General features: G+C 42.1%; 4 protein-coding genes across 7 annotated transcripts; 2 read left to right on the forward strand and 2 right to left on the reverse strand.

The window, feature by feature from the left end:
• Window positions 1-28,021: 28,021 nt before the first annotated feature.
• On the reverse strand, window positions 28,022-43,726 carry cep76 (centrosomal protein 76). Of its 2 annotated transcripts, XM_012872546.3 has the most exons (13): window positions 43,500-43,726; window positions 41,784-41,939; window positions 41,530-41,614; window positions 41,207-41,431; window positions 40,931-41,116; window positions 40,549-40,646; window positions 38,842-38,970; window positions 38,073-38,261; window positions 31,871-32,037; window positions 31,372-31,531; window positions 30,955-31,128; window positions 30,240-30,457; window positions 28,022-28,378 (listed from the first exon to the last, which is right to left on the reverse strand). In XM_012872546.3, exons 1-13 carry the CDS (start codon window positions 43,560-43,562, stop codon window positions 28,240-28,242), a joined length of 1,989 nt encoding a protein of 662 aa, XP_012728000.2. In that variant the 5' UTR covers window positions 43,563-43,726; the 3' UTR covers window positions 28,022-28,239. The 2 variants fall into 2 exon arrangements, with proteins under 2 accessions (XP_012728000.2, XP_012728001.2); XM_012872547.3 differs by lacking the exons at window positions 41,530-41,614; window positions 41,784-41,939; window positions 43,500-43,726 and having other exon boundaries at window positions 41,207-41,291; window positions 41,384-41,425.
• A 2,343-nt stretch (window positions 43,727-46,069) lies between these two features.
• Window positions 46,070-57,696, reverse strand: ptpn2a (protein tyrosine phosphatase non-receptor type 2a). Its single transcript, XM_012872537.3, has 9 exons — window positions 57,384-57,696; window positions 55,705-55,795; window positions 55,497-55,597; window positions 55,298-55,396; window positions 53,200-53,337; window positions 51,492-51,701; window positions 49,259-49,423; window positions 47,892-48,097; window positions 46,070-47,151 (listed from the first exon to the last, which is right to left on the reverse strand). The coding sequence occupies exons 1-9, from the start codon at window positions 57,438-57,440 to the stop codon at window positions 46,965-46,967; spliced, it is 1,254 nt and encodes a 417-aa protein (XP_012727991.1). The 5' UTR covers window positions 57,441-57,696; the 3' UTR covers window positions 46,070-46,964.
• Window positions 57,697-59,723: 2,027 nt separating this feature from the next.
• seh1l (SEH1-like (S. cerevisiae)) lies at window positions 59,724-72,017 on the forward strand. Of its 3 annotated transcripts, XR_004928358.1 has the most exons (10): window positions 59,725-59,938; window positions 60,127-60,177; window positions 61,484-61,630; window positions 61,717-61,928; window positions 63,021-63,119; window positions 63,194-63,334; window positions 63,520-63,674; window positions 68,912-69,065; window positions 71,296-71,448; window positions 71,717-71,835. XR_004928358.1 is itself a non-coding variant. In XM_012872545.3 (9 exons), the coding sequence occupies exons 1-9, from the start codon at window positions 59,828-59,830 to the stop codon at window positions 71,901-71,903; spliced, it is 1,257 nt and encodes a 418-aa protein (XP_012727999.1). In that variant the 5' UTR covers window positions 59,724-59,827; the 3' UTR covers window positions 71,904-72,017. The 3 variants fall into 3 exon arrangements, 2 of the variants coding, with proteins under 2 accessions (XP_012727999.1, XP_021177159.1); XM_012872545.3 differs by lacking the exon at window positions 71,296-71,448 and having other exon boundaries at window positions 59,724-59,938; window positions 71,717-72,017; XM_021321484.2 differs by lacking the exon at window positions 71,717-71,835 and having other exon boundaries at window positions 71,296-71,569.
• A 3,265-nt stretch (window positions 72,018-75,282) lies between these two features.
• Window positions 75,283-115,518, forward strand: cep192 (centrosomal protein 192). Its single transcript, XM_036129066.1, is given in 53 exon segments — window positions 75,283-75,513; window positions 75,910-76,087; window positions 76,178-76,285; window positions 77,729-77,886; window positions 78,455-78,510; window positions 78,758-78,893; window positions 80,225-80,340; window positions 80,482-80,565; window positions 80,735-80,887; window positions 81,119-81,272; window positions 81,874-82,091; window positions 83,882-84,019; window positions 84,977-85,114; window positions 87,394-87,509; window positions 87,511-87,653; window positions 87,752-87,901; window positions 87,992-88,056; window positions 88,175-88,399; window positions 89,816-89,957; window positions 90,090-90,172; window positions 90,279-90,548; window positions 91,833-92,628; window positions 92,717-92,822; window positions 92,934-93,090; window positions 93,277-93,949; window positions 94,546-94,689; window positions 94,876-95,024; window positions 95,788-96,018; window positions 96,137-96,262; window positions 96,448-96,588; window positions 96,767-96,830; window positions 96,945-97,084; window positions 97,375-97,467; window positions 97,651-97,769; window positions 98,163-98,360; window positions 98,776-98,866; window positions 99,157-99,336; window positions 102,059-102,319; window positions 102,446-102,567; window positions 102,835-102,944; window positions 103,129-103,291; window positions 103,466-103,556; window positions 105,334-105,412; window positions 105,496-105,619; window positions 106,277-106,382; window positions 106,656-106,875; window positions 107,270-107,346; window positions 108,003-108,098; window positions 108,529-108,648; window positions 111,884-111,984; window positions 112,121-112,247; window positions 112,572-112,630; window positions 114,193-115,518. Coding segments are annotated over 52 exon segments (8,223 nt in total). The 5' UTR covers window positions 75,283-75,513; window positions 75,910-75,914; the 3' UTR covers window positions 114,326-115,518.
• The last annotated feature ends 15,864 nt before the right edge of the window (window positions 115,519-131,382 follow it).

Below are 131,382 nucleotides of genomic sequence, written 5' to 3' on the forward strand. Positions count from 1 at the left end.
ATAAAGAAAAACTTGACGTCAGAATGTGCGGTCCCCCATGCGAACTCTGACCCATGCGTACACTTGTTTTGGAGGGAGCGTAATCTGGCCATGCAGATGGTGAAATAATGAACTGCTGCCAGACTGCAAGATGACATTCAGTTTCACTCCATATCAGACTTTAATCATAGATCGACTTTATCACAAGCATTCACAACTGCAGTGTTATACATGCTTGCAACGGTGAGCCATAACTATGCATAAAGACATTTCAAATTAATAAAAAATATCCATAAACCATGTTAATCTACAGCAGGATTATCAAACTCTAGTCCTTGCGGTCCAGTGTCCTGGAACTTGTACATGTGTCCCTGGTCCTACAAACCTGACTCAAATGGCGGAATTACGTCCTCATGAAGTCAAATGCTCCGTAGTCCTTCTCATGACCTGATTATTTGGCACAGGTGTGTTGAAGAAGAGATAAATATAAAAGTTGCAGGACGCTGGACCTCGAGGACTGGAGTTGATGACCCCTGCTTTAGATAAACCAATTCCAGAGGCAATCCAGGTTCAGAGAGTAAAAAGCCTGAACAGAGATCAGTACCAACAATTTGCATTTCCAACTCCAAAGCTGTCTATGATGTGGGCTTGGAGCTTGCTTTCAATATTGTTTGGACTAACCTTCTAATTCAATGTTTTGTCTTTATTTTTATTACTACCTCTTGTAACTCCTCCAAGGCAGTTGGAAAACCAAGTGACTAACGTCATGAGAAAATGCTAAGAATGACCAAAGCAGCAATCAAAACCAAGGTGTGTGTGTGTGTGTGTGTGTGTGTGTGTGTGTGTGTGTGTGTGTGTGTGTGTGTGTGTGTGTGTGTGTGTGTGTGTGTGTGTGTGTGTGCGCGCGCACGCATGTGGTGGGTGGGCGGGTGTGGAAAAAGCAAAAATATACAAGATGTCTTCACTATGTATCTGCAATGTAAAAGGTGATAGAAATATGGTTAAGCCATTGACAAAGGTGAGACCCAACTGTTGAATAGTTGTGTAAATACAAGGAGTGTTAACATGCAAAATTCCTTCAGTGCCTGTACTGGGTTTGCATAAGATTAGCTTGAGATGTTCTCTGAATCAGATATCTATTGGAGTTACAGCTAGTCACATCTCATTTTCTCATCAATTCATTGCACAGAAAACCGGAGAAAACTAAACAAAGCTGGCAGACAACTGATTGCCAAAGCTTTGTGACGATGAAGTTAATATGGTGATTGATGGATGACCTAATCAACCAACATTTAAAAATACAATTTTTTTGAATAATTTAACAAGTGAATAATTGATATATAAATTATAACATTTAAAATGTATTTTATAAAGCTCAAGGCAAATCTGATCTCAATGTACTATACAAGACAAACAGGTCTAATTCATCTCAAAGTACAAAAAAAAATACAAATTTAGACGTTCATATGCAAATTAATCATATAGTCAGATTATGATCTAATTACATAGAGTCCTAGTCAATCCTAATTCTGATGAAACTGCCCAATTTAGCTAACCACACAATAGCTGATAAATAGTTATCTATCCATGGAGGCCGGCTGACTGGATTGAGTCAATGTCGATGTCACAATCTCTCAACCTGAGCAAGCATATGGTGACAGATGAAAGGAACAACGTACTGTTGACAGAAACAGACTTCCAATACAACCCGGGTCAAGATGCATCTGTCATAGTTTGGGTTTTGTTTGGTTTTGCTTTTGGACTATTTGAGACTGTTTCTTATGTAGCCTGTCACTCCTCTGCCACTAGCCATTAACCAATCAGTTCAGTTCACCTCCAGCCACCACCTTTCTCTAGATCAGCTCCACCTGTTGCCGTTAATTAGTTTTCAACTATGGTCACCTGTTCATCCACTCACTTATACCAGCCTCAGCCTACTCAGCTTTGCCAGATCATTATGAATCTCCGGTGAGTCATATTCAGCATTTTCTGCCTGCCTGCCTGCCTGCCTGTGAGCTGATCCGTTTCTGTCTGCTTTTTTTCTGAGCTTGCCTTGCCCCTGTCGGACCTGATTGCCTGCCGGTTACCGGACCTGTTTCTGCGCCCTGACTCTACTCCTGGATTCTGCTCTGGACAATGCCTGAATTTAGGATCACCTGGCTTGACTCTGGACTGGCTTTCAGACTACAGACTCTGGTTATCCCCTTCATCATCCTGTCTGCCTCTGTCATTCCAGTTCCGACCCATTGCCTGCCCTTTAATGAACTGTCTTTAAACGACACTCACTTTGTCTGGCTGAATTCTGGGTCCTCCGTTTCTGTTCATTACAGCATCAGTGTTTAAATGTCTTATAGTTAAAGCATATCTAGGTTTCCATCTTACTTTCCCACACAATTTCAGATTTTAATCTTTAGATCAAAAATAATTTATCAGAAACACCGCATGATATTTAGAACCGCGTTTTAGAACTGCTGTGTGGGAGGAAAGCAGAGAGAACCCATGCATGCACAGGGAGATCACACAAACTCCATGCAGAAAGACCACAGGTTAGGATTCAAACCTAGAAACAGTTACTTTTGTCATGTTCATTGTCATACTAACGGGTGAACACATGCACAGAAATAAGTGTGGCATTAATGGACAGTAAAACAGAAATGAAGAACAAACGTTTGATATTTAAACTGATCAAACTTTGATCAGTTGAATTCTGTTGTTTTTGTAACATTTATCAAAAGTTCCCTGTATAAAATGTTTTATTGTAATAAAAGTCCATACACAACAGCTCTGAGTTGCTGTCACAGCTATTGTTTTTATACCTGTGTATTAAAATAAAATACACAACATTGTTTATAAATGTTTGCGTTGTATGACCAAAGGCAGTTCATTTGCAGAAAGTCAAACTCTCTGCAAGCCCACACAATGGGTTCCCTTTGTGACTTTAATGATGTAAGTTCAAAGGAGAAAGTTTTCTGCAGACAGCAGAGGCAGAAATTCCCCAGGCTTTGTTAGGCTGTGTGGGGTAAACTTGTTGGAGTGGAGGTAGTTTGAGCTGAACATCTGAAGCCTTTCCAAACTGAATAACAATGATGTGATTTAGAAAAAGTATCGGCCCACTCCAAATGGTGTGTAGGAGAGACATCTGTTCATGCAGGTTGACTGAGGCAAATAGAGGATAGAGATCCAGCTCCCAGATGCTACAATACGCATGTCAACATTATTTTCCAGAGGTCTTGTACTCTCAACGTAAGAAATATTAGATTTAATAATATCTTAGTTCATATTCAAAACAAAGAGAGAAGGAAGTTTTAAAAAATAACAGGTTCTGTGCAGTTATGAGATGGTATAAAGTTTAAATCCAGATGTACGGGCCAAACACATTTACAAAAGCGAGAAAGGTTTCGAATTCAATTCTGTTTATTTATAAAGCGCTATTTCCCAATAAATGTCATCTCGCAACACTTAACTAGGCAAACAGATATATTTTATATACCAAATTAGACACCAAATGACTCATACTCCTGGCTAATTTAGTTTTAAAGTAATCTTTTATTCTTACCAACATGTTTATTTTGACTGGAAGTACAATTGCCATTTTGGCGTGGCCCACCCAGGTTATCTGTTAAAGAGTTTGTGCAGGGATCCAAAGATTAGAGTCCATGTTTTAGCAAGGGGAGCGATTCTATTTTCCTCTAGAGCAAGGTTGGTTTTGGATAGCTTTTTTAAAATCAGGCTAATGATAAAATGTGTGTTACAAGGAAGCAAAAAAGAAGAAATCTGAACCGAAGCAAACACTCTTTCAAAGCAATATATGTCAACCGTCATACGGTTAGGTGGATCTAGAAGAGCGTGTCTGTCTTCTCTTGTCCATGCATGTTTTTCCTGCCCACTTTACATCTGGCATCAATATTTTTCTGGAGAAGTCACTTACTTCCTGATCTTCTTCCCACTACTTAGTAATGTCCGTGTTGCTATTAATGCAAAGCATGCATTGCGTTCACATTCATTCTGGCAACACCGTTCTGTACTGCAATCCTAAGAACATCCAGAAGCCTTCTTCATAATCAACTCCTGGAGCTTCGTCGTGATGTGGTTCTTCATGCTTTTGTAGCAGCAACTTCCTGACAGGTGAGACTCTTTTTGCTTGCAAAGCAATGATGATTGCCTGTTTTTTTGGCAACAAGGAGACTGTAAATTTAACTATATCTGCTCCTCTTTCATAACACTCCTTCTGCTGACTAGACAAAGTGATTTCAGATGGATTATTTCACAGTTTAACTGGAAATATGTCTGTGCATATTGTAATTTTATAGTCTTTTCTATAAAGTCCCTCTGTGGTGCAACGGGTTAAATTTGTCAGCAATCAATGCTTGAGAAGCAGGTTACATCTTTGAGAGGCTGGATGTCTGATATAAAGTAAAACCCTTAATCTTTAAACACCAAACATAATTTTCCATGCATACGTTTTGAAGACGTCAGCCTATTTAACAAAGTTGGTACTTTCCTATCATCTCTTAAAACATTTTTTTTTTCTCCATGGCTTACAACTCAGCTTGAGATGTTGGCTTTTATTGTGTTTATTGTTTTAAACTGTTTTGTTGCTTTCATTGTTTCTTTGATTTTATTCTTTTGGAATCTTTTTTTGTTTTATCGCCTGTATTTTATTTTAGGTGTACTGCACTTCAGCTAACAATGTTGTTTTAAAAGTGCTTTAAAAATAATTCTATCTAATCCTAGGATTTTTTCAACCCTCTGGGGGAAGATCTTAATTCAAGATGGCTAAACACACTTTCAAAGAAGCAGAGCTTTCACTGGAGACCAAAGGCATTATTTTTGAAACAGTTACAGGACATTAAATCAGAGGGGAAAAAACTAATGTAATGTTTTTTTAGAGAATTTAAAATATTAAATGTCCAATAAAAAAACGGGCAAAATGTGTTTTTTGGAGTATTTATTTCCGCCATGTGTTTTTGAAGCATGAAATCCATATCCAAAATGATTCCATATGTAGCAGGTATGATACAAATAAATGTAAGAATCTAAATTAAGTTCAATAACATCCAAAAAAAGTTCCTTTTTAGTTTTCCCTATCAGGGTTTAAAGGATTTAACAATAAAAGGATAACAATAAATCAACAATAAGAACATATGCTTGCTGCTTCCATCTTTGACCAGGCTGTTTTTAATCCCTCCCATAAACATAAAATCACTTTTGCAGCATGCAATGTAACTCTAATGTGCAGAGTACAATACCAGCTTCCATGTAAACATTCTTCGTCTCCCCCCCAGTCGTAATCATCTTGAAAAAAAACTCATGCACTGATTCACGGCGACTTCTCATTGACTGTGACATCTCTGTGATTTAAATGGAAGACCTGTGTACCGCTCAAGTTTACCGGCATCAAATATAAAACAAAACAAAACCTCCTCGTTACACCAAGGCCGCCTCGCTCCTAAATATTTCAAAAAGCTTTCCCCCCTTTTTTCCTCTTGCCGGCAATCAGGAAACAATCTTTTCATGTCTCTCCCTGGCATCTTCGGGGACTCTGGGTACGGCGTGTGAGAGCAGACATCTGCATGCGAGATGACTGCTCCAAATCCGATGACGATGGGTGTAGCCAGTGGAGAGCGCTTTAATTGGAGCTGTGGCTGGCTTCTCCTGTGGAGGGGGAATAGGAATATGGGGGGACTCCCAGTGGCTCGGCGCATCACATAACCAGTGACCTAGAAAAGGAACACTGATCACTCCCTGGAGCTGACGGCACAAGAGCTGCACGCTTAAGGAATGCGCTCAGCCAAAGTTTGCTGCTGATTATAGACAGAACGAGGGTTTATGTGGGACAGAAAATGCCAGAGTACATGACCCCCCAAAGTACCCGAGTATTCACTATACTATATTGTCAAGTTTTCTAACAATAATGGAGAAACTCACCTGCAGTCTAGTTTCCACCTGTGAAATCCTTTCCAAGTGAAGCTCTGGTGGCAGAAACTGACACATCCATTTCAGCATTTGTCCAGTTTTGCTCTAAAACACTCCAGCTTTCACTAGCTCCATAGTGGATGACAAAGAACTTGGTGTTTTACCACCATGTAATCAGTAGCATCTGTCTACCTGGTGACTGGATAACAGGCTGCGGTATATACAACTAATGCACTTATTTATTTGCTATATTTGACCACCTTTTTCCTATAACCATGATACTTTTTAGGAATTATGCTCCAAACCAAACTTCTACCTGTAAACAAGCTGTTGATATTACTTCTTTACTTGAACGCCAAGAGCTGGCATTCAGGGGCTATGATGAGGGCAGTGAATCAGCCAATAAAGAGGAGTACAGAGAATTTACAGAAACAAAATACGACTAATTTAATCAACAAAATATGACTCTGTCTTAGCCTCACAATTCTAACCATAAGCTGTGTTTTCTGGTATGTCTCATTCCATCCAAAATTATCTGATTTCTACTATTGCTGCCGCTGATTCTGATGAGATCAAAAGTGAAATTAAAAGTGCCCCATTTTTTGGATGGCAAGTGGATGAACCTACAGATTTATCATGCCATGCACAGATGTCTGTCATTACTCGTTATGCGGATAGTGCAGCCAGAATACAGGAACGCTTCATTGGATTTTTTTGATGTGTCAGAAGGACAAGATGCTCAGCCTGTGTTTGAACTTTTAAGCCATAACATGCAGAGCTACAATTTCAGAGAAAACTAGTCCAAGCCTGTGATGGGGCTGTGGTCATGGCTTCGTCACTCAATGGCCTGCAAGCCAAGGTTAAAACATAGGGTTACACTTTATTTGAAGGGGTGTACATAAGACTGACATTACACAGTCATAAACATGACATAACACCTGTTATGAACATAAATGACTCTTTATGAATGTTTAGGACTGTTGTCATTAATTGTCATTCGGTAAATTATGACACTATTAAAGCAAAGTTGACATTGTTTAAAATGTCTTTGTTATGACAACTTGACATTAACAGAGACAAGGTTAGGTTTAGGGCTTGATTTGGGATTAGGTTAAAATTAGGGTTTGATTTGGGATTAGGTTAAATTTAGGGTTTGATTTGGGATTAGGTTAAATTAAGGGCTTGGTTTGGGATTAGGTTACATTAAGGGTTTGATTTGGGATTTGATTAGGCTTGATTTGGGGTTTTGTTAAGTTAAGGGCTTGTCATAACAAAGACATGTTAAACAATGTCAACTTTGCTTTAATACTGTCATAATTTACCGAATGACAATTAATGACAACAGTTCTAAACATTCATAAAGAGTCATTTATGTTCATAACAGGTGTTATGTCATGTTTATGACAGTGTAATGTCAGTCTTATGTACACCCCTTCAAATAAAGTGTTACCAAACATAGCCCCCAGTGCCACATGTGTGCAGCATTGTTATGCACACGGGGTGAACCTAGTGTTGTCTCAGGGTGCTAAATGCTTGCCTCAGTCAAGAGTATTTTTTGCAACTCTTATTGGATTTGCCACATTTTTTTCAAAGTGTACAAAGAAAATGTCATTTCTTGAGTCTGTAGGGTGTTCAAAACTGCCCAAAAATGTTCCTACTAGATGGAATTTTACATCTCGTATTGTGAGCACTGTGGCAAATAATTATGATTTCTTGCTACAGGTTTTTGAAAAGCTTGTTTCTGAAAAAAATAAAAACATGGATGATGAGACAACAGATTGTGCCAAAGGGTACATAATGATGATGGAGGATTTTGAGTTTGTTTTCCTTTTGTACGCGTACAACCAAATCTTCAGTGAAACTGTTGTGGGGGTTTCACAAAACTAAAATTGAATCTCTCCTGGCCTTTGTCAAGGAGAATAAAGTTGTTTATTCAAAAGCAGCACATCTCACAACAGAGCCTCAGGATCACCACAGAAAGCTTTACATGGCTATCACTGACAGTCTGACAGAACAGATTTTAAGCCGTTTTTCAAACTTAGAAAGTCTGCAGTTTCTGGAACTGGTCAATCCAGGGAAGTTTGATGAAATGAAACAAGTGTTTCCAGAGCAGGCATTCGAAAGTGACCTGAAAATATATGGTCATTTATTTGATTCAGAGAGACCAAAATCTGAACTTCAAGTTCTACATTCAAATTGTGACTTGCAAAGGAAGAGAGGAAACCTGTGTGACTTTTTGGTATTTTTTTAAAGTCATGGAATTAGATGGTGCAATGTCACAGCTGTACAAGCTGTTGTGTTTGGTTTCCTCAATAGGAGCTCCATCAGCTGGTGTAGAACGCAGCTTCCCTTGCTTAAAAAGAGTCATACATACATATGCAACACAATGGGCCCAGACAGTTTAAGCTAACTTGTGCCACTGGCCATTGAGGGGACACTGGTCAAATCAATGGAAAAGACAGTTGGTATGGCAGGGTCATAGACCATTTCGTGGAAAAGGAGAGAAGGGTTGATTTTGTTTATAAGTAATGTGTTTTATGTGTTTCAACATTTGTTAATGGAATACGGTACGTTTGGATTTAATTAACACCATTGAGCCTCCCTGTTCCAGAGACCAGCAGCTGCCATTGGACAGTCGACAACATTAATCCCTAAAGTGTCATAGCAGTTTTTGATGTTTGATTTCCTGCATCTTGAAAGAGACAGACATCAGACCAGGAGACTCAATCAGCCTACTGGGATTTCGTTCTGAAACCCAAGCTAATTTGAACAGCGTTTACAGGAAAATATCAGACGTGAGGTTTCAATCAGAAAAATCTTTACTATACTAGATTCTGGTTTAGCATTTTGTATATTCAGCCTGTTTATTTACATCCAAATATAGACACCATTGTTATGCTTCTCATGTTTTTTTTCCTGCTGGAAACGATCAATGTTAAGTTGAATGCTGGGGCGATCTAACATCTGTTGGATCAGCTTGACATTCTGGGAGGGAAACTCAGTAAGGTTTATATTTCAACCTCTGCCTAAGTAGATAAACATATTTTCCCAATATAGCTAGTAAAATAATTAACTCTAGCAGGAAACTTGTCACTAAAAACAACAAGACTGTTAATGACATTTTCTGGTCTCTTTCTTGCGATTTGTTGTCAATGCTGTCTTTGTGTGTGACCGTAGACAGTTGTCGTGTTGGGTGATGATTTAACTAAGCACAGATGGTTATTTTAACAGGAAATGGAGGCTGGAGGTGGTGTCACCAATTATCTTCCAGTGTGAAACATGCTGAGAATGGAACCTGTACAGCATTTCAGTGTTTTTCAATCAAATGTCACTTAAACTCCTATAAAATGTTTGTGTTTTACATCTCTTTACTGTATACTTACATTTACTCTGCACACAGTACATGTTCTGTAAGACCTTCCAGGCAGCGGTGGTGCAGTACCTCCAGCCTCCATTTCCTGTAATCATAACCATCCAATGCAAAAAGTGATGAGAGTTTAGAGGAACATTAATTGCACTAACCTAAATGCTTATGATGTTTTTTTTGTTTTTTTTACTATTATCAGATTTCTTTTGGACAGTCGAGGATTGCTTGGTTCTTGGCCACTCTCATAGTAGATCAGAAAACCCCAACCTCACTACCAACATCCTGAACTAGCTCTTTAAACACAAGAAGATGTGGAAATGTTGACATAATTATTTTTATTTGTATTAGGGATATTTTATTCTGTTGTCAATGAATTTCAGAACTGGTTTGTCAGTTTTTTTTAAAGCAGCACAATAGATACGTTTATTAAATTTGGTGAATAATTGACAGATTAATGGTTTACATTCTATACAAAATATACAGCGGTGAAAGTCAATTTTTTTTAAAAACCTATTCAGTCAGAATATTGCATTTCAATATGATATATGCTGATAATAGGTGAGGACCAGATTGAGTTTGTGTTGTTTCAACTGGTTTTGAAGACTTAAACGTGGCCACTCCGTGTTCCCCTTTTCCTGGCGAAGAAAACCTCTCCCCATCCTTTCATTTGTCTCCCGTTGATGTGCATCACAGCATTCACATTAATCACCAGTCTGTCGCTCCTTTCTCTCCTCCTCCTGGTCTCAATTTATTCACATTCCTCTCTTTCCCCTTCCTTTACCGTGAATCACGCCTAATTAGGCGCTCTCTAGATCTGATTTTCATAAAAGGCTGGGGGGAAGGTGGAGGAGGGCGGGGGGTTTGGTTATGACAATTATTTTTCATGGAACTGTACAGAACAGGGACAAAGGATAAATGGTTATTAGTATTCTGCACCTTAAAGAAAATTGTCCAAAAGATTCTGCTTTGATTCTGAAATCACAAAGAGATGCTGCTGTTTTTGAATTTGCAGGACAGAGGCGGACCGCTGCAGATAACTGCATCGTCGATTCTGCCACCTTGGAACCAGAACAAAAGATATGATAAGAAAATAAATATGTAAGGCAGTTTGTGTTACCATTATCTGTAAGACTTTTAAAAATGCACACACACACACACACACACAAAGTGGACAAATGTACAGGCTGCTTTTCCATCCAGATAATAGCTATTTATCGTATTGCTCTGGTGCTGCAGTAGACGTTTGCTGTTCCAATTAGTGGCTTCCAAGGTTGCAACTGCAGCAATCTTTCGTGGATCCTTATTAAAAACAGGAAAAAACAAATTCCTAAAGGCTGTAGGGGTAAACAAAATGGGGATGGGTTGCATGCGTGTTATCAAAACACCGTGTCAGACTTTAAAATCAGCCTAGAAAGATTAATATTATATTATAACATTATAGAGTCATTTCAAAGCAAAAGCAAATCTGTATGGTGTTTTAAAAAAAAAAATTATACTATGAAAATGATAAAGTCAATAGTCTAACAATAGTCTAAAAATCTCATGGCATTATAAAAATGGCTAATAGTTATTTTGTGGAAAATGTAACAATATTTTTTTAAAGAACTGTCATCTTTTTGTGCATATCTGGCCCATGGTTGGAAAAAGGCTCCAAGTGAAGTTTTTATTTGGGAGCCCACCTCCTGTCAAGACCGCCAATCATCACAGTGCTAAAGACCTCCTTTCATTAATGCTCATGCAATTTAAAATTATTAAAAAAAGAAAGAAAATTAAGCTTTTCATTTTTGAATGTTTAATTTTGCATGGTCATTTTCCAAAGTTCTTCTAAAGTCAGAAGATAACAAGTAATGATAATAAGGATGGAGCTCCTCTCTGTTCTACAGGTGCATCTAAAAAAATTGAATATTGTGAAAAGTGCAATATTTATAGAGAAAATGGAATTTTCTTTACTTGCAATTTTTTTTATAACATGTACTGCATGGACCTATACCAGCAGCAAAGAACCACGCTTTACATTTTCACCATCATTAGTTCAAATAATATGGATTTTAAGTAAAAATCAGGCAAATCGGAACTTTCGAGTTTCTTCAACAGCAAAGTCAATGAATTGTAAAAAGCTAGCAATCAATACTGTTCCCCACAGCAACGGGGAGCTGACAACCCGATCATGCCGCGGCGATACGTTCACAGCATTGCATTAGAAATTTGTTGTCTGAGGTGGTTTTGGATGCAATGTGGTGTTATTAGGTTTGTCTAAGTGACTATAGGCTCGCTGTGCTGTGCCAAAAGACTCAGGATTGTTCGCTGATGCGCCTGCCCCCTGAATACAAGTTCTTCTAAACTGAGAAAATAACATGTAGTAATAATAAGGTTTGACCTCCCCTCTGTTCTATAGGTGCATCACAATAAAAAAAAAAGTGAATATTGCATAAAAGTGCAATATTTTTCAGCAGTCATTTCAAAATATATAACAGTTATTTTATAGAGATTCATTACACAAAGAATAAAATATTTCTAACTTTTATTTCTTGTAACTTGGATGATTAAGGTTCATAGGGTAAAGAAACCCCAAAATTCAATGTCTCAGAAACCAACCAGAAAAGGATGTTTTAAGCTTAAATGTCAGGCTTCTGAAAAGTTTGTCCATTTCTATGCACTCAATACTTGGTTGGACCGTCTCTTGTATGAATTACTGCATTAATGCACCGTGACATGCCTTGTTGGGTCTGGCGTCTCTCATCTTTCTCTGGAACACAGAGATTTTTTACCGTGTTCGGGTCAGGGAAGTTTGCTGGACAATCAAGAACAGGATGGTCATTGGATGAGCTTTTGGTGCCTTTGGCAGTGTGGGCTGGTACCAAGTCCTGCTGGAAAATAAAATCAGCATCTCCATACAGCCTGTCTGCAGAGGGAAGCATGAAGTGCTCTAGAATTTCCTGCTAGATGCTGTATTGACTGTGGACTTCACAACACCAGTGGACCAGAACCAGCAGATGACATGGTACCCCAAAACATCACTGACTCTGGAGGAAACGTCACATTGGAATTCATGCAACGTGTGCCTCTCTACTCTTCATTCAGACTCTGGGACCTTGATTTCCAAATGAAATGCAGAATTTACTTTAATCTGAAAAGGGGACTTTGGACATTGAGCAATAATCCAGTTGTTTTCTCCTTATCCCAGGTAAAATGCTTCTGACATTGTCTCTGGTTCAGGAGTGGCTTGACCCAAGGAATGCAACATTTCTAGCCCATGTGTAGGATTCCTCAGTGCTAGTAACTCTCGAGGCACAGACTCCAGCCTCAGTCCACTCCTTGTGAAATTCCCCCAAATTCTTGAATGGAGTTTGGTCCAGAATCGTCTCAAGGCTGCGGTTCTCCCTGTTGCCTTTCCTAACACACTTCTTCTTTTCACTCGATGTTCTGTTAATGGGCTTGGATACGAATCTTTGTGAACAACCAGCTTCTTCAGCAGTTACCCTTTGTGTCTTCCCCTCCATATGAAGGGTGCCGATGACTGTCTGACATCTGTCCAGTCAGCAATCCTCCCCATGATTGTGTCACCTACTGACCCAGACTGAGAGACCTATTTAAAGGGTTTTCAATAATTAACTTTTTCAGTTTTAAAATTTTCTGAGACACTGAATTTGGGGTTTTTATTTTCTGTAAGCCATAGTCATCGCAATTATGAGAAACAAAGGCTTGGAATATGTCACTTTGTGTAATGATTCTACGTAATGATCAGTTTCACTTACATCCAAAACATGAATGTAACTTGCAATCAATAGAATATTCCACTAACACAGAGAAAAATAACATTGTACATATCCAATATTCACGTTTCCACTGTTGAATAGATGCATTTCTGCATTATTCAGAATGTATGGAGGGCCTGCGGCCCCATCAGTGGCAGCAGTACCTAACAGCCCCGGGGTGGATGCAGGGGGTAAGAAAACATTGGTTTAGGAGACGGTCCCCTGTTAAATTGACAACACACACAGCCACATGTATGCACGTGTGCTGATTGCATCTTCCACCATATTGACTGCCCTCTATTGTTTATGGCCCCCTGGACAGGGTCGCCAGATGGCAGGGTGCCTATTACTGCGGCCCCTACTGTGAGGGCCCCCAGAGAGAGAGAGAGAGAGAGAGAGAGAGAGAGAGAGAGCGAGTGTGTGTGTGTACTTGTACTTGCAGCTGAAAGAGAACATATTTTTCATATTTTACCACCAATGTGATAACTTTGATGTAAAGCGAGGACCTTTTCTTTTTTTGGTCCTTACTTTTTTTCTGGGCTACAGGTTAGATTTACGACTAAGTTATCAATTAAAAAATGAATGGAAGGTGGAATGGTGTGTGTGTGTGTGTGTGTGTGTGTGTGTGTGTGTGTGTGTGTGTGTGTGTGTGTGTGTGTGTGTGTGTGTGTGTGTGTGTGTGTGTGTGTGTGTGTGTGTGTGTGTGTAAGGGTAGAGAGAGACTGACATGTTCCTCTCTGTATTTTCCGGGCAGTATTTCTGCAGGAGCTTGTGTGCACGTCTGCGGATGGGGTTATTCGGAGCCAGAGGCAGCACAAAGGGAGACACCACTGTGACATTCCTTTAAAGCCCTCATCAGAGCCTTTCCCCTACAAAGCAGAGGTCCTTGCACATCCCTCTGGGGGTTTAGCTCGGCCTCGGTCATTAGGCTTCTGCGAAATAACCCTGAGGAGATGCTGGCTGGATCTGTAGCATGAAACACCTACAACAAGCTCACAGCCGTATGGCAGGCCTAGCTCATGAATATCATATAATGCAGCATAAGTAAGAAGGGATAACGTCTGGCATGGCATGTTATTCCTTTGAGCCTGGATGTATGGATGGCTTTGTGGGTGACTGTGTGGATTTTTATCACAATTTATAGTTTGCCGTTGAATATTTGCATGGAATCTGAGATATCATTAGGAATCAAATGCATGTCACATGCATGTTCACAGATCAAAATGAAAGAAGGATGTTGCCTGTAAAATATTTAAATACTAATTCCTCTCACTACCGTAGAACATAAAGGAGAAGAAAAAAAAGCAAGAAGAGAAAAGAGACAAATTATAGACAACATCGAAGGCATTAATCTTGTTTTTCATACATATCTACAAGCTGTGTCCTCCTCTGACCCGTTGCCCACAGATCAACATTACAACACATTGATCCGGAGAAGAAGAACTGGAGATCAATGCGACGATCAATTCTCACAGATCCCCGATGTTTAACCCAAACGGCTTTTACACGGAATCCTCACTGCAAACTGGATTCACAAAGATTGCTACAGTGGTGATTTATTACTGCGCACGCCTTGCAAGCGTGTAACAATATGACAACACAACTGCCGTGTGCAAATTCATCACCTTATCAATAACATTGTTGTTTCGTTAAAATAAGTATATGCTACTAGCAATACTGCGTATTGAAACACATTGCAGCCAATTGTGTTAATCCGTTTTTAGCTGGATCAACAATATTATCCTAATTATGTCCTTTATAATATAGAATAGAATATATCTTTATATTCAATATAACAAGCACAACTAATGAGGTTCCATCCTAGCATTAAGTATTGTTACCATTACTACAACTATTATCATTATTAATATCATAAATATCATTGCAAGCAGTTTTGTACCAATATTACTGATAGTTTTCATACTGACTTATCAATGCAACCAGAGCATCTAGTCTATTACACTACATTAGGTTTAACACCGTCATGGATCAGAATTAATCATTTTAAATGGTAGTATTTTATGTTTAGACTGCAGTACATATGCTAAATGTTGGGAAGTCTGAGTCTCAGTTTATTTGCTTTGTTCGTACAGAAAATGAAGATGCTTTACACGCATAAAGACTCAAATGAACAGTTTTTGTGTCCCATCTTTCTGCAGGAAATGTGAAACTCAGGTAACCAGGTAAACAGACAAGCCAAAGCATTCTGAGGGCCGCAGAGCGTCCAGCTAAAAGCTTCCTAACTGTTAGCCAGCAGGCAGCTGGAGGCGGAGGGCTGCTCGTGTCACTTCCTTCTGCATGTGCTGAGGAAAAACAAATCTTCCAGACCCTTTCTTTGAGCAGCTGTGACGTCTGAACCACATTTAGGCTCTTTAATGCTTCTAATATTCCTGCTTTACCTTCACGCCTGCTGCTTCTTTGTAGCAAAATAACAGAAAATATCCAAACTTCCAGTTTTCTGTAGTTCTGCTCAGAACTGGCAGGGAATAAAAATGTATGTAAACACATATCTGGGACATTTTAATTTTTGCATTTGAACACATTTCGTAACATTTCTTTTATCAACCTAATCCGTTGTTGATCATGAACCACTGGACCTTTAGTGCCCGGGTGTTCCAGCATGGACGTCTTCTTAGTTCCCTGAAATAAATGTTGAAAAAGGAAATCCAGATATTGTTCATTAATCATCTTTTGGTTATAAAAGTAAAGTCTGCTGCTTGTGAACACACACGCACGCACAGCACAGCATAATATATATGGGAGCTGTAAACAGATCAGAGTATATTTCCTGTCACTGGAGTGAGATATCTTTACGGTTGAAACAATTCATTACCTGCAGGATATCTGACAGGGCGTGCTGCGATGCCTCTCCTTGTACGGCACAGAGACATGCTGACATTTCAACATAATGGTGCCAATAATGCATTCATCTGTTCCCTGTTTATGGACCAGCAGTCAGGGGTGATATGATGAAAGGTACAAGCTGCTGCTGCTCCATCTTTGATGGGGAACATTTGACTTTTAGCTTGTGGATAAACAGAGGACTGCAGAGCGTAAAGTGGGATGCAGGTCCAATGCGTTTTTTCAACAGAATCATGTCCACAGCACATCCAAGTTGACTGGAATGGATAACCTTAAAATGGCACCGTTAGTGTCATATACGAACAGACAACCCCTACTGTTTTTTGCAATTCTTTTTTTTTTTATTGCGTCCCACTTTTTTCTTTTTCCTATTCTCTCCCTCATGTCCCTTTTTTCAGTCTATTATGAATTATTTAAGACAGGAGGACAGATCTAGGAGCTCTGAATGCACTGCAGTTGCTGAGCCGCATCGCCCACGGGTGGAGAAAAGGGGGTGAGGTGTGACGGGTGGCCGGGCATTTTATGAAACAGCGAGCAAGCGAGGCAAAAATGCAGCGTTCTCCAAAGGTCACAGCCACCCACCGGGTCTCCTGTGATATTTTCATTACTGAAGTGGAAAGAAGAGAAGAGAGAAAAAAAAAAAAAAACACTCAGTAGGCCCATCCCACTCATCTCTGTCTGTGTGCGTGCACCACCTTCAGGTCTGCCGCTGTAATCCCCAGTGGCGGTGTTCATGTGGCACAAGGCAGAACGAGTGGCGATAGAAGAGGAGAAAAGGTGAGAAGGGCTGAAAAGAGAAGGGGACCAAATGAGCGGAGACGCAGAACAGGAGCGAGGCCGGCTCTTTTAGGAGGAATAAAAACTATCCAACACCGGAGCCAGAACGAGAGAGGGGAGAGGCTGAGGATGGAGGAAGGCATGTAAGAAGGTGGGGAAAAAGAGGAGAAACAAGAGACTTCATTATGGCAATCTGTCTCCTGCTAAAGCTGGGAATCAGATAGGCTCTGATTGTTTTTTCTTAGAGACACTGTAATCTTGCAGATCTCCAAACAGTGCTGTAATTGGATTCCCCTGGAGAGATTGGAAAAAATGTCCTACAAACTGATGTCCTTTTTGCTTCCAGAGATGGGAACAGCAAAGTGAAACAAAAAGGTAGACAGAAGTTTGGATCTATTTTGAGACACTAGTACTATTAGGATATATATATATATATATATATATATATATATATATATATATATATATATATATATATATATAATATATATATGCTAGCTGAGTAGATTATATCATGAATAGCCTGAGCTTTGAACATTTTCATGCGACCCAGAAGCAATTACTGCTACAAAAGGTGTGTAAAATTGGCGAAAAAAGTGCCTCAACTGACTCTTAATTAATTCTTCCTTTGAAATAGCATTAACACTCCCTTGAAAACAGAGATCCTTAATTGGCGAAGTAAACTCTTCCAGGGACAGTTTGGAGAATATAAATCAGGCCATGCTAAACAACTTAGCATGGACAGGTTCACTGAAGGGCTTTCGTCTGGCAACGTCTTTTTCTCTGCTCTCTTTCTACCAGCGAATCAGAGAAGCATGGTGGAAAAGAGGGAGAATGCTGCAAAGACTAAAATTGTAAAACTCATAAAATTCTCGTTTTTCTTTCTCCTAACCACTTTTTCCCAACCATCTCCTTTCTCCCCTTCCCTTTCAGTTTCTGTATTGGGCTGCAAGTCCTTTTATCGCTTCCATCAGAGAAAATCAACTGTTCCTCTGAAGTTGGCTCCCTTTGGAACGTCTTTTCAGGCCATCCATTGATCCTCCCTTCCACCCTCTCTCTTGTGTTCGCAGTCTCTCTGGGTGCCCCTTCCACATCAGTGGACAGGATAACAGAAAGTTTCTGCATCCCAGCGGGTTCAACGCCCTCAAAAAGGCTGGCACCTTGAAGCTTCAAGGCAGCAACATCACCTGCAGGGTCAACGGCCCACCGCCAAACACTGCTAGTTAAGGTCCGCCCTTTAACTTAGTGAAATGAGTCTGGATTCATTTCCAGGACTGGTCATCTGGAGCTGTCACACATGCCCTTTTTTTCCATTTATTAGCTCTTGCTGGCTGAACTTTAGGAGACCTTATCCACACAATTGAACTTAAAAGTATAGCTGGACAGCTGTAGTGAACTGGACCTCTGCTTTACTGAATATTCAGCATTATTGGAAATCGCTAACCAATGGAAATCTTGGAGTGAGTTTTCCAATATGACTGTTCCAATATGAGCAGAGTGAGGAACTAACCCCATGTGCAAATCAAATGCTATATATATATATATATATATATATATATATATATATATATATATATATATATATATATATAGAGAGAGAGAGAGAGAGAGAGAGAGAGAGAGAGAGAGATAGATCGCCTCAATCAAAGACAAAGATTTATCTTTGTTTTTTTACCAAAATAATTATCCAAGTAAAAATCAAACAAATGTAATTATTTCAGTCAAGCTGCAGCAGCTAACTTCATTTAAAAAATGTGTTTACATTATTTTACTATGAATGAAAAAAGTCATTTTTGCTTTAGACATCTTGCCTTCATCGAAGCTTTTTCCTCCACCCATTGTTCCACCTTTACCTTTTCCACTTTGCCTTTTTCTCTATCTTTGCACATTTGTTCCTTCTCTCTCTGCCACTTTTGGCCCTCTCTGCTGCTTCATAGCTTTCTGCCCTCTGCCATCTCTTTTGATTGACCACTATTTCAATAGCAGAGGCCGAGGTTATTTGGCAGCCTCTGCAGAGTCCATTTGTTTGACCCTCTCTGCAACTGCACAAGACACTCTGCAATTCTAAAAGACTCCAGAAGACAGGGTCCTTTGAATTGGTTTATAAAGAAAGCCAGCAGCGTCCCCTTTTCTCTCTTTCCTCTCCTTCTCTGCCTTTGTAGATGCTGACAAAGGAGTCTCTCTGTGTTTGTCATCGGACCAGATGTACCCAGGCTGTGGACAGGATCCTAACCCTAAGGAAGCTTTAATATTCTTTCTTTTACAACTCTTCTTCTTGTTTGCTAAATACCGGAGCACAGAAAAACATAAATGAATAGTGAAAAAATCTGGATTATTTGTTAAACGAGTGGCCATCTTCAGCCATATTTAGCTCATACAGCCTCTAGTTGTATGCCAGCCAGCCGAGGTGTTCACCACGGACCTTTGGGTATTTACATCCTGCATCCATCAAATCGCCAAACAAATAATTCATCAGAGCAGCTTGGATTGGAGATATTCCTGCAGGTAGGCCCTTCACATGGCTAGTTTAATTTACACTTGTGCAGTACGGCGAGGCAGTGGTTAGCACTATCCTGGTTTCCAATCTTGGCCAGGACCTTTCTAGGTGAATGTTTCGTGTTCTCCCTCATGCACATGTGGCACTTCTCTTTGTTCTCCGCGTTCCTCTCACAGCCTACCAGCATGCATGCCAGGGTATTTGGAAATTCTCATTTGCTATCAGATGTTTGAGTGTTTGCTTGTTTTTGTGTTGACCTTGTAATGGACAAGGGATTTGGACTGGGTGTAATGCCATCTGTCACCCACTGATCTTTGGAAATTAGGCACCAGCAAACAAAGGACCCAGACCAGGAATAAGCAGATACAGATAAATAAATGTTGTAGGCTTTTATGTTGCTTTGAGCTAAACTGGAACACCAGCGTTGCTCCGTTATACCAAGTCATTAAAGGGTTTGACCAACTGTCACTATGGACATTCAGCAGCTGTCTAACAGTATGCATCATGCTGGTTGTGCTGGCCAGCTTCTCTGTGACTGTGACGGACATCTCTGAACAAAGGTAGGAACTAAGATTCTGCCGTCAGGAGCCTTTTCAGAACGATTTACCAGAGAAATCCTAAACCTCGTGGTTCTCAGGCTACCTGCACTTAAAATGCTCTATTATACATGATCATGTGACCAAAACAACATACACTGCTTTGTGTCCCTTAGAGAAGTAAAAAGTAGAGCTGTGTCAGATGAACTCATCAATTACTCAGCCCTTGTCCATGAAAATAGAATGGAATACAGCAAATAAAATACAGCAAACTATTAAACTGTCCCAAGCACATAATAATAATAATAATAATAATAATAATAATAATTATTATTATTATTATTATTATTATTATTATTATTATTATTATTATTATTATTATTATTATATACATACATACAAGTGTCATTTTTTTCACATGACTGTTAAATTGTTCATCATTTCAAATAGGAATTACCAATTTACATTTATTTTTTATAAAAAGAATTCTGGTAATCTGAGACTATAGCTATCCTATTACATGATTTCCTTTTTAAAGGTTTTACATTGTTTTAAAGGCATCTGCGTAAACTATTCATGGCACAGAATTAGCAGTAAGAGCTTAATGAGTGTTGCAGAGATGAAAGATTTGTGGAATAATCCCACTTTTTAAGGCGTCACCATTTGTCTCATTGGGTTCTCGTGGCCTTTTGCTGCTGCACTATAATCCAGCTCAGATTTAGGGGCTTGACTTCCTGCTCTAACTCTCGGTGCAGCTCTGCGAGCCTGCTGCTTGACAGACACGATGCAGAAAAGGGGCTGAGTTTCAAACTGGAGTCGTTCCAGGGGAGCTCACAGGATCACAATAAAGAAAAACATCAAGCTGAGAAAACGTTCTCCGTGATGCTTTAACTTAGACACAGTTAAAGAACTGTTAGATTTGCACATCACGTTTATTTAGCCCTCATCAGGAGTCTGGGGGGCGGGGTGGGGGTTCATCTCACGCCGATGACGACGTCTCCTGTTGCTCCTTTCTGGATGTTTTCTCCTCTCCTGCAACCGACAACAGACTCATTAAACTGCGAGCGAACTGACATTTCACCTGAACTTCTCCCCGCTCTCTCTTGTTCACATCATTAAGTGGTGGCGTCGGCCCCAAAGGTAGCCGGGCAAACTCTTTGAGAGAAATGGCACGCCTGGCAAGCGGGCTTTTTGATGAGCTTGTCACTCCCTCACCCCAAACATGCCTCATTAGTAGTTCAGTTGATACACCTAGCCATACCCCCCTCTGCCTCCTGCTCCTCACACACACACACACACACACACACACACACACACACACACACACACACACACACACACGCATATTCGTTTTTGCTTTCTGTTTCTGCCTCCATCTTCCATCTCCCTCCCTGGCCCCCCTTCTGTTTTTCAGCACTAATTAGCTGACTTCTCCCTCTTCTGTGCTTCCCCAGTCGCATCTCAAAGGGAGACGGATATGATTTTTCTTTAACCCAAAGGCCAACTTAATCAGCTGAATTAATGACTTTATTACTCGTTAGGCTCCAGGCCATGCGACGCTTTTCTCTCCAGTGCCCGGCGCTCCCCTCTCCGTCACTCCCGCTTCGCCTAACACCCTACAGAAATTCTCTACTTTTTTTTTTTTCAAAACGGAGAAATAGAATAGGAAGAAAAGAGAGAGAAAAGAGCAAAGGAAACCAGGTGAAATGTGTCAGCGAGACGTCTTTAGAACAACTGAAGCTTTGAAATAGATGCATGTGTTATTGAACAGCAGCTTTAAGTCATTTATGTGCTTGGAGTCTTAAATGTACTGTCATGCACAAAAAAAAACAACAATAGTTTTATGTTTTTTTCAGTTTTATTCATCTAGCTCTTAATATTTTTTTCAGGCCGTGTGTCGGGCAGAGATGAGAAATGGCAACGTGCTCAGGCACCATGAAACCCCTGCCAAGCCTGGCGTCTAAGCGCTTCTTCTTAAACGACTAAAAGACGGTAATTAGTTGATACATCAGTGTCTGTCAGCAGATATATTACCGCTACTGAAAAACACCACCGATAAGGAAATACGCCATTAGTCTTCTCATTTAGGAGGCAAACTTAAACAGAGCCCAAGGCCCATGGGCTGCACGGAATTAGCTTCATGTAATGACAGCGACATAATGAGGCGCTTCTGCAACTTGCTCCTTGTTGGAGTGACCAGAGGAATCAGCGGGGCTCACATATTTCTCTGCCCGCTGAATAAAACCTCATTTTGTGTGCAGCCGATCTGCAGGTATGATTACTGTTACGTATGAGCCGGCAGGAGGATATCGTGCTTTCTGATGTGTTGTTGAAATGCAATTTATCCGCATCAAATCGTTTGAGATTTAGATTAGGACGCCCGTGTAAGAATTTGCAGGAATACAGTCTGCAGGCATGCTCGGCTTTATAAACTCTAAGTAATTTACCAGGCAGTTTGAATTTTGGTATGTTGCAGTAACTCTAATATAATATAGGTGAACTCTACCCGACGCATTTAATCATGTCCACTGGTATTATTTTACACGTGAATTTAATGGCTGATTTCTGCTTAGAGTAAAACAAAGCAAAAAATGTGAAAAATAGTTGCCTGTTTCTTTGGAAAACAAATATAGATCAATATTTGTTTTCCTTAAAAAAAAAAAAAAATCTCGTGTGTTAAGAATGACTTTGAAGGTGGGAAACACTTCTGGGGCTTTGGGAAGCCAGAAAACCAGAGTAAGAGGTATTATCCAGAAATGGAGAAAACATAGACCAGCGCTGAACCTTCCCTGGAGGAGACTTATTTAATGAAAGTAGGCTGAAAGAGAGGAGGAAGACATGTGGCCAAGGTCCACAGTTGGACCCAGGACAGCTGCATCGAGGTCTAAGGGTCCGTATAAAGGGTGGCACAGTACCCCCGCACCACTGGCTCACCCCTGTGTTCTGTCTTTTTTAATTCTCCTGCCTTAAAGTAGATTTTCCATGCTTATTGAGGCCTGTAGAGCACGAGACCGAGCTCCTAAGCTTTTTACAATTTGTGCGACCATTGCATGGACCGATGATGGAGGGAGTGTGCTGGGGGGCATACCCACCTGGGAGGATTAGCAGCTGTCTAAAACGCTGCCACCTTGTGGATATTTTTGCTTTCTGTGTAGAATGAGAAAAATCAGATAGCTTGACATGACCGTGTAAGTGTTCACAGATTGCTGGCCAGAAACAATTGCTTCACTAAGGAGATAAAACTCCTGCTTTTGTAGAGCCAGTCAGACCTGTTGGTGATGAATTATCTACTGAGTTTAGACGGACAGCTGCTGTCAGCTACTTTCCCGCCTAAAAACTACAGAAACACAAAAGGGGGTACTAAGTTTTTCACACACAGGTTTCCACTTTGCTGTACCGTTGTTCAGTAGATACCCCTATTTTGTGTTTTTGTTTCTCTGTAATTTAATTAGTATTAAATGAATTGAAACACTTCTGTTTCAATTGAAGAGTCGATGTTGTGAATCTTGAACTAAATAATACCCTTAATGGTTCCTTTAATGCGCCTTTACATTATGGAACAAGATCGCTCCCGGTGAAGAAAATAATTTCCTCCAGACAGATTTTTTTCAGATCTCCTCTGCATGTTGCTACTGGGATCCCCTGCTGGCTCAGATGGAAAAAGGGAAAATGATGAGAAATGTCTGTGCTGCAGAACACGGCAGACAATGACAGCAGCACCAGTGGGGAAAGCAGCGCCATGTCCAGCTGTGGCTGATACACAAGTGAGTATCCAGTGTGTCTCACAAGCCATGGTAAAAAAAAAAAAACAAGAAATCAAAGCAAAACGCAGTAACAGTGATTTTGACTAAAACTAAGAAATTATTTTTAACTTGTAATATCAACTTCTGGCAACTACTAAGATAATTATGAATGAATGTTTCTGCAGTTAGCCACTGAAAGGTTTTTTTGTTATTGACCCTATAATTGCAGTCTGTTGATGTATCAGGGTTTGCTCAGACGTGCCTCATCTTGGTCGTCTGTGTGAATTCTACCCCCGTTACAGTACAACGTGTGTCTTATTGACCCCAAAGGTCAGATAAAAATGTGCATACCTGTTTCATGAGGGCTGAAAGCAGAGCTGAGTTCCCTGCATTGAAAACTTTCTTTGGGTCATCCTGCGAAACAGGGACAGCGGCGTTTACACACGTCTGTGTGACATTCTGAAAAAGAGGAGAATAATTCATTAGCTGTGTTTTTCTCTTTCTGCCTCCCTCCTGAACCGTATGTTCAACAACTCTGGGGCAAATGCAAAATTGCAAATGAGCTCGTAGGAAAATCGAATTAATTGGCGGTCCTCTCAGCGTTCTTGTCAGGGTTTAAGGCAGATGTTTCTCTGCGAGTCAGTTCCAGAAGAGGGAGGGGAGTCCACAAATACAGCACTTCACTGGAAGAAAGCGTTCCACATTTAATAGCATTTGATACTATTTTGTGTCTGTTGAGTTGTTTGTCGTTTGGTTGTCCTCAATATGCTTTATTTCCACCTCTTCATTTTACTAAATATTTAATGCTCGGTTGAAGAGAATTCATGTATTCTCTTCTTTGCAAAACCTTGATGTTTGTTTATTAGTTCTAAGGTTTAGAAATGGAAGTTACATTTTGGATAACCTTAAAACTAAATGTACATAGAAGACAGTTATGAACCTGTTCACTAGGAGTGAAAGCAAAATTTTCTCTTTTTATATTGGAAAGGCTGCTCACCCCAGTACCAGAGAATTATTTATTAAATAGTGTGATATGAGTAGAATTTTTTTTATTTTATTCAACATCCTCTTTTCTCGTTTTTTTTTTTTTTTTTTTTTTTTTGCACCCAGTAAAACAGGTTGAATGAAAGCCTGCAACTTCATCCAAAATGCTATCATCAGTGTTACTCTGCCATCTAGAGGCTTACTTGTGCATTACAAGTTCATTTGTAATGATCTTTTTCACGCTTTGCAAAAGGCTTGTGTCTTAGAGTCAGGCACACGAGTTCTTATTTTAGAATATATACATTTGAAATAGAAACAAGATGTTTACATAACGTGTATAGGGAGATAAATAACCTTTTTGACATCAAATGCTACGTTCCAGTTGCAGTCGGAACTCGGAAATCCTGACTTTCGATCGGAAAAATCAACTAGAACGGCCTCTAAAGTCAGAGAAAAACTTCAAGGCAGATTGTCAGATCCAACAGGCAGCTCCTCACATCAACAGCAGTAAGCTGTGAAAAAACATGTTTATTATAGAAGACACAGTTGCAAGAGTGTGTCTAAAATCAACGTTCCATGTAGCGGCTGCAACTCTGAACCTAACAAATTAAAAGCATTGTTTGCATGTATAAAGTACAGCCTTAAATGTTCGTAAGAGGTATAACGAACAATACAAAGGCCTTCCTCCCACAGTCCAGTAGGATGCAGCCACCAGCCAGGCTCTGCTGATGAGCTCAGGGTGGAGTCAGGCGAGTAGCAGGACACCAGGCCTCGAGGACTGCAGTATGAGACCACTGCTTTAAGCATCAGTCTTTGTGTCCATAATGTCCATATGACTACATGACTCCAAAAGATTAATTGAGCTCAGCAGACAGAAAACAACAAAGATGGAGTGCAAACAAGTCTCATTTTAAGAAAAACTCTAGGTGTGTCTTTCTGGTGCATTTTTGGTTAAAACAAGTCTGTTCTTTTTCTCAGTCAAGTTTCTTGCAGTAGAGTATCCAGAAAGTTTTAACAATGTTAAGTGATACTTTTTAAGAATATTACTCAAGTAAAAGTGCAGTAAAACTACACCTAAGAGTACATTTTATTCAAAAAGTTACTGAAGTAAACGTAACGGAGTAAATGTAACTAGTTTCTAACCTCCTCTGCTGCCCAGACTGGTAAGCTGTGTGTTCAATACGCAGGGCATGAGTCAGTCTGGCTGGCCAGGATAGGGATGTGTTGCCACTGGAGAGACTGGGATCAAGAGGAAGGCTGACTTTACGACAACAAAGGGAAGGCTTGTGAGAGTTCATCATAAATCCCTTGGAAATCTGAGCTGAAAATGTGTACGTAAATGAGGTTTGCCTATAAACCAGACCCAGTTATTCAGCACTAATGGGACAAAATCTCAGCAAACTGTTGTGAGAAGCAGGTGGAAGGAAACCCAAATGGTTTCACTCAAGTCATACAATGTAACGGCAATTCTACCCAGAATGAACAAATTGTTTGGAAACTTCTGAATTTGTAAAACACTTTTCTAAATCTCTAATGAAAGCTCTCTCTCTTATTATTCTGACCTTTAACAAATAGAAATAAGGTAATCATAACTGAGATAAATCTGGAAAGGTTTAGTCTGATTTAATGTCAGACAATGAGAAAAATAGTTGTAATTTTATAGTTAATAATAATAATAATAATAATAATATCTGGTCTCAACTGTACGTATTTGTTTCTGGGTAAAAACAAACTGTTTTAATGTGTCACCACCAACCCAGGGATGGATTAGTTTTCTGTCACAGTTTGAAGGCTCTATCAGGAATCCCACCAACACTTCCATACAGCAGGTCGCCCAGATGGGAGGGCAATAGGACAAATAATGGAACAAAATATGCACAGATTCCCCAATGAGCCCACCTTAAATGCTTGTAAAAGTTTAATGCAGGACAAATATTTGTTAAAGTGGGATCCTAGATGGGTTCTTGATACCCATTTGAAACACTAAAAAGGCATACATGTAATACCCGATGGGTTTTGCTGTTATGGGTTAGAATTAGTCAACGTGTGTCCCATTGTGGACCAAGGCTGCATTAGTGCCTGCTCAGTCTTAGCAACATTTTAATATCCTTTAAAAAGTTCAACATTTTGCCACTCATTTCAGAAAGGGAAACTCATATATTATATAGATTCACAGTGATATATTTTTTATATTGATGATTACGACTTACAGATAATGAGAACCCAAAATTCAATGTTTTAGAAAATTTGAAAATCGTGAAGAAGTTAAATATTAAAAACTCATTAATTGTTAACCCATAACCCCTGCAAAGGTTTGCTGAGCCTCTATGGTCTCAGTGTGGGTCAGTAGGCAACACAATCATGGGGAAGACTGCTGACTGGAATGATGTCCAGAAGGTCATTGACACCCTTCACAAGAAGGGGAAGAGAGTTGGTGAAGATTCTCAGTCATCCAGGTCATGATCAATCCAAAAAAAAAAAAAGGTTCAAAAATAAAACAACTGGACTTCTATTCTAAAGCTGAGGACATTTCGCTCCCCATCCAGGAAGCTTTCTCAATTCAAAATGTCTGGACCTGGAACTCCATATTTTAAATTGAGAAAGCTTCCTGGAAGGGAAGCGAAACGTCTTCAGCTTCAGAATAGAAGTCCATTTGTTTTATTTTTTAACCTTTTTTTGGAAGGAAGGGAAGACACAAAAGGTCACTGCTAAAGAAGCTGGTTGTTCAGGATGCTGTATCCAAACAGCGGTAGGAAAAGATGCACCAGCAACAGGCATAACTGCAGCCTTGATAGGATGTTCAAGGAAAACCCGTTCAGACTGAGGCGGAAGTCAGATGAATCCTGTGAACAGCTCAGCAGAACCACAGGCTCACTGCCTCTATGCCCCTCTGCATTGATGTAGGAGTTCATGCAAAAACAGGCCCAACCCGGGAATTAGTGCGTAGAAATGAATATACATTTCAGAGGCCTGACATTTATGTTTAAAATATCCTCTTTAATGGATCTAATATTTTAGTTTTCTCAGACACCGAATTCTAGGTTTTCACTCTCTGTAAGCCATAATCATCAAAATGACAAGAGATAAAGGCTTAAAATATTTCCCTCCATGTGTAATGAGTCCATATGATAGGTAAGATTTACTTTCTAAAATGACTAAAAAAAGAATACAAAACATTTTTTCACAATATCCAAATTTTTCAAGTTGAACCTGCTCCACATCAACTTGTTGGTTGTAAAGGGCTTCAGGCGTAAAACCTTGCGTAAGTCATTCACTAAAGAACACCCTGGATGTGCAGAGCTGTCGATACATTAGCGAGAGAACACGGGCTATATTGAATATTTCTAACTTTCTTACCCCAGAAGACATGACGCCTCTAAACAAAGGCCTGTGCAGTCACAGCAGCAGATGCTTTTCTTCTTCTAACATGCACAACGCTGGTGTCATTTCAGCCCGTCTCCAGAGGGGCAGACATCTGCAAAAACTCTGGAACTTAACCTTTATAAAAAATCTAGTTTTATACTATTATTATCTCTATTACTAGACATAGGAAAAACTGAAATGTTCTATGCTAATATTTATAAAAGGTACACAATGAGTTGTATAAATTCAGTTTATTTGCAAAAGAGAAAAAACATATAGAAACAGTCTTTACACACAAAGATTATAGTGAATGTAAAAAATAATATTTCCTTTAGTTTATCCGATATCACTTCAGTGTTCTTGTGGCCCCATGAGTCCTGCTGGCCATCAAGTCATTGTGGTGTTTAAAACAACAGCCCAGTGGTCCGTGTGCATCGTGGGGCTAGCGTCTGCCCGTTGGTCAGAGCACAGAGCGGTATTTACAGGCAAACATCATCCACACTGCACACGCATTCTCAGGATACACAAACACCCGGGCCCGAACGGCAAGCCTCACGTGGTCGCCACGACAACATACTATCTCCTCACAGAACGGGGACCTGTAAGAAATGGAACCGAGCTTTAAAAGAGAGGCTCATCAAACAAAATACAGTCAGATTACAGAGGTTCACATAAACCCATGCACTCACAGCAAATCCTAATAAAACTTTAATCATTTCTGAAAACAGAACCTGTGTGCACAGGTTGGAAATCATCACAGCTTTGAACTTATCCACAGTCAGATACGTACAGAAACACACCTGCTAATGTTTGGTTCAACTTTCTTTAGAGGTTACACCTGGACTTGATGTATTTCTTAGCCATAAAATATCCTGGCTGAATATTCCTAGCAGAACTGGTAGAGTGACTTCAACCCTGTTTATTCACTGGCACAGACTTGGCCATTCAGAAGCCTAATGTCAGCCTTAAGAATATGGAGGTAATTAATTTTCCTTATTTCATCCACTTTGAGCAATGTACCAGTACCACTGGCAGCAAAATAGCTGCCCATCAGGAGGATAGGTGTCCACTCAGGAGCACCAGCTTGTTTTGGATCTGGCACAGACCCAGTCCATGGCCATTTAAAGATCACCTGACGGTGGACCGTCTCAGTGCTGTTACAGAAGTGTACAGTTCATGGCAGGCCGGCGTGTGCTTTAAGGGTTTCTGGGATGTTCCTGAACATCCTAACAAAGGTCCTTTCATGCCAGGGGGGCCGCTGGACTCCAGTACCATATGTTGACCTGAGACAGTGTGGTAGAGCATGTTATTCAGAACCAGCTCAAAAAACACTTTCCCTATAACTCCCCTTATTAGATCTCCAGAGTTCCTTGGACACCCCCTTCATTCTGAGCGCTGCTCCATCTATTGACAGCAGTCGGCCAACTCCTTCTTTACGCTGACAAAGGAAAACTACCAGATGGAGCCCATCATGACTACTAATCAGAAGTGACTTGGTCTTGGTTTTGTCCATTTTGGTTTTGCTAGGACCATCAGCACTTCTTATTAAAAGATTAGGATAAAAGTACTTTTTTAAACAAACAAAAAAACTCTATAGCTTTGGCTGTATGGATTTGAGAAAACCCGAAACAACGTCCAATCTGTTCACCTGGTTATTGTTCTTAAACTCATCGGGTTGTTTGTTGTATAATCAGTCCACTCTGGCAAAGTTCTGACAAAAATTACAGAAGTTATTTCATTTTTAAATTAGGACTTAGGTCCATGTTAACCTGCCAGCTTGGTGCAGAGGATTTATTTCAGCTGGTTAAGTCGATCTTGTTGTTCAGGCACCAACTGACCTATAAAACATTGATTCCTTTCAACACTGTCCCGTTTCCGCTCTCCGCCCAAGTTGATTGGTTTTTAGTTTACTTTTGTCAGAATTTTTATTTGAAGTAGTAGACTATTGTTTATTTATACCATGGAACAAAATAATACACTAATGTATAGTGATAATGATTTGTCATTACTATGACAAATGATTTTGCAATTATTATGCAGTGTGTAGCAGATCGTTTGCATTACTGAACGTAACTGCTGGGTGAAAGAACCCTGTCTGAAAATGGGTACGTTAAAGTTTTTGGACTGATGGATTAACTGCCCTAAACATTACAACACATTTTTAAATAATATTGATTGCCAAGTTTATTGCTAGCGAAGAAAACACTGGGTAAAAAATTATAATTTCATGTTCCACTTTAGAGCTTGCTGAGAACCAAGAGTTTCAGAGTTTCAGGTTTTGGAGTGAAATTTTTAAATTGAAGTAAAACCAAGACAGATTAAATGAGGGAATGTCTCCTCATGGTGTACTGTCGAGTGCCATTTTATTTTTCAATGTAAAACTTATGCAACAGAATCTACATCGATAATAATAGTGGATGAAATGTTCTGACGACCAGGTTTTCTGGAGCGATATCTGACCTGAGGCAGGTGGCGAAGGCTCGGCGAGCGTTGCGATGCAGGAAGTGAATGGGGAACCCTTTGAAGGTGTGTCCGTCCGGCACGGCCCTCCTCACTGCGTCCTGGAACTCTTCGTTTCCACAGGAGACGCCGGTACAACGCTCCATTTCATAGGCCGACAGGGCCGAGGACAGCAGGTAGGAGAGGTGGTCGTCCCACACTGTAGCCAGGTCAAGGTCCTGGAGAAGATGAACCGGCCAATCAGAAACTCAGCGTTCAATTCTACCTATACATACTAGGTATGACTATTTTACCCTATTTTGTTATGTTGTTGACATTTAAGTAAAATCCTTTAAACACAAGATGCATTCCCTTTTCCAACTGGCTGCTTGGATTTTCTTTCAGTATTTCCATAGAAAAACAGAAAAGTAGTCAGATGGATGTGCGTAGTTTCACTAATAAAACTGTTTTCTGCAACTTTCATTTTTGTTTAAGATTCTTTTGGCACCAGTGAGTCTTATTCAGTATCAGCTGGGCAGGAAGTAGGGTAGAGAGAGAAGGCCAAGACGTGTAGTAAACGGCGCCGTGCCGGGAATCCAACCCCGAGCAGCTGCCTTGAGGACTGCAGTCTCAGCAGGCTCCACCACTAAACCACACGACACCCCTGCTACTTCCATTTTCAAGACCACAAAGACGTGGTAAAACCTCTGACCCTGGAGCAACCATCAGGTTTTACCTTCCTGTGTTCTGAGACCAGGAAGCGCATCTCCAGCTCCAAATGGTTGCTGGCCTCAGCAGGATCCAGAGACGGAGCGCAGAGAGGAGGCAGGGGAGGCAGAGAGGTGGTGGAGCCTGGGGCACAGACAGACTTCACAGCTTCTTCACTCATCGCCTTCCAGCGTGACGGATTCTGACGGGAAAACAGGTGGAAAATACGCTCACACAGACCCAACATGCTGCATCCACAGGTCTTTGATGTCTTTTCTTATAGTAACGCGGCAGACGTTGCTGCTGAATGAACTGTTACACATGCTGGTGCATGTACACGGGCTCCGATTCCAGCAAATACCCTGGGTAACATTATCCTGCACAAGAGGTCTAAGCAGCCCAGAGTTTCCCTTAAGACACTGTGAGGTTCTCAAAATGATCCTACCTGGAAGTCAAAGACACAAAGGTCCACAGCGTCAGAGGGCTGGCAGTTGGCCAGGAAGGTCTGGTGGTTAAAGACGCAGCCCACAGTGCGGTAAGGGGACGAGGGTTTTGGTTGAGGAGCCAGGGGGGGAGCATCTGGATCAATGGGCCGGTGCAGATATCTGATCACATGTACAGAGGTCAAATCAGTCCTTCAAAAAAACATTTTTATTCACATACACAATAAAAATGACCATTTGTCACAAATGTTCCTTCACTAATTGGAGCCAAACTACACAGCGAAGACTTTTTGAAGTTAGGAGTTATAAGAAGACTCAAAATAGCAATTTAAAAAAAAAAATATTTAGTTCATAAATCACTTTTCCCGATTCATCTTCATCTTCAGATGGGCTGACTTTGAAAACATTCCTGAAGCTGTTTGAGTCAGGTCCAAAAGGTGTGCTGCTGTTCAGTGACCCGGCATGCGTCTGTGTTTGTAAAGAGATGAAATGAAACTGAACCTGTGTGCGGTCAGACTCTCCCAGAAGGTGATGCTCCCATCAGTACCGCGTGTCAGGACCCAGGCGTGTGGACCAGTCTTGGCCTTGGTACCCACACACACATATGCATCCAGGCCGAAGCCCAGCAGGAGGCTGCAGAGCAGAGTAGCGTGGTCCTCACAGTCTCCCTGAGGACGGACAGAGCTGTGTTAGGATCTATGAGGATTCGGAAATACTGAAGGGATAGCACCTTATTACTGCTTGTAAATTGGTAAAAGTATAAAATATGCCTTCCTGAATAAAAACATCTAAAGTTTGGATTTAAAAAGTCCGGGGAGAGGCCTTGTTTAAAGCAGCACCTGAAAGCTTTGACCCAAACATTTGCTTAATTTAAGATATATCAAATGATTTTTCAGGTCAATATACGGCGCTGGGCACGTATCGATGCTCGGCGTGGGCTACCCTTCTCAAAAACTCACTTATGTAACTTGAGAGGGTTGGATCCATGGGTCATGTGACCTAGAGTGGCGCTCTAGGTCACATGACTTGTTCTATGTCTGCTGTAAGAACAAAACAGATGACACTTGCCTGATCAGAACTATTTTTGGTTCTCTGATGCAGGATTTACTGTAGAAGGGTGAATGTGGCCTTTTGTCTTTACAAGTAACTCCATGGCTTCTCAACCTGCTGGTCTAAACTGGTCTGCTATCAGATTCCAAAACAGGGAGGGCGACTGTTTAAGACAAAATATCTCTAAATAACTTGAACTTGGTATCGAGATAAAAAAAAGCACCGAAGTTATTTAGGGAGATGATAATTTCTTGAATTTGCAACATATTTGTTAATCCAGTTTGAGACTGATGAAGAAATATTTTGTGTCCTTCCCCAGCTCATGGAAGAACTCAGAGAAACATGTATTAAAAGCTCTGGCAACTGCATGGAGGTCTTCAAGTAACTCTCCTTGATTAAATCGAGGTTTCCTGAGAGATTTATGTTCCTCCTACTAAGATTATTCATATTATCCCAAATCAATTTATTGATGCATTTTGCCGCCTACATTATATTAATGTTGAAACCAGATTAAGCTAGCATCATGAAGAGCATCTGGACGAAGACAACTTCTGCTTTTCCTGAAGAACGGGACATCTGAGAGTTCATTAAATATTACAGCTTGATGCCGTTTTTAATACGTGGCTCCTGAAAACTAGGACGGATTTTCTGAAATGTTGTTTTTCGTTGAATAATTTAAGTCATATCCAATTAGCTAAATATAGTAGATCACCCTAACACTCTGATAACTAAAGCATAACAGAAAGTGAGGAAGTGAGGAAACAACAGATTAACTGTGACCTCTGTACTGTACTAAGAAAAAAGAAACACTTCAATGTGACTGCTTATTATAGTCGATTTTAACGGAAAGGATGTTGTTTTAACAGAATTGCCTAATTCATCATATTACCACCACTGTCTGGTTGGAGAAAACAATATCCTGTTCTCGCTGCACTGTTAGTCTTTCTCAGAAGTGATCAACGCACCAAAGACCGGTCTGCTGGAGAGGAAATAAGCTCTGGAGTCATCCGCTTGGCTCTAACAGTAAGCAACTCTAATTTCACTTGTGCAACTTTTCCAGTAAAAAGGTCTAGGTTGAGTAGGGGGGCTGCTGCTTCTGCGTGCCGGCTCGGGCTACGGGAGAGTCAGAATGATAGATGTTCCCCAGAAGTGCTAATATGGACGGTAGCATCAGAACAGGCCGGGGTCTGATGAGGCTAAATTAATTTTCCCTGGAATGAAACTCATAAATCACAGCTGACAGGGGCCACTTTGTGAGAATTGCGCTGTGTCTATCTCGCCAGCCTCTTGCTGAGGAGAGGCACTGAGCATTTATCCTGTGGTGGTCTGGGAAATTCCCCACTATCAAACGCAGCAGCCTGCGCACATCTTTCTTCCGGAGAAACGGCCCGCCCTACTCAGAAACGGGCCACGTGTGAAGGCAGCTGAGCAGAGTTTATGTTACGCTTCCTGACCTGTGGAACATCATTTTAGCTTTTAGGGCAGAGCATCTTATAAAGCAACAGTTAAATCTAGGTGCTCGCTCCAGAAGTAATCCACCAAAGCTATATGGCGATAAAGTCTGTCAGCAGTTTTCCAACTAAAAAGAATATAAACTGCATTTTCTCACAATACTGTGTGTGTATTTTATCTGGAATTTAGAGTTGTTTTAATTGTAAACTTACTTGGATAAAAGGATTTGTGACATCAAGCTGTTTAAAGTCATGCTTTAAATACTTAATAAAATGTATATCAATGATGTTACAGAGGAAATCCACCAAAGTTCTTCATTTTGATCTTTTTAGGTGTTGCCTACATTTTCTACTTTGCATCTTCTTTTTGGAGTGCTTGATGCAATGCAGATGAGTGTGGACCTCACATGAGAAAATAAACTGGCACTCCTACTCTGAGTCCCATCTAATGTTTCATAGTATTCATTGCGAAATCAGGAGACTCATCCAAAACCGGCCAAGAAATAGTCACCAGGCTGAAAGAAATCCTGAAAAAACACCCAAAACTTTGTTCCAGGTCCTCCCAATCTAACAATTGTCATCAAACACTTCAATTCTTGTTTTAGCTGAACTAAAGACATGTCCAAAAAATGAAGGTTCTTGTCCTAGAAGGCATTTGAATACTGCAATCTGGCTTTTAATGCTGCTTTTGAATTGAATGCTTCTTCTTTGCTGAGTGGCCTTTCAACCCATGTCCACATATGACTTGTTTTCTCGTGCATTCTGGGATGGATACACACATTTCACACCAAAACACATCCATCTCTGGACAACGTACCCGTGTCCTTACTAAACTGTGTGATGGCTGCACATCTCCATGCACATCAGTGTTTGAACGGCTGAGCATGGCACCTTTCAGACATCTGGATGCCGTACCCAAGGATGAACCACAATTCTGGAGATCCTCAGTTCTCTTTATGGTCTTTGGTGAAATTTCTTAAGATTTTTCCTATGATGTCAGAAACGTTAGCAGTGTTTTGGGTGTGCTTTAAAATGCAGTCAAATGCCAAAGTGTTCTTACCCTGGGCAGATTTAAGAATAAAGTAATATTTTCATTAGTTTTTTATTCAGACTGGAAGTAACGGGAATGTTTCCACCCAGAGTCCTGACTTGAATGTAATAGAAAATCTGTAGAGGGAATCAAAAAACTAGGGTGATGGCGAGGCGACCTTCGTTGCAGTGGGACGTCAAACAGAGGATGGAAACTTCAGATTTTGGAGAAATTCTCTCCAATCACTGAGTGTTAGCAAGCAGAGAACAACCTAAAACAAGAAACATTTAGTCTGATTTAACATCAAATCCTGAGGGGAAAAAAATGGATGTCCTTTGTGTTGTCTTTGTACTGAAATGTGCTATACAAATAAATTTGCCTTGCCTTGGCCTTTCCTTTAGAGTTGCTGTCTTTTTTTCCAATGAAAGTACATTTTTGGTTTCAACTGTATGTTTGCTAGGATGTTTCCAGCAGATCTTCAGCAGTATTTTCTTTTTACATTCCAATTACCTATTTGGGGAGCCAAATTTACTCACTATGAAGATGTCAAAATGAATGAAGAATGCTCTCCCAAATAAAGGATGGAGAATGTCTTTGCCCCATAGTTAATCTTTCTACTTACAAAATGTTATGCTGTCTGATCTGAAAACCAGCTCCAGTTTTTCTTAAGTGAGGGAAGGTTTTACACTTTTTTTCTTTTTCCAGTGGTGAGAGGGTTTTTGTTAAAAGGTGCTAAAATTATGTGGTACAATAGGACAGCAAGATTTTAGTAGGATTTGCATTTTCAATGCCATTGATAACAATATCAATAGGAACCCAAATCTTTCTCTTATTTCTTTCTTTGCGATCAAGACAATGTCCCCACCATTGTCCCTGAGGGTTAGTGTCTCGATGACTAAAACACGTAAATCCTCTGTGGCCATAAAAGGCAGTGAATGCTTATCAAGTGGCCAAAAATATTAGTTGCAGGCAGAGTTTCAATGCTACGCACTTGAAATATTCAGGCCTGGTAAACATTGCATTCAAGTTTTCATTTGCAACAGGAACTTTTGGAACCATGGGTACTGACTTTAGACGTATCGTACAGCTCAAGTTCATAGCGGTGGGAAAAAGAATGAGACTTTAAGATAGACCAGTGGCAATGACAGTCCAAATCATTTGCCATTGTTTAACCTGGACCAAGAATTCCCATTTAATATTAGAACATCAGATTTAAATCTAATCTCATAGAGCACACAGATTCCCCAATTGTATTGCCTATTAATCAAAAAGAATGCCAAAATGGGAGAGTTGTGCGTAAAGTCTCTGATCCAACAGTTTGTAGAACCTGTTTTAGCAGCAATACAACATCGCTGATTTCTCTATAACTCTAGACTTTGACTAGGCCATTGCAGACATTTAATTTTTATTTTTATTTTCAGCCATTTGGTTGTAGATTTGCTGGTGTGTTGAAGATTTCAGACAGCAAGCAGAAACTAACAGGGAACGAGCACGCATACTGGTGTTACGTGAGCGCGTCAGAATGATTGACATGTGGGACAACCGATGAATATGGTGATCCCCCAGAACTTGAGGGACAGAGGGGGGTGAGAGCAGGAACAAAACTCTGACAAATCCCTGACCAACGGGCCAAACAGCCGGGATTGGTTAGAGCTTTTACAGGCCTGCAGCTCCCACAGAGATCACATTTTTTAACTCACTTTGTCTGAATTCATAAGGTATTGACTACTTTCAGGTTAGAGGGACTGAGCTGCCTTTTCTAAATCAAACCTCACTTTCAGTTTTGTCGTGCATGCAAGTGCTCTCGTTCTGCAGACATCTGTTGTTTCTAAAAGTGATCTGTTGGGAAAATGCGTCTCTCTGGTCTGCTTTCGAAGCACAGCTTATAAATAAACGCTCGACTTAGTCGCAAAATCAGATGTGGGGGCGGAGGTTCCGCTGCTGCAGCGGACGTTTCCTGTTCAGGTGTTGCAGCATCGAGGACGTGCTACTATGGACTGTTTTAGCGGTACATGCACTGAGCAGCGCTTCTGTTAAGTTCAAAGTAATCTCACACTTTTGACACCATCTGTCATTTTTCTGAGCTTCTTTCTGCCCCCCGCCATCTCTGACCATAACTGATAACCGCACTTGGCATCAGGCACGTACACAGACATTTTTAGGGGCAGGTGCTCATGCAAAAAAAGGGCACTATCCCTTGAATAGATTTTTTTTTTATTTTTTTTTTTTAAACACAACAGATTTTTACTTTTATCTTTAATTAGTAAACACAATACATGTCTAATCAATTAACTCATGAAAATGAATAACAGGCAAAAACTGACAGAACCGGCCATATTGTTGGTACTTTTTAAAAAACAAAAAATATATTAAATTATTATGAAAACATTTTGCAACTTGTAACTTATCAAAACTCTGCTCTGAATAAATCAAATTAAATAAAGCCTCCAATAAAGCATAACTATTTAGTAAGGGGGTGAGGCGCTCTGCTGAGGTGAAGGTAGCAGGATTGTTCAGGTAGCATTACATTAATAATTTAAAATTACAAACTCAATTATGGCATTTATTTAAAAACTGTATCATAAAATCTTAAGATTTGTAAAGATCTCCTCTGTAAATTGCAAAATCTAAGCATAAAATTAGTTAATTAGTATTTTTTTATGCAGAAGGTAGCACAGTCAAGTTATGTCAGTATCCGTCTGTCTGACGCTGAGGAGAGGAGGAGTTTGGCCTGCTGCTCAGCCCTGCATGAGGGATAAGAAGAGGAGCAAGGAGGGGCAAAGTGTCCTGGTCAGGCAGGTGTTCTCACAGGAACTTAAATAAATTCCCATCAGATATCAAAATACTTTTGGGGGGAAATAATGAATCTTTTTTAAATCTTTTTTATTCCTAAATACCTTTTTATGCTCCAACAGAAAGAGAACCTGTCTCATCCAAGGAAAAAAGGGCAGATGCTGTAGCACCACGGTCCTGTCTATGCAAGTATCAGCAGCGCAAGCTTTAATTAGTGGACGTGAGCACGTTTTTCTAGACTTATTTAAGTTTAAGACAACTTAAATGAGAAATAAAACAAAGGAAACAACATTTAGCTGGTATTTTGGTAGAAGTTGTAAAAATCTGCCACTGTCTTACTCTAATCATCATTACAGTGAGTGCATTGCCATAAACTTACCTTCCCCCTACACAGAAAAGCCATTAATGTGCACCACTGTTCCTGCTTGGCCCCTCCTCCCACCACCGGAGCTTTTTCATGGGCCAGCAGGCTGACGAAGCGGGCCGCCTGTCGAGGGCTCTCCAGCAGGCGGCCGGCCCGCAGGACACGCACGTAGGAACACACTGGCCTGTTCACGCCATTCTCATCCTGAACACAGAGCAGGGCCACGGTTAAAGGGGATGCAGAGCCATCGGCGACACCACAATCTTTTCATTGCGCTAGCTTAGCAGTTACTACATGACAGACGGGAGTTACTGGCCCAACGAGAAACTTCTCCCTTTTTAAACTCACCGTTATCCTACAAGTTTAGCGCTTTACTGATTTACGTTAACCTCCCTTACATGATATCGCCACATTTGACTAAGGTCAAAAAATATACGGATTGCATTAATTAAGTTAATTAATGACTGTGTGGTGCAATCCTTATATTTGAAATTAAAATTAACCCATTACTAAATTACTACGGTATATTTTCGGTTTCCATAACAAAAATCTTGGGGTTGCTATAGCAACTCCAAACTACCCCCTGGCGTCGCCCATGTGGAGAGCTAAAGGAAAGGTTTAGGGCAGTGATATGGAAAGGAAACAATTTCTTCTCCACGTACTCGCCTGTTCAAATTACTGACACCTGGAGAAAAGTGACTAAAGAAACATGCTGCACACAAAACACAAGAACGCTTGTGTACAGGAAAAAATCTGTCCTTTGTTTCTAAATACACAGACAAACCTGGGCAAAGATCTTGACCAGTTTGGACTGGTGAGACGGTCGGATCTCGAGGAACTCTCTCCACCACTGCTTGGCGTACACCAAGAAGAGCCTCTCCTTCTCCGCCGTCCTCTGCCTCTCCAGTGATTGCTGAGTGGAGAGCACACCATGACATCACCACCTCCATTCAGTGCGTTCGGTTCATTCACAGCACACCACTGATGGCCTTTCCTGGGAGGATTGACTAACAGTAATGGAATTCTGTGGTAACAATTCACCATATGCTCCCTGGGGTTAAGCTCCACCAGAAATAGAGGAGAGAAAAACCCTGAGTTAGTGAGACAGAAGCTCGCTGGAGTCCGACAAAACGCTTTAAAGGGGCCGAGTTACGTACGGTGACTTTACCAATGTCTGCGCCAGTAGCTCCCTCTGGTCGCATCCTAAGGTTCTCAGATTAAATCACCGCGCCCTGGTGACTAATTATATTCTACTTCTGTGTTTCAGGCTTTGTTTTTGATTTATTTGTTAGTAAATGAAGCACTTTTGTGTATAATTACCATAGCAACAGCATGAAGCATGATATTGTGGATGTGCGAAACGAGTAAACAAGGAGAAGCAATGGAGCTGAGTGAGTCAGCGACGGCTAGCAGAGATGCAAAAAGAAAGAGCTTAAGCAACCCTAACCCTGTGGACCGGCTTGGTCTACGACCACTTTACTGCGAGGCGTGGCAGGACGCTCTGCCATCTTGTTCGGATTGTTCCACAGTACTGCCAGCTAACGGCGCAACAATGTTTATGTCTGCTGATCACGCCCGCTGCAAAGTTTTTTTCAGGCTCAGAAAGAACTAAGTAAACACTGTCAAGACCAACAGATGAAAATGTTTTATTTATAATCAGAATACGTGACTAGGCCCCTTTAAAGGTTCAGCTTACTTTGGCACTTTTTTCCTAAAACAGCCCACATGCACCTTTGTAGAAAAGGTCTACTTATTCTCAGCCAATGGATGGGACAGTTATCTTACTGGTTATCCCTATCAGGAAATTCTTTTTTCATCATAAGAATTTTGATTTATTGTTTAAAACACCACGTGATGACGTCTGCAACCCCCACGACCGTATTGTTGGAACTGTCACCAATTTCTCCCTTTAGTTACTTTGTGCTGTTTAGCAACACAACTGTGCTACTTCCTGTAAGTGAAGTCCTGAATAAACGCATTCAATAATCTGGAAATTATTTCACGGTTGGTTTTATTGCCAGGTGTTTATAGTTTTTGTGTGTGTCAGTCTTTGACTGCAGTGACATGCAGCCCCAGCCTTAGTATATTGCTAAAAAAGCAAATGCAATAGATCATATTCTAACTAACTTTTAAGTTTATAATAAGGCTGCATAATACATCATGAATACATCGTCATCACAATATCAGTGTGTGCAACATTCATATTGCAAAGGACTGTTTGTAGATCAATTGTTTGATATAATCCAAGTGTTTTGCTCTTGCATTTTTCATGCTGATGTATATTTACAGATGTCATGCAGATGACATTGACTAAAAAAGGCCACAGAGTGATGGAAGCAAAGATTAAAACGAGAGGAAAGAAGAAAATAGACATACACCACAGCTGATATCATCATTCCAATATTTACTAAACTTCTCAAAGTCACAAGACGTTCTAATATCGTCAGCCCTATCCATACAGCCCCTGTTTTCTACATAGCGCTGCTCTTACCTGTGTGCTGACTATACCCGTGTTCAAAGTCTCTGGCATAGGAGGGAAGAGCTCCAGACTGATGGTCAAAACACCTGCTGGGATTTTACTTTCACTTCCTGGGGACACACAAACATATTACTAAAAGCTGAATGCTGATTAAGAGACAAACACAGACTCCACTATTGGCTCTGTTTTATATATGTAGTTAATAGTTACGACACAAATCGCAATGTATAAAATTGAACTGAATCTACATGGAGACATCCATCTGTCTAAACATTTGACTGGTGGTGTCGTGAATTATGGCACAAACCAACCCAGAAAATAAACTACTTATAACAAAATATGTGTTTGGATAAAAAAAATATGCATTAGGTTTGAAAATGGCCGTGTTGCTCACCGACTCCCAGCAGCTCTACGGCAAAGCACGTTTTGCAACTGGGCGAGCTGAGGACCGTCCTCCAGTCCAGAAAGTAGGATGAGACCAGAGTGGTTTCACTGGACGTGTCCGTCTTGATCAGCACAAGGTGGACTGGGTCACACATAGACAGCATGGTTGTTGCATCTACCATCTTACTGCCGTCTCCTGCAACACCAGAACCAGATTTAGAAAAAAGGCTCCATACAGAAACAGGTCTCACATGACTGACTCCAGCAGAGGGGGGTTTCCTCTTACCAACGCCATCCCTGTGGATCTCTAGGAGGAAGCCCTCCTTCAGGTCGGGCTCACAGGCACAAGGGACCGGTTTGGAGCGAAACCTCTGGTTGCGGAAGTGCAGGTAGAGTGTAAACGTAGAACACACCTGACCAGGTAAAGGCTCTGATTCCTGGAGGTGCTCGAGAAAGGCCTTACCTCCAAGCACTTGAAGATAAAGGTATCGCCTTGATGGATCAAGATTGGCTTGGAGAGGATCAAAACAGACGACACGGTCATTTCAAACACAGGGCAAGGACCTAGTCCACGGTTTTACATCGGCCATTATGAGTAATGTTTCTTACTTTTCCTAAGATGGGTACCATCTTGGTCACCATAATGAGCCGCAGGTTTGGGAGGAGATTCGGCCCCAATATTTGTAGCACTTTCCTACCGTAGAGAAGAGACAGATATCCAATGCTTTTTGTGTACCGTGGTAGCAAAAATGTCAAAGCAAATACAGACACATCTCAGTCACCAATGAGCAATGACTGTTTGACTTTTCAAATTTCATTTGACTGGATGGATGCCTGGCTCTGTCTGCAAAAAGGTGGTAAACCTGGGTAAAGTGGAGGTCTTTCATCACGTCGTCAATGATGCCCCTGCGCTGGAGGGCGTGTACAAAGTCTGCCTCAGACAGAGGGCGGTGCGCGGCGCCTCGGTCGTCCTTTAGAGAGTCTGCCAGCACCTCTCGGATCTTCCCATGGATGTCCATCTGACAGGCAGAAAGAAAACGGCTGACATGATCCATTATGTTTTCCACATGGCGGGTGAGGGAGAAAGGAGTTACATCAAATCACATGAATACAGGAGGAAATAAACTGTCCATCCATCACGAATAAAAACGGAGTAAGCCGGGTTAGGTGTAATATGTTTAGACATGTATGGCCGGGGCTAAGGACAAATGATACAAAATCACTCTGCTAACTTTAAAACTTCAGTTTTTCCGCTAATAATTGACATTTTAAATTATCAGTGAATCACCCTTGATCAGAGACTTGACACATAGACCACAGTTTGCGAGTGTGAAGTATTGTGTCTGAGGTGGTCAGCAGCCCAGGGGACTGTGCTCTCAGCACCTTTTACCATGCCTCAGACGTGCGGTGCAAGAACTTTGTCATCTGCATAAACGCGCATATGACTGCAGCGCCGCTGGACCAACTTTGGGCTACAAACAACAATTTCAGGTCCAATGCAAAACAAACACAGGGGATATGATTGTAGATCAAGAGAAGACTTCCATCACGGGAGAGGAGAGGAGGCAGAGGTGGTGGGGGGAGCTTAAATATTTTGGTCTTCACCTGGACAAATGACTGGACATGAGACCCAATAGAGAGCCGTCCACAAGAAGAGATTCGAGAAAGCTGCAGGAGCCTGTCCACCCACGCTGTGATGACCCATGACAACCAGGCAACCATACCTCACTACCACACTTAAAGGACTACCTGCGCAGCCCCCACACCACCACCAACACCCTCCCCTTACTAGAGATCACTGAGGAAGATGTTAAAAGGCTCCCTCAGAGTTAGAAGTTCAGGAAAGCTCCAGAACCCGATGGTACTTCCCTCCCCCCCTTCGGCCTGAAAGCCAGCGCTGACTGGATTTGATCTTCATGCAGACCTTAAAAAAAGTCCCTGGGGCTGCATAAGTTTCCCTACTGCTTCAAGCATTCCACCACATCCCAGTGCGTGAGAGACACACCATAAAAGGGATTGCTTGATCACAACCCTGTTGCCTTTATGTCAGTGTTCAGGAAATCCCTTGAGTGATTGGCGTTGAAGCCCCTGAAGGAGATGACGGGCTCCTTGCAGTACCCCCTGCAGTCTGTTTAGCCAACCAACAGCTCGGCAGAGGATGCTGTCAGCTTGGGAGCACACCTCCTCCCTCACCATCCTCACCAACACTGTGTCTACAGAGGATCAGGTGGTTGCTAGGAACCAGCGATGGTCCGCACAGACACGGACAGACAAGTGTAGCTTTCATTTCACACAGCCCTGTATAAATGGCTCATATAGCTGGATTTAACAGTAGATCGGTTAGGTAACGACAGACGGATGAAGTAATGTGGTTCATCACGTCATCTTTTAAAACGTAAACAGATTTCCGGTGGCTTTATTTTGGGAATTTTTTTTATCAGTAGGCATACAATCAACACAAGACTTTCGTCGTTTGGGGGAATAAATAAGCTTTCCTGTTGAGACCGACCAACTACGAGATCAAACTGGAGCTCAAAAGCATACTGTGTGGCAAAAGAGGAGCTATACAGTTAGCTCACCTTGAGCAGATGGTTGTGTATTATCTGCTTTAACTCGGAGGCTTTTTCTGGAGGTAGACACATTATGGCGGTTTGGCCTTAGCGGTCGGTGCAGAGGAGATGCACACACAGCAGCTACAACCACATGTCCTTTCTCCGTCCGAGCTGTAAATGAGTTTGTAAACACTGTTCTACTGGTGGGTGGCAACGTTTTACCCCTCCGTTACCAACCGCTGCTTTTAAACTTTGGTGAAAAAGTAGGAGGTCTATTTTGATGCCTGAAAGAAAAGGAAAAAACAACCAAAGAAAAGCTCATAAATTGTAATGGAAAACTAAAAAAATTTTATAAAGCAGCAAAATGTACACGTATAATTTCTAATAGAAAATTCAACTTTAATTTTCAACAAACTAACTAAATTAATTGTATTCAGGCTTCACTTTGGTCGCTCCAGTGTCTTCACCCCCAGCGTAAGGACCCTTTTGAAAATAATATTTCTCGTTCAACACACATTTGAAATGTATTTCGAAATAATAGATTTACATTTTATCAACTAAAAGCAAATAATTGGGTTTTTTTTCTTCTTCTTCTCAAAAAACGATTTGAAAAACTAAAACAACTATCAAAACATTACTTTTGTTCAGTGTGGACAACGATCCCGTGTTTAGAAACGACCGTTTTTGACAGTTACCTTGGTCGTACCCCGGACAATAAATGTAACTCACAAGTTTTTTTTATTCACTACTTTTTTAAGTTTCTAGGAACTTCTAAGAATTCTGACTTTCTATTGGAGTAAAAAAACAACAACACATGAATTTTAAAGAACTGGCCACAAAGTGAAACGAGGACCCATGATCATCTCACCATGAGCAATATGGCGTAACAATTGTGTCACCGGGATTTTGAAAAGAAAAAAAACTTCCTCCTAGCATTGCATTTATTTCTCTTCACGCAATAAATGCTCTTGATTTCGGAGTTGGACTTTTCTATGTTAGATGAATAGAGCTGAGTGTAAACATGCCTGGCTACAATGCCTTACATCAAATCCAAAAAGAAAACAAGGTTGCATTAAAAAAGTTTTTTATTAAGTACAACTTTTCTTCACACATCCTAAATGCCACTCTGTTTGTTGCTCATGAGTATGAAGGACTCCCTCAAAGCCTAACTATGGCTAAATGTGCAGTAGATCTCAAAATCTACCCCAGTTAAAGTGCCATACTTGTGATGTAAAGAACTGAGATCATGAAAAAGCATTTCTAAACTTTTTCCACATGTGACAATTATCCCATGCAAAATAACTGAAAAACAAATTGTTATGGGGCCAAAGTAAAAAAATAAATAAATAGAAAATATGCAATAACCTGTTTTGCACACATACAACCACATTCACCCCCAAATTGAAACTTTTTTCCTAATAAATCAGTTTCTGCATTTAATCTTCTTGAGTTCACATTTGCCACCAATTAGTTTATCTGGTTTAATTGTTCTAACTGGACCCACATCCACTTGACAATGTCAGACTGTATGAAGAGGTTAAACAGGATCAGAAGATTTTATTTTACAAAAGTACTGGCCAGGAGAAAAGGAAAGAAACAAATCCAGAGTATTGAATGTACTCATACGATGGCATAGCAAACACAATAATTGGAGAAAATATCTGAGAACAGGGTTATTAGAAAAACTTTCTCTAAAATGATTGAGACGGTGGAAATTGGGCATGGAGGCTGTGTTACTTCTCAGCCTCAGTATATATCGACAACAAAGCTTGACCAGAAGCAAACGAAAGCTTTGAAGCGATCTAGTCTGAGTCAAGTCCACAAATAACTCTGAGTAGTGACCTGGTCCGGGCTGTGGACAGGAGATCTCCCAAGAGTCAGACAGATTTACAAAGCAGACTGGACAACTATTGTCAGGTATACATGTGAGATGCTGAAAGACTCTTCCCAAAGATGACTGAATGGTAAAACTGAATAAGAAAATGCTTCAACAAATAATTTGTTTCAGGATGTGCACTTCAATGCCACCAGGTGATCGCACCTTTTTCTTTTTTTTTTTGGTCACACTTGTTTGCTCTGTAGTTGAAATTCTCAGGCTATAAGTTGATATACAGATACAAATATTTGGGAAATAATTCCTGAAGTGACCCCGCCTCTCGCTCAGTGAACGCTGGAGATAGGCACCAGCAACCCCATGAGGGATTAAGCGGGTCAAAAAATGGATGGATGGATGGATTCCTGACGCGCCATTTGTTTTACATCAGAAATATCTGCCATTGTATTGGGGGTTCGTACGCTTTTAAGGGCCACGGCAAATCTTTGGAGCTCCATGCCAACTAAAATCCAACTGCTGCAGCAACTGCCAGTTAATCACCTCCTGATGTTACAGACATTTGGTGGGAGATTAACTGATCTTTTTTATTGCACTTTTTTTTTTTTTTACAAATCCTTTGCTGCAATGCAAACCTACTGGTCTAAAGGGACTCTTCTGCCGATTTGATCTATTTCTGCCAAATTCACGCTGCTCTATGTCAGCTTCTACGCCGTTCTAGCTTTACAGTGGTACTGCTGTGGATTGAAATTAACGAGTCAAACGACAAAATCCCTCATGGGTACCATGAGTAGTTTCATTTAGTAACACAGGTGTGAGTTATGTCAAAGGTTCAAGAAGAAAAAAAAACAAAAATACATTCCACATCCTGGGAGTACAAGGCTTCGTCGTCCGTGAGCTGTTACTTTCCTGAAAACAGCTTCGCTTTGGTTTTCTCAACAACTAAAACAACAGCAGGAGAACTTGGACCCAACCAGTGGGCAAATACATGCAGTAAATGGCAAGGAACCTGGCAATTTGTCTCATATACATGACAACCAAAAACGCATCTTAGAAGCGAGGGAGAGAAAAAAACAAAGAAGATATTTGGATGCCCTGCTTATTAACAGTGGAAGAACAGATGGTGCTGTAGAAAACCTGGTAAAACATGCATTTTGTCATACATAAGAGGGGGAAAACAATCCAAAGTTGACCTCTTGGCTCTGGGTCTTCCTCCATCTTTAGGGTAGGATCGACAGTCATTGACTGTGGTTTTGAAATGCAAAAATGTATCCAAAGATAATAAAACACACATTTGATCATTACAAATAAAGAATGCAAAAATAAACCTGTCTGATGTTTTTTTCTTTTCTTTTTTCTATGTACTGCACCTTTAGTAAGATCCATTCAAAACCAGGTTTCTATGACACAGTACATTCTTGAGCAGTGACACAGAGGAAAACAAATCACTGTGCTGGCACCAAGATCCTGAGATGTTACTAATTTGTTAAGATCTTATGAGAAAAATATACACACTCATTTGATCTAGTGCTCCTGCATTTTGACCTTAATAAATACCCTCAGTTATCCACATATTACCATCTACATCTACTTAGAGAAGTACCTAATCCAAGGTACTGGTGCAAAATAGGAGTCAGTTTCTTGAGGGGAACCAAAGTTTTTCACTGGAAGTACATCCAAAACAATACACCAACAACCAGGGCAGCCCCAGCACCCAGGTTGAGCAGGATGGGCCTCCAGGACTGCCACTTCTCTTGTTTCTTCTCCGAGTCCGTCAGTTTTTGTTTCATCTGCTGGACCATCTGTGCGGTGCTAGCAATCCTCTCCTCGCGGTGCCGCTTCCTCAACCTAGCATACCAGAAAGAGTTGAGCACTTAGGGAAATGTGTGAACAGTTCACAATACAAACGCTGTATAGAAAGCTACAGAAGGAGGGCAAAAACAAACAATGGAGGGTTGGCTTAGGATCCATGTGATCTAATCAGTTGGAAATCCCACAATGCCGTGTTTTAGGCCTGTAGAGGCAAACAGTCCGATCACAGCTTCAGTTTAATCTGATCTTTTCCCCCGGTGAACACACCATAACTAAGGTCTACCGGACCGAGCGTACTAGCCACAACAGCTTTTAGTGTGGAAGTTGTTACTGTGAGAAGAAATGTCTGTCAGCCGGTTTATCAGGAAAACCACACCAGATGAAGCCGTCAGAAGCTGTTTAAAAGACTTAAAATGGCCCCAGACACTCAATCTTTTTCATACTACACTTGGACAAAATCAAATCTCATGCATTTCCAGACTTTAAAGACAGCTAAACAACTAAATCACCATGTTTTTGTGCTCATTTAGAAGGGATTTTAAAGTGAACTGTCCCTTTGCTCCTAATGAATGAAATCATTTTATTTCAGTCAACAGATATAGCACCAGACTTAGTCAAAATGGCATTAGCTTATAAAGGGAAATCTGAATTGGCTAAAATCAATACTGGTAGCTAAAAACACAATTTTAGATGGCAAATTGACCATGATCGGTGCGATTCTGATCTTAGCATAGTTTGCTTTACTTTCATTTGAATGGTGCAGAACAGTCACTTACTGAACAGAGTTGTCCGCCGCACTGTGGCTGTGTGACTCTCCCGTTGAATTGTGGTCTTCTGTGCCGGGCCGCGGAGCCAGGCACGGGCCATTCGGCCTGTGGTCGTTGAGGGGAGGTCTGGGCGGAGGCGTTGGAGGTCTGGGCGGAGGCGTTGGGGGTCTCAGATCTGGCTCCAGGTCATCTCTGAACAGGTCCACCAATGAGTTCTGCAGCAACAGATCAACACACAGAAGCATGGGCGACGGGACGCAAGAAGAAAATGAGCAGGAAGCCGATCAGCATTTAGAACTAGGCATTTCTTTGGTGTAAAAAAAAAGAAAAAAGAGATGTGATCAATTCATCCTGGGAAAAGCTGTGAGCAGAGAATCAGAGTAGGTCATGAGTGAAAAAGGGATCTAAAACCATTTCAAACCTGAGAAATGCAATCTAGAAGGTACTGTGGGCTGCATAGTGGCAGATAACACATATTTAGCCAACTCCATTGTAGGTTCTTAGTGTTTTGTACACACCGAGTCACACCGGTACAGCTTCCTGAACCTATTTGTATTTTTATGGACCCTGTACATCAAGTCAAATCTATTCCTATATGTCCAGAGATCAGTCTGCATTAATGATCTGCAGAGGTCTGGCATCAACCCAGCAGTAGAAATAAATAGACACCAATAAATAGTAGGCTCTAGTTGTGAGCACTGTACAAGCAGCAGCGATGAAGGATGTCCCAGCACAATTTCCCAAGTTTTTAAGAGGATGAGCGGGGTTGCTCCTTGTCCAGGGGAGCAGGTTTCCTCAAATGGCCACTGAAGCACGCTGCCGCGAATAAAGAGTGGGACCAGAACATCTTCAAACAGGGACTGGCATGATCCTTCGGTACGGCACACAAAGCAGAAAGAACTTCTAAAAAAGCCAGAAAACACCGGCTGTGGCCATGCCTGCAGGTTGAACATGCTAACCCGTACTATTTCACCGCTGCTCACCTTTCCACAGATGGATGCTGTTAGCAGCAGAACATTACTGCTGACGGCAGAGAAAGGACGCGCTTCTGTTAGGTGGATTTTTGGAAAACGTCATGCCTTCAGAAGTATTAATGACATAAATACAAAAGAAGCAGCTGATGCTGAGGGCACAGCCGTTAGATCTGTGATGTTTCAGGCCTCAACGTGGACTTCTCTCTGTTCTAGCTTTCAAAGAAGACCAGACGTTTGAAATAGTAGACATGCTTCTGTTGCTTGGGGTCACTGGTCTTCCTTTGTGTGTTTAAAACTCTCAGTGGACGGTCATATCTATGAAGGAAGTTGCTTCTCGCGGAAGACTTAAGCGTATCCAAGATTAGAATCAGACCCAGATTCCCAGTCTTATGGCGCGGCTACCTGTTCTGCAGAGGTGTTGGTCAGGATGAGCTTGGCTCCCTCGATGATGGACATGTAGGAGAAGCGCAGTTGGTCAGGGGTCTGGATCAGGCCCATGCGATATTCCCTCATACCTAGTAGCACCTTCTGGATGTCCACCGAAGACGAGCTCTTACTCCTGTCCATCTGCAAAATAGATTGATCTGTTTAGAGGATACAGCTGGAAAGGTTAGGCAGCTAAGCCAGTGTTTTCACTGAATACGGAGTCACGTCAGGCGGCTTAACAGGACGCGAGACTGCGGTTCCTTCAGGCCCCAAGGTCACTGTGTTATGCGTCTTAGAACACCTAGTAAGACTAGATTAAAAAAAAAAAAAAACAGGAAGGAAAAAGCCACACTGGGTTCATGAAGGCTCAACCATCATAACTTTGGCTAAACCATTTCACACCATCTGAACCATGTACTTGGCCAAATCCTAAATAATACACCTTCAATATTCTCCACCTGTTTTTTGTTTTTTTATTTTTAAAAAGAGGGTAAAATATGCAGGGTCACATTTACAGCTTTAAACAGATGACACAACTGAAAACAATTGGAGCTTAGCCAGTTCCAATTCACCACAATGGTCCAGTTATTGTTGGGCTATGTCCGCTTGGAACAACCTTCGATGTTTCCCCAACAGAAGTTAAGCGTGAAGGCTGGAGTGAAACCATGCAAAGGAAGCTGAAGATGGCAGCCATCCATCTTCCTTCACGCCTCACGCTGCCAGTCTTACAGTGCAGATTACGGCGGGCTCCACCTGAGCTCCACGTCAGGCTTGTTAGCACTGCTGATTTTACACAAAAATAAAATGCTTATGAACAATTAAGCTATGTTGTTGCTTTGGTGTCTGAGCAGCTTGCACTTGTGATTAGAGCGGTTAGCGATGTTAACGTGGCTGAAATGGCCATTCCGTGAATATCTGTGAGACAATGGAGACCCTTATCTTTAACTTTGAGATTTCCAAAATACCTTTGACAGTCCATGGTGCCAAACAGATTAAAAGCTCAAAAGGATAATAAAGAGAGAAACTTTGCTCTGCTTTGTTCATCCTTCCTGTTGTCTGCTGAAAGTCTCTCCTGCTTGCTCCAACACCCTGGATGAACCACGGAAATGTCTCAAAAAAACAAGTTAAACCTGGAAATTGGACTTTTCCCATGTTAAAACTTGTGTGTTGGTGTTGGGCCTCAGTTAAAACCTTCCAGAAAATGAGGAGTCTGAAATTCTCACTCGTACCCTCGCTAGAAGAAAAACGGGTATTAAAAAAGGTCAGAATGAGCTCTATTTTAAAAAAAAAAAACAATTCTCTTAAAAATGACTAAACATGAATTTAAAGACATTTCCAGAAGGATAGTAAATGTAAAATACCAGGTTAAGACTCCTTTGACAACTTAAAATCTTCTTTTCTGCCGCTAAGTGCTCATATTAAACCTCAAATTAACTTCACAGTCGTTACTAAAAAGGGGAGCTGAAATGTTCGATGGTGCTCAAAAATGGCTGAAGTTCATTTATGGGATTAATGGTTAAAAAAAAAACAAAAAAAAAAACGTAAGTTTATTTCATTTCTAAATTATGTCAAATGTAAGGCAACAGACCCTTTTACAGAGGAAGAACATGTGGCCTGATAAAACATCAAACTGATGTTATTTTTATTTTTTGGAGAATTTACATATGCAGCAATATCAACTACACGAAATGGATTATACAGTGATGTCATGGCACCTTTAACAGTGAACAAAAGGGTTCACTGTTAATTATTCTTGCACGCTTGCTAAAAATACTGTTATTGAAAAAAAGCAATAAATCCAATTCAGCATATTGTTCTGCAACCACAGTTTGAGATTTTCAGATGAAAGATTGTCAAAACAAATAAATAAGGTAAAAAATAAAATCAGCAAAAAGCTGCTTTTGTTGGTTGCATCCGAGTCCAGAAGAAGAGTCATTCCTGAAATGGAGTTTCCAGGTAATCAGGTAATCACATCAATGGTTTCTGCCTCAATGCACAAACAAAAAGCTTCTTGAATAAAATCCAGAACCAACATGCCAGAACTTCTCTCTGTAGCTATCAGCGGTGATCTGAGAACGACTGGCTCACCTTAATGTTACGCCAAACACGGACCACTTCACAAATGCTTTAACCCTTTGCTCTCAGCGGAAGCAGCATTCAGCAACGACTCTCTGTGACATGACATTTATTAACAACAGCACCGTCTCACCAGGACCAGGCAGGTGTCCACCAAGGCAAAGGTCCCAGAGCGTCCGATCCCTGCGCTGCAGTGCACCACGGAGGGCCCGTGCTCCGGGCCCAGGGAGCCCGACTCCCGGACCTTGAAGAGGAAGTTGAGGAAAGAGGCAGGAGATTCTGGTACCCCAAAGTCAGGCCACGTGGTGTAGTGGAAGTGGTAGATCTCTCTGGATTCCCCCGTCTGATAAAAACACGATATCGGCCGTGAATGATGTGCAGCTCATGAACTCCAGCATTGCTGGCTTTGACAGGAAATACGGAGAATGCTGCAGGTCTCACAAATACAGAAGAGCTAAACACACAAACACTGACCATCATGTGCTTTAACTGAGACTGTGACAGATGGAAGAAATAAAAGGAACTAAAGGTCCTATTCGGAATGCAAATGTGCGCAAGGTTTTCCTCTAAAGAACTTTCTCCTTTAAAAATGGGAAATACATGAGATTCTTGGTTGTATACAAAAAAAGTGTTTTTTTGTTCTAATACGTTTTAATCCTTTGTGAAAGCAGACGCCGTTCTGCTCAACCACAGCTCATTGTTACGTTTGTGAAGGTTGAGTAGCAGTAAAGGCTATTGATTATTTGGATCACCCTTTATTCACCTCGTAATTACACACTTTATGGATTTATAAATAAGGTTAGAATGGAAAAAAGCCCGTGCCCCTAGTTTGATGAATTCTGATAGATTACTTCAGGCGATACTAAGGACCCTTTTTAAGAAGCATTAAAGTTTGCTGAGGTGGGATCCTGGGCCCCAAGTGGACCCCTGCTGAGGAAATTCTATTAATAATTTATAGAAATAAACAAAATAGTGGAGCCATAATGTTTTTAATATTTCATGATTAAATGATCACATGCTGACACTATTTCTACAACGTGAATTCATTATATTAAAAGAATATGCATTTATTCTTTATGTTTTTTAAATTCTGTCATAGTCCTGCGTTGGAAAACATTGAGAATTATTTCAGTCATTTCTACCCAGCAGAGTCAGTAGGCGGGGCTAACACTGATCTAGGCAAGGTGATTGGTCTGTAGGTCAACTATGGTCCATCTTAACCAATTGGATGTGTGCCTCTAGATCTGTAGAGAATAGCGACAGTCTAAATGATTAATTACTTATTTTTATTGATCGTATTTATAAAAATAAAAAAAAACTTATTTTAAAGCATCACATCATTTATTCGATACATTATTTGTTGGAAGTCCATCTTTGTGTCTTGCCTTCACTTTTCTAAGCACTGCACTGTACGGTTGTAATACATCCATCCATATTGATTCTGTGATTAAAGATCCAATTACATCGATGCAAAATGAAAATATTGATCATGCCGTTATTTTTAAAATGGACCTTTATTTTAAAATTCACGAGGCATGAGACTAAACTGAACAGGTGATCTATTATAATAAGCATTCAAAATGCCTGCTTATGGTTAAATCATATTTTGGGCTTTTTGTTAGTTAATGTCAATGTAAATATTAGTGTTAGATGGTATCGCATCATATTGATCAGAAATTGTATCAGACTTGTATCGATCGCTTTGGATGACGATACGATGTTTGCCGATATAACATGGTATCGCGATAAAGCTGGTGACTTACACCCCTGCTGCACTGCAGCGTTCGCCCCCCCCCCGGTAGTTCACAACATCAAAAAAAGATTGATCGTCTCGCGCTCACCTTTGTGTTCTCTAGTTCTAGCACCCTGATTGTATAATGGGATTGGTCCTCTTCTGACAGCAGTCGAACCACGAACCCCGTGTCGGTGAATGACATCTGCAGCTCTCCTGCAGTGGGCCAGTACTGCGCACACTTTTCCTGTGGAGACACAGAAGTCAGAACTCAGGCCTGGACAGGAAGCAGCCTGCAGTAGTTTGTGTTTAAAGATTTCATAAAAAAAAAAAAAAAAAAAAAAAAAGATATGGCCCCTCTGACCCTGAGCAGGTCGTAGATAAGTACAACCTCAGACGGATAATATAAGGCATGCTGCATTGTCTCATAAGAGCTACGCTGAAATGCAGACGCGCTGTGCGCCCAAACCCAAGACCTGCATTGCTATGAAGATAGAAAATGAGATTGCCAGATCACATGCGCTGATTAACCGATCCGCAGGATGCGTACGTTTCGAAAGCTTTCTGTTCTATTAGCATTTAGCTGGCGTGTCACCGTGAGGCTAAGTAGGAGCAATGACCTCAGAGAAGTAACCGTGGCTCTCCCTCATTTTCACAGGAGCTAAAAAGCTGTTTCCAAAAGTTTTTCTTGGTCAGTCACGTTACAGCAAGCAACGGCGTCATGAGAAATGGAAAAACAGTTGGCCGTTTTTCCAGGAATGGACCTTTTAGCAACTTCATGTGAAGGTCATTCCTCCAGTGCTAGAAGAGACCTGAGTTTGTTAAAGTTCAGGACAGAGCCAGGGTGGCTTGTCTGAGTGGACAGGGAGAGGAAGGGGCTGGAGAACTCAATCTGAAGTCAAGCCGATATTGCAGAGGAGCAGGTTTGTTAATAACCAAATGTGTCAAAACAAGTGCTGGGCATTGTGGTGGAGGCCCAGAAGGTTGGGGACAGCCGTCATGGGGACAAAGAAGCATCTGACTGAACCATGAACCTCGGTTCTCCTACAGATAAACGTGCCAGCATGGGTACAGAGTTCACTACTTTTATAGGTACCGACCGGAACCCGTCGGTGCTACAGAGCGCCATTCACGTAAAATCAAACGCTACCATGTTTCGGCACCTGAACGCGTCGCTGTGACGCTGAGGGAGTGGAAGAGTGGGCGATTCTCCATGCCGGACATGAACACAACAGTGCAGGCACAGGTGCCTGACGACGTCTGCAGGCGCTGGTCCAGCCAAAGCATGGCTGGTAGAAAGCAGCTGAAAGTACGGCTCCACTTTCCAAGATGTGACAGATGACGCTCGCTGCAATATGTGTGTCGCTAATTGCAAGGCCAGGGCAGGAATAGCTCTGATCTGAGGAAGCACCTGGTCACTGTGGCCAATTTAGGAAATTTATCACTATATTTAGCGACTTTTCAGACTAATTCAGGGACTTTTTTTTTTTTTTTTTTTTAATAAAGCGACTAGCGAAAAATCTAGCAACTTTCTTCTGTGTAATTGGTGACTTCCCTTGAAAGCACCAATCAAGACAGCTAGATCGATGTAGACAGAAATAAATAAAAGCACCGTCTTAAAGGCAGCCGTCTGGTCCTGAAACGCTGCCTGCAATCAGAGCAGATGCGTTCCCACATTGCAAATGTACCCCGCCGTGAATTACAGAGCTGGATAACACGTGTGCATTCGATAACTTTTGGTACAAATTCTCTTTTATGTGCTGTGGATTCAGGCAATGGACTAAAATTCAGAACTACAAAGTTCATTTCTAGATCCAAACAAGTTTATACAATGAGAAATAAAAAAACAAAATTGAGAATTTTAGAGATTTCCTTGTGAAACTAACATTTATTACTACCAAAAATGGGTAGCGTTGAGTACCGGTACCGATTCCCGGGTACCGGTTCAAATATGAAAGGTACCCATCCTTATAAACGTGAGCCTCTCTGTTAGCTCGGCCAAATTCTTCTCACGATCAGAAAAGTCCAACTGGCACTTTTAGGTCCTGAGATATAAAACCTTCTTGGTTGAATGAGAATTACTTTAAAAATCGTAAACTACCAGAGGTATGAATCATTTCGGGGCGGCCCTTGTGTAGAAAAGGTTTGTCTGAAGCGGGAGATGCCGTCACAGATCAGTGATCAGCAGCTGCTGAGGCCTTACTCACAGATCCTTTCTCTATCACTCTGTTGAGCATGATGACGGCCTTAGAACCTTGTTCCCAGATCATCAGCCAGAAATGGCCACACGTATTCCTCAAAGGACCCTGCCGCAGCACAAGAGGGGAAAAAAAAAAAAGGTGAAAGTTAAAATGTCTGGGTGACATTACAGAGGAGAAAGACGTGCGCGTACAGCAGCCGCCATACCTGAGACAGAATGTAAGCTCTCTCGGCTTCTTTCACGGCGACTAAACTTGCGTTAATGTAGTCGTTATCCGAGTTTTCAAGCTTCACCCGACTGTGATCATCTGGTGGCAAAAAAAGAAACAAAGAGACACGGCAAAGCAATTACAACAAAGCCATTCTCAGCGACCCGCGCTGTAAATGACAAACCTCCTTCCCCGCCTGGACTCACATGGGCTGACATCTCTGTAGCGATTCAAGTTCCTGTTCATTGGAAGCTTAGCTATTTTGTACGGATATTCGATGGCTTGGTTGCGGATGTCCTGGTGCAGAAAAGAAGGCAGGCAGAAGGTTAGTCATCCGGTTGCAAACAGCACAGCATTTAAAGGAACACCACGGTGGGATGAGAGGTCTTTACGGCCGCTCTGTTCTACTCGGTTCACTGAGAGGGTTCTGTGTGGCTGGCCACGTCGTTAGAGACGATGTTCTGCAAGATTTGGATGGAGAAGGATGGGTGGATGAAGTGCCAGCCAATTAAACCATTACAAGTTGGTAATGATGAACAAACACTGACAGCAATGTTTCTACAGGTAGGCCTTCATGTTCAATAACGTCAGCAAACTGCATCCAGCAACAGAACTTTGGTTTGCCTCATTTTATGCTATCGTTTTATAATTTTAAGGAAAATATTTAAGTGTCAGACTTCTGCAGGTTGCATGTATAGGAACCCCTTTAGAGCAGGGGTGTCCCAACCTTTTGTCACGTGGGCCAAAACTGTCCAGTTAAAAGTATTCAAGGGCCAAAAAAACATCAATCAATAAATAAAAGTTAACTACCCCAAAATTGTAGTGAGTGATTTTTTTATACCCACTCCACAAAATATGATCATGCAATATTTGAATTAAACACATTCTTTGTAAACACTTGCTGTATTTAGCCAATTTCATTAAAACGAGTTAAAAGCAGATTTTTGTGCACCGAAACCTACTTTTGTTTTGAGTAAATGTCATTTGAGTGGATGGAAACTACTCAAAAAATAAAAAATAAATGCAAAAATGTAGTTATTAAAAAGGATATTTTAATATGTATGTGATCATTTAAAAATAAAATAAACATCTGCATCAACTATGCGCTGGTGGTCCAGACCATTGTTGAATGGCGGTTGTTGGCCACACAACATTACTCCAAAGGCCACAAATGGCCCCCAAGCCCCACTTTGGACACCCTTGTTTTAGAGGCTGTTGGGCTTATGGTGTGAGTAGTTAACTTTAAGAAAAAAAAAAACACTACATCTGAATAATCTGTAGTTGCCCTTGTTAAAGTAAAACACTTGGCGCTTTAACTCCGCCCTTCACATCTCATCACTTGTAGACTCGCACAAAAAAATACAGCTGAACACCAACAAACAGCCATCATGACCCGCTGCAGTGCTTGGCATCCCTCAGTGGCCAGAGGCCAGGCGCAGGGGGGTCAGCCCCGAGTAAAACACGAACGGCAGAGGGCTGGAAACGGAACCTGAACGCACCAGACGGGCCGAGAGAGCGCCCATGATAAAGCCCGGGCGTCTTTCTCTGGAAGTCTGGCTGAGTTCTCAGAAACGGCAGCTGACGTCTGCGAGCGTCACGCTGCAGCGAGGACTCCGCTGAGGCACGCTTCCCAGGCAGCTACGGAAGTCAGCCGCTGCTAGCGCTGCCCGCTACTTCCCCCACTATTAAGTGTCCACTTGGCTCCCTGCGCCGCTCGCTGCGTCTGCGCCGCGCGGCGAGATAAAAGTCTGCACGCGACAGCGGGCCCCCGAAAATATGAAAAGTCTCCGAGCACGAGCAGACGAGTCCGAGAAGCCAAGCAGCTAAGTTAGTTAGCAACAGATCGTCATAGAAACACGAGCGGGCCCTCGGTGTCCCGACTTACGTTGTAAAGGTTCTGCCATTTCCCGGACGAATCGATATTCTCGAATTCTCGCTGCATTCTGTCGCCGTTTGGTGAAGGGAGACGCCAGCCGGAACGACTTGGGGGTGTTTGCGGCACCGTTCTCCAACTTACTCCTGCTGGTTAGCCATCTGAAGAGCAGTGTGTGTAACCTGATGAATCCCTGCGGGGAGTCGAGCTGCCTCTCCTTCGCTCTGACTCTCGTGGGTTGCCAGGTTGGGTAACGACTGCTGGTCATTTCGCCCGTTTCGCACTTCCGCAGTTTTGGTCCTTTTTAACTGCCGACTTGCGTCATTTCGTGGACGCCTTGGAAACGTTTAATCTCGCGTCTACTTTGACAGCCAATGTTCTCGCCATCTCGTACTTACGCGTTGCCATTCCGTCCTTCCTGCTTCCACTTTGCACAAACCAGCCACTTTGCTCTGCAACCTTTACGATCCAAAGAGCCATTTTGGCCCTCAGCCCAGCCGTTTAGAGCCTCCAATGTGACGTTTTCTTTTTTTGGTGGGGGGGACAACAACTTATAAATTTGGATAAATATCAAGGGGAGTTTGTTGTTATTTCTAAAGTACAAGCACAGCTACCTTTAGGTATTAAAATTAAGAAAAAAATATTAAAGCTTTGTAAAAAGAGCATGGATACGTTTTGTATCAATGTGTGGAAAATGATTCCAAACTCATGATAAGAAAATAGGTCTAAATCTAAAAATATTACTGGTAAGCCTTTTAGTGTTATTTGGAAATTCAATGCCATTATACACAAAAACCTGCTAGAACGTGCATTTGTTATTAAATATGTTTAAGAATAATAATAAAACATTTTTTTAGCCCAGTTTAAGAGCTTTACGATCCAAAGAACCCGGGGCCACATTGCAGACCCCTGACCTAAACCATTGTGTAGCCGTCTATTTATATTTGTTGGTAGTCGATAATTTTGTATTAATTATTAATGGAAATACTCGAATGCTTCAGTCACATGTAGGCTATTTAATCTGACTGCATCTTAATCTCTATTCATGTCAATGTGCATGCTAAGGCCCCACCACGGGGGAGTGGGGGCCTATGTTTAAAGCAAAGTGCTTTTGTCCTGGAGGTTCAGTGATAATAGTTGATTAGATAATAGAAAATTATTTAAAATCTATGGTTATCAGAATTGGAATGAAATGTAAGAATTCAAGAATGGTTAGAACAAAACGATAAAATACACAAAATTACAAAATGGCAAAGGCGTGATCTAGACCCACATGGGATTAAAACTTTTTTTAGTGAGTGCTCATATGCTACATTAAATGTGGGTGAGTGACTCTAATAAATATGAAGATATCAGATTAATGTGCTTTATATGCTTTTCTTAATCTGATGAGGGTTTAACGCCAGGAAAGCAATAGAAATGCTTATTTTGTTGGATTTTACTTTAGGTTTTATATATAAATTGTTTCTTTTTAAAGTTCAGTGCAGAAGGATTTAATAGATGTATGTCAGTCTAGGTATGTAAAACGTTCAAATGGAGATGATCAAAGTCAAGCCTCTTTACAAGCACATAAATTTAGCACCAATCATCACAGGCTGTCAGTCAAATGCATTCTCATCCACCCAAAGAGGGCAGAAATATGTTCACAGTGCTTATACTTTGTAAACCACAGGGAGAAAGAAGGTCATTCGGGCTGTCAAAAACAGAAAACTCATTCAGGGCATAGATGACAAATAACATTCTTTGTATGGGGACAGCCCTAGGCCTAGTCACCAAGGGCAGAAAGTCATATAGCCCTTTTTTTTTAAAGCCAATCGCGTTATGCATGTTTTAATACGGGATATTTGCAGCGCATTACGCATGAACTGAGTTTAACCTATCCTAATTGACACATTTAAAAATGCGACTGCAGAATGACGGAGGCAACAACGAAAAATAAATCAGAATTTATCACTCACCATTTTTAAATGACTATGTTTTGTGAACGTTAACTTAATGAATAAGTTGTACGCGAGGAAGCACCGCGGATCACATTAGAGCAAACATGGCAACCTTCGCGATTAAACTTTCTGCTCGGCTGCTGGACGGCTTCACCTGCAAACCGACTTTTAACTTTGTGCATTCCTCAAGGCTGCAAATTTTATTTTATTTTTTTTGTTTTCGATCTTGATCATTCACGTTTGTTTTCACGTTGACCTTTCACGCGCAACATGACACATTTACCGCGTCGTGAGGGATCAAACCAAACCCACGAGCGCCGTTCCGTCCGCTCCTTCGGGCCTGTCCGGTGGCGCCCCGCTGTGGTCACCTGGACTCCCTGCAACACACTCCGCGTGCACACACACACACGCGCGCGCGCGCGCTGCTGGTGCAGGCGCCAAACTGCAGCAGCCAGCCTGAGAGCAGGACGGGCGGTCACATGACAGGCCGCCTGCTACTAGCTAAGCGCCGCAACCATGTTCGTCGCTCGCAGCATCGCCGCTGACCACAAAGATCTAATCCACGATGTTTCGTATGACTTCCACGGCCGGAGAATGGCCACCTGTTCCAGCGACCAAAGCGTCAAGGTGAGCCACGCTGGGCGCTTGTGCTAAAGCTTTAGCCTAGCATGTTAGCATCCCCCACGTTAGACACTGCTAGTACTAAAGCTTCCCTTGTTTGGGGGGCGGCCCAGTTATGCTGCTCGTTTAACCGACAGGTAACAGACTGATGTTGTCATGGCACCCATGTTTCTCCGTGACTCTCTGCCTCTCAGGTGTGGGACAAACGGGAGAACGGAGAGTGGCAGTGCACCGCCAGCTGGAAGGTAACCAAATAACCATCCTCCTCTCTGTCGCTCTAAACTGGCTGCCACATGCTTCCCCGGTGAGAAGAAGGAGAAGATGCTGACACTGACAACTGCTCTCTTAACATAAGAAGTCCTTTATAAGAACAAAGTAGTCTAACCTAAAACTGGCTCTAAAGAAACACAGAGTAGAAGCTAAAAAGGTAAATGCCAGAGTTGTTACATATTGCACGGTAGAACAAAGTGAACGGCGGAAAAGACTCCAGGCTGTTTACATAGCAGCATCCTCCTGAAGTAGCTAAGGCTGTGAAAGTTACCTTAGCATCTGGGGACAGTGTAAACAGGTAACGATCGGATCAGAACCCGTCCATCCATTAGCATGATGTAAACACTTACTGAGTCTGTTGTGAGCAGCAGAGATTGTAAAGTCTAACAGGAGCTGGGAGGAACAACCTGGGGAAGCTCTCCTTAGAGCATCTAGGATGCAGCAGTCTGTCACTAAAAGAGCTCTCCAGCTCTGCAGCAGCTCCATGCGTGGGGTGGGAGACGTTGTCCATCAGTGATGTGATTTTCCTGGGACAGAGCTGGCTCTCCTAATGAGTTTATCCAGCCTGGTTCCTCTCAGCTACAGGTCAGCTGCTGCTCCAACACCTTAAAAGATGTCTGGAGCTACCACAGAGTTAAAGGTCTTCAGGAGCACCACCTCACTCCAAGAGACCTCAGCCTCCTCAGGAAGTAGAATCTGCTTTGACCCTTCCTGTAAAGAGCATCAGTATTATGAGTCCAGTCCAGTTTACTGTGCAGGTGAACACCCAGGTACGTAGAAGAGTCCCCTATGTCCACACCAGTTCCCTGGATGTTCACCTGTGTCAGTCAGGTGGGTCTGCAAGGGTCCACCAGCAGCTTATTAAGCTATGCTTACACTGATTAACCCTTAGTTCTGAAAGTAGAGGCCCGGTCCCCTCCATAAGGGCCACGAGGCAAAACCTTCGTTTCAGGATGCTTTTCAGAGATCAGACTAATGAACAAATATGATGCTTCATGGCGTCCACAGATCAACACGGTGGTCACAGTAAAGTTCCTCAGCCGCTGTAGCCATAGAAGTGCGGAGCGTCCCAGCTGGACGGAGCGGACCGGCAGGCCGGCACACCTCCACTTCTCACAGCGACGTTAATAATGGCGCTGTGAGTGGTTTGTGATGGCAGCCCTGGAAGCAGCGCCACACGTTTACCAGGCTTCCTCATTGCTCCGTGTTCCCTGCGGGTCCTGTGTCTAAACACTCGTAATCTGCTGCTGCTCTGAGAAACGTCCCCTTTCCTGAGTGCAGACACACAGTGGATCGGTGTGGAGAGTAACCTGGGCTCACCCGGAGTTCGGCCAGGTTCTGGCCTCCTGCTCCTTCGACAGAACAGCCGCCGTCTGGGAGGAGATCGTCGGGGAGTCCAACGACAAGCAGAGGGGCCTGAGCCACTGGGTCAGTTCCTCTGCAGGCAGCCTGTCTGGTTCTGTGCTTTTATCCTTTGAGTTTTGACCCGAGCTGTTGATGTTGCTTCCGTGTAGATCAAGAGAACCACGCTGGTGGACAGCAGAACGTCGGTGACGGACGTGAAGTTTGCTCCCAAACACATGGGCCTGATGCTGGCCACCTGCTCCGCGGACGGAGTGGTGAGGATCTACGAGGCTCCAGACGTGATGAACCTGAGCCAGTGGTCCCTGCAGCACGAGATCTCCTGCAAGCTTAGCTGCAGCTGCATATCGTGGAACCCCTCAAGGTTAGGCGCCCTTCCAGCTCTGTTCTCCATAAGCCTCGGCAATATAAACCCATCTGAAGAAGTCGTAAGCATGCACAGCTTTTCCAGATGAGAACATAGGTTTAGAAATGAACATAGCATTGTAATTATTTTCTACATTTAAAGCCAGATTTTTGACCTTTATTTATAAGTGTATTGCAAAAATAGCATTAAAAGCTCTGGGATTTGTAAAGGTTGTGCCGAAAAACTTGCGGCATGCTGTGAACTCCAGCTGTTTTACTGTATTTTTCCAACCATAAGATGCAGCGGATTATAAGGCGCAGTAAATATTAACATAAGTGTGTAATATCACGCCACTCCTCCACGTACACAGCTCTCTAGTAAGCACAACTTCAATCACTCATGAGGCGCACCGGATTATAAAACATATATATTTTTAAGAAAATTTAGAAATCAGAAAAATATTGGTATTGACTGTTCTGCTTCTCATCAAGGAACGAATGGTTGAAATCTTACTCTCCAGTCAGTTCACATCCACATCTGTAAAAGACAGCCAACAGAAATGCACATGACCTGGGAGCGCCGCTATTTAACACTTAAATAGCGGCGTTTTCTGTGTGTGTGTGTGTGTTTTTGACAACTTTAAAGTCCGTACACCTGCATCTGTCTGACTTTTAGCAGCCGGTACCGATACCTGGCTTTCCGTTAAAGTCGGACCTTCCTACTGAACTTTTCCCTGTGAGGAATAGAAGGCATCCAAAGTCGTCTGAGCAGACTTTGTTTTTATTCGGTAAAAGGAGCAACTTTGACCATGAAAGAAGCAATCAGCTGCAGGTTGATCGATAAAAGCAGCACTGAGCAGCTTGTCATCCTGTTTCTGCAGCAGTGCATACGTCCTTTAGCTTTATCTGATTGTTGCCAGGGTTTATGATCTGATTGGTGCGGTGGGTTGAGGGAAAGGTCCATTGATCAGACCATCACAGTGCTAATGGTGGGCTGTCCTCTAAAACAGTTTTCTGTGAACTGGTCCGTATTATTCCAGACTTCTCAAATGTTACTCTTCTTCTGATAGTGTATTTCTCCATAAGCTTGTCTCATCCCGTATCCTCGCAGCTCTCGAGCCCACCCCCCTATGTTTGCCGTGGGCAGCGATGACAGCAACGTGGCGTACGGCGGGAAGGTCCAGATCTACGAGTACAATGAAAACACAAGGTGAGCGGTGGCTCTGAGGAGGACAGCGGCAGCAGGCGGTGTGTTTTATTCCCTGGTGTGATCCTGTTCTCCAGGAAGTACAGTAAAGCAGAGACGCTGATGACCGTCACCGATGCCGTCCACGACATCGCGTTCGCCCCCAACCTGGGCAGATCTTTCCATGTGCTCGCCATTGCAACCAAAGACGTCCGCATATTTAAGCTTGTTCCTCTGAGGTAACATCTCTACCTCGCTATTGACTTCATGAAATAAAGGATGGGCATAAATGGAGAAATCCACAGCCTGCATTTTGTTGTACAAGTTGTTCCATGATTAACATGCGTGTGCTTAAGTTGAAATCTTTATATGCACCCGCTTCTCCGGCTGAGTTAAAATGCTCTGCTGTGGATTGCTGTGGCAGGAAGGAGAGCACGGCTGCAGGTCCCACCAAGTTTGAGGTGCAGATTGTGGCTCAGTTCGACAACCATAACTCCCAGGTGTGGCGCGTGAGCTGGAACATCACCAGCACCCTGCTGGCTTCCTCTGGGGACGATGGCTGCGTACGCTTGTGGAAAGGTGCGACCTGGTTTTCTTTTATAACTTGCTGTTTACTCATAGCTTAGTTTCCTTTTTTACTGCAACTTTCTATTGATTTTTGCACAAAATTTCACATCGGATTGAAATGTGTTCGGATTAAAAAACAAAGGGTGATTGGATTGTAGCGTTTATATTCAATTCAATTCAATTCAATTTTATTTATATAGCGCCAAATCATGAAACATGTCATCTCAAGGCACTTTACAAAGTCAAGTTCAATCATATTATACAGATTGGGTCAGATTATACAGATTGGTCAAAAATGTCCTATATAAGGAAACCAGTTGATTGCATCAAAGTCCCGACAAGCAGCATTCACTCCTGGGGAAGCGTAGAGCCACAGGAAGAGTCATCTGCATTGTACATGGCTTTGCTGCAATCCCTCATACTGAGCAAGCATGAAGCGACAGTGGGAAGAAAAACCACCCATTAACGGGAAGGAAAAACCTCCGGCAGAACCGGGCTCAGTATGAACGGTCATCTGCCTCGACCGACTGGGGTTACAGAAGACAGAACAGAGACACAACAAGAGAGACAAAAAAGCACAGAAGCACACATTGATCCAGTAATCTGTTCTACATTAGATGGTAGTAGCGGGTGAGCCGTCTTCTCTGGATGATGTCACAGTTAACAGAACGCCAGACCAGGTGTACCTACTATGAAGAGAAAAGAGAGAGAACAGAAAGTTAAAGCAGAAATGACAACACATAATGCATAATTGAAGAACAGTAGAACTCAATAGAGTGAGAAAATTAGATCCTGATATACTCCAGTAGCCTAAGCCTATAGCAGTAAAACTATAAAGGTAGCTGAGAGTAACATGAGCCACTAGTTATAATTTTTGTCAAAAAGAAAAGTTTTAAGCCTAGTCTTAAAAGTAGACAGGGTGTCTGCCTCACGGACCAAAACTGGGAGTTGGTTCCACAGGAGAGGAGCCTGATAGCTAAAGGATCTGCCTCCCATTCTACTTTTAGAGACTCTAGGAACCACCAGCAGACCTGCAGTCTGAGAGCGAAGTGCTCTGTTAGGAACATACGGGGTAATCAGAGCTCTGATATATGATGGAGCTTGATTATTAAGGGCTTTATACGTTAGAAGAAGAATTTTAAATTCTATTCTTGATTTAACAGGAAGCCAATGAAGGGAAGCTAAAATTGGAGAAATATGATCCCTCTTGATTTTCATCAGAACTCTTGCTGCTGCATTTTGGATCAGCTGAAGGCTTTGAACTGCATTTTGTGGACTTCCTGATAGTAAAGAATTACAATAGTCCAGCCTTGAAGTAACAAATGCATGGACCAGTTTTTCAGCATCACTCCTGGACAGAATGTTTCTAATTTTGGCGATATTCCGGAGGTGAAAAAAGGAAACTCTGGAAACCTGTTTAATATGGGATTTAAATGACATGTCTTGGTCGAAAACAACACCAAGATTTTTTACTTTATTACCAGAGGCCAAGTTAATGCCATCCAGATTAAGTGATTGGTTAAGAAGTTTATTTTTTGAGGACTCTGGCCCAAAGATTACAACTTCGGTCTTGTCAGAATTTAGATGCAGGAAATTTAAAGTCATCCAGCTTTTGATGTCATCAAGACATGACTGCAGTCGAAGTAATTGATTGGATTCATCAGGATTTATGGATAAATATAGCTGAGTATCATCAGCATAACAGTGGAAATTAATCCCATGCTGTCTGATAATTTTGCCTATCGGAAGCATATATATAGTAAAGAGAATTGGTCCAAGGACTGAACCCTGTGGTACTCCACAGGTGACCCTAGAGTTTGAGGAAGATTTATTATTAACATGAACAAATTGGAATCTGTCTGACAGATAAGATTTAAACCAGCCTAATGCTTTTCCCTTAATCCCTACAGTATGCTCAAGTCTTTGTAGGAGAATATTGTGATCAACTGTATCAAATGCAGCACTGAGATCTAACAGGACAAGTATAGACACAAGTCCATTATCTGAGGCCATGAGAATATCATTGGTGACCTTCACCAGAGCTGTTTCAGTGCTACGATGAGCTCTGAAGCCTGACTGAAACTCCTCAAGTAGGTCATTACTTTGTAAATGTTCACAAAGTTGATTAGCAACTACTTTCTCAAGAATTTTAGATAAGAAAAGAAGATTAGATATAGGTCTGTAATTTACTAACTCATCTTGATCAAGAGAATGTTTCTTAAGTAAAGGTTTAATAACAGCTATTTTCAAAACCTGTGGTACATATCCATTTACTAAGGATAGATTAATCATGTCTACAATAGTGCCACTGATCAAAGGGAATATGTCCTTAAACAACTTGGTTGGGATTGGGTCTAACATACAGGTAGAAGGTTTAGATGAAGCTAAAATTTTAGATAGCTCAGAAAGCTCTACTGCTTCTAAACAGTTCAAACACTGCGCAGATTCTAAAGATTCCTCCAATGCTGCCTCACTTACTGAGGACGAGGTAATCATGTTTGGGAGGATGCCAATTATTTTATTTTTAATGGCATCAATTTTATTTATGAAGAATCCCATAAAATCATTACTACTAAGAGCTAAGGGAATGGATGGATCAACAGAGCTGTGGCTCTGGGTAAGTTTGGCAACTGTACTAAAGAGAAATCTAGGATTATTTTTATTCTCTTCAATTAATGATGAAAAATATGCTGCTCTAACTCTGCGGAGGGTCTTGTTATACAACAATAGTCTGTCCCTCCAGATTAAGTAGGATTCCTCTTGGTGTGTAGAGCGCCATTTTCTTTCCAATTTCCTAACATTGTGCTTCAAGGAACGCAGCTCTGAATTAAACCAAGGAGCCAGCTTCCTGTGAATAATCACCTTCTTTTTCAAGGGAGCTACATTGTCTAATGCAGAACGCAATGACGAAGTCAGATTGTTAGCAAAGGTATCGATTTGTGAATGGGAAGAAACAGCAATGCTGCCATCTACAGGGCATTTCTGCAATACTGAGGATATTAAAAAGGGGACAGACTCTTTAAGTTTTGATACAGCATTATCCGATAAAAATCTACTATAATGGAACCCTCTTTTGGGGGTGGAGAACTCAGTTAGATTAAACTCAAATGTTATTAAAAAATGATCAGACAGGACAGGGTTGTGAGAGAATACTGTTAATTCTTCACAATCAATGCCATATGTCAGAACAAGGTCTAAAGTATGGAGCCGAGAGTGCGTCGGTTCATGCACATTTTGAGCAAAACCAATTGAATCTAGGATAGTTTTAAAGGCTACACTAAGGTTATCACATTCAGTGTCAACATGGATGTTAAAATCACCCACTATAATAACCTTATCAGTATTTAACACCAAATCAGATAAGAAATCTGACAACTCATCCAAAAACTGAGTGTAAGGGCCTGGTGGACGATACAAAACAACAAACAGAAGAGGTTTTATTGCTTTGCAGTTTGGATGAGGGAAACTGAGGGTTAAATGTTCAAAAGAACTGTAATTATTAGTTGGCCTGGGACTAATTAATAAATCAGACTGAAAGATAGTTGCCACTCCTCCTCCTCTTCCCACAGATCTGGGAATGTGGAAATTTGAATAACTGGAGGGGGTTGACTCATTTATACTAACGTAGTCCTCTTGTAGCCAGGTTTCTGTGAGACAAAACAAATCAATCTGATTATCAGAAATCAATTCATTAACTAACAAAGTCTTTGGAGGGAGAGACCTTATATTTAATAGACCACATTTTATTGTTTTATTTTTAGGTTCAAGGTGAACCGTATTGATTTTTATTAGGTTTTTATGATTTGTTCCTTTTAGATCAGTTTTTGATCTGTTAAGTTTTGGCCGTGGGAAAGACACCGTCTCAATAGGATAATGGGTGGGTAACAGTACAGAAGCTGCAGAGAGGTGTGTTAAACTACGGCTCTGCTTCCTGGTCTGGACCCTGGGAACACAATCCGATCATATTGTGTGTTTTTATGCACCTGGCTTTGTTCAGAATAGAACTACACGGATATTCGCAGTTTCCCTAAAAAACACAGAAGAAAAAGCACTTCTGTCTTTGCTGAACAATTAAAAAATAGTAAACAAAGCAGTATTGTAGCAGTTTGTCTTCTGAGCGCCCAGGCTGGACTCAAACCAGGTTCTAGTTACGGTTTAAGCTGATTTTGAGCACTTTTAAGGTTTTGAAGAGAAAGGTAGTATTGGGACCCACAACAGTTTCACTCCCAGACGTATTTCTGCCATGTAGGCCAGAATGTTGTTGGCTGGAGTTTTGGACGGTGCTCTATGGTGTTCTGAGCTGAGATATTGTTTTAAAACCTAAACTGGCTTTAAAGACCTCCACAATGTTCTTTGTGACGACTTCTGTTCTCTGATGTTCTCTGACAAACCTCTGAGAACTTGACAGAACAGCTGGAGTTATCCTGTGATTAACCTACACCCAGGTCAGGGCATTTCTGAAAGCAGTTGGTTGCAAAATCAGAGTAAACGGAGGTGAATATATCAAAGCCCTCTACGGGCAAAAAAAGGGCAAACGTATTATTCTCCTTCCACTTCACAGTTAAAGTCTAACTCTTGGACTGAAAAAAAATCCTGAAAACCGTTGAATAACTTCCAGAACAAGGTAAACTTTGAATATTCATGTATCAAAAGTGTCCAAATTAAGTTTAAATATGAAATATTGTGCATTTTTTACACCGATTATGGTATATGGTATATTCGGTATCGGAGTCGCCGATGCTTGAGGTGGAGTTTGTAGATGTATCAGACTTTTTTTTAATTAAATTTTTGTGCGTAGAGTAAGAGTTATTAATTAAATGTAATAAATCGGTAGCGAAAGTCAGTGTTAGCAGCCGGATGCACGGTACTAGTTCTGTTTGTGACGTCACAATCCGGAGCAGCCCGATTGAACAATGTTCGTGCTCTTTCGCTTATACAGCAAGTTTTATCGAAATTACTTCCAAATGGCACACATAATTCACATATAATATGCATTTCTTTTCTCTGGTGACTATTTGAATGCATCTGCGTAAAAATAGATTCAGTCCAAGAGTTAGACTTTAAGCTCTACGTTGTATTGCTGTCACACGGAATCTGAAGAAAATCCTCCAGGTTTGCCAAAATGAAGCTCATTGGGAATGAATAGTGGTACTAACTTAACGGATGTGGTCATTCTGCCAGTAGGGGGCAGAGGAGGCAAACGTTTGGGTCCTTTTCTGAAACGACTTGCTGTTTTCTTCCCTCTGCAGCCAACTACATGGAGAACTGGAAGTGCACAGGCATCCTGAAGGGAGACGGCAGCCCGCTGACGGGCTCCTCCGGTCAGCCCTCAGCCATGAACATGGTGGTGGGCTCCTCCGTTCAGAACTCCCAGAACATCCTGAACGGCATGTCAGCAGGAAGGTAGGTGGTGTCGCGCGTCGGACGCCACTCACCCCGTCCCCAGACCGGCCCGGTAGAAGCGCTAACCTTTCTGTGCCTCGCGCTGACTCGGAGTGCAGCTGACCACTGACAACAGTCCCGGACTCACACTGACCCAGTGCCGCCCCGCCCTGAGGCAAAGAGCTTGGCTCCCGGTTCTAAACGGACCGGGCCTGTGGAGCTGCTGTGTGTTGGGTTGGCTTCTCCTTGATTTGTACTGATGCATGTTAAACGAGTGGTGTTCTGTTCCCGCTTTGTTTTGCCAGTGTACGCACTAACTGTTCATCTACTGGCAGAAATGAGCAAAAATAAATGTGTTTATATAAATTTGATCTGTGACCATTATCGTTATTTGAACTGTTAAAGTTTGTGGGAAAGAGAGCCCACCATGAATGAAGCTGGCAGCCGTACTGCGCGGCGCTAATGTTTCCATCAGGAGCATCTCAGCACCCTGGGCGCCGTTTCCATTAGGAGATGAGCAACAGCATCATTCCAAGTTCTCCTCATTTGTCTTTTCAAATGACTGTGTTCTTGAGCAAGTCCTGCCAAAGTCTTTGCCGAGCAGAGGGAAGCTTTAGCGAAGCCTTTTAACCCACTGTGAGGCCGTGAGTGTGAATACAGCCATTTGCCTTTTCAGACAGAAAGCCTCGCTTTAATTCATGCAACTTTAATTTCTAAGCGGCAAAAGCCGCCTCCGGGAATTGTGCTTATGAGCGCTACACTCGATCACCTTTTTATGTAAATTAGGAAGCTTCCAACATCATTTTCTCCCTTGAGGAATAATTTCCTTACAATTCCACCCATAAAGCGGTGCATACATGCCAGCCGGAGAAAAACAGTGAGTCAGGACTGAGTGCTGCTGCCTGAGCGGACGTGGCTGTATTTATGTTCAACTCAGCGTCTAACAGCCGTAGGATAGAACAGAAATGTGCTTTATTGTGCCGCTGTGGAGAAATAGACCTAACGCTTGATTCACCGCTAACATACGTAACATCCGATCAACTCGCTGTGTGACCTGCTCTCACAGGTAGATGGTTTTAGTAGTTTAGGCTGTCAGCTTTCTGTACTGGGGGTCCTAGCTAGGGATGCCCCCCCTCTGAACATTTGGGCCGATATGGGGCATCGATACTTCTGTTGCGGCAGATAACCGATGTTCCTAAATGCCTGTGTCCTTTGAACGCAGTGAAATAAAACCAGGCGCTGCTGACGTTGCCGCTCCGCTTCAGTTGAACATCCCACAATCCCGCGCTGCATCTCCAACACTGTCACACCACCAAACAAATCCCACGTGCGCCCCCGTCACTGAGCTATATTCTACACTGGAGTGCTAATCGCCCGCTGTTAGAACGAGTCGCTTTGAAGCCACCAGCCGCCATATTGGTACTCCCTATTTCCCCCCAGTAACTAGGGAATATGTGCGCTACAGCATCGAATAACGAGGATTTTCTCACGTTCGGGGGGGGCTTAAAACCTTTAAAATGTCAAATGCCATATACTTTTATGTTCTAAAACTATCAAGTACTGAGAAAGTCATGTGCTGAAATATTTTGCATTTTATTCATTTAAATATATATGTTTAACATTTATAAATATATAAATAACAATGTACAAAAACATATATTTACATATGTGTATATATATATATATATATATATATATATATATATATATATATATATATATATGTATATGTATATGTATGTACATATATACATGTACACATACTTATATATACATACATATATATATTTAATATTAATAACATGTAAAATATTTCAGCACCTAATTTCCTAGTAGTTGATAGTGTTAGTACATCTACTGACTGTAGAATTGCCTGTGAAACGTTTTCACACAGCCAGAAAACTGCTTGTTGTTGCAACCAAATCCTGTGGGATTCTGTGAGAGTAGGGAGGAGCAAGATGGCGGGCAGGGACTTCAGTTTTTCGGCAAAATCAGCACTCCAGTGTATTATATAGCTCAGTGGCCCCCGTCCCTCCAGGGTTTGGACACACCTTGTGACAAAGCCCTGAATGAGAGGGAGTGTCCCAACCTTTGACGGCCAGCGCGCACAGACAGCAACAAACTAGCAGCAGACCAGGTTGGCGGTGCATCCCTAGCCCCGGCGTTCCAGTCGCTCTGTGTTGACGTAAGCGAGAATTGTGGACTCGGGTTGTTGAAGTTAACTTGCTCTTGTATTGGTTGTTGCACGCAGGATTGCCAAACGAGCCCCTTTTGCTCCTCCCCTGCGGCAGCCGACCTCTCCAAAGATAAACCCCAGCCCTGCCTATTACTAATAACACTCGTGCACCACCAGCCGTCTGCCTGACAGACTGACGGGACTTTGTGCTGTGAGCTCCATAGCTGGGTACTTGTTTATTACTGACTCTACATCTGTGGGCATGGACACCGCACGCATGTACTCCACCCTTTGTTTCTGTGGCATGTGACTGAGCTTCATTGGTGTTTAATTTCCACCCTGCTTGAAAGATTAAAGTGATGCTGCCGTCAGTTTAATTTCTGCCACTCTCTTTTACATGCTTCTCCTCTTATGTTCCCTTTTGCTTCTTGTGTTTTTTTTTTTCTCCCTTGTCTGTGTTTGTCTCTGTCCTTTTTGACTCTCTTCATTGCTTCAGGTATTTCTTTCCACCTCTGGATCCTCCCAGAGGTGGGACCAGGCACGGTCACCTGCTGCCTCCTTCGTCCCTCATAGAGCACTGTGATGCAGAGCCCGTAGCTCAGCCTCAGCCTCAGCAGCTGGCTCTGGCTCACAGGCGGCCCTCCAGGGCGCTGCTCTCGCTGCCAGAAACCGAGGAGCAATGATTTGAGTTATCGGGGGGGGGGGGTTATTGGTTTTCCCTTTTTAGTCTGTGCCTTTGTTAGAGAATTCAATGCTGGGGTGTCATTCACTTGTAATAAAAAAAAAGTTTTCATAAATGTGTGGTGTTTTTTTTTTTGTTATGTAATATCGAAGGGGGACAAAATGTGTTTAGAATGCATGCAAATGGGAACTAAATCTTTTACAATAAAGAATGGGAGAGTTTGACTTTAAAAAAAAAGTCCCTTTCTGACCTAAGTTCATTTTTTTTTTAAGCTGCGGAACCAAGTTTAAAGCCATTTAAAACCATTTCCCCTTTATTCTATAAAAACCAGACGCCATGTGAGTAGAGGACTTCCATGTGCAGCAGCTCAATGGAAATGCCACATGACTCACTGTCATGCAGGTAAAGCTGTGCCCATAAGTTTACATACCCTGATGGGGTTAGATCAGGGGTCGCCAACCTTTTTGAAACTGAGAGACTTCATTGGTGCTGTCTTCCGAAGGACTACCAGTACTGACCTTTAAACTAGAAGAGTAAGAGTTCATCTTAAATTTATGTAAAATAAAAATATTTTCATGCTTTTTTTTTTTTTATAGATATTGTCATCCTTAAATCTATAGAAATGCAAGTGTGAATAAACAGGAAGAGTTAATGGAATAAACTATAGTTTTAGATGCAGCTCACTTGCGGGTTGTGCCATCTTTAGAACAGGCTCATGGGCACTGCATCTGGTCATCTGCTGGCACCATGTTGGTGACCCCTGGTTCAAATATTTGACTGATAGGAAACCATTCCTAGAATGTGTGTGGTTTGGGAAAGCTATTGCTCATAAAATAACACTATTTGCTCTTTGTCAATCATAAGGGCCCAGATCAAAGGTTCAAATGTCTTTGGAGTTTTGGACTGGAACCATCCTCACCTGTGAGCGGTTTGCTTGTAATTAGTGAGAGTAGAAAAGCTCTGAGTTTCTGCAGACCCTGCATGTTTCATCCAGTGCTGATGCACAAATGTTTCTGAGCTATGGAGAAGGTAGTTGAACTTTAGCATTTTTAAAAAAATGAAATGCCAATGCCTGTCTGGTGTTTGAACTTGTGAAAACAAGCCACGGTCGGCTAGACTTAAAGAAACCTTCAGCAACGCTCGCAAGAAAAATCCAACCGCAAAGACATTTGGGATTTTGCAAAAAGTGATTTGGCTGTTTCCAAATGATTCACATCAGGGAGTCTCTTAAATAAAAACTGATTGCAGGGTCAAGTTACCAAATGCAAGCCATCACCACACCGATGGTAGAAAGCTGCCAGCTTCCAACATTACTCAATTACTACTGTGAAACACGGAGGTGGACCGCAGATGTTTACCAATGAACTATTAAGGCCCAAGGCAAGATGATTGCAGCAGGTTATCAGAAAAAAAATGCACTCATCATTCTAGAGGCTTCACATGTGCTGTACTTGGTTGTTCCAAAATGATCACCCAAAACAGAAGGAGCTGTTCTGAGCAATGGCACAAAAAAGTGAAGCTTTCTGATTTGAAAAGAACCAACATCTTTGATGGTAAATGGCATCACCTATCCCATCAGATATGGGTGCTGTGTTTTGGAATTCTCAAGCCTCCATCCATCCATCCATCCGTCCGTCCGTCCAACCAACCGTCTGGGTTCTTGTGGCACAGCTGATGTAGCTGTGTGAAGGACTAAGCCTGGGTGTGGGGCCTGCAGTGTTGTTCAGTACTTCTGGTATGAACAGCTGTCCTGAAGTGTCAGAGCAAGCTGACGAATCCCCAAGCTGCTTCTGCCTCAGGAGTACCACATGACATCATAAGGAACTTCTAGGGACAGTTTCACCATTATGATTTGAATCCCTTGATTATACAGTTGAATTATTTAATTTGGCTAAAAACAAAGCTCTCTCTCTAGGCAGCCGTGTGCCAGCCCAAGGGATTCCTGCAGCTACTCGGCAGATTAGATGGTTCAGAGCACATGATATGCTTCTCATTTAGCTACTGGCTCCATTTTTCACCAGTCAACGAAAGAATGACCCACCCAGGAAAGTTGACAAGTAGTGCGGGAGGCGTTTTCCGCCTAACTGGAGGAAAAATGTTAACACATGATTAAAAAAAAAAGACAATCTAGCTGAGATCAGCTAGTGGTTAATGCATAGCTTTGAATGAATCAGGTTCGACAGAGTTTTGACTTTATTCAATAAACTAAAACAATTCCTGATATTTGCATTAAAGCTGTAGTAAATAGTTTGTACATATCTTTGACCTCAACCAGGATTTTAACATACTAGTTCATTACTACACTGACAGAGTTAGACAGTTGCCCACACCAGTTCAGTAATAGTGCACTAATACAACAAAGCTTTACTGTTAAAACATTTTGCCAACAAGGTAGCAGAAGTTCTTCTACTTAAGCCAAACACTACTCTGGTGGGCTTATTGTCCCATTAGTGAATGGTGGGCAGTAGGCAGGTACGTCGGTCCATACATGCATGCCTACATCCAAACACACATGCAGTTGATGTCTGAGCAGATGTGTGTATAAGTGGTAGGTGAGTAGCAACATGTTTAAGCATATACTGATGTCATCTTTTGAACCCTAATTTCATTTTACAAAATTACAATAAAGGAAATGGCTGGAAGTAACTGAAGACTACGTGGCTTTAGATGTTGGGACATTTGTGCCTCTGCTGTAACACTTGGGCTTATTTCTAGAACCTCAGCTACTATTAGTTGGACAAAACAGCCACCAGTTGGTAGAACGTGATAAGCAGGAAGAAATGAGAATAATGTGAGCAACGAGTGCAGTGTAGCAGTGAACTAGAAGGCAAATCTAATATTTACCTTAACTATGACTGATACACTGCTTAATAATGTATCAGAACACCCTGCCTACCAAGCTGCCTTTGTTCTCTTAGGGATATATATATATATATATATATATATATATATATATATATATATATATATATATATATATATATATATATATATATATACTCTAATTATTATTATTAGTAATAATTAATAATAATAACAACAGCAATAATAATAATAATATCCTAATTATTATTATTATTATTATTATTATTATTATTATTATTATTATTATGTTTTATCCCAAAATAATTTGATATAATTTAGTCTCAAATATATTCAACAAATAATTTATTTCTGAAATAGTATATATTTTATCACACAGACTTTAATCTACCCTTTTATTCATTTCACGGACAAACAGGGTGATACATGGGATCCACGAACGCTTCCAAACTGTTGGGTAAAGTGCGGCAGCAGGTTCCAGCCTATCATGTTGCGCCATTTCCGCCCTCCCGCGTTTCTTTGGCCAATCAAATCATTGAAAGGCTTTAGGTCCCGCCCTTCTAATATGACGCTGAGGCGGGCTTCCTGTGGCGTCTGGGCGCTGCTCGGTGTCTCAGTGCGGAGCACGGTTTGTTTGAAACGTCGTATTTTAGCCAATAACGACAAACATGTGCGTTTGGGACCGAGCAACCGGAACGTAACGTAACTTTTTTTAGCGTGTTCGAGCGGCTTTCAAGGACAAACCTCGAGCAGTTGGAAGAAATAGCTCCCGTCTCGGCCCGCTGCGGGTGAGTGAATGTGAGTTTTCAGACAAACTAACGTTTACGGTTGTCAACTCTTTTGTTTTTGTTTTTTTTGTTTGGGTGCAACTTTAAGCGCGACTTTAGCACAGAGCAGTACCCAAGTTGCTTATCCTTGCTGTCTGTAGGTTACTGTTTGATACGCGTTTGTTTAATCAAAGTATTAAACTTGAGCTGCTGTGCAGGGGAGTGTGAAAACTCTTGTTTTTAGCCACAAGCTAAGCAACCCATCCCTTCATTAGTGATGCGAGGCTAAAGGCTGACCGTTTATGTCAAATATAGACACTAACTCTGTGGACACGGTCTCATTAAACTTCCTCTTGACTGGGTTTCTCCCGTGTTAAATCCCTGCAGGCTGACCTAAAAATGTCCTTTTTGATCTAGGAAGCATGGCGGAAAGCTTCTACAAACTGGAGGATGAAGCCTTCCCCAGCTTCCTCGGCAGGTCCCTGGACAGCACCGGCGGCCGGGCCACCCTGGGCAATGTGAGCCTGGGTTCCGGTCCGGGGCTGCCCGTGGCCGCCTCCACGGTGGCTAAAATTAGACCCAGCTCCGACAGCAGGTGGGGGGAACATGGGACCATCAGACTTCCTGGGTGCTTTAAGTCGTAGATGTGACGCTGTCTCCTTGTTGCCGTGTGATGCTTTTACAGAGGAGATCACGTGGAGGCGTCCTACCTGGAGGCCAGGGAGCATCTGGACAAGTCCCGGTCACCTGCTGGAGAGCATCCCAAGTTTTCCCTGGGCTTCAAAGAAGACTTGTAAGTGTCGACGCTGTCGCCCAGCAGGTTTGGTTCTCTGACACCCGGATTACCTGAAGCTGCGCCCATCACGGCGTGTCCAGGGTCAGGGACAGTTATTCTGTTGTTGTTGTTGTTGTTATGGGAAAAATCATTTGTCAGTTTGTCATAAGTTGATAGTGACCGCAAAAAACGGGCGATGTAATTTAGATTTAGACCCAGAAACTGTTTGAACATTTTCCTGGTGTTGTTTCCATGACAACATCAATACCTTTTTGCTTCTTAGGTTTCCTCTTATTGCTGGAGCTTGGCGTACATTTTTGTCTGCATTCTAGCACTACTGACCCCGTCTGGGTAACTAAGGTTTGTCTGTAGAGGCTCACAATGCATGAAGTGAATATAAGATAGGAAATAAAAAGACAGCGATGGGTTTTTAGTGCTTCTTCTTATTGTTTTTATTACCAGCACAATAAAGGCCACCAAACATGGTGATTTAAGGTTTTAAGACCATTTTGCCCACCCGTAGCCCAGAACGACAGCTGGGTTGCTGTTTTATCCGTCCTGCTTGTTTTGAGACTGCTGGTCAGATGGAGCCGGCTTACGACGGGACGGGACCCGACCCGACCACAGGAGGCACAGACGCATGCAAGCGCTGCTGCAGACAGAGCAGGGAGCTTCTCCCCCCCGCGATGCACTATGCTGTTAAACCGTTCTTTTGATCAGAAGTTTAAGCGAACAAAATAAATGCATGCAAGCCGTCCATCTTTCCATCCTCTGTCTATCTTAATCTATCTGTTCAGGGTCACAGCGGGCTGGTGCCTAGCTATAAAAACGTGGACTGAGTTGTTCACATTATGTCGCAGCTGTTCTGGATCAGACCCGGAGAGAACTTCGATCAGATGTTAATGGATGAGCCGCAGCTTTAAAACCATCTGCCTCATGTCAGGTCTTGAGGCCTTTTCCTGGGGCACCACGATGTTTTAAGCATGCCATTGATCTGTGCTTGGCTGTGGAAAAGGATACGTTGCAGTGCAAAATGTTTTTTCTTTTTTTTTTTCCTTTTTCCATTTGTGCCCCCAACTCCAAAGCATAGGTGACAACGCCTGCCTTTTTATTACGCCACACTTAAAGATTAAACAAACACCAGAATCTTAACATCATTTCATGCTCTATTTATTAAGGCCATGTGTGGAAGTTCTGCAAAAAGCAACTGGGAATGTTTTAAAAGCCAAAAAGCAACTGCTGTGGGTATCTAAGTAATGCGGTGTTGGAGATTTGCTTCTCAAATGTTTCTAAAGAAGTTGTCTATCTAAGATGCAGCTAGTGCTGTTATTATCTTACAACAAAGAAAGAAAAACCAAGAATGTTGCTTATTTTGGCCTAGATTGATGAAAAAGGCTTTGCTTAGACAAAAAAAAAATCTTTTTGTCATTGTGAGGATTTCTCTCTATGCTTGTGTCGCAGGGATAACGCAGAGGACTTCCTAGCAGCCCACCACCTGTCAGACGTGCTTGTTAAGATCAGCCTGGATGAGAGTACATGCAGAAACCAACGCTCTGTGCTTGGCCGCCTTCCCCCCCAGACAGGTTCTGTGTGTGGTCGGCCCACAGAGCTCGGAACCGGTGAGTCTGTGGGCGCTCCAGATGATGTCTTCTCTCTCTCTCCTTACCTGGCTGCTATTATTATTATTATTATTATTATTATTATCTATCCATTTGTTAGCTTATGCCAGTTTGCGTTTTAAAAGTTTTAAGGCAAATGTTGTTCAATTCAATTTTATTTATACAGCACCAATTCATGAATCATGTCATCTCAAGGCACTTTACAAAGTCAAATTCAATCATATTATACATATTGTTAAAAAAAAAAATTCTATATAAGGGAACCCAGTTGATTGCATCAAAGCCCCAACAAGCAGCATTGAAATCTTTTTTTTTTTTTTTTATGAGAACTTCCCAGTTTGATCAAGTTATTCCTTGTCGATATTTAACCAGAAAGTTTTTATTTGGGGGGGGGGGCAGAAGGTGATTTGAATATATTTACATGAATATTCTTCCATTTGGCTCCTTTTCACCGTTGGACAGCTTGAAGTAGGTGATGTCGATGGAAATGCAAACGTTTCGGTGAATAATGAAGACGGCTGTAACTGAAAAGCTCAAAAATTCACCTGAGTAATGTTTCCGTCCATAGAGCTTTCAACCGGCCTTCTGACGTTTACCCAGATGGACCAGAAGAATGACAAAAAGGTACCAGCTCTGTTTATTTTACTTTAATAATTCCTCAATGAAATTTTGGGGAGGACTGTATGATTAGTGACATTTAAGTGAAATTCCTGTCTTGGTCAGTAAGCCTGTAATATCTTGAGTGTTGTCTTTGTCTTCTTAATCCCTGGTGTGAACTAAATTTCTCAGAGGGACAATAAAGGTCTGAGCTGATCTTTGGGTTTCATAGTTTTTGTTTTTAGACACATTAAACTCTTCCATATGTGCTCAGGCTTTAGGCGCTCCACCTGAGGAGGACCATCTGCAACCAGACGTCGTGACCAGTGACCCCTTCAGTAGCAGTAATTCCAGCTTCCTGGTCAATGAAAAGCTCCTGTGCGTGGACAACGCCAACAGTGATGTCACAGGTATGTTCTCCTACCATGACTCCTTCCATTTACAGGGTTCCTTCTAAGCTGAGAAAAGTGTGAGCTCACTCCTCTGCTGCTTCAGACGGCGCTCATACGTTTATCAGACGAGACGGCATTTAGAAACGAAATAAACTTGCAGGTAATGACAGCGTGGAGGTCAGGGGAAAGCTGTTAGGACTTCACAGGGTTTTTAGAGGTGTAATGTCTTCTGAGGTAAGAAAGTTAGTATTATTATGTTATGTAATGATATATAGAAATAATAATTTGGACGGGAATGTTTCATATTGAGTTGATAGTATTTTTAGGGGAAAAACATGGCACAAGTGGCCCTATTATTACAAAACAGACTAATATGCTGACAAGCTCATTACAAAATGAGCTTGTCAGCGATCAGAACTTGCTTTAAACAACTTGTATCTAATGTTACTGTGCTGTCCTGAGTCTACATGTCTTAGGCTACGTTCACACTGCAGCCTGAAGTGACCCGATTTGGATTTTTTATTTATTTATTTTTTTGCCCATTTTTTGCTGTATCTGATCTTTTTATCACAGTCTGAACAGCACAGATCTGATCTTTTCAAATGCGACCTGTGTCTGTACGGCCAGGTCACATTTATCCGACCTGTACGTCACTGATACTCGACAAACGTCACTATTCTGCGTCCTGCTGTGCAGAAGCGGGAAGAAAGACGACACCCATAGCGGACTACAATGAGGAGAGCATTCAGTGGAGAGAAAGCTCCGGTTAGAAAATAAATTAATAACCGCAAAAGGCGCGCCAGCATTATAATCCATGTTTATTTCCGTAAACACTGAGGACGCTTGCTACGTGTGACGTCATCGCGTCCTCGAATGCGCATGCGGGACACTTTAGTTGAACACATTCAGTTCACACAGGAGATCACATACAAGTCGCATATATTTGGAAATGTGAACGACCATGTAAAAAAATCAGATTTCACAAAAAAATCGGAATTGAGCATTAAGACCTGCAGTATGAACGTAGTCTTAGATTATGGCAGAGCTAAGTTAGTTCAGATTCCACAGAAAGCAGCATATTAGTCTGTTACCACACAGCTGGATCAGATACCAACTCCAGCAGGGTTTTTTTTGTCTTGTAAATTGTTGAATATATAAATGATAAAAGCAGTAAGTTCAAATGTTTTGTGCTTGTGTGTCCAGAGTGTCGTTATAAGAGCTTTTGACGTTTAAGTGTTTTCTACTTTATCCTTCCTGTTTTGCTGTGGCAGAAGAAACGCAGAGCTAAGGTGTAGTTTGTGACTGAGCCATAGACGCTAGCGTGATATGTGAATGTGCTCGGCCCCCAGATGATGACATTGATCTGAACAACCTGCCTGACGACGAGCTCGAGGTGTATTTCAACAAACTGGTTCCTCCTGCAGCGCAGAGAGGCCGGGTGGAGGGGCAGGAGCTCCCCGCAACAGTAAGACTCCTTCCTCCTTTACAAATCACGCTCTTCATGTTGGATTTGATCTTTGCATTGAGCAAATCAATCTGATTAAAGCTAAAATGATCCCTTAGTATAATTTGAGTTACTTGGTAATCTATTACTACTTATCCACAGGGAGTGGCTGCTGGTTCCATGTCTGACGGCAGTTCTGAAGAGGCACTGCAGCAAAGATACCAGTTCCTCGATCACTATGATCAGGTGATCCCTGCCTTTCTTCTGTGTGTGTGAAGTTCAGCGTGTGGTGCTTTAAAATCCTGGTTTACTTTAAAACTGTCCTGTTGATAAATATGGCCTGTTTGAAACTTGCCCTGTTGGAATTTAATAGTTTCCGTAACTTAAAGAGTTTCCTCGTTTCGTTTTTTCCCAGGAGGACTTCCGGATGCCTGACGTACGTCTTGCCGCCACAGGTATGGACTCGTGTCCAGCCAGCGACGAGGACACCGAGGATGAGCTGGAGACGGCCAGGAGGAGCAGTAACGGCACCAGGACGCGGCTGCTGCCAAGCACGTCTAGACAGCTGGTCAGAAATGAAACCTGCCCGTTCTCACTCGTTAACAGTTTGCTGGGATCTGTGATACTTTTGATTTATATCGTCATTCTCACCTGGTTTTGTAATATACCACATCAGCGCTGAGCTGAGAGTCCTGGGGAAAGCCCTGCAAAATGAGCAGAATGCTGCTAGTGGAAGCCACAGAAGCAGGACTTACAGCGGCCGGTGTTCTTTCTGTGGGGGATCCACATGTTTGCACAGGTCGGAGAAAGTAACCGTCCAAGTTTCAGGCCGGGGTTAGAAGGAGGCAGTTCTGATGACGAGGCTTCCTCCGGTCGTGGCGGTCCATCACTGCTTCCTGGAATTGGACACAGGCGATCGGCTGAAGGGCAGGTCCTTAGCTCTCCTGTTGCAGGTAAAACATCCACGCTCCTTGCTTCTTACTGAGGGATTTATTTGCCCATATTGTGCTTCCTTTTTTGTTCTAATAAATATGTCTTCCTCCCTATATTTTATTGATGCATCTCAATAAATATTAGTTTATTTGTGTTGATTTTGAGGAGTGTGGCTTGCTGCTCATGAAAACCCTAAGTTAATCCAGCTAATATTTTCTCAAATGTTTAGATTACATAAAACCAATAAACGTGGCCCTTAATTGGTATAAATGCATTGATTTTGATATCTGACACCTTCATGGTGAACACTCTGGGTTTCAGCCGATGCTTGTTGACACCCATGGAGAGGGTAAGTTATAAAAGGTTCTTGCTGAAGAAGCTGGCTGGTCAGAGGGCTGTATATTATAGCAACTGGGGGCAATTGCGGCCTTGAGGGGATTGTGAAATGAACTCATTCAAGACTGACAATTCATGCAGCAAAGGCATCAAGGTCAGAACCCTGGAAGGCTGCAATGAGGACTTTGCTCTTGGACTTCTTTTTTCAGTCTGCAGATTAAACAGTGAGAAAACATCCAGATCTGTGTATAAACTGAAGTGTGTGCTGAATCTGTGTCACAACAGGTGATGGAGGTGGAGGAGATGGGAGCAGCGGCAGCGAGGGAAGCGGGAATGATGGGGGAGTGTCGACCATCCCTGTTCCTGTCACCAATGCCCTGACCACGTATGACGCCCTGCGCGGTCTGGGACTTGTCGGTAGCAGTCCTCTCAGTGAGGACGATGCTGCTGATTTCAGCAGTCTCCCAGAACATGGGAGGAACCGGCTTCCTAGGTTTGCAGAGGTAGGCTGTCCGCCTGTGGAGAACAGAAGTATTTTACAGCTGCATTAAAAGACCCGAGATGTAAACCCAAGGCTAAATCTCAACCGATCGTATCGTTTAAGAGACATTTTAAAGGCGCTGCTGTTTAATCACAGAATCTTACTTCATTCATTTATTGTACCTGATTAGTTTCTGTTCTCTGCGTGGGTTTGTGCAGAAGATCAACAACAGAGCTCAGCAGCTTTTTAGTTTGGTATAAATGCTTAACAGTTGACTCCACACCTGTAGTGTGTTTCTAGTAGTGTGAATTGTGCATTAGCTAATATGCACGTTATTTGATGGATATGTTGAAAGGTTTGTTGGTGGGAAGAAAATCATCTTAAAAATAAAGTGAATTTGCATCACAATGAGAATGAAGCTATGAAGGACACAAGCATTAATTTGCTTAGGAAATTTCCAATAGTTACAGAATGTTTTACTTGTTAAAATAAGATAGAGTTATTGATCTCACAGTGGATACATTCACGTATCACATCGGCTCTTATGATCAAAAGAAGGTGCCAAAAGGAGGAAAAGGTGCATGAGGTATATACAGTGTGTCCACATATATACAGTGGATGGAGTGAAAAAAAGAAATAAAGCAGAGATTTAGGATGACTTATGTACATTTAAGGTGACATATGTACATATGGATTTGACATTGTACATTAAAGTGGTACCAGCTAAAGAACAACAGTGAGGTAGTGAGATAACTATAACAGCTGAAGTCTCTTATTTAACAGGATTATTGCACAGGTTATTACACAGGTTATTAAATAGTAATTGCACATTAGTTATTGCTCAAGTTACTGTAGTTATAGTGCAGCATTTTATAATCTGATAGCAGCAGGGATGAATGACCTGCGGTAGCGGGGTGTATAAGTCTGTCACTGAAGGAGCTGCTCAGCTCCTCTACAGTCTGGTGCAGGGGGTGGAAGGTGTTGTCCATGATGGATGTAAGCTTGGACAACACCCTCCTCTCAGCCACTTCCTCCACAGAGTCCAGAGTGCAGCCCAGGACAGAAGTGGTCCTTCTCACCAGCTTGTTCAGCCTCTTTCTGTCACGCTCTGTGCTGCCAGGAGCCCAGCAGACGACAGCGTAGAGGAGGGCTGAGGCTACCACAGAGTCATAGAAGGTTTTTAGCAGGGGCCTGCTCACTCCAAAGGACCTCAGCCTCCTCAGGAGGTGGAGGCGGCTCTGGCCCTTCTTGTACAGGGCATCGGTGTTATGAGTCCAGTCCAGTTTATTGTTGACATGAACACCCAGATATTTGAAACTCTCCACAGTGTCTATGTCCTGCCCCTGGATGTTCACGGGGGAGTGAGGTGGGGGTCTTCTCCTGAAGTCAATCACCATCTCTTTGGTCTTACTGGTGTTTAGACACAGATGGTTCTTCTCACACCAGTCCAGGAAGTTAATGATGACTGACCTGTACTCTAGCTCGTTCCCCTCAGACACACAGCCCACAATGGCCGAGTCATCAGAGAACTTCTGAAGGTGGCAGCTGTCCGTGTTGTAGGTGAAGTCTGATGTGAAGAGAAACGGAGACAGAACGGTGCCCTGGGGGGCCCCGCTGCAGCAGACTGCCACCTCTGACTGACAGCCGTGCAGCCGCACATGCTGAGGGCTGTTAGTGAGGTAGTCCATGGTCCAGTCAGCTAGATGTTTGTCCACCCCAGCGTCCTCCAGCATCCCCCTCAGCAGCACCGTGTGCATCTTGTGTGTATTTCGATATTACACCACTATGACGTTTGTGTGTTGCGTCCTACAGATGGGGGACCGTGTCGGCCCCGTAGGAACAGGCGAGGCCAGCTCCTCCTCCTCTGCAGCAGCACCAGCAGCAACATCAGGGGGATCTGGGAGACTTCCTGTCAACTGGAGCATGACGTTGGACAGACAAGAGGCGCTGGTGAGGAGACATGCTGTACTTGTGGAAGACGACTATAAATGACGAGCTTTAACGCATGTTGAATGTACGGCGTATTGACAGCCTTACTGTCTGACCTGGTCTTATTACAGTCCCAACAGCATGACATAGACCAGCTTTGTCACACTAAATAAATGCCATTACCACAATGTCAAGAGGCTCTCCAGAAGAAATTCTAGTGAAGCGTGCACCAGGTTTGGAGTATGAAAATCTGGGATGCACTTAATAACAGTTTGGTTTATAGGTACAGATCAATAAATAAAAATAGAATTGAAAGATCTTTTATTTCAGTAATTCAGTTCAAACCCATTTTATAGACCCATTACACAGATAGTTACTGTATATGTTAAGTGTTTATTTCTTAGAAAATTAAAATATTTCTTAAGACTTATGTGGGAGAACTGTTATGCCATTTCTGTAATAAAATGTTCTTATTTCTATTGGTCTTATGTAGGGCTGCACGCTATGGAACAGATTAATACTGCGATGATGATTGTAATTTAATGCAGCTTTGACTGTTGGACTTCTTAACATACAGCCAGAATGAGAGGACTGAGGTCAATACAACCTAAAAATACGTCTAATTCAGACCATGCTAGCTTTTTTTTTTATTTTATTTTTTTTTAGAAGTTCAACATTTTAGCAAGGCATTAAGTGAGTGCTTGTTTTACAGTGAATAACATCCTGGTAATATGTTCACTACCTGCTACCTATGCAGGAGAAAAGGTGCTCTCTAAAGACCAATCCCCTTTGAGCTGACTGGGATTACTTTAGTTTTCAGATTAAAAATATTGGTTCAGATTCCTTAATGGTGTGTTTTTGTGAATTAGGATTTGCAAAAAGCTGCCTAGCACACACAGCATCGTTGGTATAAACATTCACCTCTGGCTATGTTGCACTCATCATGTCATGTTGGCTTGGTTCTGCTTTGAATGGCAGGATGCCATGGAGAGCACAGAGTCGGGTCCCTTCGCTGAGCGCATCCTAGATTCTGTCTACTTGAGGAGACTTCAGGATTCAACCAACGTGACCGTCTCTGTTCCTCAAAGCACCCATGAGAGTTTCCACATTTCCCAGGTTCTGTATTTTACTGTGAAATGGGTCGAAATCAATCATTGAACCAATATACCTGGAGATGCAATGATTAGTGTTTTGTAGCTGAATTCCATTCTCTGAACTTTTTGTTCATTTTAAACTTTTGCCCTGTTGACATTCATTGTAACCAATTTGTCTTCTAAAACTAAAATGTATGAAGATATAAGAACCAAACCACCATGAGCGTCCATTAGTTATGTTTATAAGTAGGGCTGTCATAACGATTATTCTATTGATTATCCTGACAATTAATTGATTGGATAAAAATTGTGCACATTTTGCAGATTCTTCACTTAATTACTTAAGCTTATTTTATGAGTAGTAGAAGTAATAGTTATAGATATAAATAAAAAATTTAAATAAGCAAGTGTTTTTTTTTTTTTTTTTTTAAATAAGGATGCATATGCAGTTAAAACATTCTCACATCAATATGTTAAAAGCTCAGCCCATTCTGGTAGACCTGATATCAATATAGTGCTAGCTGCCTCTGTGTACCTAAGGGCTAACTCACACTCTTGGTTTTTTTTTTTTTTTTTTAGTCCAACAAAGGGATAATTAAAAATAATAATTCCACATTTATCAAAAAAAGGTAAACGGCTCATTTAAATTCAAGCATGATTAATACTGCCTTTACATTTTTTTCAGCGTTTTAATGTTTTTAATGTTTGTTGAATAGAGATCCATTTATTGTCCCTCAGTGGGGAGCTTTAGGTGTGACGGTGGTAAGAACGGGTGAACAGGAGACACCAGACTCACAAGATTAATCAACATGAAAAAAGCTGAATTTCCAGTTAAGCTGCACAGCAAAAGAGAGACTTGTCAGAAAGCGTATACCAATTATTAATACATAGTATATTCATATAAAAATTAAATCTTTAAGTAAAAATAGAAGAAAAAGCAGCAGTTGTTTTACTGAATGATGTAAGATTTTAATCAAACGTTTTTGTTGCACAAAACAAAAAGCTGCAAATAAATCTACAGAACAGAACCAAACTATCCTGCCAGCTGTGATGTGTTTCTGACGGTTTGTAGTCATTTTCATGCTGCAGTGGAGGCGCGCTGCTTTGTTGTCCCCAGCATCTTTAACCTGCAGCCAGATGCTTTGTTTTCGCCTGTCCCTCATGATTGTCTTACAGGACAACCTAACAAACTCACCCTCTACTCACAGCTGCACTCGCTGCTCCCCTGAATGTTTTTACATAATGGCATGATCCTTACGTGATTGACCGCACGGCCTCCATGTTGGCCAATCAGAGCAGGTTCTGGTGAGAGTGGAAAGGTGGAGGCTGATCACTGAGCAGAGGTGCTGTTCCCCTAGCCAGGCCAGCCAGACTGACTTACACCATGTGGATCCAACACACAGCTCGTCAGTCTCTCTCCGGCCTAAACTTACCGGACCAATCACAACGCGGAAGGCCAGAGTTTACGATGTCACTCTTAGCGCCAGAATTATGGCGCCATCATAAAAATGAAGCCCTTTATTATGTCCTGAATGAGCTGGATATATCTTTAAAAGCCCAACATGGGCTAAAACGGAGCACGTCGCTTGCAGTTTGCGTCACATCTGCTGTTATCTGATTGGTTCTAACCTATTTCTGCTGACCCTGTTAGCATTTGCGGTAGCTGCCTGGCCAGAACACAGAGCGCTGAATAAATAAACCCAATTTAACGAAGCTTTTAGGCGGATAACTTTGCCTCGATTAATTTTAGCCCTAGTTATAGGTAAAGGCTACATCATGCTGTTTCACTATTTAATAATAAAAACTAAATGTTTATGTGCTAAATGTCTTGCCCTCTTGCAGCCTAAATGAACCACAGAGATGCAGTTTGTGTGGCTGTGCTCTCTGACTTCCTGTATAAACACCGTAGTTGTTCTGAAAATGGCGCGCTCTGTTTACATCGGTGTTGCTACCAAAACCTGCCGGCACCTGATGTGGTACATATGCAGCCTGCTGATCCGGAAGTTGTCTGGTTCTGCTCACCTCTCAATTTCTAACCACACCTTTTTAAATTCACACGTACGTCTTTCTCTTGATGGGTGTACTAAAACAAAATGTTCCCCACGGGGGACAAATAAAGAAATTAAGTTCTATCACCATCTAAAGTGATAGTGGTATATGCTGTGTAACATTTATATCCCTGCTGTAATTGGGAAAATGTGCTTTTCATTTGTAGTAATGCCGCTATTGATTTCTTAGGATATAGAAGTAAGAGTAATACTTCAACATGTTTTATAATGTTGCTGTCCAACCATTCTGTAGGTGCTGGACACTAACCAAGAAGCCACCGATGAGGCAGTAGATGAGCCGGATGGGGCCAGGCACTCGTTGGGCCCCAGAGGAGGGCCCTGTGGCGATGTGGCAGCTGCCGAGGCTTCAGGATGGTGCCAGTGGAGATGACAGCCCCCTCTCCACTTCCCTGGAAGCCAAGTATTTCTCCCAGAGCTTCCACCAGGATCAAGAGGACTCTGATGACGGGTGGAGCAACTGCCCTGACAACATGGAGCTGGAGTTTCAGCAAGGTGGCCTCCCGTTTTACTTAAACGCTCACATTACCTTTATTTATTTATTTATTTTAGATATGTTGGTGAAATACTAAAGCTGATGCTTTTCTCTTCAGGAGCCAATGCCAGTCATGGTGTAGTTTACCAGAATGAAGAAGGGAAGTGGGTCACTGATCTGGCATATTATTCCAACTTTGAGAAAGAGGTTGATGGGAAGAAACTTGAGAGTGACGGGCAGCTACAGGATGAAGACTTCATACCAGCCAGTATGGGCGAGATGACTATCCTGTAATAAAATGATGTGATTGATGCACTGTTCAATACATTCATTACACTTCACTGCTACTAATCTGCAGATGATGCTATGGAAAAAATAGTAAAGGATCAAGAGGAGTTTGAGAAAGAGCACCAGTTCATGCAGGTAAACCACAAACGCTGTTCCCCTTCATGTGATCTAAGCTCTCATTATCAGGTGTTAAAGCGGATACCTGCAGCAACGCCCCAGGTTTTCAGTTTTCTGAGTGTTTCTGTTCACACAGGAGGAGCAGATTGAACCTGCTACAGGCGGCAACAGCACCTTCCAAAGTGACACTTCCTGGAAGCTTCCCCCCAGCAGCCACATCCTGATGAGGGCCTCCCAGGTCTCCTCAGAGATCAGGCAGGGAGATGACAGCTACCTGCGACTGTCCCTGGGACAGTTTTTCAGCCAGCGCTCCGAAGCCCTGGGCTGTTTGGGCGGCGCTGACGGAGATGATGTCAAACGGGTTGGTACACACTGCTTCTCAGAAAATGAAGTCTTTTTCTTGTTGTATTCAGTGTATCAGAAAATTGGAATATTAAAACTTCAATGTTGCTAACTCCTGCTGTCCCACTCTAACCAGCTAATTAACTCAAAATGCATGCAAAGGTCTCCTGAGCCTCTAAACGGTCTCAGTCTGGGTCAGTAGGCGTCAGTCATGGGGAGGTCGGTCATCGACACCCTTCACATGGAGGGGAAGACACAAAGGGTCATTGCTGAAACCTGGTTCTTCAGAGTTCTGAGTCCAAGCATGTTAACAGAAAATTGGGTGGAAGTAAGTAGTGTGGTGGGAACAGAAACGGGAACCATGGGCCTGAAAGGATTGTCAATCAAAATCCATTCAAGAATTTGCGGTAGCTTCACGAGGAGTGGGTTGATGCTGGAGTGTGCACTGTGTACACATGGATGCTACACATGAACTACAAATGTCACATTCCTTATGTGACATGAGGAAGGCCCAGTTTCCCTGAACCTGAAACTGGACTGTTGCTCCGTGGCCCAAAGTCCTATTTTTAGGTGAAAGTAAATTCAACATTTCATCTGGAAATCAAGGTCCCAGAGTCTGGAGGAAGCGTAGAGAGGAGAGGAATGCACGCTGCTTGAAGTCCAATGTGAAGTTCCCACAGTCAGTGAGGGTTTGGGGTACCAGGTGACCTGCTGGTTCTGGTCCGATGGGTTTTCCAGAGTCCGTGGTCAAAGCAGCATCTAGCAGGAGGTTTTAGAGTACCTCATGCTTCTCTGAGCTGATAAGCTTCATGGGGATGCTGATTTTATTTTCCAGCAGGACTTGGTACCGGGCCACTGGCAAAGACAACCAATGCTGCAGATGACCTGAAGGCAGCTATCAAGACTTCCTGAAGTCAGCAGAACCACAGGCCAATCACCTGCATGCCACACTGTACTGATGCATGCAAAACGATCCGTTTTTTTAATCCTATGTGATGTTCTAATTTTCTGAAACACTGAAAACTAGGTTATCCTGTGTCTGTAAAGAATCCATATAAGATGGGAATCACTTCCTGAACTTCACAGTACTGTAGTTTTTTGAGAGCCCAGATTTCTCCCTCACTACCAAAAATGGGTTTAGTTTGCAGCAGGATTATCCAGAATTAGGGCTATTATTATTTATTTAAAAAAAATCTCCCAGATTGGAGTGTGAGCCAGAATTTTCGTTTAGGCTCACGGTGGAAAATTAATAAAAAAAATTATCTTTAGGAATTAATACGAATCTATTCAGCATTGGAAAAATCAAATGATATTTTTTTTGCTAACTCTACCTAGCATTTTTCGTTTTGAACCCTGTCGCATAGTTTCACATTTTGGTGTGTTTTTGTTTGTGGTTCATCTTTCTTGTAATTGAAAGCGTTTTCTGTTCTTCTAGCCATCGTTTGGTTACATCATCACCTCTCCAGAAAAGAGGGAACCTTTTCCACTTATCCAGTCATCTGGATTGTCGTTTGGAGACAACTCTTTTCACCATGCCACCGTAGACCTTGGTGAAGCAGACAAAACACTCAGCCCAGGTATGTTCAGCAACACCTGGCAGCACACTTTCTTACACTTTGACTTTTTAATCTTTTTTTTTTCTCTTGTACATTTTGTGCTTGTGTTCATGTGTGCGCTCGCAATCTGACTGACTCATTGTCTCCAAACAGACGATTTGAACAAAACTCTTAATGATCCAGGTGAAAGGTTGTCACCAAAAGGGGATACTGAATCAGAACCGTGTAAAACTGAGGTACATAAAATGTCCTGTTTTTTAAAAAAAAAAAAAAAAAAAAAAAGCATCCTTGTTTAGAATCTACACTATAGGCTCATCTTTATGGGTTTATCACTTGTTTCAGGACCATGTGGGAGCTGCCATGGCTGAACACACTCCGCACTCAGGGTCTGAGTCAAGTGTGACGAACCAAAGTGGTTTCTCTCCAGACAACAACAGCAGTCAGCTGATGCTCAGCATCAGCACAATTGCTTCAGCCATCACTAACGCATCAATCAGCACTGACCCGTCTCAGCTGGCTGCCATGATTGTGGATCTGTCGAAGAAAAACAGGGCAAGGAATCGGCCAGAGTACAGCGCCACCCACAGGCCGGGACCCAGCACTGCTCAGCATGTAAGACTGATGTAGTACAGAGCGTCAACACTGTTCTCCTTTTAGTTACATGCCAGCACATCTCAGTTAATTAGAATATCAATAAAAACTTCATTTATTACAGTTTTTCTGTTAAAAAGAAATTAAATTGGTATTTTATAAATTCCAAAAGCAATCTGTCTGTTATTGTTGTCTTCTGCAGACACTTATTGGCTCACTCCACAAGGAGTGGAAGCCACACAGGATCATTGCTAAAGAAGCTGTTTTTTCACAGAGTTGTATCCAAACATATTAATGGAAAGTTATGTGGAGGGAAAAAGTGTGGTAGAAAACGATGTACCAGCAACAAGGCAGAACCTCCCCTTTTGTGACAATTTTGAAGCAATGCCCATTTAAGAGTAACAGGGAGATCCACTAGGTGTGATCTGATGCTGTATTCTGGGCTGTAATTGTCATATTCTTGGTGTTACGCCTTGCTAAACCAGAAAGGTCTTACTACGGCCAGTGGTTCAAAGTCCCCTCTTTTTTGTAAATCAATGTCCTGGAGTGAGAGTGGAGAGGGGCAAAATCCATGTCGCTTGAAGTTTAATGTGAAGTTCCCAAAGTCCGTGGTGATTTAGGGTGCCATGTCATCTGCTGGTTCTGGTCCACTGGGTTTTGTGAAGTCCACAGTCAGCGCAGCCTTCTTAGAGGACATTTTAGATCACTTCATGCTTCTTTCTGCTGACAAGGTTTATGGAGAGGCTGTTTTTATTTCCCATCAAGATTTGGCCCCTGCCCACATGTCCAGAAATGTCAGTACCTGAATTAATGAGCGTATCACTGCGTATGGATGTGTAGTAAACCGGCCAGACCCAAACCCCACAGACCAACACCAGAACATAGGTCTCTTAGTTACAGGCCCATATTAAATCAGCCGGCGGTTTTAGTGCCAGGCAGCACTGAGGCAGTAACTCATACAAAATGACCTTTGACCCAGGACTGAGTGCATACAATGGACAGTATGTGATGTGCTGGCTGGTAATGCATTAAAAATCCTACCTTCTTCAATTTCTTCAGAAACGGGTTGATGTTTTCGTTATTTGTAAGATGCAAGCAGTAAATTAACTGTAATGAGACTAAACAAATATGCAGTTTCACTGTTAGAATAGAACTAGTGATATGATGCCTGGTGATATTCTGAAATGCTGATATTTATCTGTGCTTTCTGAAGCATAGATCTGCATTAATACAACTCTTACATATGAATTGTTTTATTTTGTAATTACATAAGAGATCAAATTCTTTGTTTTTCCTACTCTATAGCTCCCCTCTCAGCCAGACCAGAGCACAATGGCAGCCATTCTGCAGAGGAGCCTCTGTGTCGGGGAGCTGAGTGCCTTTGACATGGAGAAATACTTGAAGACGACCAACGAGTCCAGCACCAGCGGCTCGTCTGACGCGCACTTGACCTTTGACCTGAGCGCTTGGGCTGATGGTCTGAGCAGCTCTCAGAAAAACCCTCAGGCAGGATATCCCACAAAACAGGATGGTGCCAGTCTAGAGATGCCTTCAGGCTCAGAAGCTGAGGGCAGTAGAGGAAATCTGAGGCCTGCAGATAAAAGCTCCTCCCCTGTACAGCTGCCTCGTGAAGCAACAAATGGTAACAACGAACCCAAAAGGAGCTCCATTCCTCGTCCCCGTGCATCTCTCAGCTCTGCCAGGCGGACTGTGGACCCCGCACAGTATTCGCCTCCCAAGTGTTCCCCAGACACACTGACACCTAATGAGGAAAGCGCTGCCTCTTCCTCCCAGACTTCTACCTCTACCACCAGAACCCCGACAAAACCTGCAGGCAGGCTGGGAGAGGCAAAAAGCAGCAGGTCTTCAGAAACGACCTGTAAGAATGATAAAAGCCTTCCCAGAGCCTCCCAGAGCTGGAGGAAATCCCAGTCAGGCCTGCCTGTTCTCAAAGCCTCGTCACCCCCCACCCAGAGGCTGAGAAGTGTAGGTCAGGAAGGACTGGACAGGCCCAGGGCTTCTCCAGAGAACAACAAGCCGCTACCTCAAGGTTCTGAGATCTGTGGCCTGAATGCTCAGCCGTCACGAGAGCCTCACTCTGGTGAGTGATACCCAGAGGTATACCTGTGCTGATGCAAGTGATGAGATGTCCCACATCTTTATTCTGACATTCAACCTTTGTTTCACAGACATGCAGAGGACTTTTCCTGAGCCGGCTGTGGAGGAGACCCAGTCCAACTTCAGACCCTCCACCTCCCCCCTCACCCACTCCTCTCCAAGCCACACTCCTGATGGGTACTGTATCAAGCCTCTTTAGCATCTATCAATCCAAAGAATTAAATATCGCTCCTCTCTGCTTTTGACTGATCCAAATTTGCGACTGAAACACGCCGTTGGTCTTCCCAGACTGCGTTCGCCCTCTTCATCCGATGGCAGGCAGGCCGACCGACGGCCCGGCCCCGCCGTCTCGCCCGAGTCGACCTGCTCCAGCCCCAGTCTCAGCAGGCTCACCTACATCTCAATAAATGATGGAACCGTTGTACCCACACCGGAGCGCAAGAAGGTACTGCAGGATGAAGTTATGATCGAATCCCTGCCTGGTGTTCGTCTCTTAGGGTTCCACTTGAGTTAACGTTTAAATGTTTAGGAGAAATCCCCTTCTGATTAAAACCGCCTATTTGCATTTCATGTCCTTGTTAAATCTGTAAAATGTTCCTATTAAAACACATTTGTTGATAATTGTTGACAGAGGGAATCTACTATGGGACTGAGCACCACCATCATCAGATTCAGTCCCACCCCGCCTGTGGAACCAGATCTACTGTTGGACACTGCTGGCCGGCCCAAAGGCCTCGATGCTGCGCAGCCTCAGCTTTCTAAAAGTCTGGACCCTCTACCGGCCCCCCAGTGTAAAAGCCCTGAGGGGCCGCGCAGCGGCTCTGCTCTGAGCTGCACCCGCAGCCAGAGTGAGTCGAACTGCCCGGGTCCTGGGGACACCGTACCTGGCTTCACACGCCATAAGCAACCTGCTGAGTCCAGTGCCAGGACGTTGACTAAAGTGGACTCAGGCTATAGCAGCAATATAAACATCCAGCACACCAGCAGCTCTGCAGCTCCTCCGGGATCCCAGCAGTGGGGCGCTGTCCCCTCCGTGTCATCATCACTGTATGCTGGTGGTCTCAGCATGCCTCCTCCGTACACAGCAGAGGCGCTCCATTATGCCCAGACCCCCAGTTTAAGGCCCCAGTGTCCCGGCATGGTGGATCTCCCCCTCAAAGGAGACATTCAGTCCCTTCTCACCAGACGCTCTCTCGTTAGCCCACAGTTACCTCTGCACTATTTGGGACCTGAAGCACAGGTGCATTCTGGGGCTTTTCATATGGGACTGCCAGGAAACGGTCTTTACAGCATATCTTCTACAGGTATGTCACTGTTTTTCTCTACATCCCAAATGAACGCATTTAGCCTACAGTAATCAAAAGCATTCTCAATATTTTCAGTATACCATAACCAATACACTGGTTGTAATAGAATTCACATATTTGTTTCTACTATTATCATTATATTATTATTTATTTCAAGACAAAACCTGTGTTGTAAGCCATGTTAGTGAAGTTTGCAGTGTGCGGTTTTCAGGTGGTTAATCATTATTTACCAGCATGAGAATGCATTAACTTTCTCTTTTGACATCTTTAACAATCAACTGATCTACAGGCATATTCAATAAATTATTTATTTCAGTAACTCAACTCATTAAGGGAAACATTACAGATTAACACAGACTAATGATGTTTTTAAGCCTTAATTTCAGTTCATTGTTTTTTTTTTCTGCCACTTAAAGCTAATAAAACATCATGTAAGATTAGAATTTGACATCAGATCAATAAAAACCCAATTTTTCATGCAGAGATGGTGGCTTATTAAATAAAGGTACTTTTAATCTGACAAACAAGCATCTTAGAAATATATATTGTAATGTATTGACCCTGACTAAGTGACCTCCTCCTTCCCACTTCAGGTCCTATTGGGATTCCAGGACCTGCTGGGCCCCATCATCCTCCTCTGCCGCATCAGAGTCGGCATGAAATGGGAATAATGGAGAAGCCATGCAGCCATTATGGCGGGGAGTCTATGGTGACCGCTGGTCTTGAGGAACTGAGAGGTACAAGTAGTAGTCGTGGTGGTGTTTACATCAGTTTTACACATCATACAGGCATTTCAAATCTGCTGTTGCTGACAAAATGCAAGTTGAAATGACTCATAATTCCAGTGCAGAAATACTGGCGTGAACCTTTTGGCAGTGCAGAAAACTGCCTCCCAGTTAACGCTCTTCCCCCGTCATCGTCAGGCCAAGTTGTGGTACCCGAGGAGCTTCGGTTCCCTCACGCCTGCTGTGTCGGCATCGCCTCCCAGACCTCCCTCAGCCTCTTCAACCCGTCGGAGAGATGGCAGCAAGTCTCCATCTCTGTCATCAGCCTGGCCATCGATGGAGAGAAGGTGTGGTTGGGGTTGTGTGTCAAACAACGCTCGGTTATGTTAAGCTATCTTTTCTTTTTATGACGTTTACATGACGTTTCTTACTTGGTAGAACTGCCTTTAAATTCTCACTCGGGTCAAATGTTCTAACAACAGGGTTCTCTCCAGCGCAATGGAGCATTAAAGTGAAAGTTGTCGAAGTTACTCTGAAATTAGACCGTTCCTCTCAGTCAGTACGACACAGATGTTTGAGAGCAGCAGAAAAGTCAATAAAGCTCCTGAACGTGCATCAGCTCAGCTATAAACCTCCCGACAACATTAAAGCTAGCGCTAGCTGTCATTAGCCTGGCGAACAGCCCCCTTCTAGCTTCTCTGGATGCGTTCCGCTGCAGGAACGCATCCAGAGAAGCAGCGACACGACACACCAGCACATGCACCCCTCAGCCCCCCTCCTAATAACCTTGGTAGTCCTAACTGAGCCAAAAAGGAGAAGTTTAATCTGTTCTGTTTGTATAATGTCTGTACAAATGTGGTTTCACCTGTTTGGATATGTGTGCAGAATGTAAGTGGTACTGTGCAAACCAGAGGTTGGTGGAGGGGGTGTGCTGCTTATTTCTCATTAGACCCAGAGTTCACAGGGTCCAACGAGAAGCACGACTAGTGGATGATGCACAGAAGAACATTCTTTTTCTACTGCTGTTTTTTCCTTGAGGAGGAAATGTATATATATTTTTTTAGATCCATTTCCCCCCATGTACTGTATTTTTACTTTTATTTTCTGCAGGTGGACAGCTTGCCGTACCAGTGGTTGATGGTGAAAAACAAGACTATTATTGGACCCAAAAGCACAGAGGAGCAGAAAGTGTTGTTTATCCCTCCGCAGCCTGGAGTCTACCAGTGTATCCTCAGTGTTTGCTCTTGGCCGGCCTCAGCTGAGACAGAGACGGCTGCCAGGGCCAGTTTCTTCGCCAAAAGGGTGATGCTGATCGCAGTGGCAGAGAACCCAGCGTTAGAGGTGAGCGGCTCCAGCTTGACCAGAAAAGGCGAAAAGGGTAGCAGGCCTAGAGACAGACAGATGATGCAGGATTTTGATTTTAGATCAGATCACTAAATATGCCTTTCTGGATTGATAGATCGAACTAAGCAAATCGGGCTGTTTGGATTTCGGCGAGCTACCAGGAGGAAGTGGGAAATCCTTACCTCTGAGACTGCTCAACAGAACCCACGCTACAGTACCCATCCGCCTGGTGATCAGCGCTGTAAGTTCTGACTGATGGACATTGATCCGCTACCCCAGAGACCTCCAGTGGCAGCTGGAAGTCTTTTTTTGAGCTGATCCTGAGCACAAAATCTCCAATTTAAAACTACTTATAGATGAAATCCTTAGATTCCTCCTCCTGTACTGAGTTTTTTTTTCCCCTTATTCTTTACGTCCCTCCTCCAGAATGCCACAGCTTGGCGATGCTTCGCCTTCTCCAAGGATCCTGTGGTCCTGACACCTGAGGCCACCCATCAGGCCGGACACATGGCCTCGCTGTCCTCTCCCTCAGTGATGAATCATGTGATGCATGCCAGCTATGGGGAGGTTGGTGTTCTCTAAATCTGCAAAGGACAGCATCTGCTTTTTAGATGTCTGAATTCATTCTGTTTATAATCTCATGAAGGGACTGTAGTGTTTTCAGTTGTTGGTCCATTAGTGCCCGTTTGTTTCACCATGCTGCTTCCACACCCTTCAACATCACAAACTGACCCGTTTCTCTCAGAATCCAGAAAGCTTCGTGGTCTGGGTCCATTTCAAGGCTCCTCAGAAGTTCATTACCGCTTCAGGTATGGCTAAATATGGCTTATGTTTGAAATAGTATGCTTTTACATCCTGGAAAGAAAGTGAGTGAATTTATGACAGTACTACGAGACTTAGCTGCTGTGTTTGTGCTTTTCAAGGAGATCTTGGTCCAGCTGATGAATACAATGCTCGGGTGGACGTTGAAGTGGACTCTCCAGGTCCTAGTCGCATTATCAGAAGTGTTCCTCTCAAGGCCAAGTGTGGAACAGCCAGAGTCCACGCTCCTAAAGATCTGCAGGTAGCCTCGCTTTCATTTGGTTTTATGTCATTATGTCATTCTTCAAGAGTACATCAGCATGTTTTCAGGATATTCACACAATTGTTGCTTAAGAATATGGTCAGTATGACTGGAAAAGCGTTCAGTCCATTTACCATTGAATTATAATTTTCTTTGATTTGAATCAGTTTGACCTGCAGTTAGAGATAATGCAGACTTTGTTTTTGCACGTAGATTCAGCATTTTTATTTTTTTTTTTTAAATTGTGGATTTGGTGGTGACATGTTTTTTCTTTTTCTTTTTTTCTCCAGGCTGTGAGCTTTTCTGCGCCTGTGGGTAGATGTAGTGAACAGACTCTGCCATTAAAGAATGCAGGAAACATCGATGTTCAGCTGAGACTCAAAGTAATTCTGACCTTTCCTTTACTGATTAGATCCAGGGTTTATGTCAGCGTCTGACATTTGGGCCTCAGAACTTGGCCCAGCAGTCGGGGGGCAGTTGATTTTTCCAAATGTTGTCGCGCTCTTCTGGTTTCTTTGCGGTCGGCTTTCACTTGTTTTTTTTAAATTGTTTTTTTTTTCTTCCAGATTAGTGACGAAAGCGCTAGCTTTTCTGTGACCCCCGCTGAGCTGTCCCTGAGAGTGGGAGAAGAACGAGGCATTGTTGTATCATTTAAAGCCCAAAGCAACAGGAAACATAAAGAAAGGTACACAAGCAATAATTACATTTTGAGTGAAATAAGAAATGTATCTTTATTCTGTTTCAGTTAAAAGATTGTAGAAAATATTACCTCCTTAAAAACGTCTCATTTGGATGTGTACATCTCTTGACTCTAAACAAGAAGGTCGTTGTGTTGACAAAACTGAAGTGTAGTGAAGAGATGTAGCTACAGGAAGGCTTGTGTATATATATATATATATATATATATATATATATATATATATATATATATATATATAAAAACATTGAATATTGAGTGGTTAATAATGCTGACCTCTGTAAAAGAAGCAGATTCCTAATTTGTGGTCACTGTGAGCGTTCTGCCTGTGAATGCGTGGTGCAGGGAGCCATGGACACTCACCCTAATGTTGTTTCTCAGCCTTCTCACGGTGCTGGTGCTGCCGTCGGGCCCTCAGTATGAAGTGACACTGAAAGGAGAAGTAGTCCCTCTGGACTCTGAAGAACCGCCGCCTCCCTCCGCTGCCGTCTACGGCCCCTCGCTGACCAGTGACGTCCCACCAATCCTCTCTAATAAGCAGTTTGTGGCCTGGGGAGGGGTCACCCTGGGACGAGCTGTGTAGGCAACTTTTCCCTTATTGTTTGTTTTTGTCTTTCATTAATTTGAGTGCCGCTTGATTACAGAGCGAACACCTTCTAGGTATCAGTTATTCATTGGAAAGAAATCAATGGGGAACCCCCCCTTAAGGCTCAGTGTTGCGTCTTATTCTATTAAGGCTTGTATAATGTTATTCATGAGAGGGGACACACTGGGTGTCTACAGGGAGCGTCATTCCTCAGAAGCTATTTCAACCTGATGCACAGTTTATTTGTGCTCTGTCGGGGATGGCAGGAGCAGCACTACACAATGGAAGCCATGAATCCTTTTATTAAAATTGGTCCGATTTGACTGTCATTTAACTATTTTACACAAATGATAATAAAAAAACAAGATGCTTAAGCTCTTTATAAGTAACCTGTCTTACTCCTTTCAGCCAACAGAAGCTGGTTCTAAGAAACAACTCGACCAGTAGCACACAGCAGCTGCGCTTGCTTATCCGTGGTCAGGACCAAGACTGTTTTCAGGTAGACCATTTTCTAAGTCTTGCACAGATGTGTCTTAATAAATAAGACTACCATCAAACATAAATTTATCTAGTATAATTCAATGATTTAAAGGATTCAATGATTTTCTGATTTTATTCAAATCAGAAAATTAGAATATGGCATCATAATAAGGCATACATGTTATGTTTGCATCAGTTTGTTCTTTTTGTACAGATGTTTTCCCTCCATTTAGCTGTGCATCCTGTTTTTTTTAGTGTGTTAAAAGTTGTTTTCTCTAAGCTAATGACTACATGTTTGTTTTCTCTCAGCTCCAGAGCTTGTTCAGCCCTGAAGAGTGTCTAACCAGACACGGCGAGCTGTCCATTCGGCCCAGGGAGGATGTAACCGTCCACTTACTCTTCGCTCCCACCAGGGTGGCTTGCATGCTGGCCAAGCTGGAAATTAAACAGTCTGGAGTCCGCTCCTCACAACCAGGAGTTAAATTCATTGTAAGGATGCAATCTTTATGGTGTTGCCCTTCTCTCTACCCTCTGTGTCAGAAGTTGTTACCACCAAACTCTTTGTTTCTATAGCTAATGTAGCTCAGGTCCTGTAAAGAGAATACATGTAGAAACCAGCTAGCTTTGCTGCTATGCTGTATCCTTGGCAGGCTTTTAGGTGAACACACCTGTTCACACCTGGCAGTAAATGCTCTGCCTGTGGAAATGTTCAGCCAGCTCTTGTGAAGTTATAGTTATATCTGCACTGTCTGTAAATACAGGAGGATTAGGCCAGTTATTTGAGCAACAATCATATATCAGCAGTTCTGCTGACATTTATACAGAACGTTCATTCTGTGATCTTCAATGGCAGTTTGGGATAAAAGCGGTTCATTGAGATGATCTACGCGCTTGTTTAGAAACACGTTCTACTCATTTGATTTTGGAGATTATTCCTCTTGCATGTTAAAGCAGATGATGATAAGCACCGGTAAGGAGGCAGAGCCAGAGTAAGTTGTGTCGTACAAACTGAGACAATAATGAGGTTAAATGGCGGAGGCCAATAGAAATGCACACAACTTCAACTATAAAGTGGTACTACTACCGTTTTACAGACTTGAGACAGCAACAGGCTGTGGAGGTGCGCCTCTAACCCAGATTGACCTGCTCTCAGGCCAGACTTGTCTTGGATGAGGAGCTTTAAAAGTGAGAAACTGATCTCCTTTTCACTTTTGCTCATTTCAACATAGTTACAGATTACATCCCCTTCTGTCAAGATATCCAGCACTACTGTGTTACCTTACCGAGGACGAGGCTTTTCCATGTGGTTGATTTCTTTTTTTTTTAGTAACTGCATGTCTCAGAAAGTCCTGGGAACAAAACCAGCAGCGCTGCCTTTTTGATACCAGCTGACTTTCCTAAGGGATACCTGTGCTAGTTTAAAGCAGGAAGTTCTGAAACAATCTAACACGATGCTTTATAGTTCATGAAACAGTGCATTTAGCTGCTCACTACTGAGTTACTGCATCACACCTGCAGCCTGACAGCTAGTTTTGCTCCAAGCCTCAGTGTTTCTCTTCATTGTCAGGTTTGGTTAAACACCAGGATTGGTCGACAAGCCGTGTTTGTTAAAGTAATCAATTAGGCTTGTTCAGCTTAATAGTATTTTGCTTTTGGATGTCGCTATGAGTTGAACTGAGTCACATTGTTTACCCAAAACTAAGGGAACTGAAGGACAACGTAATAGAGGAGGGAATCGTATCGAGATGCGCGTCATGTCTGCACAGACCAGAGATGTCTAATCTACCCTTTTCCTTTGTGAATTAGTCTGGTATAAACCAACTAAAACAGCTGGAAACCAACAGCTGCGTATTAAAGCTCAGAGACCTGTCAGCAGGAGCCGTGGACGGAGGGCTCCTGCCAACGTTTCACATTTCATTTCTAAGATGGAACCAAATGAAAATAAGATAAAGCAGAAAGTTATCCAAGCCTTTGAAAGCCGAGGAGCAGGTTAGTAAAAGAGCAGCTTCTAGGAAGGATCTGAGGTTTTAGTCAGTCGTTGAGTTTCATCAGGTTTGTCTTTAGGTGCTGTACGTCTTTACAGAAGTGATGACCTGGAGCATTTCTTTTTCTTTCTACACAAAATCCTGAAGTTGATGCTTCCTTCATAGACAGATTGTTGGAAAAGAGAGACCTAAAAAACAGCAGAATCATTAGTGTTATTGCTGTTAAGACAGGAGTGTTGAACAAAATGTTGATGGTGCTAAAACCTCATTAATATCAAAATAAGGTAATGTGCTTATTTAAAGGTGATATTTGAATAAGGATGAATTGCTTTACATTTCTCTTGTCATCTTTCCTCCATGATATTGAAAAGCTCTAAATGTGGTTCCCCTCTTCTGTTCAGTCTCACTGATGATTTAATACAGCCTCTTGTTTCCTGGTTGGCTCAGGAATGACCTGACAGGATGAAGACCAGGTTTCCTGAGGGAGTAATCCTGGAAGTTTAAAGCTGATTTTTATAGGATCTTTTTTTTTTTTTTTCATAGTTGCATATATTTTTTTTAAAGTACAGAAAACATACACAACCGGAGTTGCATGCAGTATAATGAAATGTCATATACAACACAGAACAAGTGCCCTGTAGGTATCTTTACAGTTCAAGTAGCCCTAGACCACTTCAAAGTTCCTCTGTTTAATGAATGAGATGAAAGGCTTCCAGATATTTTCAAAATTGTCTTCTCTGCCTTTCAGCATGTATGTGATTTCTTTAAGATAAACATCTTTTAGCATTGAACAAACCTAGATCTAGAAGTGTCTATTCATACTTGGTATAGTTATGCCTCTCTGGGTAAAGGCCAAACAGGAACTACCTGGGGTCTGTTTTCACACTTTTGGTAATCCTCTTTTCTACAACATCCTTAATCTCTTCCCAAATTTGCATTATTTTTGTGCAGTACCACATACAACGTACCAAAGTTCCTCTATGCTCTATACATTTTGGGCACACATCAGGTATATCAGGCACATACCATTATATCTCTAACGTTGTCTTTAGTTTTTTTGAGGAACCTCTGCTGTTGATCTGAGTAATACAATCTGATTGTTCTTAATGATCCCACGGCCATTCACAGCCGTATTTAAAACCGCCTGCTTGTGAGCGCACCACCTGCTATACCAGCTTTGCTGACGTGAACAGTACCAGCCCATTTTGTTGTCGTCCCGTCCTTAGATCCCACTGTCTGGCTACGGCGGCACCAGTAACATCATCCTGGAGGAGCAGAGGAAGCACGGCGATGGCTACGTGGCCACGCTCCCCGACGTTGCCGTCGGCTGCGTCAGCAAAGTGTGTCTGTGTGTGAGGAACACCGGCTCCAGAGCAGCCTTCATAAAAGCCGTGGCCTTCGCTGACATCCCGAGCCGATCGCTTATGCAGCCCTCCGTCATGAGCCTGGCCCCTTCCCAGTTTGTGCTGAAGGAACGGACACAAGAGGTGAGGCACTGTCCGCAGCGCTCAGAACAATCAAGCTTTGTTCAAGTGCTTCAGAAGCAGAGAGCGTAGCTGTAATTCTAGCTGCACCCACCCTGGACCTGGTCACTGATCTCTGCGCCTCTCCAGGTGATCACTGTTCTGATGAAGTCCAGCCAGAGAGAGACGAGTCTGTGCGAGTCGCCGACCGCCCCCTTGGCCACGGTGTGTCTGTTTTGTGGAGACGAGGTCTCCAGGCAGCAATACAGGAGGTGAGAACTGAACATTTAGCTGAGGTTGCTGCTTAATTGAATTTGTGTGGAACTCCTAATTAAATGTTTAATCTGTAAATGCTACCAGGACTGTGAGTTAGTTATAAGGTACTGATAATTAAATCTAGATTGCCCCCCGAGGACAATAATGCAACAAAGATTCCCTGCGATGAAGAGCACATGCTTTCCTGGCCAGTTCTAATAGGAACTGCTGTGGGATGAATGAACTCTAAACGTAAACCAGGTTTCTGGTGTGCTGCCTCACAGATTGCTTCAGAGCAAACCAGAGGCTGGGAGGAAGGTTCTGTCTGAGAACAGTCTGCTGAAAAACCTCGATTTCAGCGAAACCTTCTTGGGAGAGGAAAGTGTTAAAGAAGGTAAGATACATTTTTCCTGCTGCCATTGTTTACAGTTCTCTTTTTTTAATCTAAATATTAAATGATTCAGGCAGTCTGCTGTAGTTTTTGCTGATTTGTGGCTAGCGCTTACCCTGTAGCTGCAGCAGCATCTCCTACCTGCTGCCAGGTCTGTTCTCCTGACCTGTGTCTCTCTTCTCTGTAGCCTATGACCTTCCTCTGCGGCCTAATGAGGCCCACATCTTCTACAGCAACATGAGTAAGGTGTTGGTATCGTTGCTCGGGAGGACAAAGAGCGCGGACCGGGAGGAGCGTGAGCGCCACAAAGCCGCGCTGCCCTCTGACAGCCACAGCTTGCAGACAGAGAGGTATTGTTCAAACCTTACCTGCTGGTGATACACACGGGCCATTTTACAATTCTAACCAACGTGGATATTTTCTTACACAGCACAGGTTAACGTGTTAAAATGACATTTCTGTCATGTTTATATAGCTGCTGTTTGTGTTGGGTGAACGCTCTTGTTTTAACTGATTTTTCTCAGTGATTTTCCTGACGGCGGTGTGTCCCTGGATGTGCTGCCAGTGAAAGGTCCACAGGGTCCGGCGCTGAAAGTTACAGCATCCTCTTCAAAGGTACCTGAAGTTGTACGCTCAGCTGGACTCAAGAACACAAACACTTTGGTTTTGCAGCTCATTTGCCAAAACTGTGAAGATTTCTACGTGTGTGTACACAACAAGCCTGCTTGGGGGAAACATTTGCTAGGATAATATATTGCAAGGGTCATGCATTCACACGCTGCATATTGCTGGGTTAGTTGAATGAACCTTCCTAATGCTCATAGGTAATGACTATCTGTAGTGACTGAGACGCTGAAGCTCACGGAGAGCGGTGGGACCATTGTGTAATCAGAAAGGAGTAAGTCTGGAGAATATGGCTTAACCAAACACAGCAGGGCTGTTTTCCTGACACACGATCCACATTTGGTTAGTGGTGGTCCATCTGACGGTAAGGACTGTCATGATGGTCCGCCAAAGCAGAGAGATGCTGTCTATAAGACACATTCTGTGTGGTGTTGTTCTACGCTGTCATCAGTTCTGTCGTCCTCCTCTTTCTACAGCTTCCTAAACTTATCTAGTGCAGCATTAATGATTATAATGGTCAAATTTCTAGTGATTGAATTATTCCCACGAAAAATGTATCTGGTTACCACAGATAGACAGGTTCTAAACCCTGGGTTTGGGGATAGTCAGGTCGAGATTTGCTGCAGAAGCTGGCAGAAGGCAGTGAATGCAAAGCAGTCAAATGGCACTAATGGGTAGAGGTAGCTCCATCTGGAGGTTTATAACTATGCAGGAAAGGCGTAGTTACAAACCTATCAGCCAACAAGCTAACGTTACCATGGTTAGCTGGTAGCCGGATGTATGCGGCCAGCTAAATATTCTGGTTTATCTATTTAACTTGTTACCAGTTTGTTAAATTGTTGGATCTATCAGTTGTTGTTGTTTTTTTGTTGTTGTTTTTTTATAGAAGTTCTGCTTTCCCTTGGCTATACAGCAAAAATGATGATGATGATGATGCGAGGTGTTTATACCTGAAGAAGTTTGACAAGTGTCTGTTTTTTAAAGGAAGATGCAACTTCCTTCCAAGCTTCACAATTTCAGCCTTAAAGCATAGAAACCTCCCTCTGAACTTCAGATGCCGTTTAAAAGCTGATTAAGCTGCATGTAGTTGTAGTTTCCTGTCAACCCAAAGAAAAACCAGCTTTTTGCTTTGTATGTTCAGACTGCAGACTGTAATCTCTCGCTGATATTCCATGAAAAGTTGTCAATAGTGAACTGTTAATGAATGTTCTTGCTGGACGGACCATGGTTGATGCTTGGCAGATAGGGCTGAGGCGGTTCTCCATTCTCTCATTCATCAGCACCAGGTGTTGAACTCCCTAGAAATACTTCTAAGTAAAAAAACACAATCTTTTACACAGATCACTTCTCGGTTGCCCGTGTTTGTTTCCCTGGTAATTACTGCCAAGATCTTCAGCAGTTTTTGTTTTATTTTTTATTTATTCATGCATGAATTCTGACTGAGATGTGAGGTTTCCATTATGAATTTATGGAGAAAACTTCAGCAAGAGTGTGTTTTAAATTAAAAGCAAACTTTTCTAAGTTGGGCAAACAGCGGCGGTTTACTTCAACAAAGGACATATTTATTCATTCTCAGTTGTGCTCAATGTATAAGCTGCCAAAGTTGACTAAAATCTGCCCTAAATTCTTTAACTAGTAGTCTAATTTTTTTCTTTAACAGATTTACTAGGTGAAACTGTAATAAGTGTTATTGTGATATACATGTATTGAGAATATTGTTTATATTTTTGCCATATTGACGACCCCTAACCCGCTGTTCTCCCGTTAGGCGTCAGACCCACAGACCACGCGCTCCGAGTCGTGGCTCATCCACCCGCAGCAGCTTGTCCTCGCTGCTCCAACGATCAGTGAGTCTTAGACAAGTTCTGAAAATCTCTAGTTCATCTTGAGTAAATGTGTAGAAGCCACAGCTGAATATTGTGATTTTTAGATGGTCCGTCCAGCACCAGCCAGGTCCAAATTCGGAACAACACTTCCAGAGAGCTGAACTTTGATCTTTCCTGGCCGGCTCACTGCCTCACCATCACCCCACAGCACGGCGTTATTGAGCCTCAGTAAGTCTTCCTGCTTCTTTCTGAGTCATGACTCGGGATCGCTCAGTATCATTTAACACACCTTCTAAAACATATTCCAAATGTTTGGCCAAAACGTGCTTTGGTTCAATTTTAGGAACCATAAGACAAGTAAAGGCATTTCAATATTCTAACTAATAATTGGAGTTTCAGTAGATAAACATTATAATTCAACTGGTGATGTGGCTAGACGTGGATTGGTGTGATAACTGAGTAAAAATACCACAGGATTTCCTTACTACTTTATAACAAAAATGAATATCATGATTTAACTGCTTTGATATAAATCAGAAAAGCAACATTTTTCCCACTGTTGCTAGAATCCTGTAGAAATTTGATACAGTTGCCTAATAATAAATAGATGTTATCATTTCCACACCATTAGGTTAACACAGTGGGTAGCACTCTTACCCTGCAGCAAGAAGGTCCTGGGTTCAAATCCACGCCTGGGGTCTCATGGCGTTTGCATGTTCTCCTTGTGTATGTGGGCAGCTCTTTAACAGCATAACATGACGGTTGTGTAATTCTTTGTAAACCTTGATCCCAGTAGCGAGCCCTATTCTACATCCCAGTGTATTTCCTTGATGTAGTTTGATTTATTTTTTCTTTTTCATTTCCATCTTATTTTTGTAAACTTAGGTGCCAGCTGCAGATATTGATCAGTCCCAACCCTTCACTAGCTACAAAATCGTCCCTGCTGCCGTGGAGCGGACAGATCTACGTCCAGTGTGACGGACAACAGAAGGTATTTTTTTGCTGTACTTTTAAAAATGTACCTGAAATTTCCAGCAGTCCCTCTTTATTTATCGCGTGTTTAACGGAGGACATAGAGGCGTCTAGTGGCGGGAGTATTGACCCGACTGAACACAGCTGTAATAAACTGTCTAGAAGATTTGATCCTCAATAACTGATTAACAAAAACAAGTTGCCTTGGCCAAATGTGAGCGTATTTCTGGCAATTTCTGCTTAAAGCGCCCTTTGTCTAACTCTTTGTGTTATGATTGTTTTTTATTTTTAGTTCATTAAGGTCCAGATTCGTAGGGACTTGGCTCTGGATGTCTCTGCAGCCCCAACAGACACATCTCTGTCTGCCCTGCCGGCTCTGGCTGCTACTCCTGTGCTGCCCGTGGCCCGACTCGGCACCAAGCCATCGGTAACCCCCAGGGCCACTCCCAGCCTGGTGGAAATTGGCAACAAGAACATCACCTTTCCAACAACTCCTTCAGGGGAAACATCAGGTGGGGCAGTGATTCTTCACTACCTTGTCTTGGTGCCAGTAAAACCATAAATGAATATTTACTCTGTTTATAAATGTCATTTATTTTAGCATCAGGAAAATGATGATGTGCAATACTCACTGACAGCGATCCCTGTGATCAATCACCATCACTTATTGTGAATCTGATTTATAGTCTGAGGATAATCTGTCAGCAGACCTGTTAGATTAACGAAGTACAGAGGAATTACATGTGACTTGATTTCTGACGTTCCAAAAAATAAAATCCTAAAAATATAATGAACTACTGAAGCCAGTAAATCAACGGTTAGCCATAGAGTGCAGACGGTCTAGTGTTTGTTTTGCTGGTGTATTTCTGCTCAGGACTAAACCTTTCCTGTTGTTGCTGTATTCAGAGGCCCAGCTGGAGGTGCAGAACGGGGAAGTGGAAGTGCGGTGGTACCTGTCTTCATTTGCTCCTCCTTATGTGAAGGTACTCTTCTTTGACCTTCACTGTTTTTGAACTGTCAGCTGTGTTTGGCCTTAATGTAAACTCCTTATAGATGAGGTTTTTACGACTAACTTTGGTTTTTGTAGCAGTTGAAATATCAACCAGCCTGCTTTATTTCATCTGGGTGGAAACTGTTCAGGTTTATGATAGAAATGGAACAGAAATCTTTTTTTTTTTTCTTCTCCTTCTCCCAAACATAAAACTTCTCTATAAATGGTAATTTGTCCTGTTTAGAAGTCTAAAATGTATTTTTGAGGGTCATGCTGAAAGAACTATTGACATTTTGTCCACTTTTAGTTTCATGAGATCATCAATAAATGACTAATTTGAAAATGGTATTAAATGCAGTTGCTGTGTGCAGTTTAGTGATAAAAATCTCACTTCGTGCTGCAACTGGTGTCCTGAAAACACCTAATGGGTGTTTAGGAGCGGTATTTGTGTTTGTGGTAAATTAACTGCAGGGACAAAGAGTCCCAGGCACATAGTTGTCTAAAAAAAAAAAAAGGCCACAAAGAAGATGGAAATGCTTTTTTATTAGCAGTTTTCTCTTTAGCACAGTAAAAGCCACATGATGATCACATTTTAAGTCCATATTGCCTGTTCATACTGTGAGTTATCTGGTTTTTGTTGCTCTGAAGGGAGTTGACGGCACTGAAGATGTTTACCGGGCCACCTACACTGCTTTCAGATGTTCCAGGGTCTCAGGAACTCTGGGGGCTCATGAGAAGATGCAGGTAGGCATGGGCTCCAGACCCACAATCATCTGTTTACATGCTGTAATTTCACCTTAACAGCAGAGATCTTTGTATATGTTATAGGAATTGTATTAAAAAACCTATTGACTACTAGAATCTAAAAAAGAGATATATTTTTTTCCATCTAAAAATGTAAACAATGCTCTCCAGTGTCTACATGTGTAAATGTATATAAATATTGATGTGGCCAAAGGAAGATGAGCAGTTCACTTAAAGCTGTGACTTCAGTGATTAACACAACAAACTGCAACTCAAATAATAAATTTCAGATATTTCATCCTAACACTTGGAACACAGATTGGGCCTTTTTAGATCTCTTTTTACAAGGAAATAGAAAAGTAAAGCAGGGTGTTGAGTTCCTTTATGTGGCCGACTGTACAGATTTGTCCGACGGTTCTGTGCTCTCCAGGTGCCAGTGACCTTCCTCCCCAGAGACCGAGGGACTTATGTCCAGTTCTGGGACATGGAGTGCCACCCTGTGTCTGAGCCCCAGCAGAAGTCCAGACTCCGCTTTCAGCTCTCTGGCACTGTGAGGATCCCTTTCTTGTTTTAGTCACTAACAAAACCAAATAATGTGTGAATAGTGGTGATTATATTTTATCTTCCGCTTGGATTTGATCGAACCTCCAGTCCTACCTTAGTAACTGGAACAGAACTCCTGTACAGCAGGAGGGCCAGGGTTAATAATGCTCCTCTGATTTATTGCACAGGTCTTTTGTTCTATTTTGAAGAACCCTACTGTCCAACTAACCACACCCAAATATAATGGACATAGCCACTGTAAAATGATCATTCCAGACATTTAGAATAATTTGTTTTTGGCTGGCCTAATGATTTTGTCCTATTTTTTATGTCTGATATTTCTAATGCCATGTCTTCTGACATGGCATGTGGGACGGTTGTCCCACATGCCATGTCTTCTGACATGGCATGTGGGACGGTTGTCCCACATGCCATGTCTTCTGACATGGCATGTGGGACGGTTGTCTCACATGCCAATCATTGTGACGCGCTCACATAACGCCAGTGCGTGCTTGATCCTTGCTAGTTTCCTCTTGCTTGCTACGCACTTCTAGTGTTTATGTATCCGGTTAGCTTTGGTTTCAGCTGTTCATTGTAGCTTCACTGCCCTCACCGTATACTTTGAGCATGGTTGGGAGTCGCAAGAAGCAAACCGTGTACAAGTTTATGAGAAGTACAGGAAGGCCTCAGAAGAAAGAAATAAGACCAGAGTGGATTTGGGAGATTCTTTCATGTGATCCCCTGAGGAGTGGAAGAGCAGGTAAGATGGTCTTGAGCATCCAAAAAGTGACCTGGGCGATTCTTACCTACATTTCCACAAAAACTGTCCACTATACCTTTTTTAAAGGTAGGGAAACCTTGTTTCATTTAATGAAACAAAAAAGGGCAAAAACTGGAAAGTAGTGTAAGTATTGCTGGTGAAGATTCTCAGTCATCCAGGTCATGGTCATTCCATGGTCTTTGTTTTTTACTTTTTTTGGAATAGTGTAAGTATTTACCCCCATTTCCTTTAGACAGCCAATATCACGTAGGTAAATAAGAGCCTCCTTTCAGCCAACTAAGTTTCATGTGATCTCCGAATATTCGCCGGCCACCAGAATGTAACACCTGTTAGTTATAAACAACTTGGCCGTCACCAAGGAAGTAACAGCATCATTTAAAAAAAGGACAACTCCACCCAGGTCAGAGGCAACGTTATGAAGACTCAACTGTGGGCTGCACCCGAGTCGGGTCATTAAGAAATGCCCCAAACCCTGTTCATCCTACAAAGCACCAGCAAATCCATCATCAGAAAATGCAAAGATTACAGAAAGCCTCACGAAAGGGTCATCTTCCCGACCCAACAGCAGAGAAAGAGAACAATTATCCGAAAAACATCCAGCATGCCCAAGATGACCCTCAGCGTTTTGGGCAGCAACTCTGCAAGAATAACCGGATCTGTTCTTTGGAGCCCCAGCTTGTAATGCTCAGAGCCAGGCTCTGAAAAATGGGCCTGGAAAAAGCCACAGGAAAAAAAAAAGGTTTGGGGGTTTGCTGGGCTAGAAATCAGACACTCTCCAGCATTGTGAAAGATGTGGCTGAGGTCAGACGAACTAAAGTCAAACCATTTGGCCCTCACTGACAGCCGGGGGCGGTCTTAGCCTGTTTGGCACTCTGGGCAAAAAACTCCACAGGCGCCCCCCACCCAACACCACCACCTCCACAGCCATCACAGACAAATGAAATACACTGTAATATCACTATAAACAAACGCATCAAGACACAAACATTAACACTGTGCAATGAACATGTAAATAAAAAAAATTTAAAAACCTGAAATAAAATAAAAAATAAGGCATATTAAATTGTACCAAATCAAAAACATCTGTGGAAATGTGTGTACAATGGCACTTTGTTAAAGACATACATCTCACTGCACAACTGGAAGAAGGTCTGAACTGTTTATCTAGAGCAATTTACAGTATTTCACATTTTGCAAAAAGATGAACTGCACAACTGTGATGTAAAGTCTTATGTCACTAAATGACTACTAACTACACTATTGCTTTTCAACCAACTAATACGGTTTAAACTGTACCACAGCTTAAATGTTTGTAGAAATGTAGAGGCTTCAAAACGAGCAGTAGTCGTACAAAGGTAGGAGAGGCTGTCCTCTCTTCACCCAACGGATCAAATACGAGGAAGAAACCCGTTAAAATTACTGCCTTAGACGAGAAGCCTTCTTGGGCGGCTGCACACGTCACCAATATCAGAGCCGCTACTGCCGACGGTGCTACATCTGGTACAATGTAAAGCTTGCCATGATGCATTGACACAGTTTTTGTGACAAAGCCGCCATGCTGTGTGGATGCTTTACAATTATGGTGACAAGGAAACGTGTGCAATTTGCAAGAACAGATGGCTCAAACTTTAGGGGAATTGTTGATGAAGACCTGGTGGAGGTTTTTCCAGACATCAGAAGCTGGGATGCAGGTTCAGCTTTCTGGAGGACAGTAGTCCTAAACACAGCTTAAACTTAATGGTGACATACCTTAACTGAGATTCTCAGGGCTCCATTACATTGAGCATGGGAGGAAGTAGTGTTTGTTTTTGTTTTTTTGTTTACTCTCAATAAACTAATAGTTTATATCTTTAAATTGGTAATTAAAAGCTCACACAGCAGGACTTTAAAATAGTCAGCCTGAGACAGGACATGTAACGATACACTTACTGCACTATGAAATGGAGGAGAGTTGAGGGTTGTTCTCTCAGGGAATCCCTCACCGTGCTTTCTGATTGGCTAACGTCACATTCAACAGGCTGCATGCTCATTTGTCCTCAGGAGACACCTCACACACTAGGATATCAACAAGACAATCCAACATGTTGAATATCCTGATGTGATGTCTGAGGTGGTCCCAGTGTTCCACGGAACGGACCTGATCCCTGTTAACGCATCACACATGGCAGGATATTCTCTTAATATCATCCGAGGAGAGACGCTGATAATCGGCGCCTCTCGGAAGGGGAAGATCAGGAGGAAATTGGCCTAAAAATCCTGCCGTGTGACCCAGCCTTTAGGTGTCCAAGTTAAAGGATTCCATTGGTTTATAACTGAGAAGCATCAAGTATCTTTGCACAGCAAGGTCTGCTGCAGTAATGATGCTGCTTCAAGTTTTCTAAAATCCTGAATGATAGTGGAAGTAGAAATTGTGTGAAATCTTCAATGGGCAACATTTAATTCATGCTCATGTGTTGTGAAGGGAGTGACATATGGACCGCTGGAAGGAAACGGCTCTCTGGTGAGGACAGAAGCCACGGTGAGGAGCAGAAAGAGGTCCGACTCGTCAGCAAGCAAAGCTGGGTGAGCTCAGCTATGTGCCTGGAACCCTAACCAGGATGGTGGCGTCTCTAAGGAGTGTGACGATACTGCTAAATAAGAGTAACTTCAACATCAAGAATTTCATCGTGGTGTAACTCGTGCCTTCTGTTAATTTCAGCTCAGAGGAGGCGTTGCGAAGGGGGGTTTATTCTCCTCAGGATCTCTATACCTTCCCAGACACACGGGTGGGGGAGTCCAGCACCCTGAAGGTCAACGTCCGTAACAACTCCTCCGACACGCATGAGGTGAGCTGTTGCCCATTCTCCAAATGACAGCGCAAAGTTTGCAGCTTTTCTGCTTGCTGCAGCAGAAACTCACCTGGGCTAGCCAAGGCAGAGAAGCTGAGCTAAAGCAAGCAGGGATGTGTTGGTTTCTGCTGTAGAGAAGACCTCGGCCAATCAGGCTGAGGGCATCGGTAAATGCAGACAAGCAGTACGGATTGACAAAGAACTTGATGCATGACTAAATGTCTTCATATTGAGTGGTGTGTGTGTTTGTGTGTGTGTCCCAGTCATTTTTCTCTGTGCTCTGCATGGATTTGACGTGTGGCTTTTCTAATTGACTTGCAGCTGAGGTTTGTAAAACCTAAGGAGCCCTTCCACATGAAGCATGTTGAGTATTCCCTGAGGTGAGTCCCTTGATGAGGTTCTCCATTCTGCGCCTACATCGTAGCTCCATTGTTTTTCATGGCGATCGGAGGTTTCAGTCCACTCTTAATTATCCGTATGAGTTCTGTCCACTTCTTTTCTCTCTGTGCTACTAATTGTATTTTCGGACTTAACTTAAAGTACATAGATGTTGATGCTTAGCTATAATGTGTTGTGATACAAACGTTGTAACAGAGTTTTCTAATTGTGAATGCTCTCCATGGAGGTCGTCTGAAACGCTGGGCCCTGGAAGGTAATGTTGCTGTGTATGGGATAAACCTGAGGCCCCAAGGAGTACAGCTGACTTTCTTTTTCCTGACCGCCGTTTCTCAGAGCGGCTCAGAGGTACCAACCGTGTTGTGGTTGGCTGATCAGGCACTTGGGTCAGAATGGGCTTCATTTTTTATTTATTATTATTGTTTAAGTTTTATGAAGAGGAAACCTCCTGGGATTAGGTTTGTTCATTCACAGATCATAAAGCATTATATACGTACATTATGTCATTGCATTAAGTGTTGTGCAGCCTGAACATGACCCAGGTCTGCGTCTGTTTTGTGATGGCCTTGTTGCTTGCAGCTTGCTGTGGCCTTCATCAGGATCTCTGCAGGTCTTAAAGTCTTGCAAGTTTTCAATTGAGCTCCAATACTTTCACATGTAGAAATCCTATACATGAGAATGAAAAAGATTCAATCGACCAACTATTTCCTTTCAAACTAAATCATATTGTTTTTGAACCTAGCAGTTTAGAAATGTCCTGCAGAAATCGTAAACTCCTCTGTCATGCAGTACTTTAAGAAAATATGCGCAACGCCTGAACTTTTCGCCCCTTGTCTCGTCACAACTGCTTAGTTCAGGGCATTTTATTGGCATGTCCGGCTAATTTAAATTGGCGCCTGATTGTGGAGTTGAAGGAAAAGGATTCAAGTAGAACCTGAAGTGTGGAGTGCATTTGTGTTCAGCTGTTTTTTACTGATACCCTGCAACAGAATCCAGCAGCTGCCAGATGTCACCCAGTCACCAAGTCCACCTGTGTAAATATATTTTAATCTCAATACAGCTGTTAGAAGTTCTGTTCTATTTTATCTGCTACTCTTCTGCTATCACATCAAATCCCAACATGTTTCCAGGTTTGTGGGTGGAACGTGGCAAGATGTGAAAAGTTCAAGGTGAAAAGTTCAGCCCTACTTTCTAGTTCAGCCTAGAAAGTAGGGCTGGATGATACAGGAAAAAAGCATATTGATAAAAAATTTTTTTCTAATAAACCACATCTCTTTGATCGACATATATCTTTATTGAATTATCGTTCCAGCCCTAGTAGAAAGGCTTCTTCAAGGCACCATTTACCACCTCCATACTGGATAAAGCTGTACCCATTCATTTCCATTTGCCCATTCATGCCGTTGCTGTAATCTCTGCCGTGTATATGGATTTAAATAAAAGTTTTATTTCTGTAGTTTCAAAAGATCCTGTGTATATTCTTCTGAATGTGTTTTGAGACAAGACTTTATCTAATACCTCTTATTCCTCTCCCTTATCCCATTAGATCACAGCATTATGTCAAGCTACCTGTCCAATTCAAGCCCACTACGGCCGGGAAGCACACTGGCTTGCTGCTCATCCAATCAGAATCAAGTGGAAGTCTGGTCGTTCAGCTGAGCGGTGAAGCATTGCCTTGAATTCTTGGGACAGAAGACCGAGACACCAAATGCCTCATACGAATTAAAAGAAGAAGTCTGGATTTAACAGTTTTTCTAGAATCATTTCTATGGATGCTGACTGCTACTCATTGAGGGGAGATGCCAACAGAGCCCTTTGTGGCCGTGAAGAGGCCTCAGCTGTCCTCAGCTCAGTCATGACAAGGTCATCTGATGCAGAATGATTGAATGTATCCAGCTTACTATTAGTCTGGGGGGGGGGGGGGTCTGTCACTTGACTCTAGGCCTTATCCCCTTCAGTTATGTCACAAGGCGGCATTGTTTCCACAGCCTCTGTCAGACAGCAGCAGTACCAGTTGAGATCCATTTGGCATTACGTGCTCTTGATCACACAGGAAGGCCTCTGTCTGCTGCTTGGCAGGATAGCTGCAACCATTTTGTTTTGGGTAAAGCTGGGCTGGGTTAGCCTTTTTCCTCCCATTATGCTGTGAATATCAGTGATGATGGGAACCTTGTGTTCCAAAAGTAAATGAAGTCATTTCTGTCCTGATGGTAGCAAGAGTAGGAGACGTTATTTTTAAACGTCCGCTCTAGGTCTTTGTATGTTTCAAGGATTTTCAAATCTTTTGTACCGTAATGGTTTCTATGGCGATGGCTCTTCATCCACTTAAAGCCCATTCCAAAACTGTCCAGATGCATCTAATTTTGTCAAGTTCAAGGCAGCCCACAGCAACATTAGGATGGTTAATGGCTGTGATTACATGCTAAATCAGTTTGCTTGGGGCGTTGTGTTCAGCAACGAGCCAGGTCTGTCTAGTGTGGTTACCATGGTAAAACGTGATTAATCACCGTTCCAGGAACAAATAATTTGATCCCCGTTTCCCTTTTTGGCTCCAAGGCAAGTCGCCAAAATTGCTTGAGGGGAGCATTGGATCCACTTCCGTAATGAGCTGTGGAGCTGGATTGGCACGGGGAAAGGTGTGCAGACTCCATCAGGCATGTGTTGTTAACTTGTTAGATGGCACACACTTTGGCAGCAGAAACACTAATGTCTGGCATTATTTACCTGCATGGATTGCAAGTTTTCTAATAAAGGCGCTACGGTGTAAATGGTATTTAAGCAACATTCAGAAACCTTGGTTTGACAAATTGCACTATTTTATGTAATATACTGTAGGTATGTACACATTTTAAATAAAGTTTTGTGATTATTGTTTTGAGTTTGTCTTTTTCAACCAGTAATGGAAACTACTGCACGTTCAGTGCATCTGGAAATATTCATGGTGATTCACTTTATTAGTTTATGTTGGAGCCTCGTTCAAACGACGGATTTAAACCTCACAGCACGGTGGTGGCAGCATTAAGCTTTGGAGATGCCAAATAAAGACATTGTTCAAGAAAACCCGCTCCAGAGTAGCCTGAACCTCGGACTAAGTCGCAGATCCATCTTCCAAGACGAGCCTGAGCTGAGCTTACAGGAGTGGCTTCAGGAGCAGTCTGTGAATGGCACCATCAGAGCCTGGCTTTAGATCCAGTTGAGTATCCTTGTGAAGACTTGAAGATGGCTGTTTACTAATGCTGCCTATCCAGTCCGACCTAGATTCACAGAATCTACAGAGAAGGATAGAAAAAAGCCAAAACAGATGTGCTGGGATTGGAGAGATATACCCAAGACTACTTGAAGCTGTAACTGCTGCCAAAAATGTGTCAAAATATTCAAGTTAACTTTTTGTCATTGGGGTTCTATGTGTAGAATTTTATAAGGGAGGGAATGAATGGAAACCATCTTGGAAAAAGTAAAGCACTTCTACTTTGCAATATATTCTGCATTTCTTATGGACATTTTCTATTCATTGAACTTCAATACTCAACCTAATTAAATATAAGCATCTGAATGTCACTAGGTGACTTGATGACAATCCCTCAATTATTTTCATGTCAACGCGATTTAATTTACAAACTAATTTGGATCATTTAAACTTGACAAAAAGATTAGTCAGTAATACAGTGAGGACTAGATACGCTACTGCTTCATTCTTAAGTGAATGTTTGACCTAGAAAGTAGACTGGAAACCCAGGAGGAACAAAATGACCCTGCCTCTTTCTGAGCCGCTCCTCAGGCGACCTCCTCGTTCTGCTCCTGCTGCGGTGCGTCCAGCGACCAGCAGATGTCGCCAAAGCGTCGCCGACGGCCGCGTGTGCCGCCGTACAGTAGAACAGCTGAGCTTTATTTTGCTCTCCAGCCTTGACACCGCTGTGGTGCAGCAGTTGGCCCTGACGTCTGTCACACGGCGGCGCAGACTTCAACCAGCCACGCGCGGCGGCTTTGCACGTGACAGGCGGCATGAGCAGGTAAGAGGCCGGCGAGATGTGTGAAAGTAATGTCTGCATGTTGTCCGGAGACAAAGTGCTGCTGCCGTAGGCGGATGGAGGAATGTTCTGGTGCAGCTAGACGCTCGCTGGGCTGTCCGGGCTTGGCTCTGCCCTTTGGGCCAGACGCTGCAAGTTGCCGTGCAGAGTGGGAGCCGCCGTCTGAGCTGCTCTAGACTGAAGAGCTAGGCTAAGTTAGCAGACGTGAGGAAGGCTAGCCCCACCATCCTCCCCCCCTCCCCCTCTACAGGGAGCCGGGGCACCGGCCCGCCGTAACCCTGCCGCCTCTTTGGACCGGGATCCCGGCTTCTGCTGGAGCAGACGCTGCTTCCTCTCTTTGCTTGTAAACCAGGAGCTGTCATGTTCAGTATGATTTATAGAGCAAGCTAGCTGGGAGGTCTATAAATGAAACAGTTTGTTTTTTTAACTTTGGTTTATGCAAATGAGGCGTAGTGATGAACTGCTGCTGGTCCCTCATGTAGGCTGAGCTGGCTGAGGATTTTAACACTACAGGTGGGAAAAGTATGGACCCTCCCCCTGCTGGGTTTCCTGATTTTTGCCTTTAAAGGAAGAAAAAAAAAAAAGATGTCACTCTTAAATGTTTCCCATAATAAAGATTATGTTATCAGGCAAAGATAACCTCGGTAAATATGAAATGCATTTGTGTCATCAGTGGAGGGAAATGCTAAAGAAAGCAACCTGTTCTGAGGTGGACTCTGTGGCGAGCTGTGCATCATTAGTCCGCTGCATCGCTTGAGTTTAAGGCCCCCAGCTGACGGACCAGCGCTCCACTCCAGCATGTCCTGGTAGAGAGCAGAATTCACTGTTCCCGGAGCATCACTCTACCTCCACCGTGTTAGGTTGTTGGCACCATGTTTTTGCTTTCTGAGTGTGCTTGGTGTTCCACTTTTGTTCCGTCAGCCCAAAACAATCAGTCTGGTGGGATTGTCACAAGCCGTTCTGTTTCATCAGCAGTGGTTTTGTCGTGGAACGCTCCCATAAATCTCTTTCTTTTTGTAGAACCATGAACACTGAAATTAACAGACAAGTGAGGCCTGCAGTGATTTAGATTTTGTCCTAGGTTCTTTTGTGACCTCCCCGTGTCGCTCTGTGTAGAACGGCGCTCACTGAGGTTCACCGTGTGCGTAACTCCGTTCAGACTGACAGATGTCAAAGAGTTTTTCTCATTTCGTGTTCTTGAATTGTTCTAGGTCAAGGCGTGGTGTATTGCATTATAAGGTCTCTCAGGCTACTTTTGAGGTGGGTTCTTCATTGCAACAGGGTGCCTCTAGAGAACCTGAACCTAGGAAATTGTGTTAAAGTGATTTCATGACTAAACAAGCAGGTTGATTGCTTTTTCAACTGGGCAAGGCTGGTTCAAATAGCTTTTTTCCCTTTAAAATAAATCCTTAAACTTATTTTTGTACTTACTTAAATCATCAGTATCTGATGTTAAAATGTGTTTGATCATCTGAAACTTTTAAGTGTAAAAACATATTCTGATACTCATGGGAATCTCATCAGCTCTACTCTCTCGTGTGTGCACTGCATGTAAAATGTAATGTACATAAGTAATATAGTAATAATATAGTAATAGTAATTACTATTACCATATTACAATTACTATATTACTATAAGAGGAATGAATGCTGCAAGTCAGTGATGTGATGCAGTCTGCTGGGTTTCCTTAGGTGTTTTACTAACTGGAACAAACTGAAGTTGAAAGTATTGTTTGATAACTTGGATAAAACTGGATTGTTCAACTGATTGAAAGTTTCTATTATCGGACTGAAATACTGTAGTTTATACGTGCCTTTAGACAGCATGTGTTGTAAATTGGGGCTATGCAACCAAACGGAATTGAATGGTTTTCTCTGTTGAAACCTTTTATGGCGAAGCCATGAATGCGCTTACTCTAAATTAAAGCGGCAGCAAGTGTTTCAGACGGGCGTTCTCATTAAAGGTCTTGGTCTTGAAAGAAAAAGAAGTTAGTCAGCATTTTGTGCCACTCTCAAAACTGGAGTTTGACAGCAGTGCCAAGTAGGGCTAGCTGATAAATCGATCTTATTGATTAATTCGAATTAGCAATTTTCTTTTTTAATTAGCTTTTTGTTTGCCATTGCACTCATTTGGGTTTCAAAAAATATTAATGTTTAAGAATATATATTAAAAAAAACCTTTCCTCTAATACGAGGGACTTTGATTTGCTTAATTACATTACGTAAATTATGCTAAACTAGCTCATGGTGTACTAGGGTTGTCATGATACAAAAATTTCAAACTCAATATCAATATTCAGGAATATATTCAATACTCTATTCCCGTTGCGATACCACGAGGATAAAAAATTACAAATGATTAAAGGCATGAAAAAGTATTTTAGTAACATAAAAACTCACCTTTTCATTCTCAACATTCAATTCAATTTCTCAGTTGAATTTTATTTATATAGCGGCAATTCACAACACGTCATCTCAAGGCACTTTACATGGAACATGCTTTAAAGTGTAGAAATAAATGCTGAATAAATAACCCAAATACAACTCATGCCTATCAGCATGCTAGCCGCCGCTAATCACACAACATTAATGCGGACCACTGGTCGTGCTAACATCAGTAATATCTTTCATTTTTCAAATGAAATTATGAACTAACTTTAATTTATTAACCTGTTGGAATTCATCATGAAGGCCAGGGTGTCGGTCCTTGAGATGTTTGACCAAGTTTGTTAAAGTAGTGGCAATGAAGTCAAGCAGCACAACACTATTTGCTCACAGGCATGTCAAGACCTTTGGGGTTTCCTTCTTCGTTTGCCTTGTATGCAAAATATTGAGTATCGATACCATGCCAAATTAGTATTGTATCTATCTGGATACAGCATTTGAGTATCGATTCTTTTGACAACCTTATTGTGTACTACCATTGGCAAACATTTTGTGTTGTATTTTCATTGTTTACAATGGCAGGGGCTGCCATCTTGTTTAACAAGCATGTTTCACAGGTTGTAATTAGCTGTACCTTGAATTCAGGTCATCTCCCAGATGAGATGATTGAAATAAAAGCACGTTTTGAAAAATCATTTCCGTAGTTTGTTTTTATTGAACGAAAGGGGAAACAAAAATCGGATTTGGTTACAGTAGAATCTGAGATTTTATTTTTAAGCCATATCACCTAACCCTAGTGCCAAGAGTCATTGGTGGTGGCAGCTTTGTACAGCAGTGGTGTAGGATGCTAGAACTGTTCTTATGGTTTTATCCTAGGCTGCAATACTGATGAGGTAAAGCCCATTTAGTCAGGTTCAATAGGAGAACACGTGGTTAAGGTTCTACCGTCATTGGGCGAGAGGCCGGCTACATGCAGGACAGGTCGCCAGTCCATCCCAGATAATCACACACAACCTTGCATGCACACACTAACTCCTAAGGGCAATTGTAAGAGACTAGTTAACCTAACAGTCATGCTTTTGGACTGTGGGAGGAAGTTGAAGTACCAGGAGAGAAGTCACTCATTTACGGTGAGAACATACAAACTCCATGTGGAAAGACCCTAGGCTGGGGTTTGAACGCAGGACCACCTTGCTGCTGGGCAACAGGGCTACCAACTGTACTTTGGTGTTGCCCGTCCCTAAAGAACATTAAGGTAAAATATTTTATTCTTAGTATAGAAAACCACGGTTCTCTCATTTCGGCTCTCCTGAGTATATTATTTCTGGCCATAATTGGACTAAGTAACTGGCTGCCTTCGCTCTCGTGCTCCAGGTTTAGATTTTTCTATAAGCTCCTCCGATGTACGATTGATCATTCATATTATGAGAAAGACTTCTCATTAATTCACTGAGCCAGAGTCAAGTACAGTCCTCCACTGTGAATGTGCTCCTCCACACCTCGGACTGAAGAGATGACCGTGAGATTTCTTGAATGAGGGAAGTTATTCAGCTCGACATCATGTTAACAAGTGGTTGACAAGCGTTCTGGCTTTGTTTGCTGGCTTTTATGGAGACAACACCAGACTGCAAGCTCTCCTTCTTTTAAAGAAATGCTGCCTTTTATTAGACACCATATACAGAAGATACTGCGAGTAAAATAGGTATTCAACTCATCGACATTTTTCATCAGTTTGAATATTTCAAATAGGACCACTGATGCGAACACAACATTAAGGATCCATGCAGAAAAAAGTTATGAGTGAAAACTGGAATGACAAGTTATGAAATACGTTTTTATGTTAAAGACAACTTCTATATGTTGACCTGTTCTTTTAAACAAACGGCCTTCTGGGCCTTTTTAGCATGTTTACGTTCTTTCTCTGGAACCAACCAAGAGTTTCCCTACTTGTGTGTTGAGGACTGCTGTCCTGAACTCCATAGACTATTGCCAAGGAGTAAATATCAGATGTTCCATAGCAAAATAATGCAGCACATAATAATCTGCTGGCTACCTAGCTTTTTGGTTCTGGTTGATGGGTGAGGTGTTCCGAAAAATTCTTATAGAGCCCGTAATGCACTTCAGTGAAGTGACGGTAAAGAGTGACACAGGGAGAGGTTGAACACTTTTGAAAATGGGACTAAATGACAGAAACCCAGTATTCTGTAATATATAGAGGTATTTGACTTTTTCCCCAACATAATTGTAATAATTAGAAGAGTATGGAGTGTATGGCTGCTGGTTTCACAGCCATAAGACATGTTGAATAGAACTGCTTCTCATTCTGAATGGGTGGCTGAACCACTGCAAGAAAGCAAAGCCTCAATATTCTAGTTTCATCTAAATCAAGGTGAAAATTGCTGTATATCATCATAATCTAAATTGCACGTCCATTTTCATACATTCAGCAAAATGTATTGAAAGGTGAAAGCTTTTTACAAATATTACCTTGCACTCAAACAAGTACGAGTTTTTTTTGTTTTGTTTTACAAAGCCTTAAATTGGATCTGTTTTTTTATTTTTGTATCCCAATGTAGGTTGTTTTGCTGTTGACACAGTTATTAGATATTCAGCAGGGACTGCGCTGTGCTGTCTACCCATGGTTTCTGGTTAGGAAACTTTCTGATCGTCTTGGTGGGTAGGACAGCATTAGTACAAGAATAAATCCAGCACAGAGGATGTGTATTCATTCAGTGTAGCGTCCTCTTTAAACACTCCCCAGTCCGTATGTTCCAACACAGTCTTGTAAGGCTGAGCATGCTTCCTCAGTCCAAACCTGAATAGTTCTGAAGACAGGTATGGTTGTGCAGATGAGGGGTTTGTAGGGAGGGATCAGGTCTTCAGATGTTATCCAGCAGGAGCAAATGCTTATTCCCATACCATGCACTACCAACTTTATTTTAAAAGTGCCGTTAAACAACAAGGCAAGGCAAGGCAAATTTATTTATATAGCACAATTCAGTACAAGACAATACAAAGTGCTTTACATGATTAAGATATAGCAAAATAATAAAATGTAGATAGAAAATAGAATAAAAGCAAGTAGGGATAGAATGTAGTTACAAAAAAGAACATTAAAAACAGTAAAACTGTTTTACTAGAACAGTCAAAGGCAATTTTAAACAGATGTGTTTTTAATCTTGATTTAAAAGAATTCAGGCTTTCCGCACTTTTACAGTTTTCTGGAAGTTTGTTCCAGATAAGCGGAGCATAGGAACTAAATGCTGCTTCTCCATGTTTGGTTCTGGTTCTAGGTATGCAGAATCAGAACAAGGTTAAACAAATTGTTGAAGATAGCTGCAAACTATAAACATACCTTTGAAGAACAGGAATATAAAAGTAAGTATTAGGAACAATGAATGAATAAAACAATTTTGAATGAAAATCTAGAGTTGTATTTGCTTCTTTGATTAGTAATGGTTAGGTAACAGCATAAACAAAGTCATGAAAATAGAATTTGTCTAACTATGCTAACTCTACCTAATTTGCTCATTCTGAGGATCTCTGAATACAAACGTTGTTAAGCAGCAAATCTTCCTTTATGCCCTATCTGGTCTGAATTATCTGGTTGAAGACTTCACAGACCTCCTGGATGGGATGCAACGGTGCACTACAGTCCCCCCTCCCAATGGGGGTGCTTCCTCCTCCAGTCAACCTTACCCTCCTTCAGCAGACAAACTGCACAAGGATTCCTCTGGCCTCCAATTTTAATCCACATCAGTGTTTAATCATAGATCATCTTTATCATAAGGATTCAAAACTTTCGCTGGTGACACTTAAGTATATATTTGGGACATTTCAAATAGATAAAAAAATACCCTTAAGCCATCTTAAATCTTAAGCAAAAGTCTGCACAACATTCATCTGGGTTTTCTATCATCACACTCCTCTCCTTGGTGATCACCAGGGTGATGTGTACCACAGATTAATAGGTTATTGTGACAAGGTGTGTGCCATACTTTAACTGCTGTAAACAGTCAAACACACTGGTGCGTAATGCTGCTCGGTGGATGTATTGGCACTGCTGGAAGACCTTGCAGAAGGGAGACGTGAGGAAACTCGGTTTCAGGGATGAAATGTTTCCTGGCCAATAATGAGGACTGGCAAATATGCCGCTGTTAGACTCTGTGCATTGCTCTCTGCTATAACCTGCTGGGGAAAGTGGCTAACCCTCCCTTCCAGGTGCTGAAAGGCAAATCTCCAACCTCCAGAGCGCAGAGGAGGTGCGCTCACCACTCACACCCGGGCAGCGAAATCCTATAATGGTTTTTGCAGTATTTTATTTATTTTTTTTTGGTTGGGGTGGGTGGGGGGGGGGGGGGGGGGGTTGTTAATGATCGCGGGGGAAACCTCCCACTCCTGCTGGTCTCCCTCCCTCCTCTGCATGTCGATCTGAACGCACAGCCACAGGGGAATTTCAACATGGAGCACAGCCTTGTTTACTTTTTACCACTTATTTTAGAAAGTTATTAACAGCATATTTTAATGTGGGCATCACATGTGCTTTTACCTCTGATTTTCACATTGAATCAACTTCTCTGTCAATTTTTCTCACAGTTTCATTGCCTGTTCTCCATGGCTGGCACGTCACCATGATGAAAATAAAAATCAGCTGAGAATTTTTAATACACATTAACATTCATGAGGTGCTTTGCATTGACCATTTATAGTTGAATCTGGACGCGAGACAGGGTTGAACCTGGTACGCAAACATTCAAGTACAGCTGTGATCTATAAAGGAAAATTGCATGCTGGTTTTAGAAGTCAGATTTTTCTATTTTTTGCGTACCCCGTTTTCTTTTTCTTGGCATATGTACACTTTTAGTATGGATTCCACACAAAGTTTTATAAATGAGACCCCTGATCAGTTGATTGACAGGGGCAGAGCAAGATGTTGAAAACCTTTGCAGGCATTCTCACAGTTTTTTGGCTGGGTCTTAACTAAGGTTTAGAAACTTGGGCAGAACGCAATGGCTTCAAATGCTCATGGTTCTGTTCTTTACGTCGTTGGGGGGGTTATTTTTACAAAGTTGCTGAAGAGAGGAACTCAATTTGGAACCACCGTTTTCTTAAAGAGCTAAGAGTTGATCCTTTTTGTCAGTCTCCTCTTTTTCTGCCCCAATATTGACCTGATCTCTGACCCAAGGAAACAACAATCTTTCTTAAGCTGCTACTTTTATATGCGTTTTCAGCTGCAGGGATTGGCTTTACGCCCATCCCACCATCCACTTAATGTTTTTTGATCAATTACTTTTTGATGCAATATCCCAGATTGATCACATTTTATTGCATTACCTTCTTTGGCCTTCCTGCCTTCAGAGGTGATAACTTGATTGACAGCTTTGCTAATCTTGGTCAGCATTCAGCTGCCCATTGGTCTAGCTGGGAGCATTTCTGTTGCGATTTATTTATTTTGGTAAATTTACGACATTATAAAAAACAGGAAACAAGATAAAACACAGTTAATATAAAACGTATCATTTACCAAAAACGAACATTCAGACGTTAAGACTGAGAGTGATGGTGTCTTTCAAGAAGGCCAGAGAACCAGTCTTCCCCTGCTATTTCCTTCTTGGCACAGTTTTTGTGGACAGGGACGTCTGTAGACTGCGTATTTGATTGTGAGTTTCTGAGCTTCAATAAGAGAGGGGCCAAAATAAATATGTGAGGCAGCGGTGATACCAATTGATTTTCCTGCTCCTCACTGAAGACAAGCAATTTCTGTAGTATCCGACAAGTGGTGATGGATAAATTTCATCTCCAGAAACCTCTGATGGACTCATTATATTGCGGTATTTTGCAACTATTTGATAATTAAAATCTATTTGTTATTTGGATTGCCCTGAGCATTACATCATACATGATAAATATCCAGTTTTACGTTCTAAGAAGTATTACACCTGTATGCATTTATATGCAAACAAATACATGTTAGCAGTTGTGCTAGCAAGTATATGCTACAGTCTAGTGAAGAAAAACTGTAGCGTTCCCTTTGTACTTTTAAATGATAATAGATGTTTAATTATAAATCTTTTGTGTAAGACCACTAAAACGGAACACAAAAAAAGTTAAATTTTCATGTGAAAAACACTAAAAGTCCTCTCAATTCAATGTCAATTATAAAATTGCTAAAAGTTTTTCACATTTTTCAGTATAAAGGTGTGTTTGGGCTCTCCATGGAAACTGTAAAAACTGGGTCACAGTTGTTGTTTGACATGTCTGCAGGTCATCACGGTGGATCTAATTCCACAGGGAACCTATTAAAAAAGCCACAAATTAGCACCCAGCCGTGCTTTCTAATTATTTTCATCATATCTTTTAAGAGGGGGATGTCAGCTGTTGGTAAAACAACCTCAGCACTTGCTCATTAATTCTTGAGCCTCCGGGTGGATCCTGTTCTCTTAACCAGGGCTTTGGCACATTGTCCTGAATCCCAGGACGCTCATATATTCCATCTTGGAGGATTATTTTACAACTGCATGTCCAGAATGCACATTCTGCCTAGAAGATATCTGTAAATAGAAGGATTTTTACACAACAAAAGTGCAGCATCCATTTTTAGTCTCTTCTTGAGCAATATTTGACCATTGCCTAAATGACTAAAGCCATTAGTCATTGACTAAACTGCAGTGGTAGAGCCCAGTGGAAGAGGGAGGGGGGGGATCCCAAATGAATTACCAAGGAGGGAAGTTATGGAGAAAGTTGGTAGGCAGGCAGTGAGTATTCTTAGCTCCTGTAATGTCTGCCAGGTTGAGCCGTTTGAAGCACACACACAGTGTTAAAGTGCTTCTCAGAGCCAGATTTCTCTGTCCGTCTGCCTCTTTGTTCTTATTAGTGTGTGTGTGTGTGTGTGTGTGTGTGTGTGTGTGTGTGTGTGTTCTTTTGACTTTTGCCAATTAGCGGCTTCTCACCTCCTGAGGCGAGAGGCGGAGTGTGTGTTCGACGGAGGAGAGAGACTTGACGGAGCTTGTCTACTGCTGACGGATCAGTCGGAAATCTGAACTCCATACTCCCGCTTTGGCTTTAACACACCGACACACACACACACACACACGAGCCTCGTCTGTCTGCAAGTCCATGTGACACGGCAAAATGTGACATTGTGTTGGTAGGACTAAGGCGCTAGACGGGTAAAAACCAGCGCCAGTCTACACTGGTGTGTGTGAGTGTGGTACGCCCAAATACATAGTGTGTTATTTCCAACAAAATGTATGTGAAATTACGCAGTGAAAATCTGAAACACAACATGTGGAAACAACAGACAGAAGACCTGCTGCCTGAAGTGGCACATTAGTTTATGTAATTCTATAAAATGATATATATTGCTGCAGTTTCATTGTTCGCTCGTGTTAATTCTCCTTTTTGCGAATCGACTGTTTTCAGAACCAGCTTGACACTGCGTGTAATTTGGCAACCCTTTAAGAAAATCTGTTTGAATTGTTTTATATCCTTTCAAAAGCACTGCAGGCAAGATTTCCTCCTTCTCTGCAAAGAAAGGAAAACATTTTTACATCTCTGTTCCATTTTTTTTATTTTTATGTTTTAAGATCTTTTCTTGGCCAGAGCTAATCATCTGGCAGAGTTCTGAATGAATACATCCAACATGTTGTGGTAGTCAAACAGAGAATCCAAATGCTGATCAAAACCCTCAGAGAAAGGCTGTGTGTGTATTTTTTGTTGTTTTGTTTTAAACCCCAGTTGGAAAAGCATGATAAGTTTGATCAAAGTGCTTATTTGCCCAAGCACTGTATTTTTCAGCTCTACCCTGCAGATATCACAGCATCAGGGTGTATTTCCATTCTCTCTGAAAATGAAACTCTGTGAGAACAGGCTTCTAGAGATGCTTCTTTTGTGGCTCTCGGTCTCTTTGATGCTGCTCTTTGGTTTGGTTATTTAGTTGGTGGCGTAAGCGGTGGCTGTGGAAAGGTTAAAAAAAGCCATAGTTTGGTTCAGTTCACGGTTTCAAAATCAGTTTTCAGTCGGGTATACATTTTTACTCCCTGTTCAGTCAACAGTCCGGTAACACCATACTTCGGTACAGCCAGCTTGTGTTCAGTAAATAGGGAAACCCTGTTTTTAATTGGCTTCTCGTTTAATTGACAAAAAGATTTAAAAACATTAGCATTGCATTTATTCAGCCTCAAATCAAACAATATACGCTATGCTGACCATAAAATACAGTATCACCACCCTCTTTAAAACCTTTTAATTGTCTAATGTAGAAAGGTTCGTTGTTGACTGATATTACAAAGCTATATTTTTCATTCCGAGCTTTCCTGGGATTCTTAGCAAGTGTCTGAGAAAGCAAGAGAGAAATGTCTCTAAAGCTCTGACCTGTAAACTGAACATTTAACTTTGCCTTGGGTTTTGCGCTGTCTGACTTTCAGTGAGGCTGCCCCCTGCAGTGCACTGCTTGCAGACCCATTTTATGGATGTGTTGCACAGCGGCAAAGGGTGCCATCCTCCCTGTGATCAGAAGGAATCGCATTCAAAAGGCCTGTGTGTTGGTGCACCAGTCAGTGTGATCTGATCTCACCACTGCTCTAAGGCCTGAAGTTGTTTCAATGTTTGGGCCGATGTACTGTAAGACCTGCAGTAAAAGCACCACAGCGTAGAGCTTTTACTGTCTTTACACAAAAGTGTATAGCATGTTAAAACAGTTATTTCTACTACTGCTAAAAATATATTATTGCACTTAAAATGATTATGTTGTTGTTTGGATTTTCATATTTACACAGATACAAAAATATTGAACAAACTCATACATTTAGTCACAGTTTTCAGGTTATTGTGCTTCTTTTCAAAAATGATTGTTTTTTTCCCCCTGAGCTTATGAGTTGGTAGTTCAGCAAACTGATATATTAGCTGGTTAATACGTGGGGTTATCTGCTCAGGTGAGGAATATTCACTCACCTTGACATACAGAATGCTTCAAACTGATGACTTGATTATTTGACTAGAAATAATCTGAGCCTATGATGGACTGTCCAGGGTAAGGTGACTTAGCACTCAGCTAAGCCTGTCGCAATAAGCAATACATCAATTAATAGCGTGATAAATTAAAATAAGCTCAATAATTTCCATTTGCATACTGTGTTGTTTTCCCTGTATGTTCCTCTCTCGTTCTACTAAAGAGACTGGATGACCAAATGTTTAACTCCGGTGCATCGGCCTCGACTCGACTTGCCCCTCCCCTTCTCGTTTCCTTAGCGTAGAGAGAAATGAATTCTTGTGTCAGGTATTTGCCAGGTGCATGGTGGTGTTACGTAACTCAGAGTGTAGCATGAGAACCCCGTGAGGAGTAGCAAGTCAGTGAAACGCTTGGTGAGATTTGGAAAAACAGAATTGGTTTCAAAGCCGAACTCGACCTCTGCAGAGTATGCGGCACACAGCAGACACTTGCTGCACGTAGTCAGGTTATTACATGAAAATTTGGTGTTAAATACTTAGATTAATGCTAGCATTCCAGCTAACAAAGTTTTTTGTTTTATATATGGCTGGTTAAAGGTGTTTCCACAAACCATGGGCGTAACAGATGGGGGGGTATGTGTGGGACATGTCCCCCCCACACACACCCACACACACACCTTTCAAATCTGTGCCATTTGTCCCCCCACTTTTTTCAGTCGCTACGACCGTTTAAACTGTTGTTTACATGTGGTGACGTGTTTTTTCGAGCCGTCTTTAAATGCACCATAAGCAAACTCTGTGGATGACAGACGGGAGGCGTGTTGCAGCTCAGCAGTTCTTCAGTGTTCGTCAGGATGTTCAGCAACTCTGAACATTATTTTTTCTCCAAATAAACCGTGTAAGTAATGCTAGCTATAATGGTGGCTAAATGATGATTGGTTAATACATATCAGTATATCATGTTAAGCTAGTTGACAAGAATGCTATTGTTACCTCTGTGTTGCATCCCTTGCTATTTAGTTCATGCCGAGAATAATCACAAACCTCTTTAATTTCTGTGTAGAACTTGTGCTCATTGTGGCTTTCAACACATTTAAAATAAATGTTTATTGCCACAATAGAGCAGAAGCCAGCAGCAGGGGGTCTTCACAGGTAAGGAGAGCTTACAACTTGCTGAGTAAAATATATCTATCTGCAAGAAGAAACCAATCAGTTATCAGGAGAGGGTCTTCACTGAGTAACTTCCAATCACACTCTAAAATATTGTATTGTGTAGCCCAGAGAGAAAGCCATGAGTCGGGGCAGAGACCAGGCTGTAGCCCTGAAAGGGAGAGCCTGCAGACCGTGACAGAGCAGGAGGTTGATTCTTTGCTTGATTATTATGATTTGTATTTGTTAAATATTTATTTTCAGATATTATTTGACTTCTGAATTATTTGCGTTCTTAAAGGAAGCAGGGATACGTCATGCCATTTTTCTTTATCTTGATTAATTCTGCACATCTGTCACATTTGACTAGAATGCAGATTTGTTTAGTGTTGGGTTACTGTCTATGTTCATGCCAGTAAGTTAAATTGTGAGGCTTACAAATGTTCAATGTTTTCATTTGGCACCTTGTGATCTGGCTACTTGCTTTGTAGATGTCAGATGGTCATTATGTCAATTTAACCAGAGGTTGGGAGCTCAAACTTTAGATTTTGTTCATTTAAAGAACTAAAGTTGGTTTCCCAGTGCTGCACTGTTGCTGTTGTTGATTATGTGAATCCTTAGTATGGAGAGGTGCGAGAGGATGATAAATCACTCAATAGGCTTCTGAAAAAGAAGTCCCCTTCACTTCTGAGAGGATGGTTACGCCCTTGCTACAAACATATTTAAAATGTTCCCATTTAACACAGTTTAACGAGAGAAAACTTTTTTTCTGGATCTGTGCTTGAGGACATTACCGTTAAACTGTCCCTTTTTTTCCCTTCATAACGAGTTTTACTGTCTTTGGCCCAAGTGTGCAGCCAGGATTTTGCTATTACCTCTATCTTTTATTTCACCACGCTTCGTATACAGCCGTGTTGATGTCCGTACTGTTGCAAGAGTTTTTGACTTTGCAGTGTACTAAACACACTTGACCCAGAGTTGCTTCAGTGACATATTTTCTCTCTCTGTCTCTCTCTCTCTCTCTCTCTCTCTCTGTCTCTCTGTCTCTCTCTCTCTCTCTCTCTCTCTCTCTGTCTCTCTGTCTCTCTTCTCTCTCTGTCTCTCTCTCTCTCTCTCTCTCCTTACTTACTGATGCACAGCCATGACTCATCATTGTGCTGAGTCATGAAAGCGCTGAGCCTGCTCAAGCTGACATTGGCCAAGAAGTAGAGCAAACCCTGAAAACGCTGGGAGCACTAACTCTTAGTTTTTATAATATGTGTCTAAAGGGTTGCAGATCAGATTTTCATACAGATTGTTCTACAATAATTTCATAAATTTTAATTTTCCTGCACCAAGGATCAGTTCACAACTGAAATGTTACCTTTTTGAATAATGCATGCAATGGGACACTGAATAAAGGTATGTAAAGGTAATAAACATCCTGTAGAAGATGTGGATGAGGCCTTGTAGTGGTTCTAGGAAATTAAGAAAAAAAGTTAATAGACCTTGGTCCTGCCTGTCCAAAAGAATTGTATTCTAGAAATCCTGGATTAATAATAAATATTTAGCTATTTCAGAGGATTTACTGATTCAGCCGTTGAGCCCAACTACTTTTTGTTTTAATAAACATCTGGCATTTGGGAAAAATGTTGCATTGTTTCAGAAGGGTCAAACTATTAAGCACATTCAGACCTGCAAATAATAAATCTGCAGGTAAAAGAGAGTGTTGGCCAGACCCAGATGAACGGATGCATTCAGCTTTTGGATGGAAACTGGGCACCGACACAGACGTCAGTTGAAGTGATGAAGGAGATTTTACAAATATCCTTTAAAAAGGTGTGTGGCAAAAAGATGTCTGTAGTCAAGCAGAAAAAATCCATGACAACAGAAATAAATCAGATTTGCATGTTTTTTTTATCTTTCTAATTAAAATCTGGCAGTTATATTCAGCGCTCCCTGAAACATTACTTTCTTGAACCCACCTTTGCTGCGGTTAGAGCTGCAAGCCTTTTGGGGATTTTTCTAGCACTCTGCACATCTGCAGACTGATATACTGAATATTCTCCATCCCAGTCTCAAGTGTATGGCAGCCTCTAACAGGTTTTCACTGTTGCTCTGTGTTTAGCTCCAGCTTCCCATCAATTCAAACCAGCCTTCCTGTTCTTATTGAAGACCATCCCCACAGCATTATGCCCACACTATTACGTATTTTGGATGATGTGCAATTTAGTGGCGTACGATATC

The sequence above is a fragment of the Fundulus heteroclitus genome, chromosome 3 (assembly GCF_011125445.2).
Source record: "Fundulus heteroclitus isolate FHET01 chromosome 3, MU-UCD_Fhet_4.1, whole genome shotgun sequence".
Taxonomy (NCBI): domain Eukaryota; kingdom Metazoa; phylum Chordata; class Actinopteri; order Cyprinodontiformes; family Fundulidae; genus Fundulus; species Fundulus heteroclitus.

Bases quoted from the DNA above. Each gene is read 5' to 3' on its own strand.
- cep76 (XM_012872546.3), bottom strand. From the start codon at position 43,562: ATGTGTCTACCTCCAGAAAAAGCCTCCGAGTTAAAGCAGATAATACAC. The intron at 40,647-40,930 runs GTGAGCAACACG...GTGTGTCCCCAG, and splicing joins CGTAGAGCTGCTGGGAGTCG to GAAGTGAAAGTAAAATCCCA. The intron at 30,458-30,954 runs GTAAAACCTGAT...CATCTTCTCCAG, and splicing joins TGGTCTCAGAACACAGGAAG to GACCTTGACCTGGCTACAGT.
- ptpn2a (XM_012872537.3), bottom strand. From the start codon at position 57,440: ATGCAGCGAGAATTCGAGAATATCGATTCGTCCGGGAAATGGCAGAAC. The intron at 55,397-55,496 runs GTATGGCGGCTG...GTGCTGCGGCAG, and splicing joins GAGCTTACATTCTGTCTCAG to GGTCCTTTGAGGAATACGTG. The intron at 51,702-53,199 runs GTGAGCGCGAGA...TGTTTTTATCAG, and splicing joins TAGAACTAGAGAACACAAAG to ACGGGGGAATCCAGAGAGAT.
- seh1l (XM_012872545.3), top strand. From the start codon at position 59,828: ATGTTCGTCGCTCGCAGCATCGCCGCTGACCACAAAGATCTAATCCAC. The intron at 63,120-63,193 runs GTGAGCGGTGGC...CCTGTTCTCCAG, and splicing joins GAGTACAATGAAAACACAAG to GAAGTACAGTAAAGCAGAGA. The intron at 63,335-63,519 runs GTAACATCTCTA...TTGCTGTGGCAG, and splicing joins TTTAAGCTTGTTCCTCTGAG to GAAGGAGAGCACGGCTGCAG.